This window comes from Mirounga angustirostris, unplaced genomic scaffold (genome assembly GCF_029215605.1).
Source record: "Mirounga angustirostris isolate CCGP_5_RB_7025 unplaced genomic scaffold, mMirAng1.0.hap1 SCAF_6, whole genome shotgun sequence".
Classification (NCBI taxonomy): domain Eukaryota; kingdom Metazoa; phylum Chordata; class Mammalia; order Carnivora; family Phocidae; genus Mirounga; species Mirounga angustirostris.
Genome location: NW_026991714.1, coordinates 135,243,266 through 135,387,444, shown reverse-complemented (window position 1 = coordinate 135,387,444; position 144,179 = coordinate 135,243,266). Strand labels below are relative to the sequence as shown.

Sequence of the window (144,179 nt, the reverse complement as noted above, 5' to 3'; positions counted from 1 at the left end):
TCTGTATTAGTTTCTTAGGGCTGATGCAACAAATTACCACAGGCTTGGTGGCTTAGAGCAACAGAAATTTATTTTCTCATAGTTCTGGAGGCCAGAAGTCTGAAATCAAGGTGTCAGCAGGGTTGTACCCCCTACAGAGGTCATAGGGAAGAATTTGTTTCTTCTTCTTTTTCATTGTTGCTAACATGCCTTGACTTGTAGACATATCACTCCAATCTTTGCTTCCATCTTTACATTGCCTTCTACATTTGTATCTTTTCTCTCTCCCATCTCTTATAAGGATGCTTGTTATTTGATTTAGAACCTGCCTGGGTAATCCAGGATGATCTTATCTCAAGATCCATAACTTAATTACATCCGCAAAGATCTTTTTTCTAAATAAGATCACACTCATAAGCTCCAAGGATTTAGATATGACATATCTTTTAGGGTCATCATTCAACCCACTGCAGAATCTTATTATTTTCACTTAACTTTATTTTTTAAGATTTTATTTATTTATTTGAGAGAGAGAGAAGGAGAGACAGTGAGAGAGTACAAGCAGAGAGGAGAGGGAGAGGTGGGCTCCCTGCAGAGCAAGGAGCCCGATGTGGGGCTCGATCCCAGGACCCTGGGATCATGACCTGAGCTGAAGCCAGATACTTAACCGACTGAGCCACCCAGGTGCCCCATTCACTTAACTTTTTATCTAAAGTATTTCCCACATCATTGAACGATCTTCCAAAAACATTATTTTTGATGGCTAATAATATCCCATATTGTGGATATACCCTAACTAATTCATTTCCTCTTGCTAGACATTTATATTGCTCATGATTTTCTACTGGTATAATAAGAATACAGTGCATGGGCTTGGGAGTCATACATTCCCAGGTCAGATTCTGACTCTTTCATTTACCAAGGATGTGATGATAGTCAAGTTCCATAAACTTCTCTGGCCTCAGTGTCTCATTTGTGAAATGAGGATCATACTACTTATCTCATGGGGTGATTCAGAGGATCATAGGAAAGAATGTATGTAAAGTGGCCAGTAGCTGAAGGTCTGGCACATATAAGTGCTTAGCAGTCTTGTAAATTGCAGCCACTCTTGTTTTATTAATATTGATGACATTAATTGATGAAATTAACATCAGTTAATTTACTTAGGATGGATTTATAGAAGAATTATTCCCAAGTCAAGGGATGTAGACAGTTTTAAGGCTCTTGGTTTGTACTGTCAAATTACATTCCAGAAAAAGCATTTGCAAAGACACTCAGCCTTGCCCAATCCTACGTAGTAAGTACTCTCTCTGGGCACTGATGGCCAGCTAAATCAAGAGACAAAAATTTTATAAGTATGGAACCAGGTTTAAGCTTTGAAGAGCTTGCAGTCTACTTGGACCAACCAAATTGCATACATGAAACAAGACAAATAATAAAAAATGGAATTGAATTAATTAAGTCAGCAAGTATCTATTGAGCATCTGTTATGTACCAGCTACTGCCCTAGATTATACAGTGGTGAACAACACAGGGCCAGTCCTCGCCCTCATACAGCTTCTAATCTAGAAAGTCAGAACTGGGTTGTGGCGCCTCATTCCTATAGTGGAGTTCAGAGAGAGAAGGGACCCCCAGGGACCACGTGGATAGGGGATGCTTCCAGAAGAAAGATGACCCAGGAATGGACCTTGGAAAAGGGGCAAGGACTAGAGGAGGAGGAGTGGGTGGGCATGGAGGCTTGTGCCTCATGCCCTCAGATGTTTTACGGAGGCAGAAGTGGCAAAGGGCTCAGGAGGCTCCATTGTGAAAGACCGTAATAGCCTTGAGCATTGGCCTGGCAAGGGAGGTCAATTTTTTTTTTTTTCCTTTAGAAAACTAGAGACTCATAGAATTTTCTGAGCAGGGAAAGGCTAGTGAAAGATCTAGGAAGAGTGAAAGGGTCTGGATGAGTCAAGCCTGCAGCCAGAAGGCCAGCCATACTTGGATCTATAAATCTTGTCCTGTTCCAGAAGCAAGATATGGTGGCATAACTTGGTGGCAGCACTCACACTACTTGGCACGTGAAATCCTGAGCCTTTACCCACCATCTCCTCCAAATGCCCAACACCAAACCCTCAGCAAGCTCTAAGCTTCCTTGAGTGATTGCCATTGTTTCCTGGGGCTCTGGGATGAACGGATCCTAGTTTCTCTGGTCCTGGGAGGTCCTGGTGTTTTAACTGCATAGGCCATAAGTGTCCTTGAGCCAGTGACCCTTCCAGGAATTTCTTCTGTTCCACTCTGATGTGTTCCCAGGGGAGGGGAAAATACCTGATGACTGACTAGCTCTATGTCCCCTTTGGGGATTACTATGCCTCCCTGGTCAGGTTTGGGGTGCAGAGGAGGAGACCTCCTCACATTTCCTGCCTGACCACACTGGCATATTCTAGTCAGTGGTGGCAAGGACTGGGGAAGGGAAAAGAACATGAGGGACTCTGGGGAGACCCCTGTGTGTGCAGAGAATACCTCTTCCAACCCAACTGTCTTAGTTTAGGCTGCTATAACAAATTACCATAGACTGGGTGGCCTAAACCATACACATTTATTTCTCACAGTTCTTGAGGCTAAAAACTCAGACGTAGATGCCAGCATGGTCAGGTTCTGGTGAAAACCCTCCTCCAGGCTGCAGACAACCAAATTCTCACTGTATCCTCACATGGTGGAGACAGTGAGCTAGCTCTCTGGGATCTCTTTTATAAGGTCACTAATCCTATTCATGAGGGCTCCATTCTCATGACCTAATTACTTCACAAAAGCCCCACCTCCTAAAACCATCCACATTGGGGGTTAGGATTTCAACGTATGAATTTGGGTGGTGGGGGGGGACACAAACATGTAATCTTTTAACACCAACCATGAGGCCCACTCCTGTGTCACAGGCCCAGTGGGTGCAAGTAAGAGGTTGGCTCATTTAGGGTCTTCACAGAACAAAGAAAGAGCCATTTCTCTAGTCTCCTTCTATTCCTGTAAATTGGACCTCACAATGCACCCCCTTCCCAGACAGGCACATAGGTTTTTCAAGGACACAGGCAAGCTCACTGGGCTGCCACCTGGTGATCTTTGCCCTGGGGCTTTCCTGGGCTTCAGTGCAGGGGGAAAGAGTGACATCCACTGAGACCCTGAACTCAGGGACCCAGGTGAGTCATCAGAGTTTGAGGGGCTTGAGATCCATCCCCGGAAAGACCCCCTCATAGTGCAGACAGGGCTGGTGCAGGGCCACCAACGAGGGGCTGGGGTCAGAGCAGGCTCAGCACCTAGCTCTCTGCACTCAGAATGGAGTTCCTCCCCTACTACGTCAGGCCTCCAAAAGGTGACCTGTCCATCCTGAAGGTGATTTGCACCAATGGAGATGGTTTCGATTTGCTATTACTTGGCACATCCCTCTTTAATTTAAAAATAGCAAAGTTCCTGAATGGGTCAGAAAATCAATAGATCCATTTAAACCTCAAACAAAAACTATTCAGGTAAAACCACAGACATGTAGAAAAACTTTTCCTGGGGCGCCTGGGTGGCTCAGTTGGTTAAGCGACTGCCTTCGGCTCAGGTCATGATCCTGGAGTCCCGGGATCGAGTCCCGCATCGGGCTCCCTGCTCTGCAGGGAGTCTGCTCCTCCCTCTGACCCTCCCCCCTCTCATGTGCTCTCTGTCTCTCTCATTCTCTCTGTCTCAAATAAATAAATAAAATCTTTAAAAAAAAAAAAAAAGAAAAGAAAAACTTTTCCTGGGAAAACTGCTCGCCCTATACCACTAAATATAAGTGCTGCTGAAGGCCAGAGTTGATATAGAAAAAAAGAGAGAAACCAAGGAAGATGTCACTAAATTGTTTTTATTTCAAGAGGGAATGGAGTGAGGAATCTAAACAGAGTGGGGAAGGTGAGGACAGCTTACCAGAGGGAGTGCAAGAGGGGACTTACTGGGCTCAAGTGAAAGGACCCACCAAAGCTGGGAAACCCTCCTGCACATGGTGGGCTGTTGGAACACAGTGGTGGGGAAAGAACCTGCTCTGAAGGAACTTGGGGAAGCCCAGCTCATTCACGGAGGCTGGAATTTATGAATGAACTAGACTCCGCATGGTAGCGTCATATGCCCCGTGCTATGTTCCCTTGGACCCTGTGTTCACGCAGTCTTTCCCCTGAAATTCTCCTCCCTGCTGTCTCAGTCTGTTGATGCCTTAACCATCTTTTCATTAATCCACTCACTCGCTGATCAACATGTAAGGAGCACTCAGATTGTGCTCCTTTGGAGCTGGAGATAAACTATGAGCAAGACAAACTGGGTAACCGCCCTCCCTGCGCTCGCGTTTGGGAGATGCTGGAGGTTGGAGGTGTTTGGGGGAGGGAGAAAAGTGGACAGGTAATTATTGCAAGACCGTCCAGGTAAATGCTGTGAAGCAGAAGTACAGGGTGTTCTGAGCACACGATGCGATCCGTCCTAATCTGGGGCAGTCAGGAAGGGCTTTCCTGAGGAAGTGACGTTTGGGTGGAGCTCTGGAGGCCACGTGTGAATTAATTAGGAAGAGGCTGGAGGGCATGGCAGGAAGAGGCGTCAAAATGTGTGCAGACTCAGAGCAGGGGTGGCTTCTTTGGGGACATGAAAGGCAGACTTGGAAAGTGAGACCCAGTGTGGCTCAGTGAAGCGTGGAGGCATGGGAGGGGGCATACACTCAAGACTCAGTCATTCCTCAATGACTGTTTACCTCAGAGAGAGAAAGGAGAGAGAGAATTAAGGTGATAAAAATGAAAGGGTTAATACGTTACCCACTAGCTGAAGGTCAGTCAGACAAGGGATAATGTAGCAGGCCTGTGAAAGGCAATAGGGAGTAGTAGGGACTGTGGAAAACAAAAGGATTTATATATATATATATATATATATATATATATATATATATATATATATCCATATATACACATATACTGTACCCAAAGGTATTTAAATTTAAAATACATTAAAACCTGTTACTGGCCAAACAAAGCAAAATCTGAAGGCTACCACACTTTTGGGTACTTGATTACAGGGGAACTTGGTGCCTGGAAATAAGGAATGTGGTGGAGGGAGGGGAACTGCTTGGCCAAGAGCCAGATAAAGAGCCCAGAAAGCCCCTCTGGTCCTGATTCCCCCCTGTGCCTGTCAGATGGTCTGCTCTGTACTCATGCTCCTGGTGGCCTCCTCCAGCTTGCCTCCTGGGGCTCGCCTATCCCAGGGTCACCCCAATCTCTCCAAAAGCAGAGCCGAGGGCAGGATAGTACCTGCTGACTCACACGGATGGTGAGCTGGGCAAAGGGCCCTGAGCAGCTATGCGTAGCTCAGGAGCACCTGCCCGTGGGCTTGCAAGCACGGCAGTGAGACTGGCAAGCTAAGAAGACATGAAGATTTGAGGGTGAGGGAGAGTAGGGAAAAGAAACAGATGATGCAGAAAGGAGCTGAAGCAGATACATAACCTGAGAAAATAAGATTAGAGAACTGACACACTTATTGGTTATTTCAGTGTTAATTTCCTAGCCCAATTTTGGGTCATTTGCATCTCATAATTGGCTCTTTCAAAACTTGAAGATAGGGGAGCTTATTTGGCAACCTCCTCCACTTTCCCTTTGTGATGGTAAAAGCATGGCTGAGCTTATCTTAAATGTAATCACGTTTGATCAAAAAACAATTATTGGGTTTTTCCCCCTCTCTTTGTTCTGATTTAAACGACCTTGCATGTATGGGGGGGTTTTCTGCACTTAATCGCTTCTCAGTTGTGCAGAGGAAGATGCTCAGCCTTGGTGTGTTTGCTTTCCCTGCAACTCTGATTAAGAACTCCATTCCTTTCGCTAGACCTCTGTGACGGAAACCTCTTTACATGACAGGAGGAAAAGCTATCTCACCAAAAGAGAAACACTTTTAAAGGCCATTTCAATATGCAAACATTTTTCTTGCCGCACACGTGCCTCTAATTGTTGGTTCTACCACCCCCTAAAACAAAATGTGGAGATATTCCCTGAAGGAAACTCAGCTGAGCCAGAATTTTGAAATGACAGGCTCATGAATGGCAAGTCTCTAAAGGCAGTAAAAATTTGTGGCTTCTTGATGGCCCGATGTCCATTTCACGTAATGCCAGAAGAGCACGGGGTTTGTGTTCAGATATCTACTCTTTTCCTCTCAGTCCACAGGATTCTAGTGGAGTTGACTTTGCCTTGAGTCCCAAAAAAGGTATTACATCGGGGCTGAGAGAGCCAGAGAATGATGTTCTCTGGCTGGTTCAGGGATGGCCTCCTGAGCAATGACTGGCCAATTAGGGTCAAGAAGACTCCATTTGGGACAGGTGTCAGCTACTAGAGAAGATTCTCTCCCTTTCCTGCTGTACCAAAGCCTGAGGGCACATGAGGCTTGAGCCGCTTTGGCCATCTTTTTTTTTTTTTTTTTAAGATTTTATTTATTTATTTATTTATTAGAGAGCGAGCGAGAGAGAAACAGCATGAGAGAGGAGAGGGTCAGAGGGAGAAGCAGGCTCCCCGCTGAGCCGGGAGCCCGATGTGGGATTCGATCCCAGGACCCTGGGATCATGACCTGAGCCGAAGGCAGTCGCTTAACCAACTGAGCCACCCAGGCGCCCCATCTGCTTTGGCCATCTTGTCCCCACAACAAGAAGACTTATGAGAGCCAACACGTCAGAAGACAGAGCCAAGAAAAGAAATCCAGTCCTTGTGACATCACTTGAGCATTTGAATCTCACAGTGTGTGAAGCCAGCCTACCCCGTGGACTTCTACACGAGACAATACATTTCTAGTTTTTTCTTGAGTCTGTCTGGATTAGGTGTTCTCAGTCTTCTGGGTATAATCTAGCCAAACATAAAGATATGTGGCTGGTTGCAGTATAGGATTCCAGTCAAATCTGCCCCATTACTTTAGTTACACCTTATCGTTGCTGTATAATGTTTTCAACTTCTTAAAGCATCTTGACAAATGTGCTATTGCATTTCATCCAGACCATTCTTATGGGAATTTTCCCACGTCACTTCCCTGTGATAAGCAGCTCTCCCAGGATGACCCTGCTACTACAGAGAAGAGCCCCGATTTCCCAGCAGGCCTGCAGAAAACTCCTCTCTGCCCACATCCTCTTTTCTTGAAAGAAAAAGTTAAACATTTTAATAACTACCCCAGGAAACTCAGTCTTGGGAAGGATGATTAAACAGGGAGGTTCTTTTCCACTGCAGCCTCTTAATAGACAAAAACCAGGAAAAAATCCCAAGTGTCCAGCCATGAGCACCTCTTTAGAGTGGAGTAGTGTGAACCCTTTAACGAGGCTGACCTAAATGTCCAACCGCCAAGCAATACAGGTGAAAAGGCAAACTGTGTGTGTAATACGCTATGTTTGAGGTTTTTTTAAAGAAGTGCTGATGCTGAGGTAGATTGAGTCAATTTTGGGGGTGCTGAAAGACGTAGTTAAGGAGTGGGGCTATAGGAACCTGAAGCTGGAAAGGAAAAGGGGTGGCTGGTGATTTTCTGGAGGAAAAGGCAGATTCCTGGTACTTAGCATTCATTCAATGTCTTAATATTTCTACTGTGTGTCTTCTTCCCAGTCATTGATCTGGGCTGTCTGCAGACACCAGGGCCAGGATGGCCTCATTCTCCCATGCTTCTGGGATTAACCTTATTTTGGACAACAGGTATATGGCTTGAAATCCTATATGAGAAAAAACATTTACAAATGTATTAAGCTCAAGGGGTGGGAACAGAGGAATGAAGGATGTAAGAACCTAAGAACTTCATGGGCCCTGCACCGTCCATCCCCAGGGCCCCGAGGGGGTGTCACCAGGAGCGTGGGGTCCACCGCAGGGCACAGCAGTGGGACCTGGGGACACACTTTGAGAAGGACAGGTATCTGGCCTCTGAGGAGCAGGAGGGACATACGACCCAACTGAAGAAGCTCCTGGGATTCAAGAACCAGCAGGCCAAATGTTCTCAACAGCAGGGACAGGACCAACCACAGCAGTGCCCAGGGGAGCCCAGGAGGACTTACCCAAGACCCTTTCAGGGACCCGCTCTCACCCCTAAGACGTCTGGGCACCAAGCAGGCACGAGCTCTGCAGACAGGACTAAGTCCAGCACTAGGAAGTTACTGAGTGTATAGGATCGTCTGACCCTGGAGTGCCTGGAGCCTGGGACGGATGGAGGGTACAGTCTGTGAGCTGCCCTGACGTCACTGTTTGAGGCCATGCCTTGATGGGCTTTGCCGCTGTTAACGATGCCATAGCGTGGACGGCACATCATCTATTTATCCAGTCGGCTACTGGTGGCCATTTGTCTTGTTTTCACTTTGCAACCATCACAAATCATGCTGCTTTCATCGCTGGGTTTGTGCGCATGCTGTCAGTTCCTAGGATGAGGACTTGAATTGCTGTTCACAGGTCCAGCTTTTTGTGTTCGGCTTCAGTGGATGCCGCCAGAGTGTTCCAAAGGCTTTGAAGTGTTTACCCCCCCAACAGAGAGCTCCTGCTGTTCAGCATGGACTTTTTTTTTTTTTTAAGATTTTATTTATTTATTTGAGAGAGAGAGAGAGCACATGAGAGGGGGGAGGGTCAGAGGGAGAAGCAGACTCCCCGCCGAGCAGGGAGCCCGATGCGGGACTCGATCCAGGGACTCCCGGATCATGACCTGAGCCGAAGGCAGTCGCTTAACCGACTGAGCCACCCAGGCGCCCTCAGCATGGACTTCTAAGTCTTTGTCGATCTAAAATTTTACCCCCTATTCATAATCCATGGCTTTTGTTGACAGTGAGGTGATAGTGAGGTTGGGCACGCCTCACATGTTCACCAGGCATTAGGATTTCTCGTGTAAAGTGATTTTTCACCCATTTTTACTTGAATTGATTCTTAAAGCTCCCTTAACCATTAATGTGCTGCGAACATTTCCCCCATTATGTGGCTTGTTTTTTCATCCTTTGTGTCATCTCATGAATAGAATTTCTTGGTTCAAATGTTGTGTATTTATTTCATTGTTTCTCAAACGATCTGTGGGTCATGGACCATTTTTTTTTTTTCCATTTCCATCAGGGAGTGATTGATAGGTTCTAAAATAAAATAAGATTATTAACATAGAGTAAAATTTTTAAAAAACAAGAAAAATACTAAGACAGGAAGGAAATCTTACTGAATCCTTCTGTGGCTTTGACTTTTCATACTTTATTAGGTTTTCTTCAAGTGGAGCACCTGTATTGAGCCAGACACATTCAGGCACTCGACAGATGCTTTCGAATCTAAAATGGAGAGGATAGAGACATCTCACTGGCCTGGAGTGCTGGAAATGGTGCATGACAGAAAAGAATATTGAGCTTCCAGACACGAAAAAGGAACACCAAAAAACCAGTATAATGACAAAAATGTCCTCAAGCACAAAAGTCTGAAAACAATCAGATTAAGAATGGAATACATTCTACCCTAGCATATTTCTTGCCATATGAATGGTCTACCAGAATAAAAAACAGGGAACACAGTGATCTTACTCATTTACATGCCATTACCCAGAATGCGCTATGGGCTTATCATTTTGAGGAAGAACTCTGTGAGCGTCAGAGTTTGGAAATGAAAGCAAATTAATTTTAGCTATGACAAAGATGTGTGTGTGTTGAGTGTTTGCATCAAGTATCTGGGGGTGCACTGAGTGTGTGCGTGTGTTTATATGTGGAATGTGTGGTGAGTGTGTGTGTGTTTGCCTGCAGGTGCCCACAGTAGGAATGTGTGTGGCAAGGACACCAGGAGGATAAAAACACACCTGCTTTCGGTCACACATGTTGTATCGGGAAACCAAAGGGCTGCTCCAGAGTCTGATTTCCTTTGTGCAGTTTGCAGCTTGGCACAAATGAAACAGCAGACCAGCTACTATTTATTTGGAGGTGATTGCTTTGAGCAGTCTGGAAAAGGAGAGAGGACACGGGGCCAGGGTCTGTCCTCAGCCCACATGGTAATCTCATGGCTGGTAGGTTCTTAGTCATCTCTTTCTTCACAGGGACTTACAGCCCACTTTTGCTCCTTTTCAAGTGAAAAACTAAACCTTAATTATCCAGAAAGAATCACAGGATGGGACACAATTCACCAAGAAAGTGTGGGTGGTAGGAGGAGGGGGGACGATGACAAATTGACCATTAAGAAATCGGCCTGTGAGCTCTCATTCAGTTACCTATGTATGATCTAGACCCTCAATAGGCTGAAAGCTCTTCAAGACTTGGGAATTTTAATTCGTTTCCCTACCCAGCTCCCTTCCCCTCTTTGTCACACTCGGCACTATTAAGATCTTAATAATAACGGGGGCGCCCGGGTGGCTCAGTCATTAGCATCTGCCTTCGGCTCGGGTCATGATCCCGGAGTCCTGGGATCGAGCCCCACATCGGGCTCCTGGCTCAGCGGGGAGCCTGCTTCTCCCTCTGCCTCTCTCCCTGCTCATGCTCTCTCTCTGTCTCTGTATCTCTGTGTCTCAAATGAATAAATAAAATCTTTAAAAAAAAATCTTAATAATAACAGTGATAATAGCTAACCCTGAGCACCTGCTCTATGCCAGGAGCCTCGCAGAAGCTTCACTCCAGTTGACAAGGTGCCACACGATTTGGCCCCTGCAGACCTTTACCTTCCCAGCTCATACTCCTCCCTCTTTGTGCTCCAGCCACATCAGCCTTTTTTTCTGCTTCTTGAACCCACTAAGCTTGTCCCCATCTTAGAGCCTTTGGGCTTTCAGTTCCCTCTGCTCAGAAGCTTCTCTCTCCAGCTGTCAGCATGGTCTACTCTGTCGAATGCTGCTGAAAGACCAACTAAGTTCAGAATAGAACAGTAATTGCTGGACTGGGGCAATGCAGACATTCTTGGTCATCTTGACAGGTGTGGTCTCTGTGGCTTTGGGACAACAGAAGCCCAACTGCAGAGCACAGAGGAGACCACATAGAGTGAATAAGCAGAGACGGTAATTACAAAAATGTTGCCAGGAATGGAGGCAGAAAAATAATAGTAGGAGAGAGATGTGGGGTCAAGGAGGGTTTTTTGTTTGTTTGTTTGTTTTTTTGCTTGTTTCCTTTTAAGACAAGAGATAAGAGAGCATGGCTCTATATAGATGGAAATTGCACACGCCTCTGGCACGGGGATAATTTCTGGGAAGAGACGTTTTGGAGAGGAGCAAAGTGAAAACAGGGTCTGATAGGAAAATTGTAGATCGCCAGGCAATATTGAGTTTGCTCAATAAATTTAATGCTCACAAAATCCTATGGGGTAGATACTGCTATTTTTCTTATTTCATAGATGAGAAATCTAAGGGCCAGAGATGTAAAAGAACCTGTCCAAGATCACAGGCAAGTAGAGGAACTAGCTGGGGTTTGAAATGAGTTTCTGATTCCTGGTTAATCACAGGATCCAAATGCAAGATTATGAAGGGTGAAAAGTCAGCTCCTGAGCCAGAGGAAAGCTCGAGAGTTATCAGAGATATACCTAAAACCCGAGGCTTGCAATTCGGGCGCTGGAGAAATGGCATAGCTCCAGTGGTTTATAAATATGGGAATTTTGAAGATTTGTATTTAGTTGCCAAAAAACGTATCTGTTGGCAATATTCTATTTGACACTTGGGTGTTTGCTTTCAGGCACATTTCTGTTTTGTGTTACATTTCATAACAAAAGGTTTAGAAATAAGCCTGAGCTGCCTTGTTGGTGGTAGATAATATGGACCATCTCCGCTCGAAATGTGGCACGACTTAGTAATTAAACAACCTGACTGGTCATCAGAACCACCTGGGAAAACTTCTAAAATGAAGATTCCCATCCAAGACCGGGGACTCAGAATTCCCCGGCACACAGCCCAGAACATGTATCACCGGAAGCTCCCCATGACTCCCATGCTCAGCTAACTTTGGGAACTGTTGGCCTCAAGCACACCAGTTCAGTTAAAATCAATGTTTTCTGCAATGTTGTTTCCTGTGGTCTTTGGAGATGCTCAAAACATGCCTCCTGCCAATTGGCTGGTCAACTCAACAATGTCCTATGTTCTCCTCTCCTGCCCTGTACCCTGAACTTGACCCTACCCTTTTACTTTCTTTCTGATTGTTCCACTGCTTCATACCATGGAAATAAGTGTATGCCAATGCACTGTGTTATAAGAAATATCCTTTAGCTTCAACACTAAGTGATCACAGGACTGATCACATCGCTTCTCTCTCATTAGCATTCCTCTCCCTTGACACCTCCTGGGGAAATACTCCATGCCACCCTGAGGAAAGAGCTTCATAGGGAGGTTGGAGCCACAGGTGGTGGGTGTACATCCATGTGGGAATCGACCGGCTTCTTGGCTGGACTAGACCCAGCAGTGGATAGATGACACACCTGCTAGGAAGACCACAGCAGTGGTCTTGGTCATGGAAGGAGACGTTCTCCACACTCATTTCTAATCCAGAGCCAGCTGACCGTGGCCACTCCTGGACGGGAAAGGCAGAAATGCTCAGATGGGGGTGGATGATTTAGGAGAAGGTAAGAGCTGAAGCAGCATGAACCAGCCTGGGTTCGTAATCAAGACTCACAGAGGCCCTAGAAGAGCCAGCTCTGGGATTATCACCTTCCCTCATTCTCTAACCTAGAAAGAACACAGTCAAAATACAGTTCCCAAAAAATACAGTTCCAGTTGCCACCCTTCTCCGAAAAGAAAGAAGTAAAAGAGCGTGAGTTCGAGGGGCGCCTGGGTGGCTCAGTCGTTAAGCGTCTGCCTTCGGCTCAGGTCATGATCCCAGGGTCCTGGGATCGAGCCCCGCATCGGGCTCCCTGCTCGGCGGGAAGCCTGCTTCTCCCTCTTCCATTCCCCCCTGCTTGTGTTCCTGCTCTCGCTGTCTCTCTGTCAAATAAATAAATAAAATCTTTAAAAAAAAAAAAAAGAGCGTGAGTTTGAGACTTGCTTTGCAATTTGAATCTCAGGAATGTGTAACAAGCAGCAGTCCCTGCCTTCAGAGCAAAGATGCTCTATTGAAACTTGACTCATCCTTGGCAGTTGATTGTGTTCCCCCCACCCCTCCTTCCCTGTGACACAGAGGAGTGAGGTGAGTAATCCTCTACGCAGTGAGAGAAAAATAGATCCCCAAATGCCTTCCATTATGCGAAAGGCCTGTGTCACCAGCTGAGGTGGCGGGGGTCGGCGGGGGGGGGGGGGCGGTGGGGGAGGTCATCATCCATTACAGGGGAACAGTCAGATCTTCCGACTCCCTCTCTCCAGGGCTATTTGTGGTTCCCAAAGTGCAACAAGCAGGGACTCAAAACTGATAAGCCCAGAGAAGTCTAAAAGCCCTGCTGGGGGTCTTATGAGAGCCACAGTGGTCAAGAGCCTTTGCATGCAGGAGTCCACAAGGCCACACAAAAGGTAAACAGTTGGATCCACTTTCTGCTGCCTGACACTGCCTGCCCCTTCCCCACAGGCCTAAGAACTCCCTCTTTTTCCCCCAGCGTAAAAATAGCTAATATTTACTGAGTGCCGGCTACATGGCAGGCATTGGGCAAAGCATTTTCCATGGGTTATGCACGCTCATTTTTGTGTGCATGTGTGTGCACACACGTGTGCATCCATAGACATACACACACACACCCTGAGGTGGGTACTAACAGAATCTCCTTTTGCAGATAAGGAAACTAAAGCACAGGAAATTTTCATAACTGGCCCCAGAGTTACGTGGTTAATGCAGGACACAGACCCAAGTAGTCTTCAGAAGAGTGCTCTAAACAAACACAACCGTATTATATGATCTGCTTGGCTAAATGCAGTTATTTGAACAATGAACAAGAGACAGATAGGAAAAAATTTCTGTTTCTTCATTTATTTGCTTCATAGACTCCCCAGGTCTTATCCCAGAGATTGGAATACCGATCAATAACCCCAGATGTCCTAAAAGCATTTTTTGTTACAAAACTCCTTCTAAAAGGAGGAAATGGGGATGTGGTCATTGCCAGAGCTGGAGGCTTCCCTAATAAAGCAGTAGCGGGTACAAATCACAGGTGATTATGTGAAACTTCTTTCTCCCTTACAAAAGCTTACAAAAATTGAAAAGCCTCTATCTTCCCCTATGCAATTTTAAAAAATATAAATTAATTTCCAATATGTCAGCACCGTATTTCCCACTTCTGGAATTGACCACATTATCCTCCCACCCAGCTGGAACTGTGCTAGGGAGAAAAATAAATGTTTGTCTCAATGGCATTTTCTTATTCAGCTAATTGATTTTTTAAAACAACAATAATGCTTGAACATCCAGCCGCCTAATTACTAGCAGCTTTTTATTTGCACTATCATTAACTTCACAGCTGCCTTGCCGCCGCTTCCCTTCACTACAGAGACATCAGCTGCAACTGCTAGTTTCTGAAAGGAAGAGCATGAGTAAGGCCTGACTCTCCCTCTGCCAGGGTCAGTGAGGGCTTCGGGCTGATCTCAGCAGCACAAATGCCCCACTTCAATCGGAGGGAACTGCTCGTGGGAACCATGTTGGGTGGAAGGAACCTTGAAGGGCATCTGGTTAATCCTCTCCACTTACAGATGAGGGAGTCTGAGGTCCAGAGAGGTTAAGAGGCTTGCTTCGGGTCACACAGCTCCTCACCTCTTGCGCTGGAACTGCCACCCAGGCCTCCTGATTCCTTAGCTATTTTTTTTTTTTTAATTTAAATTGAAGCATACGCACAGAGAAGCATATGTATCATGAGTGTACAACTTGAGTAATTATCTTTACGTGAACACATCCATGCAGCCACCACCCAGGTCAAGACACAGACCGCCTGAGAAGCCCCGCTGGTGTCCTGCTTCCCTTCACTACAAACTCTCTTCTCTGCAAAAGTATCGTGATCCTGACTTCTAACATCACGGGTTACTTTGGCTTGGCCCAGGTTCTTTCGATAAAGAGCTGTGTTACATGGAGTTTGGCTACTCAGACCTAAAAAATAAATGTGAATTGGAGTGAATTAAATGGTGAATTAAGACAGCATATCCCCAAAGGAAACCCCATACCATTAAGGAGTATGGGGTCTCCCTTGGGAGTGATGAAAATTGGGACTAGGTGAAGGTGGGGATTACACAACATCGTGATGTTCTAAATGCTGCTGAACTGTTCACTTTTAAACGGTTAATTTTGCTGTGTGAATTCTACCTCAATAATAAAAAAAAAAAAACCTCATCCCTTAAGATATGTACATTTCATTGTATGTAATTTTAAACTAAAAATACATTGTAAAAATATTCAACTCTTAAAGACAGCATATCCCTAACAAAGTCTTGTCAATCCCTTCCACACATCTAACCCTATAGTACCTGGCCAGCAAGCCTTACTGACCAGCTGACCTGGGTGTTTTCCTTTGGCTTTCTTCTCTTCATTGCACCGCCACGTGCCTCTTGTCCTTATCTCTCCACGAAACAGTCCCTTATCAGGGTCATCTTGCCAAAGCCACTGGCCCGTTCTCTGTCCTCATCTTTCTCAACCTCAGGGCAGCATTCAACCTAGATGACAACTCGCTTGTTCTTGAAACACTTGTCTCGGCTTCTGTGACATCATGTTTGTCTGGTTTTCTTCTTACCTCACCAGCCATTCCTCATTTCCCTTTGCTCCTTCTCCCCTTGGTGCAGGCCCAGGGCTCTGTGTTTTAGCACCTCTCTTCTTTAGCTGGGTGTCCTCATCCAGTCCATCCACGTCTATGATTTGCAAGTAACTATCTCCAGCCTAAACATCTCTGCTGAGTTCCAGGTGTGACTAACCAACTGCCCACTTGACATCTCTACTTGGAACGTCTCACACAGCTAAGACAGAAATATGGATTCTTTCCTACCCCAAGTCTGCTCCCCAACTTGGATTTCTCACTTTTGTAAGTGACACCATCATCCACCTAACCACTTGGACTAAAACTTGATCATTGTGTTTGAATCATCCCTTTTCCTCACACCTCACTTCTAACCCATCAGTGTATCCTATTGTCTCCACCTCCCAAATGTATCCCAAATCCACCACCTGTCCATTTCCATGTCTGCTGCTCTAACCCTGGTCCAGGGTCCCTCCATCATTTCTCACCTGGACTCCTGCATTATCTCCTAATAGATCTTACTTCCCTCTTGTCTTCCTTTAGTCCAACCTTTACCCGACAATGGGAATAATGTTTTTAAAAGGTAAGTCAGGTCCTCTTAGTGAGTGCCCACTGCATTCAGAATAAAACCCAAACTCTCAGAAGCTCAACGGCTGCCCCAGCTTACCTGTCCAGTCTCATCTCTCTCCACTTGTCCCTCACTCAGGACACTGCAGCCACACTCACTTTCTTTCTGTCTCCTGAATAGGCCAGTCTTGTTCCAGTCTGAGGGCCTTTATATCTGCTCTTCTTTTGGTGGGGGCATTCTTCTCGTCTTGAGCGGCACCTCTTATTATTATGACCTCATCTCGAGTGTCACTACCTCCTTCAAGAGACCTTCAAGAGACCTACACCCACTAAAAACAGCCTCTCCTGCTCAAGATTCAATGTATTCCTCTTGATTCTTTTTATATATGCCTAAACTTTTCTTATGTATATTTATTTTGACTTGTTTAATAGCTATCTCCTCCTGCTAGGAGTTAAGTTCCCTGAGGGCAAGGACTCCGTTGTATTCATGGTTTTATCTGTGCTTAGAACAGTATTTAGCAATAGAAAGCACTATGTAAGTTGATTGGCTGGATCTCATCAACTCACCTGAGATGGAAAAGCAAATTATCGTAATATGGTCTCCCATTATTTATCATTTCAGGACACCAAGTTGCAAGTAACAGAAACCCAGTTTAGACTGCCCTAAGCAATAGTAACAGAGAAGATCAAGAATAGATCTGTCTTTAGGCACAGCTGGTACCATAGACTCAAAATTGCCAGAATTATTGCCTTGCAATCTCTCCTTCTCTCTCTCTTAGCCCTGCCCTCCTCTGGATTGGTTCCATTTGCTGGCAAGCCCTCCCCATGCAGTGACTCCTGCCAGCTCTGTGTTTATGTTCTACATTGTACAGCTCCGCCACCCAGTAGAAAGAGAGCTGCCTCTTCCCAGCCTTTCCAGCAAAAATCTCAGAATTGACTTTCACTGGACCAACTTGGATCACATGCCCATCCCTGAACCAATCACTGTGTCTAGGGAGAAGGAACATGCTAATTAGTCAAGCCAAGTTGCTCACCCACTCCTAGATAGGATCATGTGATTGGGAATTGGCTTCACCTGGGCCACATGGTTTGTGGGCAGAGGAGAGTGGCCTCTCCCCCAAAACTTCAATGCTATCACGAGGGGCAGAGATGCAAGTTGTGGGAGAGAAAAAAATGTCCATCACAATTGTCTTTTTGTTTCAGGGAGCTGAAATTTGTGCCAGTTCCAGAATAACCTATGATTTTAATGTTTAAGGATCAAGAATGGCCTGGCTGCTGCCATCTTACAGGGCAGCCTGATGAGCTCAATTATCCACTGAATATTTACACAACACTGACCATCTCGTGTACCTTATCTCATAAGGCCTTTGTGACACCTCCTGCCCTGGAAGGGGTCATGCTTTGTTAGTCTCCTGTCTGTCCACTGGTACTGAGTTTATGATTAAGGCCTGACCTCAGGACAGGAGGGTCAATGTCCTAGACTCTCATTTCTCTGGTGTCAGGCCTCCAAGTTCCTGAGCCCTGGTCCATGAAGCCCTCATCTCTCTAGGTCTGGAATGTTTCCCTTTGCCTTGCATCATTGTTAGTCTTCTTGATTTTGCCCCTCAACTCATTGTGCTGGACTGCTCCTTCCTACCCTACCCCTCTGAATTTGCTTTCTGACCAGGCCTGCTGCTACCCAACATCTGCCTTCACATCAGGCATTTCCCTTACCAGGTCATTCCTTCCTTAATCTTCAGTGATGGGCATCATACAGAGGGAAGAGCTAGAGGTGAGTTGATCCCTACCTCGTCATTACCTTTCATATACTCACAGATTGACACTCAGTAGGTCATCCGTTTTCCCTTCTCCAAATTCCATTTATTTAGTAAAATCAAATTTTCTTAGCCCTTTCAAATTGTTACTCCCCATTTGGTCCTCTGCAATTACATGTCGTATGCTCTGTGGCTGAGATACAGTAATAAGAGCACCGTCGTTTTTCCTCTGAGTCATGAACTTGGGGACCAAGTATTCTTCATGATCCCACTTGTTATTTCCTTTTTCTTTAACTGCAGAAAGTCACTCTGGTGGTCAGGTGAATTCCTTAGCAGTGATCCTTTGGCACAAGTGTTCTCATTCTAACCACTTATGTTGGTTGAACCCATCTACTTGCACAAATAGAAACAAAAAGCTTATTTCTCTACAGAGGCTGCTAACCTGACCCACAAAGGCAGTTTTACTCCCACCAAAGTGTAAAATCCATGATGACAGGAACTTTGTTTAATTACTACTTTATCTCCAGTTCTCGGCATATATCAGTGCTCAATGACTGTGGATTCACTCATTCAACAAATGCTTATTAAGCATTTATTAAAGAGGGCATTGTGCCAGGTGATACTTGGGATTGAAGGAATAAAAACAAGTGTACCTAGGAGGTTATTTCAGGCATGAGTAAGAGAACTGTCTTAAACAACTAGGCATTTATTAATGGACATAAGTAGCAGTCTAAATTTAGATCAACTCAGGTTGGTTTGATCCACCCTCAAGGATCCAGGTTTTTTCACAGTTTCTCATCCTAAGACTTACTCCCTCTGGGGGAGAGGGGAGAGGAGAGAGAAAGATCATAGGGTGGCTGCCAGTGACCACTAGTTTAACAGCAGGAAAGAGTAAAGCTTCCTACAAGAGAAGGACCCTTCCCAGAAGTCTCCCCCACTCCTCTTCCTTCTCTCAAAGGCCAGAATTGGGTCACACACCTATTACTGAACCATGGTATTTAGCTTCAGACCATTTGGTCCTCACTTCATGTTGAAGGTGAGGCGATGCTTCCTCTGAAGCAAGGGGACTATGCTGAGGAGGGGTGGCTCTCTGAATACATGCAGGTTCTGTAAGAAAGGGAGGGAGTAGGAACTGGGGACCTAGAGGTGGGGGGAAGGGGGTTGCGAGAGCAATCACCACACACCATCACAAGATTTATGATGAAAGTCTAAGTTTTAAAAAGTGCCTGCCTATACACAGACAGTCCCCAACTTAACGATTGTTTGACTTACGATTTTTCAACTTTACAATGGTGTAAAATGATATGTATTCAGTAGAAACCATATTTCATATTTCGAATACCGATCTTTTCCTGGACTAGCAATATACCATAGGATACTCTCTTGTGATGCCAGTCAGCTACGTGATCATGAGAGTAAACAACTGCTACACTTTTTTAAAAAGATTTTATTTATTCGTTTGACACAGAGAGAGAGAGCACAAGCAGGGGGAGCGGCAGACAGAGGGAGAGGGAGAAGCAGGCTCCCCACTGAGCAGAGAGCCCCACGTAGGTCTCAATCCCAGGACCCTGGGATCATGACCAGAGCAGAAGGCAGACGCTTAACTGACTGAGCCACCCAGGCGCCCAATTGCTACACTTGTAACCAATCTGTACCCAGACAACCATTCTGTTTTTCACTTTCAGTATTCAATAAATGACATGCGATATTCAACACTTCATTATAAAATGCACTTGTGTTAGATGATTTTGCCCAACTATATGCTAATGTAGGTGTTCTGAACATGTTTAAGATAGGCTAGACGAAGCTGTGATATTTGGTAGGTAGATTAGGTGTATTACACGCATTTTCAACTTGTGGTATTTTCAATTTACGACAGGTTTATTAAGATGTAATACCACCGTAAGTTGAGGAAGATCTGTAAGACCACCTAAGTAGTGATTCTGATTCAGAAGGTCTGTTGTGGGGCCTGGACATTTGTACTGTCTTAAAAGCTGCATGGGTGAGTCTGATGCCCAGCTGGCATTGCATACCAGTGCTGTAAGCTGAGCACCATCATCCCATCAGTGTACAAATAAGAATTCAGCACAGTCCCTACCCTGGAAAACCTACACTAAGTGTCCTTTAAGAGATTTTGGCATATGTGCCAGAGAAGCTCCCTCTGAGCTAATAAGTTGGGAAAGGTTCTTGAGAGAGAGTGGGACCTCCAAAGATGAGTAAGACTTAAATAGAGAACCCAGGGAAGCAATGTAGCCAGAAGGGCACAGCATGAGCTGGGGTGGAAAAAAATGGAACACTTGTCAACTCATGTGTCATGTTTGTCACAGGACAGGCTGATCTCTGTTTTGTTACCTCACTGGTACTTGAGAGAGGGAAGTTTTCTCATCTTCAGTTTTCTCATCTTGAACCAATAATTGGAGAAACTGAGGTTTGTTTCCAGAACTTGGTGAATCAGTGCTATCTGATATTCCTGATACTTTGCTGGAACTATTTGCCAAGCTTCCTCTTTGAGCACAAAGGGGATTTTAAGAGGCAATGATTGGGGCTTTCACATAGCTGTTTTAAAAATCAAAATCACTAGGTGGAAAAACCCTATGAGATCACCTCTCTGCTCTACCTGACCTCTGTGGTGGAGACACAGTGATCTTCTTAGAGACAGAGGTATTTCAATTCCTCCTCAAAGCAAACTAAGATAAATCCAAACAAATCCAGCCAGGCTGCAAAAGTGATTGGAAGGAAACTTAGAAGTAAGCTAGAGAATATGGGGGAAATTTATAAATTGGCTGGCAACTGGATTACATTTAAAGATTCAATTAATGACAGATTGAGAATAGAGTTTCTTTAGTGAGTTTGTTAACTCCCAGGCAAGAGGCTTGGTGGTTTGCTGATAGCACAGAAGGTGAGTCATGCGGCACTGGCTGGCTCAGCCAGGCTGGGACAAATGTCACCCACTCACTTTGATGGATGCACCCCATGCACAGAAATATGTGAACAGATATTGATTTTTTTAAAACTCTACCATTACTCACTGTTCTTGACAACTTATTTTCCTTCTTTGGTATACCTTTGTTGTTGATACTTCTGCTGCATCTAAATTGCTTTTTAGTGAACTTTAAAGGGGTCTCTCTCATTCTAACAGAGTTTCTGAGAGGTAGAGAGTTGGCAACAGACTTGCTATATATGGCTTGGGCTGGACATTCTGGAGGAATATTGCCTCTCTCGGGTTTCAAGAGCCCTCCCTATGTTATCTATTAAGTGGGTTCAGGGCAAGAATACTGGGTAAGTCAAGAGGTATTTACAGAAAATACTAATGTGGTAATTAGTTTCAGAAACAAGAACAACAAAATATGTGCGTACTTTTCAAGGAGGGGTCATATTAGAAACTTTATAAGAGAATGATTTTGTCTGGAAGCTCCTAGAAGGAGAACACCAGGCCACAGAGAAGAGGACTGGTATAAACCAGTGAGAGCAGAGGTAAGTGCTGGCTCACCTGGTTTCTAGCCCTGTACCCAGCCAGCTTTGGCAGAAGGAAGATGGAACAGAAGCAAGAGCAGCTGATTATCAGAGTGATGCAGTACCAGAGGCCTCCCTACAAAGTTAAAGATGACTCACACCTGTTCAGCTGTGAGAGTCAAACCTTTCTGTGGGTTCCATCTTCCTGGTTGGAGCTGGTCTCTAAGTTCAGAGAGAATCATTTCCCATCATGGTGGATCTGAAATCAATAATGCTGATGAGCTGAAAATGATTGCAAATGAAAGATATTTTGGAGAAATTTAGGCCTTGTTTTGGCAAATGAGTTGCTTAAATCCATTTGTGAGTCTATGAAATAGGCTCATAAAAAAGCCTCCTAAATCTAGCTTAGAAGCAAAGTCCCCAAGAATATGAATGGTGAGCATGAGCACTATTGTACAATAAGTGGTATAAAAAGCAAATAAGGGTAGTCTACAGTTGAAAAGAGTACAAAAACAATTTCACTGAAAAAGACTGCTCTCCCAATTTAGGCCAGCTGGTCTACCCATGCGCTAATGATCATATAAAAAGGTGGTCACCTAAGGAGGTGAATCATTTAGCTCAAGTCATCGTTGAGCCCAGTATGCTTCAGCATCTTCAAGTCTTTTACCTAAGCATGTGTACAAAGTCCCTCTCCTTGGGCTTTTGCCTCAAGTTCTTTTCTGCTTTTTTTCACGTGGATATTTTTATCTTGGGAAAGTTTATCATGGCAAAGAAGACCTTAGTGGCTAAAAAATGGATAGGCTCCATTTAGATAATCAATTCAAACTCTGTTTTACTCAGGCATTCACTCATTCAACAAACATCAAGTATCTACTATATGCCATGTTCTGGAGATCTACAGATGAATAAGACCTGATCCTATAGGAAAATCAATGGTGAGAGTATAGTGGAACACTAGCTATAACAGAGGTAAATAAGCACAGGATGCCATGACATCAAAAAGGAAGAGCATGGATAGGGTGCCTGGGTGGCTCAGTCGGTTGGTTAAGCATCCAACTCTTGGTTTGGGCTTGGGTCATGATTTCAGGGTCATGAGATTGAGCCTGCATCATGATCTATGCTCAGCGTGGAGTCTGCTTAAGATTCTCTCCCTTTTCCTCTGCCCCTCCCCCACTTGCTCATGCTCTCTCTCTTTCTCTCTCTCAAATAAATAAATAAATAACATTTTTTAAAAATTGGAGGAGCATGGGAACATCCAATTCTGCTGGGAAAAGGAGTAAGGGAAGGTTTACAAGAGGAGGTGATTTTTGAGGTGGGGGTTGAAGGATGAGTACAGATTAGCCAGAGAAATGAGAGAAGAAAAACCTCCCCCACACCACACACAAAAGATCAACATTGGCAAAGCTACAGAGGTGTGATACCATGGCTCATTTAGAGAACTGCAAATGATTTGATATGACTAAGGCTGGAGATTTCAGCAGGACCCAGATCTTAAAGGACCTTGTAGGTCATGCTGAGGTGAAGAAAGTTTGTTTCCAAAGGGATGGAAAACCACTGGAAGATTTTATATTGGAAAGTGACATGATAAGAATTGGGACTTAAAATAACAATTCTGGCAGCTAAAAGAAGAAAGAACAGATGACACCTTAGGAGGCTTCCAGGCCATAAATGATAAAGGATTGAACTAAGACAGCAGCTGTGAAGGGGGAAAGAGGTTTGAGCTATGTAATGGTGTAATAGCCAGAATCTATGTCTCATTGAGGTAAAGAAAAGAAAGGATGAGTCTAGCAGGACTCCAGTCTTCTCTTTTATGGGAGAATGTGGCAGGTGGTATCACTTCTTGAAAAAGGAAATATAAGGAAAGGAGTAACTTTGGAGAAAAGATAAATTCCATTTTAGACATGTGTATGATCTATGGGTCACCCAGGTAATGATCAGTTGATATTTATTTATTTATTTATTTTTAAAGATTTATTAAAAAAAAAAAGATTTATTCATTTATCTTAGAGAAAGAGAGAGCGAGCACATGAGTGGGGGGAGGGGCAGAGGGAGAGACTCCCCAAGCAGACTCCCCACTGAGTGCACAGCCCAGCGCTGGGCTTGATTCCACAACCCATGAGATCATGACCTGAGCCAAAACCAAGAGCTGGACACTCAACCGACTGAGCAACCCAGGTGCCCCATGATCAGTTGATATTTAAAATCATGTTTTCTTGGGACGCCTGGGTGGCTCAGTTGGTTAAGCGTCTGCCTTTGGCTCAGGTCACGATCCCAAGGTCCTGGGGTCGAAGCCCTGCATCAGGCTTCCTGCTCAGCAGGGAGTCTGCTTCTCCCTCTCCTCCCCACTTGTGCTCTCTCTTGCCATCTCTGTCTCTCTTTCTCAAATAAATAAATAAAATCTTTAAAAAAAAAACCGTTTTCTCGGTAAAAAAGTGTATTTTAGAGAATGATGTTTGTATTGGCTGTGAGTAGAGGAACTACAACTGTCTTGTGTATTATTTATTCCACTGCTCAAAACTGCCTGGCACACAGTAGGTGCTCCATAAATATTTTTAAGGACCTTTCATTCTTAGTAGTTTGAGTATAATATGTCTTGGTTTGGTTTGGTTTATTTATTTTATTTTTATTTTAATTCAATTTTATTTTTAATTTACTTATTCTGCCTGGGGTTTACTAAGCATCTTGAATCTGTAATTTCAAGTCTTTTTGCCAAATTTAGAAAAATTTTAGCCACTATTTGCTAAGAAGAAAAATTCTGAACTAGTTTCTCTCTCATCTTCTTTGGGGCTTATAGTTACACCTATGTTAGAATTTTTGATGTTGACTCAAGTCATTGAGGTGCTCTTAATTTTTCTTCAACTGTTTTCTTGCCTTCAGTTTTGATCATTTCTATTGATCTACCTTCAGGCTCACTGACTCTTCCATGCAATATCTCCAATCATCTGGTAAGCTTATTAAGTGAATTTTTAATTCCAGATATTAAATTTTTCACTTCTAGAATTTCTGTTTATTTCCTTTTTTACAGTTTCTTTCCCTCTGCTGCAGTTTCTTGTTTATTCATTATAAGCATATTTTTGTTTGTGTCATTGAACAGGTACAATAGCTAGTTTAAAATAATTGTGTCCTAATTCTGATTTCTACATCATCTTAGGATCAATTTCCATCTATTGTCTTTTCTCTTGATTATGGGTCACATTTTTCTGCTTTTTTGATTGTGCTTGCACATTGTAAATGGTACATTGTAGAGACCATAGTTTTTGTTATGTTAAGCTTTGAATCTTTTTTTTACTGAAGAGTTAACTTGGTTACTAAATTGTTCTCCTTTGTAGTGGGCAAGGGTTGAAATTTCCATTCAGTTCTTTTATCATTAATTGGGCTGATTGAAGTCTGCCCTACATGTGTGTAGTTCAGAGATCAGCCAGAGATTGGGAAAACTTAATGCAGAGATTCTGGAAACTCTCCTCTGCAATTCTCTCCTTTCTGGGATACCCCACCAGCACTACCATTTTCCAATTGCGATAACCTCAAACTCTGTCTGCTAATTCCTCAAATAAATTCATCAAAACTGTGGGTTTCTTTTTTTAAGATCTTATTTATTTATTTAACAGAGAGAGACACAGTGAAAGAGGGAACATAAGCAGGGGCAGTGGGAGAGGGAGAAGCAGACTTCCTGCAGAACAGGGAGCCTGATGTGATGTGGGGCTCGATCCCAGGACCCTGGGATCATGACCTGAGCCAAGATGCTTAACAACCGAGCCACCCAGGCACCCCAAAACTGTGGGTTTCTATCCACATTCTAAATGCCCCAGCATGACACTGACTGGTGATTGCCCTTAGGCAGAAAGCCATTAAAAAAAACAAACAGGAAACTCATCTAGTGCCATTCTCTTCTTCTAAGTGTCAGCTCTTCTCTAGTTTCTAGTTTGGTTTCTCTTTAATACCTTTAGGTAATTTTTTTCCTCTAGAGTTTAAAATTATTATTTGCAAAAGGGTTAATCCAATATAAACTACTCTGCTATTAACAGACATGGAATTCCAAGTACACAATAAGTATTTCTTGAATAAATTCAAGTACCTATTGTATATCTCTATGTTGATCTCTAACAGACACTATCACTTGACCTTATCCAAATTAAACTACTCTTGATTCTCTCTTCACCTCTAGCAAACCTGTTCCTCCCCAAATCTACTTTACTGTATATATATAATACATATAAATATCATATGTATATATGAAAAGACTATCATCCAAAAAGTAACCAAGGCCCTCTAAGTCTTAAAGACAGAGAGCTACTCTGCAGTCCTCACCTCAATCTTTGCAATATTTGACACCTTCCTTATGGAAACTCCTCTTGTGGCTTCCATGACATTATTCTCTTCTGGATTTCTTCCCTTTGGCTTGTGGGACCTTGGTCTATTTTATAGGCTCTTGTTCTAATGGAGCTTATATTCTAGAGGAGATCTATCTATCTATATCTATCTATCTATCTATCTATCTATCTATCTATCTATCTATCTATCTACCTATCTATCTATCATCATCTCTCTATCTATCTTCTTGCTGGCATTTGCACCTAAATGTATAATAGGCCTTTCAAACTCAACATGTCCCAAACTGGAACACTCTCACTCCAGAGTCTTTGCATTTGCACTTCCACCAAATATCCACATGGTTCACAATTCTTACTCCCTTCAGGTCAACTGCAAAGTCAATTTTTAAATGAGGCTTTCCTGACCATTTGCTATACAATGAATACAACCTGCCCCTTCCTTTTGCACTATGTATCCCCTTCCTTTCCTTAATCTTTCTCCGTGGAACTTATTACATGTAAATATTATAGATCTATTTTTTAAACTGTTGTTAACAATCTCCCCTCACTGGAGTGTAAGCTCCACGAGGGTAGGGCCTTATCACTGCTAAATCCCTAGCACTGAGAAAAGAGCCTAGCATGGAGTGGGTGTTCAATAAATATTTGTTAAGTAAATGTTGAAGCTACTTAACGAGAAGAGAGTGAGAAGCATGGGTGAGGAAGGAACACTAGTATTCACAAGCTGGGTGATAGAACAAGGGCCTATAAAACAGACTAGCAGGCAAGGGAAGGAAACTCAAGAGAGAATAAGGTCCCAGAAGCCAAAAGAGGAATTTCTAAGTAAGGTGCCAAATATTGTGAAGATCAAATGAGGCAAGAACTACAGAGTGGCTCTCTGTCTTTGAGAGTTAGAGGGCGCTGATGACTTTATGGATGACAGCTACTTCAGTGATGTGGTGGAAGAGAAAACCAGACCACAGTGGGATGGAGTAGCAGCAAATAGAAACATAGGGTTAAAGGCTGGGAGAAAGGGCAAGTAGGCAAGCAAGGCTGAAGCTGCAGGAATGAGGGTTTAATGATAGAGGAAAGTCAGGAGGAATAAGCTCAGCTCAGCTGGAGGGGTTTGCCTTAGGCAGAAGGAAGACCTCACCCTTGGACTCTGAGATGCTAGGAAGGAGGATAAGATGGGTTTGTTTTTCTGATGTACATAGTCAGGCTGGTACATATGGTTATATAGGTTACATCTCCTCTGAGGACCACTGACTGAGGGGGCCATTCTGCTCTCCAAGTTATAAGCCCTGACACGGGGCTGTGTCAGCAGCTTTTATTAATGTAGTATCCAAGCCATGCCTCTGAGGTGTTGTGTACCTTTTTGTAAGGTTTACAAAGGAGGCTTTGTATGGAACTCATATATTTTTAAATAAATATACGTATTAAACTTTATATATTAAATATTACAGGTATAGTGGAAAGCCTCTTGCGTACTACTCTGTGGTCCCAATGCCCCTTCTTCTTCCCCAGATACAATCACCATCCTGAATTTGGTTGTTTTCATTCCCATGTATGGTCTTACACTTTTACTATACATGTGTTCCCATAAACAATGTATTTTTGCATGACTTTAAAATTTGTATTAGTGGTCTCCTACTATACATATTACTCTGTAATTTATTTTTGCTGAATATTTATCCACGTTGAGCGTTATCCCTGTTGATACATGTACCTCTAGTTTGCTTTCATTAATTTTGTGAATATTTATTCATCTACTGACTAAATGTCCCACATTTTTTTTCTCCATTGTTTTTAAGGTTTCTGTTTTAAAACCAAAGCTGTAATAAATTTTATGTGTCTCCTTATTACATATCGAGAGCTTCTCTCAAAGTGGAATTGCTGGTTTGTGAGGGGTGCCCACTTTCTTTTTACTAGATGGTGCCAACTTGCTCTCCCCATGGATATAGCAACATGTACTGCCTTCAGCCATGCATGAGGGTTACCATTTTCTGGGTTGGTTGTTTTTTTTCAGCATTTTAAGTTTTCTCCCATTTAATAGGTTATAGTTTTTATTGACATATTCCTGATTATGCATAAGTTTGAGTATATCTCCTATGTTTATTGGCCATTTGGGGTTCTTTCTTTTGTAAATTGTTTGTTCATATCCTTTCCTTTTCCTTCTCATTATTTTCACTTTCCTTAATGATATATAGGGTGTTTTTTGAATTCTGGTTACTGATTCTTTAATGCAAATATCTTCTTGTGCTTTGTGGCTTGTCTTTAATTTTTTAATGATGCTTTTGGTTGCATACATGATTTACATTTTAATATAGTCATATTTTTTCAATCTTTTCAAGGATGAATCAATACAAATAATTTTTAGGTGTGTGTGCTGGAGGGGGAAGTTACCAAAGGAAATTCTTGCCAAGTGATCTTTCTTTTTTCTGTAAAGTAAAAGGAGAAGTCAACTTTGAAGAGATAACTGTGGAGTCCCTGAGGTTCCTCCTGTAGCTGACATGTATTAATTGAGTCCACAACAAATGCCTAGATCTAGGAGTTGGCTGGGGTGGGGGGGTGGTGAAACAGGATTTCATACATAGAACCTTGCTTTACTAGAGCTTACCATCAGAGGACTAATACAGGTTAGACTGTGTAACCCTGATATACTTCCTTAGAAACTCAGAGGAAGGAGAGATGGAGGCAGGATCGAGTTAATTATCTATGGACTGGATTAATCAGGGAAGACCATATGTCGACTTCCTTGACCTGCTATAAATCTAAGAATCACAAATGAAACATAGATAAGGAAACGGAGGCCGACCCAAGTTAAGGTCTCCCAGCTAGTGAGAGGCAGAATGCATACTAGAACTATAGTTCCCAGATCCAATGTGCTCCACCTGCCACTCAAAGCATGTTGACATGTCTTCTTTTGATCATAAAATAGAGGTCTGAGAGTGAAGCAAAGGAAAAGTCAAGTAAGACAAAATACAAATTCAATTACAACCAAAAGAGGCCCAAGACCATTTAAACTGGGTTCACAAACTGTTAGATGCGGTTATTATATTCACATCTAGTTGTTTGTCTTATGAGGCTACAGGCAGATATGTTATCCTCATTTTTTTTTTTTTTCAGTTGGGACAGAAAAAGGTAAAGTGACTTGACCCAGGACACTTTACAAGTTATAGCAAGAGAGAGTCAATAAACAAGGGCTCCATGTTCAATACTTTTCTCTTCCTAAACCACAAGACAAATGGCCACATATGTCTACAAATTATAGTCACTTTCTTGTTTCAGCTACCTTAGTTTTGTTCTTCCATTAACTGTCAGGTTAACTAGTTCTAATTCCCCCTGCTTGTGGAGAAAGCATCAAATTAGGCAGCTAATAAGTAACACTGAAAAAAATAAACCAGAGGTACATTGATCAAATTTCTCATAATCAAGCTATTACAGTCCTGTTTTTCCTATCTATATCCTTATCAGCAAACACGGATGTAGAAATCACCTTCAAATGCCTGTAGAGACACATTGTTAATCAGGATCAATCAAAAGTTCTCTCCATCCGGAAAATGCTTCAAAACGTTAACTCCTTTTATCTCATTATAGTAATAGCCTTATGAAGAAACTAGTTATCTTGTGCCTGTGTCCGAGAAATATCATAACACTAATTACAAGAAATCCTTAGACTATTCTCCAAAATCAAAAACAATGTCCATTGCTGTCGAAAGTTTGCTTCCTCCACGTTCCCAAGGAGATAAAATTCCACCAGGGCCAGGCACACCTGGCCCATTGGATAGGATACCTACAGGAGCTCTGTTCTAAACCACTAGTCTAGGGTGCTCTTCCTAGATGTGAAAATACTAAGGGGGCAGAAGAGGGAGGCAAGAAGCTCTGCTAGTGAAAGCTGGTGAGCAGTCACCAACGCCCTTTCAGAACTGGGTCTTTAAAGGTACTCTTCCAGGCAGGAAAGTGAGGAAAAGCATGTGACGTGGAGCAGACCCTAGCATCAAAGCAGTAAGGCATGAAAGGGCGGCGCAGGTTTGTATATGGATACCACTGTGTGGTCGGTGTTCAGGATGAGAAACAGGCTGTGACCATATCACCAATGGCCTTGTAGGGTGGGCTAACAAGTTGGGATTTTACAGGTAGGTCTGGGCATGCTTGGACTGGTGTTTCCAGAAAACCAATCTGGCAGCCAAGTGTGGGAGATGAATCTTAGGGAAGAAGCCCCATTCTTATGCTACTGCATCAGGCTAGGAGAGACAATGATGGCAGCTTGGTCTGCAGCACTAGAGTGGAGATGAAGGGATACATCCAAAACACATCTGGGGGAAGAATTAGTCAAATGACTATAAGGGAGAGAAAGTAATTCTTTTAGCTGAAATTGGAAGAAAAAATTAGTAAGAGCATCAGTGTCATAGAATACAGAAGATGAAGTCAGGCAAAAAATTTAAAAATTTAAAAACTTCTTTATAATAGTCAATTATTTTCTATCTAGGAAGAGTCTATTTTCAGGGAAAAAATAATTTATTCCTTTTTTTAAAAATAAAATTTACCCTAATGGTTTTTCTGTTTATAAAATTCATGCTTGAATGGCTTTTGATGTGCTGGAGTAAATAATCACCAATTGTGCCAAAAAATTTCAGGAAATTCTTCAACAGAAGAAATGCCTAATCTGTGTATCTGAGATGCTTGTGCATAAGCAAGGTCTCCTACAGCATAATATATATAATAGCATCTATATATTAATCTCTCTCTCTCTACACAAACACACACACACACAATCAGAAATCGATTTAAAACAAACATGGTATCATCTGCAGGAAGTGCCAAGGCATTTTTTCCATTAGCTTTCAATGTGAGGAAAACAAAATGAGAAGGTGACATTGTTTCATGGTTTCTTTCTTTTTTTTTTTTGAGGAAAAACTAAGCCTTATTTTTTTTTTTAAAGATTTTATTTATTTATTTATTTATTTGAGAGAGCGAGAATTAGAGAGAGTACATGAGAGGGGGGAGGGTCAGAGGCAGAAGCAGGCTCCTCGCTGAGCAGGGAGCCCGATGCAGGACTCGATCCAGGGACTCCAGGATCATGACCTGAGCCGAAGGCAGTCGCTTAACCAACTGAGCCACCCAGGCGCCCTATCCTTAATTTATTTTTGAATAGGTAATATATTCATGTGGTAGGAAAACATTAAGAATATACAGAGTATATACAGAATATACAGAGGGATGTCCCTCTTTTGCTTTAAAGGAATCACAGCTTACCCGAGTTGCTTACTTTTTCTCCTTTGACCTTCCTTTTGCAAAGGGATTGTCTCAATAGGGCTCTGTTATTTCAGGAGGCTAAATAATACTGAGTTCAGGCTTTCATTCCATTCTATTCTATAAAAACCAGGTTTTTCTAAATCTAGTACTTAATAACTCTCTTAATTAAGAAGTTCCTCCTTCAATGTTCATTTCCTGGATACTGGTATACAGTGCAATCAAAACCCCCTTTCCCTTCAAGGGAGAGTGTTACTACTCCAAGATTTTTGTCCTGTGGTTCTGCTGCAGAGAGCCTCAGGGCCCACCACGGCAGCCAGTGAGAGGAAAGGGCTGCTTCCCATACCCAGTATAATAATATCGCCTCTCATGTTTTTGCAAGGTCTCTTAGCTGAAAGATGTAATGTGTATTTCAAGAAATATATATCCACATCTTGATGGCCCGAAATACATACCTACAAGGAACTGTTCAAAGTTCTTATCCAAACTACCTCGCCCAACTCCACACCTTATATCAACCTCATGCCCTTGTTTATAAAACAAAACCAATAAAAACAAAGAGCCAGAAACCCTTTTTTCCCTTCTAAATTAGTGACCTCATAGATTTTGTTTTACAGCTTATGGAAAATGATTTGGTGATCCTTCTGGAGCAGACCCTAGCAGGAGGTTGGCAACAGACAGAAACACCTCTGCTCACACTCCACCAGATCACAGGCAGGTTAGAGGAAGCTGCCAGCCTGTTCATACCTGTGTACTGAGAAGAATCTGGTACCTTGGAGGGCTCTGGCTTGGTACAAGGGAGATCTCTTGTGCCAGGACAAGGATGTGAAACTTAAGCTATCAAGAACTCTCCTGTGCTATCTCTGACCCAAATTTTAGCACCATTTTTTTTTTCCATTTCACTTTCTAAGGTTGAAACAAAGGAACCCATATCCAGAGGGGAGTGGCACATGCCTCAAACTTGATACCATCCTTAATTTCTTCAGGAACATCACTTAAAAGACCAACACTCCCAATTCTCTTTTTAAATAGATTCCTGCTGTCAACCCTGATGGCCAATTGCAAAGACTTCTATTTCCCAATGGGTAAGAGACTTCTTCATCTTCTTGGTCATGGTTGGGATGAGGTGCATGTGGTCATCCACACACAGGTCTCCAGCTGCCACTTCACCTGAAGCTCTTTACTTCCTGCATCTATTGAATGTTTGGCTTTGTCATCACAATGCATGGTGCACTGGGCCAGGTCGTCCTGGAACTTCTCCAACTGGGCTTGAGCCAGAGGTGCATGGCAGCGCCCAATGCGTTGGTGCACCTGCTGCATGGACTCTTGGCTGTCCTCCCGACAGCCGGCACTGCCGCAGAATGTGAGGCCCTGCATCTTCCGGATGTTCTCTCTCTCCAGACTCTTCACCATGGAGTCTACTGCCCCCTGCACTAGGAGCTGCTGCAGCTCTGTCAGGGCAATCCCGCACTATACCCTCCTCCGCACCAGTGCCCACATGGACTCCAGTGCTCGGGCCCCCATTTCACAGCTTCTAATACAGCTTCTGCAAGAGAGGCATCAGAGGTGCCTAAAGATAGGGGTGATACAGAGGAAGTATGCCTTCTTCCCTACTGTGGATGCTGTGGTGCACTGCCCAGATTCCCCTTTCAGGACTCAGGTGCTCATTCACCCAGAACTAGGGCGTGTTGGTGGCTGACAGTTTTCAGCTGAATTATTTTCAGCCCCCTTCACAGGGGCAGCCCACATCTATTGGCTGATCATTTGGGGTTGGGTGGGTAAAAAGTCCTGGCCCCCTTCACATAAGGGGTAGAGGATCTTTAAAAGGCCATTCAGCTCCAGAGCTCCTCTAGGAATAGCTAAAGACTTGGCTACAGCTGTGTGGCAGCTTCTTCCTCTGCCCAGCCCTGCTCCTGTCGTTCTCACAGGTGATATTCCCAGGGGCACTACCCGATAAACTTCTTCATGGAAATCGGAGTCCGTTTCCCAGGAATCCCAACCTATGGCACCTACCAGGACCATAAAAAACCTTCCATGAGCACTAATTACACAGAATGAAGAGTGTCACTATAAAAGTATGTATTAAACGTACCGGGGTCTTGAACAAAATGAGCCATACTCCCTACTTACATTCTAGCTTATGTTCTAAAACTGACAACACAGAGATGTTGTAAACAGCACACAAGTGACTTAAAGGACTTTCGATATAAAGTTATTTTACTGAAAGAATCATAGCAAGAATAATAGCCAAACTATGAAAGAACCATAGCAAGAACAAATATAAACATATATATTAAAACCAAGAACAGGAGTTGAGTCCAGGTGACTAGCAGTTCTTCGTCTGTTAGATACTATAAACCATGATTTTTTTCCCCTGGTTGTTCGTTTTGCCTATCTCCTCCCCTGAAAAGCTGCTTGACAAGGTTACTTCCCTAAGGTTCAATCATTGTTGGGGGGGGGGGGGGGGGGATGACGGACTCCTGCAGTAATCGGACTGATGCCTGTGTGTCCCCACTGCCACCTAATGGGTTCTTTGAGCATTGAAGCCTCCATTGAATGATTGAATAGTACTTTTTTTCCAACTGCTGACACTATGTCAATAAAATGGCTAAATGTGACCATATCAAACTATGGGCCACTAGTTTTCACAGGGCAAACACTGAGGCTTATTTTGACTTCTGGAAAGAAGCTGTGTTAACTGTCTCCTTTTTCCTATTTACATTTGGGTACAAATAACCAGCCATCCAGGTTGTTTGGTAAAGTATTCTTTAAAAAAAAGGGTGGGGGCTCCGGGTGGCTCAGTTGGTTAAGCGTCTGCCTTCAGGTAATGATCTCAGGGTCCTGGGATTGAAAACCATGTGGGGCTCCCTGCTCAGCAGGGAGTCTGCTTCTCCTTCTCCCTCAGCCCCCCTCTGCCCCTACCCCCTGCTCATGCATGCTCTGTCTCTCAAATTAAAAAAAAAAGAGAGCGCGATTCCAGGCTGTTTCTGCAATAACTAAGCTTTTTCTAAGATAAAGAGTCAATGAGAACATGGGGGTAGGAAACACTCAGATAAAGAGGGTATTTTCAGGGGCTAGGATGCAGATGAATCCAATTAACTCCGAGTTTAAGACCATCTTCAGACTACCACTGGAGACTGTTATATGAGAAAGCCAAATAGGGCCAAAAAAATGAAAAAAGCTCCTGTCACCACATCAGAGGGCAAGGCCCATTGGACCCTCTCCTGCCTGTGGGGAAGTCAAAATAATTCATTCTCATGCTTTTCTTCCTGGCCTTCAAAGAGCTCCTGTGACTGCTTCAGCCTCCACTGCCCACATCTTCCTGCTAGACCTTGACCCATCCAGCTTTCTACGGCCTTTTGTTTCTGACAATCACATATGCTTTTATAATCTCTCATATTACTTCTAAGCTTGTTAAAACTACTGCTAGCTCCTAGAGATCCTCTCAATTATCTATCTGCTGCTTTCCCCCACCATTTCCCAAACACACACACACACACACACACTACCACCTAAAACTATTCTAGCTAGTTTACGAATACTTTTCTCCATCTTTTTATTTTGAAAAATTTGAAACATACAGAAAAGCTGAAAGATTAGTACAATGAACATATATATCATCTGGGATGACCGCTAACATCTTGCCACATTTTAATTCTTTCTCTTCATATGTGTATATATATAAACACACACACACATTTATACACATATATATGTATATATATACATACATACATTTAAACACATATACATATACATATATATACACACACACAGTAGTTTCCCTTTATCTGCAGTTTCACTTTCCATGGTTTCAGTTACCTGTGGTCAACTGCAGTCAACAAGCACATGATCCTCTTCTGAGGTATAGTCAGAAGGTCAACAGAAGCCTAACACTATGTCACAATACCATGTCATTCACCTCACTTCATCTCATCACATAGGTATTTTATCATCTCACATCCTCACAAGAAGGGTGAGTGCAGTACAAGAAGATATTTTGAGAGAGACCACAGTCAGATAACTTTTATTATTGTATACTGTTTGTTTGTTTTTTAAAGACTTTATTTATTTATTTGGGGGAGAGAGAGGGTGTGCAAGTGGGAAGGGGTAGAGCAGAGGGGGAGGGGGAGGGGAGGGAGAGGGAAAGAATTTCAAGCAAACTCCATGCTGAGTTGAGCACGGAGCCTGACGTGGGCTCAATCTCATGACCTTGATATCATGACCTGAGCCGAAACCAAGAGTCAGATGCTTACCCAACTGAGCCACCCAAGTGCCCCTATTATGGTATATTGTTATAGTTGTTCTATTTTATTATTTATTATTGTTAATCTCTTACTGTGCCCAATTTATAAATTAAACTTTATTAAAGGTATTTTATGTATAGAAAAAAAATGTATATATAGGGTTTGGTACTACTATTTGCGGTTTCAGGAGTCTGCTTCTCCTTCTCCCTCAGTCCTCCCTCAGCATCCACTGGGGGTTTTGTAACATATGCTCCCCCCCCAATGTGGATGAGGGGAGACTACTGTGTGTGTATATACACACATGGACATATATATATACATATGTATACATATACATATACACACCCACATGAATTTCATGAAATTTCATACAATTTTTTTGGTTGAACCATTTAAAGATAAATTACAGATGTATGGCACTTCATCCCTAAATACCTGAGCAGGTCATTCTTCTAAGTAACCTAAGTAAATTTCACAACCTAAGTAAATTTCACACTCAATAAAGTTAACAATAATACAATACCATCTAATACCCAGTCCATATTCAAATTTTCCAAAGTATCCTCAAAATTTCTTTTATAGCTTTTTCAAACCAAGACCCAATCAAGATTTACCCATTGCACTTATTGTTATGTCTTTTGGTCTTTTGTCTTTTAATCTAGGAGTCCCCCACTTTTTTTTTTCTTTTTTGAGGTGGGGAGGGGCAGAGAGAGAGAGGAAAAGCGAGAATCTTAAGCAGGCTCCCAGCTCAGCGTGGAGCCTGACATGGGACTCAGTCTCACAACCCTCAGATCATGACCTGTGCCAAAATCAAGAGTCGAAAGCTTAACCAACTGAGCCACCCAAGCATCCCTCCCCAACTCTTTTTAACGACACTGACCTTTTGAAGAATTTAGGCATTTTCTTATAGAATGTCTCATATTTCGGATCAGATTCTTCCCTCAGGGTCATTTTATCTGTTCCTCCACCTCTATTTCCTATAGACAGAAATTTGGGTCAAAAGGCTTGATTATATTCAGGTTAAGCATTTTTGGCAGAGTTCTTTCATTGGTGATGCTGTTACTTCATGTTGCATCAAATCAAAAGGCCTATAAAGTCAGGTTGTTCACCATTAATGGTGTTAAGTGTGATCACTAGGTTAATTACTTTATAATTAATCTGCGGGGTGATACTGTGACACTGCACACACCCCCTTTTCCCTACTTCCTTTTACAAGATAGGTTCTAGCGTCCATTGATGATCTTTGCCTCAATTATTGGGGACTGCACAGATTTTTCCAATTGTATTATTCCATCTATAGGTACTAGCTGGCATTTTCCTACAAAGGAAAAAAAAAACCCTTCCCTCACCCTTGATTTTGAGTATCATTCTAGACTTAGGAACTTTAAAAATGCATTCAGTGCTTCGATCATCTATCACAGTCATTATTCTGTTTAGCCCAACTTGACTCACATTTGGCCAGAGGAGTTGAACTTGATTCTGTGAGCTTTTTGACTTGATCCTATTAGTTTTGGGGTACTTCCTGGCTTTCTGGCAAGGTGTTCTAGGCTCACCTTTGTACTTTTGTATTTTCTGGGCCCGAGACCTGAAAACAACCACTTCTCCAAGAAGTGCTGTTTCTTTTGTGGAGAAAGGGATCTAGATATCAAGATATGAGCACCCTCCATTGGGAGAAATTATAATATATACTTCTAAGAAATATATACAAAAACAGCTCTAATTCAAATTTAACATCAGAGGGCTTCCCCCGTAAACCTTCTTTTATTTTATATTTTTCATTTCTTTTCTCTTAGATTGCTAACATATATGATTCACTTTATAGTAGAATAGAAAGTTTCAAAATTGCAGTGCCAATAGTACAATTATAATAAATCTGTGACATCTGAGTTTTTGTTTTGGTTCTTTTTGCCCTCAGAGTATATCCCACTAAGAACATATGTAAGACTATTATTAAACACCATTTTCAAATATGTCTAAAGAATTTTGAATGACTGCCATTTCTGATCCTTGTAAAGCCTTAGGTTTAATCTTTTTCAAACTGAAGGAATCCTGTTTTCTCTTTTTGGTGGCATGTTTTCAGTTCTTTAGTGGTACCTGTAAAACACAGGAATAGCTGAAAATGCACATCCTAAGATAAGCAAGGCAGTGCAAATATAAGTGAACAAACCAGAATTGCTATGACTGATGAGCACCTGCACTGGTCAGCATCCATTTAAGGGTGTTTTTCTGTCACCTTTAAATGAATGATGGCACCTAAGAATCACCTCAGGGTATATTTTCAATGCACTGTGTGCAAAAACACTCAATAAGTACAAAAAGCCAGTAGCCTGCCCTGCAGCGACTCTCCATGCAAACATTCAAAACACCTATTATGACTAAAGAGGGCAAAGGCACAAGCAGTTATTATAACTAGGTACACATCTCTAATTCATCATCTTAGGCATTTGTCAAGATTGCAAAAAATGTGGGCAAATCTGGTGCTACTTTTAGTCAGGAAGGGAGGTAATAAAAGCTAAACTAAAGAATGAAATCTCATGGAGCACCTGGGTGGCTCAATCAGTTGAGTATCTGAGTCTTGATTTCGGCTCAGGTCAGGGTCTTGAGATCAAGTCCTGAGTCAGGCTCTACACTCAGTGGAGTCTGCTTGTCCCTCTCCCTCTGCTCTTCCCACCGCCTCCCCTCGCATTCTCGCTCTCTTAAATAAATAAAATCTTAAAAAAAAAAAAAGAATGCAATCTGTCATTTAACCAATAGTTTGTCACATACTCTTGTGCTCTGCAGTGGGCTGGCACATTCCAAAGGCAGCTGCTATATTTTAAATTTCTTCAATGAAAGGAAATGGCTGTATATTCTAATGACAGTTTGTGGAGTCTTCAAATGTCATTTTACCTACTAGGTTTCAATAAAATAAATACCAGGTTTAAAGAACTAGAGGTTTTAAGATACTGCTCTTTTTGAAGAATGAGCATGATCAAATTTGAATGAGAGAGTTTTATGAAAAATTAGACACTGAAAGTAGATTTTCACACTTCAATGGAGGTGGTAAGTCTGAACACTTATTTGAAGTATCACTGTTGGTCAAAGTTTATACTTGCTCCAATTTTGTCTCTAACAGCTATTGAACCACTGTGAAAATTAAATGAGTACATGTAAAGTGCTTAGAATGGCGCCTGGTATATACAACTGTTATTTTTTTTTATAGATTTTATTTATTTATTTGAGAGAGAGAATGAGACAGAGAGCATGAGAGAGGGGAGGGTCAGAGGGAGAAGCAGGCTCCCCGCCGAGCAGGGAGCCCGATGCGGGACTCAATCCCGGGACTCCAGGATCATGACCTGAGCCGAAGGCAGTAGCTTAACCAACTGAGCCACCCAGGCACCCTACAACTGTTATTTCTTTATGAGAATTAAAATTAAAACTATATTGCTTTTTTCCCCACCAAATACAAACTATGTTGTACAGAGGAGTGAGAGATTAAAAGCAATCCTGAAAACAAAAGCTATCAAGATGACATAGAAATCCATACATGAGGGCACCTGGATGGCTCAGATGGTTAAGCGTCTGCCTTCGGCTCAGGTCATGATCCCAGGGTCCTGGGATCGAGTCCCCTATCGGGCTCCCTGCTCCTTGGGAGCCTGCTTCTCCCTCTGCTTCTCTCTCTCTCTCTCGCTGATGAATAAATAAATAAAATCTTAAAAAAAAAAAAAAAAAGAAATCCATACATGAGCTTATAATAAATATTTTCCTATTTTCTGATCTGGAGGTGGTTCATTAAGAGTTCTCCTATTTGAGGGGTGCTCAGTCAGAAGAGCATGCAATTCTTGATCTCAGGGTTGTTCAGTTCAGCCCCACACTGGGTGTAGAGATTACTTAAATAAATAAAACAAAGAGTTCTCTTAACTGAAAGACTTTTACACAACCGTAAAGTTTACTTTATATTCAAGGAAGATCCTCCTGGCATTAGTTCTTCATACACAATTAGAGTAAGTGCAGTTTTTTAAAACTACACTGTATTTTAAACAAATTTCTATTATGTTAAGGAAATACATCCTTTCTGGTCTGTCTTTTCTCTTAATTCTAGCTACACACTGCTGCCCTCTGCATTTCAGTTCTTCCAAATTGCCACCCCAATTATCACAAACCTAGTTTCCATCTCTATAGGTTATCTGATTCAATGAGAGGGATATGTCCGTGTATGTAGAGAAGAGGGAAGGCCACTTCAAAAAAGCAAGAAGGCACTAGAGCAAGATGTTGTCACAGTCCAAAAGAGCCCATCTGAGAGGAGGGCCTTAAGGGTCCTGCAACAGACCCCAATCCCCCAGAGAAAGTTCTTTCCTGGCATTTATGTAGCCTCTTTGTATCACAGGATTTTATATATATATTTTAATATTTTATTTATTTGACAGAGAGATTTAGCGAGAGCAGGAACAGAAACAGGGGGAGTGGGACAGGGCGAAGCAGGCTTCCCGCGGAGCAGGGAACCCGATCCGGGGCTCGATTCCAGGACCCCGGGATCATGACCTGAGCCGAAGGCAGACGCTTAAGGACTGAGCCACCCAGGCACCCTGGATTTTATATTTTTAACTGGAAAAAATGATACACGTATGGAAAAAATTTAGAAAGGGTAAACAGCGAAAAATATAATCAGTGAAAACCTTTGGCTTCTATTCCAAATCTCTCGATAGGTTTATGTATATATACAGTATATATTATTAAAAACATACATTTCTTTCTAAACGTAAATGGAAGTATTCACATCACTCTGCTTATCATTCAAGACAATAACTTGGAGACTGTTCCCTTTCAGGCGAGATTAACCTATATAATTTACTTTATTAAAACCAAGCAGGTTCTAACAAAATGTTTTAAATAAATCAACCTTCTCTTCAACAGGTTCTGCCACAATTAGCTTTTTATTGCTACCAAGGCTTTTATTATATAAAGCGATGGCTCTAAAACTTGAACCGATATTGGTTATCACCTGGAGCGCTTTAAAACAGGTTGCTGAGCCACCTCGAGTTTCGGATTCAGAAGGTCTGGAGTGGGTGCTGAGAATTTGGCACTCGTAATAAATCACCAGGCGATGGTGACGCAGGGGTTGCGTGGACCACATTTTGCGAACGAACCACTATGATGCACGCCGCATTAAACTCCGTTCCTCCCACCTCCCAGCGCCGCTCGTCTAAGAAGGCACACGCGATTACTCCCTGGGGAACTTCAGGACAGGTCCAACACCACACAGTCCTAAAGAAGTCAAACACCCGGCACGCGCAGCAGAAACTGGGATAAGACAAACCTACATCCGGCGTCTGGCGCAACCTAGCTACGCCATTTCCTTTCCATGAAGCTCCGCCCACTCCGCGTCCCTAACGCAAGGCTGGGCGGCCCAGAGAAAGCTGGGAATCACGTGGGTAGGGCGGCGTCTCGCGAGGCTTTTAATCTCTCGCGAGACTTGAACGGCTTCTGTCTTTTCCTCCTTCCACTGCCCGGCTTTCTTCCCCTCCCCCACATTGCCGACTAAGTTCTCGCGTTTCGGACGGAGTCGCCTTGTTGTTGCCGCGGAGATTTCTGCTGCTGCTGCTGCCACTGTCGCCGCCGCCACCACTGGGCTCGTTTGCCCCGACCCCTTCCTGCCGCCCTGCCCCCAGCCCCACACAAGGTAACGAAGCCGGCGAGGGAGAGAGCAGGGCCTCGCCGGGCCTCGGCCTCTCCCTGGTGGAAGCGGAGGCCTGAGGCCGAGGAGCGGGCCGCGTTGGAGAGGCCTGGGCGCCGGCAAGAGTCTTAGGGGCCCGGCCTCCTCTGCCACCCAGAGCTGGGCCCTGAGCGGCCCCGGACGGGGCTGGGACCTCCGTGCGGTGGCGACGACCGGGGCTAACCCAGGAAACCGGTCGGGTGGGGTCGGGATGGCGAGGCCTCTTGAGGAGGCCCTCAGCGAGAGTCCCCTGCGGAGCGCGTTTGGGGGTGTGAGGCTCCGGCACTGCTGGGGTCCTCGCCGTTTGTGTTTTCCGTTTCCCTGGAGCTTGTGTTTGAATTTCGAGGTCTGAAATAATCGACCAGTTGTGGCGGGCTTTGAGGTGTTGGGTGCCTGGCTTGCTCTAGCTTTGGAGCCCTTTCCAGTTCCAGGCGGTGGTTGGACGGGAATTGTAAGACAGAGAAGGGTCCCCGGAAACCCCGCGTGTTTGCTTTATAAGTCGAGAAAGGATTCTTGTATCTTATTTTCCGGAGGAGAATGAGCCAGATCGGGAGAAAGGCACGCTCCTTACAATGCCTAAATGGGATAGGGTTTGTGCCGTTTTCTTTAATGAAGACGCTGCATCGGCGATATTTAAGCGGCCGGGTGAAACATTTTTGCTCTGGAGAAGAGGTTCTGAACACGCTTACTGATTAATAGCTCACGTAGAGAGTATTATTTATGTAGTTAATCCAAAAGCCATTTATATTTTGTTTTGGAAGTATTCTTTAGTGCTTAAAAGTAGTTTTTTCCTTAATTCTCGACTCTTCCAACAGATTAGTGCCCCCCCCACCCCCTGCTGGCGAAGATGTAACAACCCTGTTAATTGAGCCAAATACAGTCTCTTCCCTGTTACAGGAGTTTAAAGAAAATTAGAAATTATCCTTTTTCCTTTTGTCTTAGCTCTTGTCCGATAAATTCCACACAGAAACAAAACAAGTTTATAATCTGCGGAATCCATTCCCTTGAAGCTTGTATTTGACGCACAGCTTTTCTCAGAACTAAGAGTAAAGGTAATGGTATTAAATTAAGCTGCAGCAATGAATTATATTAAGGAGTTGGGAGCAAAACTGGTAAGGATTAAGTCAGGCAGACAGGGAAATTATTTTTTATGGTGTTTTTGGTTCAGTTTTCATGGTCTTACCTTTTTTATTTTCCCCAGATGTCAGAGGATCTAGCAAAGCAGCTGGCAAGCTACAAAGCTCAACTCCAGCAAGTTGAAGCTGCATTGTCTGGAAATGGAGAAAATGAAGATTTGCTAAAATTAAAGAAAGATTTACAAGTAAGTATAAGAGGACACTAATAGTTACATTGCTTAGAAAAAGTATTTCTTTGGTTTTCAAATGATTTATTGCTTAGGATCCAAAGCACCATTTGGAGGGGAGTGTTTCTTCCACTATCCTCCCTTGTGTGAACATGTGTATATGCACATGTACATGGCTCACAGAGGTAGGGTTGCTTCCTCAGTTGTATACATCAAAATGAGTAAAGCATTGTTCTTATGTAAATCTTGTCTCCATATAATTTTTAAAAATAAGAGTTGAATTTAGAAGTCTCTGTCAAACCTAGAGAATAGGTACATACAACTTTACAGTGCAAAATGCTTTTATTTTTAAAGATCTGGCAAAGGAAATTTAGTTTGAGAGGTAACCAAAAGGAGAAAAATACATGGAATTTAAAAAGTTAACTATGCTGGTATTTAAAAAAAAAAAACAAATGTGGAAGCATTTTATAAGTGATGAAAACAATGAGAAAAATACAACCTGATAAGATTCTTTTTAATGTCACAAGATTCTTTGAAAATGAGTGTGTGTGTGTTTCAAAGCTAGCAGGTAAACACCTGGTATTGAAAAACACATTATAAAGATATGTAAAGGGATACTTGTTCTCTGCATAAGTGTTACATAATGTTTGAATTTAAGGCTAGATTTTACATTGTAGTTCTTGACACTTGTTGAAGTTAAATTGAGTGGATGTGGAAAGGAGATCTTAATTTGTTTTGTCATGGGAAAGTTCAGTAGGTATGAAACTTGCCTTTTTAAAACCTGCACTGGGGTTTCAAGACAAGCATAAAACCATTATAGTAAATATCTGTTGTTTCTCAGAACATGAGGTTGATTAATAAAAATACTGTATATATATATACACATATATATCACTTCATTTTAGTAAATTTTGAGCCTGGTTTTTTTGAAAGTTTTAAAAGGTGTTTTGATTTGATGGTCTTTCTTTACCGATTTAGTATAAAACTAGAATCATCTTTATCCTGTCTAAATCCTTTTCCTCCCTTTATCATCCTCTTGCCCATTAAAATTAATATTTTAGGGATATTAGAACTGTAAATAAATGAAACTTATTTGAAATGGGGTCCAGATACAAGGACTTTGAAAGAGTTTATCTGGGCATAATTAAAATTAGTTGAATATTTTCAGGTTCAAATTGTGGAATTAGGATAAACTTGCCTGAAGTTGCAATAGTATGTAATTTTTAAAAACACAGAATATGGGACCCCTCTTCAGTATGTAAAAGTCAGGCCCGTGAATTTGAGAGTGCTAGTCAATACTAAAAATTTGTTTGGGGAGCAATTTCTCCCACCCCCAGGCCAACTTTCTGTTTACCTCAAAGAGAGATTCTGGCATGCATCTTCTTTTACCAGCTTAAAAGCGGTCCTTTTTTTTCTTTGAAGAAAATAAAACATTGTTGGTATTATGTATATTGCTTCCTGGGCAGTTGGAAGAAGCTTATGTGTGGAACTGGTAGAGGGGAAGTTGGGAGTGAAGGTTGAAACTCAACATTATTGTGAGGTGTTTTTTTTTTTTAATATTTCTAGAATAAACTGTCAAGGGTCTAGGCAGAATTGCCTTACTATGACATGATCTATAGTGGAAGTATTGTAGGGAGAGAGACTGTTGTGGTAGGTATTTTAATAAGCACATAAATGGCTTACTTAGTGTTCAGTTAATAATGACCTGGGGGTCATTTATCTGTAAGTATCCTCTTTTCTATAACCATTTAGAACAGCATTGTCCAGTAGAACTTTGTGTCATGATGAAAGTGTTTTATATTTCCTGTGTCGTACTGTAGCTACTAGGGACTACTGAATATTTGAAATATGGCTAGGGTAGCTAAGAACTGAATTTTTAATTTTTTTTAAGTAGCCACTTGTGACTACTATATTGGATAGCACAGATTTAGAAGCTTAAGTTCTAAAACTTCAGATAGTAGTAATGCAGAATGTCTTTCCTGACCAATCTTGATCACGGTTTCTTTTCCTCTTTGTCATGAAAACACATTTTTCATTTCGGTTTGCTAGATACAGGTCTATTTTGAACTGAAAATTACTCAAAGATAGAAGACATCATTGAAGATTAGATAAAGTTTTGAAAAGTGTTTGGGTGTCTGCTTCCACCTAGTAATTGTTGTCTCCATTGATTACAGTTATATCTTGTTTTATCATGGATTTTTAAAAAATATTTTTCCTTTTTATCTCTTCTCTGTTTCTGGGATATATACCTCATGCCTTTGATATTTAATTCTGCCTTTTATATTTGCTGAAAATTTGTTCAGACTAATGACTGAGTTTGTGGCCTCCTTTGTTTTGTGTTCCTTTAGTGGAATGTATTTACCCTGGTTATGAATTTGTTTGCCCTTTCATTTATGACAAAATGCTTTTCTGCATTTTTTTTCAGTGACTTCATTTTGCCAGTAAGGCTTCCATGTTTATCTTTTTTATGTACTGTCTTTCACATAAAGTTACTCAGCAGGCAGCATATTAATCTACTGAAGTCCTAATTGCCTCTTTTCACTTAAAAAAGTGGGTATAGTAAGATCTAGGCTAGCTACCCAACTAGCTCCCCAGGCAGTCTGTGATAATCACAAAAATAGTCAATTTATTAGGCTGTTTTGCTGAATAAACTGGTTCTAAAGGAGGCAGGGGTCAAGTCACTTGTCTCATATATTACAGTGGCTCTCTGCATCCCCGAAACGCCTTCCTTCAGTAAGCAGAGTGCTTGAGTGCACCCTTTGACCTGCTGATATGTAGATCACAACATCTGATGCTTCCTGGAATTGCCGATTACTGTAACTGCTGCCCATCTGTCGATGAAGGAGCAGTTTCAGAACTCAGACTTGGGGGAGGAAAAGTAATTAATGGTATGTACCTTTAAGAACCCCCTCATACATAAAATAGTTTCTCTAATACTTTGGTCCGTATGCACATGTAAAGAAAACATTGAGAAGGGTCTTCATAGTTTGTTGGGAGGGGTATGTGAAACATGGCAAAATGAACGGACAACTAGGGATAAATGCTTATGATTTTTTTTAAAGTGTCACTTCAGTGCTGGGCTCTGAAAATTGTAACATGCACAGCTTTTCAGGACCCTTTGTTAAAAATGTATTTCTTTATGAAAATAAAATGGTAAGATGCTCTATGCTAAGAGAGGTAGAGTTCTAAATCTGAGACCTACAAATAGAGAAATCATGTTTGTGCTTTAGTTAAATGAAATTATTTAATGATAGGGATTATATTGGCTCTTGAGTCAGGCTTACTGGATTATATTCTTGGCCCTAATAGTGGTTGATTAAAAACAAGACTGGATAATTCTCTCCTTCTTTGTAATAGTACATGATCTATTTATGTGGAAGTTCTTTGCTTTATTTGCAAAGGATTGTCTAATTAAAAGGTATTTAAATGGCTCTTTGGCACCTAATAAAATCTCATTAAAGATACTACTCTACTGAATTTTTAACTCAAGTCTGAGTTAGTCTAGTTTTTTAATTCACAAAACTGGCCTTTCTCCCAATGGCTTAATATTTCTTTTTTTTTTTTTGAAGGCTCAAATATTAGTTTTTCAGAAATAGCCGTGAAGATCTAGAATCTTTAGGGGAAAGGTAATATATAATTTCTTGGCTACTGAACCAAAACTATTTTAAAACTTCAACAGGAGCCATAAGAAACTCAGTATAAAGTTTAACTTTGCTAAGTTTTCTCCCAAAACACAGTGTGATGTTTTAAGGTATTTTATATGCAACAGTGGGGGCAGGTATGCAAGTTTTTAAAATAAATCAGATAAGGTGTGCATTACATAGGTCTTCATCAGAGTAAAAATATAGCAGATCGGTAGCACAATCTATCAGTTCGTTCGTACTATTAAGTTTTTTAACCATCCCTACCAAATACCCTTGAATGAAGCCAGTAAGTATCAACATGATAGAGAAAAAATACTTGCCACACAGGAAGATAATTGCCTGCCTGTGTGTTATATTTATTTTATTTTTTCCTTTTAAATGAAGCTGTGCTACTGTGCTTTTTAGAATATTTTATTTATTATTATTATTTTTTAAGATTTTATTTATTTATTTGTCACACAAAGAGATAGAGAACACAAGCAGTGGGGAGCGGCAGGCAGAGGGAGAGGGAGAAGCAGGCTCCCCGCGGAGCAGGGAGCCCGATGTGGGACTCGATCCCAGGACCCTGGAATCCTGACCCGAGCCGAAGGCAGATGTTTAACCTACTGAGCCACCCAGGCGTCCCTGCTTTTTAGAATATTTTAAATCTAACTTGGTAATTTGCTTACCTGGATGGGGTAAGTTTTATAATAAATGAATAGGAAGACTACTGGCTTTTTATATGGGCCTATAGTATTTTAGTAGAAGTATGTATGAACAGGAACATTTTTATTACTAATAAGGCTGCTTCTCAAGAGGTTTGGGTTTTGTTTTGGTTTGTTTTTTTTGACAGGGGTGGAGAAGAACATGTTGGCTAGAGAGTTCATACTTCTGCCAAGTAATGCCCTGTAAAACAGTCCAGGTGCATGAAATATATGTGACAAGATGTGAGATAAAAGTGATCTTGAACCTAGTTTAGTCCTTCATAATTGACTATTTCTCATATTAGATCTTTGTAGCTAAAATAGGCACTTAGAAATAATGCATGGTAAGGGCACCTTGCTGGCTCAGTCAGTAGAGCAGGTGACTCCTGATTTCAGAGCCGGGAGTTCAGGCCCCACATTGGGTGTAGAGCTTAGTTGAAAAAAGAAATCATGCATGGTATAAGCTCAAGTCTACCCTTTTTTGTTAGTATTTGAGGTTAATAAATTGAAAGGCAACTGTCCGGGTTTAAATCCCAGTTCCACCACTGTATAAAATACTGTATCTTAGTTTCTTTGTGAGGATAATCACAGTACCTACATCATAGTATTGTTATGAACTACAAATAAGTATGTGTAGTGTACTTATTAATAAATGGTATATGGTGTGAGAGCTATCATCATCAAAACCTGAAAACCTGTTGAAAGTAGGTGATAAACGAATTACAAAAGTAATGTTATGGTTTTTGTTTTTTCTTTTTAGGAAGTTATAGAACTAACCAAAGACCTTCTGTCAACTCAGCCTTCAGAAACTCTTGCAAGTTCAGACAGTTTTGCTTCTACTCAGCCCACTCATTCATGGAAAGTAGGAGACAAGTGTATGGCAATCTGGAGTGAAGATGGACAGTAAGTGTAGAAAAAACTCTAACTATAACATGAAATAATAAAATACAATGGTAAGAAGTTTTTATTCAGTTTGAACTACCCTATTTTAATCTTTCTATGTAGCCAATATGATTTGTAGAGCCAATTTAATTATTGGGAGGTTACCACTAATGCAGTTCGGTTTTTAGCTTTTTTTTTTTTAAGATTTTATTTATTTATTTGACAGAGAGAGACACAGTGAGAGAGGGAACACAAGCAGGGGGAGTGGGAGAGGGAGAAGCAGGCTTCCTGCCGAGCAGGGAGCCCGATGTGGGGCTCGATCCCAGGACCCTGGGATCATGACCTGAGCCGAAGGCAGACACTTAACCGACTGAGCCACCCAGATGCCCCAGTTTTTAGCTTTAGATTACATTTTGGGGCAGTTGAAGGGCTTGGATCCTAGAAGAGAGAAAAATCAAAGCTGAGGAAAATGAATGGATAGCTTAAATAATCTTAAATTTTTTCCTCAAATTGAAAATTGAGTGAATTGGTTGGCTATTTTAGACTAGGGTAAAACACATACACTGAAATTATTCCTATAAAAAATACCTTTTTGGGGCACCTGGGTGGCTCAGTCGTTAAGCGTCTGCCTTCGCCTCAGGTCATGATCCCAGGATCCTGGGATCGAGCCCTGCATCGGGCTCCCCGCTCGGCAGGAAGCCTGCTTCTCCCTCTCTCATTCCCCCTGCTTGTGTTCCCTCTCTCACTGTGTGTGTCTCTGTCAAATAAATAAAATATTTTAAGAAACCCAAAAAAACCTTTTCTCAGATACTGACTAAAGCACATGTAATAGACATATAAGAGACTTTCCTGACAATATTTTGATTAGGACCCCTTTTTTGATAGTAGATGGCTAACTCCAACCGCTCTTTTGTATTACCTTTACTAAAGAGCCAACTGATGACAGAAGTTCCATTTGAGACCCATGTAATAGTTGAAGCACTGCAGTGTAAGTCTTATAGGCGGAGTACTAAACCTTTACTCACCTGCTTACAGTCATGATATCTTTACAGGTGTTACGAAGCGGAGATCGAGGAGATAGATGAAGAAAATGGCACTGCTGCAATCACCTTTGCTGGCTACGGCAATGCTGAAGTGACCCCACTGTTGAACCTCAAGCCTGTAGAAGAAGGAAGGAAGGCAAAGGAGGACAGTGGCAACAAACCCATGTCAAAGTAAGTGATTTTGACTTTAGTAGTTTAAGTGTAATCTTCCCCATTTCGGTAGTTGAGGTAGTCCACAGCATCCATGCAGGCTAGATTAAGGTAAAAAGGTTATAATACTCTCTACCATTATTTTGAAGATTAGCAATATAGGGTCAACCTTGTCTGTATGTGTATGCCTAGGCCCACTTAGGTATTGAGTATATTTATTAGGATACTATGTACCTCTCACTAAGCCAGGTGTTGGGTTTCCACCACAGTGAAGACAACCAGCTTGGGCCTTGTCCTGATTGAGTTTATAGTCTAGAGAACAAAACACAAAATTAAAGGAGAACTTTAATAGTTAAGTATAGAAATTTTGAAGGGAACATAATGGCTACTTTAAGGAACAAAGAAAAGATACCTAAACTTCGCTTTAGTCATCAGGGCAAATGTCTTTGAGAAAATGACATCTGAACTGAGATGTGGGGGCGCCTGGGTGGCTCAGTCAGTTAAGCGACTGCCTTCCGCTCAGGTCATGATCCTCAGGGTCCTGGGATCGAGCCCCGAATCGGGCTCCCTGCTCAGTGGGAAGCCTGCTTCTCCTTCTCCCTCTGCTGTTTCCCCTGTTTGTGTGTGCGTGCACTCTCCCTCTCTCTCTCTCAAATAAATCTTTAAAAAAAATTTTTTTTAACTGAGATTTGAAAAGGAATTAGCCAGATAACGAGTGAACTTCAAGGTATGACCTTGGGCAAACTGCTTAACTTCTTTCCTTATTTGTAAAACACGGTTGATCGTATCTACATTGTAGGGTTGTAAGGATTAAATGTTAGCATTTATAAGCGTGTAGCACAGTTCTTGACATGTAGTAAGAGTTCAGTAAATGTTTTTAAAAACTTCTAAAAAAGAAAACAAGGTTGGAACATAGAGGTAACAGAAACAAATTCCTGTGGTAAAAATTTGGGACTTTTAAAGGTGGGTGGTTTGATAAGAGAGGAGGTTAGAGAGGTCAAGGCCAGATCACAGAGCTTGACCACCACTGGTGGATTTCACATAGAGGAGATATGTGATCACAGTTGAACTTCCAAATAATCACTAACAGCAGAGGGAAGGCAGCTACTGATGTGATCCAGGTGTGAGATAATGTGGCCTGAACCCAGGGAGCAGCGGTAGGAGAAGTGTATGGTTTGAATGGTATTTAAGAGGTAGAATTAACAATATTTTGGTTTAACTTACACATATTTGCCACAATTTTCTCTTTTTCGGATTTGTCACGAGTTTTTAAAACTTAAGTTGCTACATAAATATATTTGAATTTGGAAAAATTACATCACGTGAGTATCCCAATGAGAAAATCAGATTGTAGAACAATGTAACATCTCTCTTTTTTTTTTTTTTAGTCTTTGACATCAGTGTAAAAAAGCTACACTTAACTTCATAGTGGTGATTATGTGATACAGAGGCATCTAGATTGTATTGCCTCTTTTTTAAAGACCTCTTTCTTCATCCTTTTGGTGAGAAAGTCAGTATGTTAACTGAGCAGAAATTATTGAGAAAGCTTTAGGCTCTGATCCTATATAGTGGAGTGTTTTTTGAAAGACTCCAACTTTTGTTTTTAAGAATTTTAAGCTGTGATCTCCTTGTATGCTGCTGTGCTCTTCCTGTCTAGGTGAAATAGTTTTGTCTGCATTGCATCTCTTTTCTAAATGCAGCACATTAACCTTGCTAACTGTCCGTTTAGAAATGGATAAAGGGGGGCGCCTGGGTGGCTCAGTTGGTTAAGCGACTGCCTTCGGCTCAGGTCATGATCCTGGAGTCCCGGGATCGAGTCCCGCATCGGGCTCCCTGCTCGACAGGGAGTCTGCTTCTCCCTCTGACCTTCCTCCCTCTCATGCTCTCTGTCTCTCATTCTGTCTCAAATAAATAAATAAAATCTTAAAAAAAAGAAAGAAATGGATAAAGGTTTAGATAGCTATTAATGTTAAAACTCATTTCTAAAATGCACCTGGCAAAAGCAATGTAAACATCAAAAAGTCATAGTTTAAATACTTGATTTGAGGAGTGCCTGGGTGGCTCAGTCAGTTGAGCAACTGAGTCTTGATTTCGGCTCAGGTCATGATCCTAGGGTCCTGGGATCAAGCCCCACATCAGACTCTGTGCACTTAGCACAGAGTTTGCTTCTCCCTGTGCTCCCCCCTTCCACTTGCACACACTCGCTTGCTCTCTGTAAAATAAAATCTTAAAAAAAATGTATTTGATTTGAATAGGTAACAGATTACAGATACGGTTTGAAAGCTTCCAGGGATGCTGTGTATTTCAAATAACATTTCTTAGTACTGGGTGATTGGCATTGTTGGTGTTAGTGCTTCTATTCATGTAATGTGTAAGTTTATTACAGATATTTTTGTGTTTTTTTGTTTTTTTTGTACTGCTAAATATCTCTAAGGAAATCATCTATTAAATCTTAAGAGTTGACATTTAGCTGTTATATCCACACAGAAAAGAAATGATTGCCCAACAGCGTGAATATAAAAAGAAGAAAGCTTTGAAAAAAGCCCAGAGAATAAAAGAACTTGAGCAGGAAAGAGAGGACCAGAAGGTTAAATGGCAACAGTTCAACAACAGAGCCTATTCTAAAAACAAAAAAGGCCAGGTTAGTAAATCCTTTCAGTGTACTTCGTAAATTTGAAAAGTGTAATTGTCATTAAAATAACCTTAAAATGCAAAAGGGAGGTACATAGGTACATAGGTTTAAAAAAATACATAACTGGATCTTGAATTCAGAATCCTCTTTAATCTTCCGTTTGGCTTATTGTAAAATATCTCCATTAGCCACTGTCTCTCTGCAATAGAAACACTATGAATGAGAGAGTTTATATCATAAATTACAAAAGATCTAGATTGTTTACCCTTCTGTAAACTAAAATTTGAAAAACCATTTGGTACCTTACATACCACTTAGAGGGAGTGTGATGAACCCTACCTGCTTTGTTAACATGTTTTATATGCTGGGCATCCACTGGTAGATTTTATTTAAAAGAGAGCTCCAGTTCCCTTGATGTATACTGCACTTATGTGTATTTTGGAAATGTTTTCCCCATAAAACTAATCAGAATGGTTTCTCTTTCATTTCCACTAGGTAAAAAGGAGTATTTTTGCTTCACCTGAGAGTGTAACCGGAAAAGTTGGAGTAGGAACTTGTGGAATTGCTGATAAACCTATGACACAGTATCAAGATACCTCTAAATACAATGTCAGGCATTTGATGCCTCAATAATCAGAAAAACTGTTGTATTTCATCTCTGCAGGGCTTTACATTTACCTTTTTATCCTTATATTTTTCTAAAGGTAAATTATTTGTTAGATGAGTAAGGAAGATACCATTGTCGTCCTTGTTTGACTTCAATAGAATGAAACTTGAAGAAATTGCATTTGATAACTGCTATTCATTTAACTTTTTGTTACTACTACCACAGATTTCCTCAGTTTGTTGAATAAAGCAACTTTTCTAGATAGATGCTGCATAAATACAGCACTAGATGAATTGTTGATCTTCCTAATATCAGGCCCTTACTTAATGGATGGTGTGTACTTTTTGTAAAGTCCTAACTTGGAATTTTCAGATGCTTTGAACTTGCCACATATTGTAGCAATTCACTGGAACATCAAGGCAAAATACCAACCTGCTAAAGAGATCTTTTTTTTTTTCTTCAACTTAAACCCATAGCTGTTGCTAATTAAGCCTAAAAATAGGTTAATTTGATTAATGTAAAATGACAAACTTTGTTTTGAGGGTTTTCCTTCAATAATTTGTTCTTAAGCCTTTTAGGCTATCTCTAAAATTGATCCAGCTCTTAAAATTTTTTCATTGAGTTTTAATTGTGTATAAGAACCATGTTTAGGACCAGCTTCTTTTTCTAAGGGTTTTTTTCTGTTGTTGTGTTGTTCTTTTTTTTTTTTTTTTTTTTTAACATTTGCTCTTTTCCTGTGTTGATTTTTCCCTTATGGTAGTGGTACCATTTTTGGATGTGTAATGTTTATATAAGAAAACAAAAAGCTGATGTATAGCCCTGTATACAGTGTAGATACTATTTTTGTAAAAAAACAAAAAAAATCCCCAAGGCTAAATTAATGAACAAGAGTACTGAATGTTTCATCATTAAAAATTTATTGTATTTCTTGTGCATTAATCTGACCATAATTTCCCTGTATATTATGTTCATGTAGCTGAGTTTGTAATTTTTGTTAACTAGATCAAGTTGTCAGCATTTGTTGGTATAAGTGAACATCACAGTTATCCTGAGTTGAGTTTAAGCCAAATATATGCATAGTAAAGTGTCTTCCTATTAATGGAAGATGGTGATTTTTAGGGTATGTGTTAATTTCAGTTTTTGTATGTTTAACTTTTATTAAATAAAGTGTTTTTAAAATCTCCAGGGTGTGTTACCAGAAGGGTGGTGAAGTCCTAGCTGGCAGCACTGATAGTGATTAAGCTTCAGTCTTCTTGCTTGCATTCATCATTTCCACAGAAGAGAATATTGAGTATGTGATAAAGGTTTCAATAAATTCTTACGTACTTCTTCCATTAGACATAAGAAATTGGATCCTAAAGGACAAACTATTTTTATCTTAAGGGCTTGTGCTGTGTATAGACGTGTTTGTACATTTTTGGTAAAAGGAGACAATAAAAATTTTAATGACTTAAATATTTTGGCAAATTGAAACTTAGGACAGTGACGAGAACTAGAATTCTTTATCTTGCCCCTTCACCTCTCCCAACCCAGGAGGATCAGTTTTCCTTCCTATAATTTATGGCCACAGGGTAGAACATGTAGGACAGAATGAAAGGTGAAGTCTTTTTTAAATACAAGGCACAAATTACAGCAGAATAAGACTACTTAGCCTGAAGAACTCCTAAAAAATATACTGTTCTTGTTACCAGTGTAATAAATCTCTTAAGAATTAATAATGGTATCTTTGAAGGGTTGCAAGGGAACCCTTTAAATTCAAAAGCACTTGGAAAGAAATTTGGTACAATGGTGTGACCACACAGAATGGGTTTTGGTGAGATTACCTTGGTATGTTTGTTGGAGTAGTAATTTAGCTGTTACTTGTATAGGCAAGACTCTTAATGTTGAAACTTGTATCTCCTTTGACCCAAGGGCTTCCTTTCTGCACATTAATTTTACTGGAGGGGCTTTGCAGGAGAGAGAAAAGGAATAAAGGTGACCATACTATATAAAACATTAAAAAATATGAGATCAGGAGTCCCTGTGTCAAAAGACCTAGATGTGGCACTTTGAAAAGTCCTAGTGTCAAGATAATGATCATGTGTCTGGACTAAACTAAAAGGATCCCCCGGGGGGATGGAGCACCTATCTCCTAGTGTGATGCTTTCATGAGAAGCATGATAACCAGTGATATTTTACAAGTGAAGGTGGCTAAGTTCAATACTCTAAAACCAAATATGACTTTGTTATATATATAACACTCTGTTATAAAATTTAATGTAGTTTCCCCGCCAAGAAGGGAGTCTTGAAGCTCTGAAACTCAGAATGAGTTCATGATGTGAGTCATGTACAGCCCCCAAGTAGCTGTGGTTGCATGGATCTTCTCAAAATTTGACATTTTGTTACTGATCATTTCAAGGGAAGAACAGTCGTGATACCCCCCAAATAATTACATTTTAGTATCACAGACAATAAATGCTTTTTTAATTAACATGCAGAAAGGCCATCCTGGAAGAGCTGAGGACTCAGGAGCCAGACTGCTTTAGAATCCTGGCCCCTCATTTTTACCTTGTGTGTAACTTGTCTTAGCTTTCTCAGCTGTAGAATGAAGATTCCAGTTTCGTTAGGTTGTAAGGATGAGTGGTGAGTTAATATGTGTAAATTGCTTACAATACCTGACATGGTAAACACTGTAGAAGTGTTTGCTATTTACTGTGCCAAGTGGTAATGGTGACTTTTTTCCCTAACCTTAACAATGACAATTCACATTAACAATGCCCATTGCTTATAATCTGAAGCCTCTAATTATAAATGTATTACTGAACTGCTGTCGAATTACCAAAGTTATATATTAAGTACATGCCAGTAGAAGTTAAAATTTTTATATTAGAATATTTTAGGGCATGCCTCTGATGGGAAGGGAGTACAAGTTATAATAAAGTTACCCTAATGCTTGCTTAAAATTAAAAGCGGGATTTCTGGATCTGGGTCCTATTCCAGACCTATTTAGGCCAAAGTATGTCTGTTTCTGACAAACACCACAGGTGATTCTGATGTGCATCCCTGGCCTAGAACCATGTTTTACATTAAATGTAAAAACACTTTGGGGCGTCTGGGTGGCTCAGTTGGTTAAGCGACTGCCTTCGGCTCAGGTCATGATCCTGGAGTCCCGGGATCGAGTCCCACATCGGGCTCCCTGCTCAGCAGGGGGTCTGCTTCTCCCTCTGACCCTCTTCCCTCTCGTGCTGTCTCTCATTCTCTCAAATAAATAAATAAAAATCTTTAAAAAAAAAAACACTTTGATTTTTGAAATGAAGGAAAAATTACTAATGGGCAATTTCCTTAGCCCAATTATTAAGATTAGGCATCAGGGGCGCCTGGGTGGCTCAGTTGGTTAAGCGACTGCCTTCAGCTCAGGTCATGATCCCAGGGTCCTGGGATCGAGTCCCGCATCGGGCTCCCAGCTCAGCGGGGAGACTGCCTCTCCCTCTGACCCTCTCCTCTCTCATGCTGTTTCTCTCTCGCTCGCTCTCCAATAAATAAATAAATAAAATCTTTAAAAAAAAAAATATCTGCTGAATTGTATTATTTGTATTATACTATGAAGCAACCGGTTAGTATAAATGGTAATTTACCTGTTCAACAGTAAATGTAAACATTCTTTATATCTAGGGTTTTAGAGCTGCAAGTTAAACTGAATTTTTACTACAGTGGAGAGGAAGAACATAGCAGGCAATAGAACAGGTAATACCACAGTTTAAACAAACAACACAAGTAATTGAATCCCCTTATACTATGATTTTTTATGTATAGATATGTTTTTAAATACCTTAAAATGTGCAGAGACTAATATTGGCATTCTGAGAATTTGTCTTGGCCCAGCCAACAGAAAGTAAAATTTAAGATGAAGGTGTTAAGAGTTCTGTGAGGTTCTTTGATTGCCTTTTTTGCCTTTCAGCTTAAGTATATATAAAGGTGGTTCTTCTGTGGCCTTGAGTGGGGTAAAGCAGATCTGAGAATACTATTGGGTTTGTGGTAGTTGACAGCTGGACTAGCTAAAAATACCAAATTTTGGATAGAGTCATCTTTCAGTTCCCAGGAAATAAAAACGGACATTTTACTTACTACACCAGGCACTTCACCAATTCACTTTTATGAAACCAGTACAGATTTAAGTTACTGAAATTATTAAAATTGTAATTTGTTTTCCCGGTTACTTTAAGATCACAGCTAAAGGAGCCACAGTTACATGCATTAAGAGAAAAGGTTTTTTGTTTGAAGAGCTACTTTCTCAACTAGAGGCCCAAAGTCATGTTTATTATTTTGCTGGCTCATGATTTTGCCTTTCTTGGTGAAAACGGATGTGTTTTTGTGTTTTCCCCTTTCAAGCCCTGTACTCACTTGAGCAAGATGCAGTGCATTTCTGCCCAGAGAAGGTCAGAAATGCACTTCAGCCTTGGAAGACACTTGACTCTATATCCTGGGAAAACTAGAGTTGAAGCCTGAGACCTGCAGCTAGGGTAGTTTTTAATAGATGGTAATTGTCCAATTGTTCATTGCTCAGAAGTATGCAGGAAGGAGTAAGTATCCCCTTTTACCAGGTTTGTCCCTCCAAAAGCACGGTCAGGTTTAGTTGACATAGCTTCCAGAGTGTGATAAAGCTGCTAGTTTAGGAGCAACTAGCTTCTTAAATTTGTATTTTTAATACGCATTTTAGAGCTATCTTATGGCTTTTATGTCTCTACAGTGCTGTTTTTTTGCCCTGATGTGAAAATCTGAGATAAATAGCCCAGTTACTGCCCTACCAATAAAGACTTCAAGCATTCCTCCATAACAAAGAACTAAGAGCTTGAGGAAATGGAAAAAAATTTCGAAATTATAAGTAGTTGGCAGTACTTTAAAAGAGCTTCATCTAAGCCATTTCCCCTAATAATTTATGACAGTATAGAAAGGTAAAACAGAACCAAGAAGTGAGGTTGTCAGCCAGTACATGTATTTTGAGCCACACTTAATATTTGGAAGAATCAGATGTATTCCACAAGAAAACCAGTTTCCTATTAGATCTAGTACACGGGCCAAGATTTTTTTTCTTGGCAAGGCCAGCACTAAATATTAACTAGGGCATTATGCAGTGGTTACTACTAGTGTTTAACAGATTCAAGCTCAGGTTAGTCTTTTTTTTAGAAAGACCAGGTAATCACTAAAACCGCTGATACATCAATCTTATAAAGTCTTTATTTAAAAAAATCTATAGGACATCAAAATTGACTTCTTACAAAGTATAACCTGTCATGGAATTCTGTGAAAATGAACCATTTTATTTATTAGAAATAGTCTTTTTCTGCAAGACCCAGAGTCAGAATAACTAAAATTCAAGATTAAGGATGAAGAAATTAGAAGGTGGCATTCATCAGAGAAAGGAGAAGTACAAACTTCTTACTTTGGTGCTACAAACTCCTAGACTGAGTATGTGTGGGGATTTACATATATCAGTTTTAATCCTTAAAACCTTTCAAGATAGAGGTAGTATTTGTAACAACTTTTCAGGAGGAAACAGGCTCCATGAAGAAATTAACTTGCCCAGAGTCCTTAGCAAATACTAGAACTAGGATTTAAATGCGACCCAAAAAACCCTGTTCTTCCCACATTATGCTATTGTTGGTAGGGAGTATAGAATTTTTGAGGTGGGAGGATAATAAAGGGAAAAAAGGCAGCTACTGCTTCTTCACGTGGAAGAAAACGAAGAACCTTCCCCAAGAGGTTAAACAATTTTCTTGTGAGAAATGACCCAGGAGGCAATGTGTCCTTACGTTAGGAAATTTTGCCTAACACTGCCTTTTAAAATCCCTTCATAAGGCTAAAAGCTGTCATTGCCACGGGGATTAGAAAAAGCATTTCTACCAGAGTTCTCATACCTATTCTAATCAGGAACTACAGTCTGACTCCATCAGAATCTTCTTTGGTAATAAATATGCACTGAAGATTTACCTCCATCTATTAATACATTACTCAGGCATCTTACATAAAGGGTACCTTAACTCAGGTTAGTGGGTGGGGACTAAACAGGAACTTCCAGACTTATTTTAAATTTAAATGGATCGTTATGTAGCCAAACGGATACGCTAAAAAGTTATTAACAGATAATAAATGGCTTTGTGTCCTACCTGAAGCAGTTAAGATCATCGGGTATGTTAAACCATCTGCAGTTAGGTTACGTGGAGTTATCGGTCAAGAAGGCACCTGTTTATAGAACAGGAAATGGCAATGACTCAAATTGCCATTAATTCTAGACTACTGAAGTCGTGTATCAACTCAAACATTTAGGACATAGTTGCTTCTCAAGGTGTGGATGCTCATTCTTATTTTTTCCTTCATAGAGAAGGGTGGTACAAAAAGCACTCGGGTATTCTTCATTCACAATTTTTATTTCTTGCAATTAACTTTTATATCTTCAAAGTCAATTTGTCTTTTAAAAAATTAATACTTCTTACTCGTCATACAATCCACTCCCCTCCCACAAGGAAAACAAACCCAGGGAAGGAGTAATTTAGAGGGCAGGTGAAATAGTACTATAGATTTGTGACAAAGGCTTCCCAGCCCACCAGCCTGTACCTAAACAACAAAATGGCAGCACCTCAAGTTCTCCTGAATGAAGTCCGAAATTTCAGCCCTAGGCAAGTGATGCAGGTGAATGCCGTGGGAATAACAAAATGGAAGCTTAATCCTTGCTTCCACTTACTTTCCATGGTAGTTAGCAGAGTCTTTAAACTGTCTCCCTTGGGAAAGTCAAAAGTAAGCAAATACATAGAGCAACATTTTGACCCAGCCAGGAGTAAGTATAAGTGAAACCAGAAATAATTTACCTGGGCCAGAGAAATGAATTTATCATGTTTTTCATTAAGTCCCCAGCACCTGGAGTAGCAAGTTCTAATAATGGGCTTCTAAAGGCATGCAGTTTTCCACACATCTACTTCAAAGAATTTCTTCCACTCAAACATAGCACAATCAAGGATAAAATATTTTTGGAGGCACAGGAAGAGCACAAAAACAAGTAAGTATATGCTGAGGCCTTGTGTATGACCAAGATGGTACACTTCATACATAGAAGCAGGGAAAGCTGTTAAAGTGCTACTTACAAAGGATAGTCTAACATTACACACACAACTCAACTGCACTGCTAAATATGGTTGTCTTTATTTTCTTTTTCCTTGGCCAGCCCTATCTAAACAAAATAAAACTACAGGACTGAAATTAACAACCCATTAAAATCAGCAATAAGTTATGAAAATCATAAAGCTTTTTTTTTTTAAGTAATTAAGGGTAGTTAAATTATTCAAAGTATACAAAGTCCAAAGAGCCAGGGGTAAGGGGTCCAAGAAGGCTTCCTGGGGTAAAGGGGGGTGGGGGTGGGGAGTGGAGAACACCTTGGATTTTGAAAGACAAAGGGAACACATGACGTCAAAGTGCAGGCTAGAAAAGAAATTTCACTTAAAACATTTCTGGAAATATTGGTATAAGAGCAACAATAGCACCTGCACAGTGGGACTGTGAGGAAGGAGAGAGATTGCTTGTAGGAGAATGGACGCAGATCTTCACAATAAAACGAGACAAGTGCCGAACTTAACTACGTGAAGTATTATAGTGTGTCTACTACAGATAGCAGATGGTTAAAAGCTGGTAAAAGGTAATGATTCTAAAAGAAAATAAAAACAGCACTGACCTTTTTTCTACCTAGCCCAGACCTCATTCATTTTGTGCACTATAAAGAGTGAGGTGTGAGGTGTTTCATCATTATCAAATGCTCCATCAAAATAGATGATTTTTTTCCCATGTGTTTTTCCACTATAAAAGACATCGATGTTTTTTTATGGACAAGCTTTAAAAAGATGTCATTTTGGTTTTCAACACATACAAACAGTTATCAAAATCTGAAATAAAAATGCTGCCATGGCTCAGACCTTGGCCTGCTACTCTGCGTGCACAACTCTTCTGGCCCACGCAGACACAGAGGCATGGAGAGCTTTTTCCTTCTGGCCCCTCAGTCCGAACTCCTAGGCCCTGTGTGGTAGAGGCTATTAGACACACACTGCCCCATGCTGCCCAAGGGCCTAAGGGCAGCTGACTGTCGAGCTGGCGGTTGGGTGCCCTACTGCTAACAATGCAGGATAAGGTTAGCTTGCTTAGCATGGAATCCAACAGAAAGCTGAGCTGCATGATGATCCCTTTCAAAAGGCTTCATGGGAGTCTCTCCTTTTGCAGAGCATGAAATGAGCTTGCTTTTTTTTTTTTTTCTTTCAAGAATTGATCATCCACAGGCTTCATGATAAGCTGTCCCAGGCTGAGTTTTAATAGCTGTTCAGCTATCCAAGTTAATGCCTGATTATCTTGTCTTCTCATTACTATAGGTTTGATTTTGTTTTTAGGACCATAAAACTCAGGAAGGGTTCATAACCCCATCCTTAAATGTGTCTACTCATTGTATTGTGAGCAAACTACAGAAGAAAAAGAGGACAGAATCTCCAATGTCCTCTTTCAAATCAACTAAATCAAGAAAATTTCTCCAAGTTTTCTGCTGCCATTAGAAACTGTGATTTTCAAATACGAATATTGTGAGTATTTGTTCTGCTGGGGAGGCTCTGCCCCACTTTTTGCTAAGTAATTGCTTACATAGAGGTCTTTTGACCCTTTTGTTCAAGTATAGTTTTGTTTCGTTTTAAAGAGGAGACTGCATCATGAACCCAATTTAAGAGACTGTTTGGACTGAACTGGCCCAGTGAGTATTCTGCCCTGCACTGTTATGTCGTGCTGGGTTCTAGGAAGTGAACGGAAGTTTGACAGTGGCACTGGAGTAACCCTCGTCACTCCCAATACTCTGCAGGCTGCTGTGGTCATCAATGTCACTGATGCTGGTGGTACTGATATTGTCCACTTCTCCATGGGAGAACTCTGTGCTTTCAACATCCACTTCAATCTCCTCTGCCAAAGAGAAAAAAGGAAGAACATTAGTAATCTGCACTTTCAAAAACTAATGAGGAAAGGGCATAAGAAAAAGTGGTCATTTTTTGTAGTGTCAAATAATTATCACACAAGCTTATTATCCGTGATCTCTGGATAACAGGAGTAACTGAAGGTGAAGAGACACACGGATATATTTTGCAAAGGGGAATGTCTGCTATCCAGTGGTGGTCTCAGTCAGCAAGTTTACTAAAGCCTTTGACGCCAGTGCGTCTGGACCTCCCACCAAAAGCACTCAGCCTATTTGGGAATTAGTGCTTAATATTAAAAGATCCCAACCCCAAGTGGTTTCACAACATCTGTTTTGCATTAAACTAGACACTAATTCTCAGTGTTGTTTATTAATCAGACTTGCCTTAAAGAGGAGAAAAAGCATCAACAGTATAGATGAACTAGAAAATTTATCCGTTTATTCTTGCCTTTGGCAGTCTCATCCTACAGACAGTTCTACAGACTTCGAGGATTCATCATAAAGACCTCTGACTATTCAGTAACGGAACTAAGCCAGTCATTAGAGAGTGAACTCTGAGGGATTTGTCTTCAGTTTGATTTGATTTTCTTGCATCAAATATAGCTTGAAAGGAGGGTGTGAGCCTTAAAAACTTCTGAGTTATAGTGAGATCAATAGCAAAGATTACAGTAAAGGCATTTCAGTAATGGTATTTAACTTTACTTCAAAATCAAACATGATTTTTTTTAAAAATCCCTAAACACATATGACCAGCTATCAACAGTTTGTTAAATACTACATATACAATCACCAATACTACATAAAATACACATTTTAAAAACCAAGAGGCAGTTGAAAAACTGTTCTCTCCCATAACAGTTAGAACGAACTCAAGATCCTTCAATTCTTTTAAGCTCAAAGTCTGATGTTTCATATCTGGCACTGGCTCTAAGAGTTCATACTGATCACAACTGCTTTTAGGAAAAGTGAATTCTTGCTGAGCCCAAGAAGACAGAGTAAGTTATTTCAAAGAGTATAATTTTCAAAAGGGCTTGTTGCTTCAAAAAGGTTTAGAAATCTGTTTCTAAAATGCAGGCATCTGTCCAAACAAGCTGTACAAACAATCCTATGAATTCATAACTATTTGTTTTACATCCATAATGCTTCACAGGCTACGTGGTGTTTCCCGGTATCACAGAATACTCATCCAACCTACAATTGGAAAATAGAATCAAAACACCCTATCCAACAGAGCTTGCTGTACTCAATCATAACAAAGTAAAATGAAAGACTGCACTAGCCAAATGAACTAGAGATATTACTAAAAGTCCCTTGTAACACTGGGAAAGAGGACTTCAAGATAAGAACAGGGGAAGAGGTAGTAGTAACACATGAGGACTACTAAAAAAATGAGAACTATAATGATGAAGACACACTCTTTCTCAAATTTGGAGGTGGGGTGGGTACGAGGAGGAGTTAACAGCAGGAAGGGCAGCTAAAGCCTGCAGACCTGACAGAGTCACACAGCTAGTAACCAGCAGAAGAAAGACTAGGATCAAGGTCTGCCTCTTAATTTGGGTTCATTCCTTCTACACCTCACTGTCATTCATAAATGTAGCACGTCCCTGAGGTTCCTGCTGCTGCCTCTGGTTAAACTTTTGTTCTCTAAAACTGAGTGCCACATAAAAACAAACTTAAACAGCAAAACAACAACAACAAACCCAAGGACTCCTAGGGTTGTGTTAAAAGGGCTGAAAAATCAATTTGAAATGTTTCTATGGAATATGGGAAATTTGAGTATTAAAGAGAATAAAAAGAAGACTACCATGGATTGGAACACATTCAAAACATGAAAACCTAGGAGTTCATAAGATAATCAAAACCAAATAGCAAAACAAAAAAACCCTGTTACCTCTGGAGGTTGCTAAGACACCGATTCATTAATTGAGAAAATTGACAAAAAAAAAACCACAAAAATTTTTAAAAAGCATTTATCCCATCTTCCCTATATGGACTTGATTTCAGGGTAACCAAAAAAGTTGATGAGGAAATCTTATTTTAAAAAGTTAATAAATGCAGAAAGAATGACAGGATTAGAAAATACTATTTGTAATACCTAATAAAATAATAATGGGGACCATCATTAATGATTACTATCAAGTGAAAGGTTGAGATTTGCATAAATGTGTCAGCACCACCTATGAAGTATTCTTGCCTCAAAAAAAGAACCTGAATTTAATCAAGCCACTAGATCCACCAACCAGTTTACAGGAAATAGGAGGGACAGAAGAATATGTTAAATGATGCCATGCGGATTCAATCAGCCAAATCTAGAACATGGGAAGTTCGATAAGAAAAATGACTCTGTTCCTTTTTATTTCTTTAAGATTTATTTATTTATATAAGAGAGAGAGAGCGGACAGTGGGGAGAGGGATAGAGGGAGAGAGAATCCCAAGCAGACTCCGCACAGAGCCTGACATGGGGGACTGATCTCACTACCCCGAGATCACTATCTGAGCTGAAACCAAGAGTCAGATGCTCAACCGATTGTGCCACCCAAGTGCCCCAAAATGATTGTTTCTACAACAAATAAATGGCACTGGGGAGAAAAAAATGTGGAAGTGAGAACTATTACAGATGAAAAGTATCCTAAAAGGCACAAACAAATGCAATATGGACTGTTTGGATTCTAATTCAAACACACCAATGGTAAAATGCCATCTTTGAGAAAATCTATCAGAAATTGATGGTATTAGACATTAAATAAGATTATCTGATTTTATTAATTTTGTGGGATATAATAGCCTTATGGTTATTTTTTAAGTCCCATTTATTAAAGATACATACTGAAGTATTTAGGGACAAAATGATAATGTTATCTGGGATTTGACTTAAAACATTCCAGAAAAACGGTGAGGATGAGGGGATGGTGAATCAATGAAACAAGAATGGCAGAATGTTGTCAGCTGTTCAAACTGGATGATGGGTACGTGAGAATTCAATATTCTATTCTACTTTTGTGTATGTTTGAAAATTTCCATGATAAAAAGTCAAAACAAATTTTACAAACAATTCCTTTTTTGTTTTAGAAACCTCAAGATCTTGTGAGCTCTATTTTCCCTAATTATAAAGCTTAAAATCCTGAGAGTTCACCTCTGGGATCTTCTACTGTGTTGTGAGGCCTGATGTGGTGGGAGCTTTAGATGAACAGATCAGTAAAATTCAAACAAAATTTTTGGTTGATTCTTGGTCTTTCATTCTGCCAAAGACAAATGTTCTGGGACAGATGAAAAGAGAAATGAAGGGTGTGGTACTTTAAAATATAGACATCGGGGCGCCTGGGTGGCTCAGTCATTAAGCGTCTGCTTTCGGCTCGGGTCATGATCCCCAGGTCCTGGGATCGAGCCCCACATCAGGCTCCCTGCTCTGCGGGAAGCCTGCTTCTCCCTCTCCCACTCCCCCTGCTTAGTGTTCCCTCTCTCGCTGTCTCGCTGTCAAATAAATAAAATCTTTAAAAAAAAATAAAATATAGACATAAAAATTAACATCACCAATTATAAAACATATCAACATCATGTATCTTCCTAATATAATGAATTGAGAAGGGCACAAATCACTCTGTGGTATTTCTTCCTCCTAAATGTATAACCTCAACTTAATGAGAAAACATCAGACACTTGAGAGACACTGTATAAAATAACTGGCCAAAAAAAATAAAATAACTGGCCAATACTCTTCAAAAGTGTCACGGTCATAGATTCAGAGGAACTATCTAATGCAATATTGGATCCTGCATTGGATCCTAGATCAGACAAAGGCCATTAGTGGGAAAACTGGTGAAATTTGAGTAAGGTCTATAGATTAATAAAATTACATGAATGTTAATTTTCTGGTTGCAGTGATTGTATTATGTCTACAAAAGATGTCAACAGTAGGGAAACCTGGGTGAAGAGTATATGAGAACTCTACAATTTTCTACAGAAGACACAACTTCTCTGTAAGTTTAAAATTGTTTCAAAGTAGAGGGTCGCCTGGGTGGCTCAGTCGGTTATGCGTCTGTCTTCGGCTCAGGTCATGATCCCTGGGTCCTGGGATTGAGCCTTGCGTCGGGCTCCCTGCTCAGCGGGGAGTCTGCTTCTCTTTCTCCTCACAGCTCACGTTCTCTGTCACTATCTTTGTCTCTCTCTCAAATAAAATCTTTAAAAAAATTGTTTCAAAGTAGAAAGTTAAAAATATATACCTACATAATAAGGAAAAAAAGTTTTATAGTTCATTCAGGCATTGCTAGACAATGTTGTGATTGCACAAAAGCCAGAATGGTGCAGTACTGGCTAAAGAGAAGAAAGCAAATACAGTGTTTTCCAACTTACCCTGCCTAAATTTAGATACAGGGATGCTTAGTATTTCATTAGGGAAGAAGCAAACTGCCTACCTCGCTCTGAATCAGAACGATCTGAAGAAATAGTTGATCCAATGCTGTCCATTCGTATTCGTTCCATCTCCTGAGGACCCTGCAGCTGTTCCAGTCGCCGCTTTAAAAATCTCTGTTCTCGTTCCAAGTTCTCTAGCTGGTGCTGGCTCTTCCTTTCAGCTTCTTCAAGTTTCTAAAATGATAAAATGATACTTGTGTACAGTCCAGTACAAACAATAAAATTCATTTTTACCTAACAACTTAAAAGATTTCTTCTTTGGTAGAGAAAATATGAATGAATATACAAGTACATATGTGTGTGTGTATATAAAAACATACATAAATACATATTTTTAAACACCAAAATAGTTCTTTCTTCACTTTTTTTTTCTGTGTGCGTAATGAATGCTACGCTACTAGAACGGTATGAAATTCTCAAAGTCTGTAAAGTTATCTCCATGAAAGAAAACCTTGCTCTGCACTCGGTAGTTTGATGGAAAAATACTGAGGGACACAGCCAAATAAAGTCATCTCCACCAGAGGGCACAACTGCCTTCCTTCTGCCGGTCAGCAGAGTATTGTTAGTTTCCTAGTATTCCCAGCTCCTCAGATGACCATGCTGTCAAAACAATTTAATCAGGTTACGTTGCTCCCATCAGGTTAGCTGATAAGTTTTCAGGAAGATTCCTCTTGAGGTCAGTTATTAAGGAGGGCACAGTGAGCTAGCTGATGTTTATGAATAGGAATCATTGCTTATAATGAAACAAGGGCTGAGACAATCATGTACAAATATGAAAGAAATTCTCACCTTGATGTGTGCTTTGGCTTTGTTAAGCAAACCAAGTGTTGTGTGCCTGGTACAGTCTGGTCCTAGTGGAATCAGAACTTTTAAGCGTTCTAAACACAGGCGCAGATGAGCTCGTCTACAAAAGACAACAAAAACCAAATCAGCACAGCCTGAATATTCCACTAGAAACATCCTAAAACCCATTTTAAGATAAATAATAATTCACAGATTATTTAGTCTCAATCCATGTTACGCCCCTAATTCTTCAATTTCAAAGTACGTGCAAGTACGGGCATGCCTACTGGTTTTCAGTCGCTGCCATTTCTGTTGTACTCTGCAGACACGGTCACTTCAGATCATCATCCCCAGTGGTAATCTCTGTCAGAGTTGATTTACTTTTTAAGCCACCCCATAAACTGTCTCCAACTGTATTAATGTGGAAGTAGGAAAGCATACTAGGGCAATTAACTGTATTTGATTTTGAATGCCTAGAACCACAGGCTAGAGTAGCAGTTTTCAGCTGGAGTACTCCCACGGGGTATAAATTGCTCCCGAATTTCCATTTCTCCCCTCCCATCTTTTACACACACCTCTCTCTACAACTGTAGCCATCCTACAGTGTTACACGTTACATATTAGGATGAACCACAGAAAATTTCTGATATACAATTCTCACTTATAAAAATGGCAACTTCATATGATTCAACACATTAGAAACAGCAAAATTGTGTCATCAGCTAGGACAGGGTTAGGCAAAATATATGGCTCTGTGGTCAATTTCAGCCACTGAAACAAAAACCCATAAACACCTGTTTCCTAATATCTCAGTGTACCAGCTCATTAGTTTTAAATTTTTATTTCTCTCTCTCCTCCCTCTCTCATTATCCCACCTCCAATTTTCTACACATGGGAGAAAGCTAGGTAACAAAAACTTTTAAAGATTTTTTTTTTTTAAGATTTTATTTATTTATTTGAGAGAGAGAGAGAATGAGAGAGCACATGAGAGGGGGGAGGGTCAGAGGGAAAAGCAGACTCCCTGCTGAGCAGGGAGCCCGATGCGGGACTCGATCCAGGGACTCCAGATCATGACCTGAGCCGAAGGCAGTCGCTTAACCAACTGAGACACCCAGGCACCCTTAAAGATTTTTGTTTATTTATTTGAGAGAGAGAATGAGAGAGCACAAGCAGGGGAGGGCAGAGGGAGAGAGAAGCAGGCTCCCCGCTGAGCAGGGAGTCCAACATGGGGCTTGATCCCAGGACCTTGGGATCATGACCTGAGCCGAAGGCAGATGCTTAACAACTGAGCCACCCAGGCACCCTGACAAAATTCTTTACTAAAATTATTGCATTCTTTAATCCACCCATCCTATGGGCAACTTCAGCACACAGTCTCATGGATTTACCTTCCCTATATCCTAAAGGTACTATGATCACCATGATGAGAGTTCTGGGTACATAATTGTACACTAAAACAATGCTAGTCCACATCTTTGGATCTGTGCTTCATAGGCATAACATAATTCAGCAATTAATAAATAGTATATCTGAAAAGAAAATCCACAAACGTGTTCACAGGTTATCCTTATTCCTTAAAGACTTATAACTGACAATTTAGCAACTGTCTCAATTGCACCAGGAACAAAACACATCATCCTCTCAAAGAGGGCCAAAATGGTTTTACTAGTTCACCCACCAAACTATGCTTTCTTGGTCTTAATACACAAGAAATAATAAGTGAAATTCTCAAATGCTAGCAATTTGAAAGCGGGGCAGGAGAAGACAAAAAGCAACCAATTATGTCACTGACAAGCAAGGATGATTAAGGGTAGTGAGGTCAGAGGTTTGGTAATGAACTGTCAAGATTCTTCCAATACCCACTACCCCAGCTATAGTTAGGGGTCCATTAGTATTTCCATTCCAAATCTCTTTACTGAGTTCAGTAACTCAAATCTAATAGTTGGCTCCAGGCTGAAATCTGACATATCTGATGTAGATAACGGAATTTTAAATTTTCCCCTAAATTAAAGGTATATCAATGGATTCCCCTTAATGAGATTTAACAATTTAAAAGTCATCTGCTCTCCTGCTGTGCTACCCCAAATCATAGAACCTTTAGTAAAATTCTCATTTTTAACTGGAAAACCACTTAAGTGAGGACTCACATGATCACTGAGTGCTTTGGTTGAGCAGACTAAAACAAGAAACAAAACAAAAAAATCCATAGTAGAAAGTGCCTTTAAACTCTTCATTAGAATTATTATAGGATATGCCCCACAACTGCACTCGTATGATGTGACTGGAGGATGGAGAGAAAGACTGGTGGTTGTTTTGCTAATAACTAGAGGCTCCCAAGGGGGCTCTGAATTCAGTCACCTAAAAAAGTTAATAGAGCAACTAACAAGTAAAGTTAACATGTTGCCACAAGAATAACTTGTCAATTTTATTTACTTAACCCCAGAAATTCAGTGCATATACAGGAAATATCTTTTACATTGAGTTTAAGGAACTTCAGAATGACTCCTTACGAGAGTTTTACATCAAGGAAAAAAATGGGTGGGTCACTTTTTGCTTTGTGAGATCTAAGTCATATTAAAATCTAGGTAGAAATCAACTAACATAATATTAAAATGTCTATTTTTTTTCTCTCTCTTCTTCTTCTTCTTTTTTTTTTTTTTTTAAAGATTTTATTTATTTATTTGAGAGAGAGCATGAGAGGGAAGAGGGTCAGAGGGAGAAGCAGACTCCCTGCCGAGCAGGGAGCCCGATGCGGGACTTGATCCCAGGACTCCAGGATCATGACCTGAGCCGAAGGCAGTCGCCCAACCGAGCCACCCAGGCGCCCTCTCTTTCTTCTTCTTATTGAGATATATATTTACTACATGACTTTGTGTATTCAGCAATATTCCACACACTTGCTTGAGTGGTAGAAGTCAAAAAAGAAACGTGAACTTTTAAGAGTTTGTAATCTAGACTACAGAATGAAACATATTGTTTGGTTTCATTTCGTTCATAATGAAATGAGTCATACAGAAATCCAGGGCAACAGAATCTGAATAAAATGGGAGATTGTAACTGGAGAAAGCAGACTTATAAGAGAAGCTGAAACTTGACTTTGGACTTGAGGGATACTGAATTTGTCTACGAAAAAGCAAGGCTTTTCAAGGTAATTAAAAGAGTATAGGACTCAAGTTCATATATTGAAATCAAGTTACTTTTTTCTTTCAGGGGAAAACAACGAAGTTGGAATTCTGCATGGAAATATCAGCCAAGTTCAGCCGTCTGGTGGTCTGCAAGAGCACTGACAAATCAGAATCTGCCCAGGCCAGGGGAGTCAACGTGTAAGATGGCTAGATGAACAGCAAAGGCAGACTGCCCTCTAAAATATTTTTTATTAGCCACTACTGAACATTTCTTCAGTCAAGTAATTACAAATGTGCTCCAGGTTACAGCTTAAGAAAACATACCCTGAGTTATCATGTCTCACAAAGACCAGTGATGCCATTTTCCATGTTTTATACATACAATCCTCTAAAATAGGTAAGAGTGTGAAGAATGAATGGTAAACGATGTCCTTTGCTCTCCTGTGGGGAAAGGTCTCTCTGTGAGAGCCAAATGTCATTTCCTCCAGTTTTTATACTTGTAAGACAATCAGACATTTGGAGAACAGAGTAACAAAAGGTTAATTGCCGTTGAAGGACAGAAACTGACCAAGCAGGAGCCACACTCTTCAAAGCTGCCGTCCAAATACTGCACACAGTTTTCCATACGTGCTTATTATGCCAGCTTTAGGTGAATTCACCCTTCCAAGAGCAATGTGATACCCTGTGACTGTAAACTGGGAAGTCTAATCAGAAAACTCATTCACCTTGATGTGTAACTCTTTTCTCCCCAGCAGATTACTGAAGCAAACTATATGGCAGAAGTCTTCTTCCCTTACAATGGTGCTGTGCTGCCCTCCACCCTTTCCCTCAGAGTCTCCCTGCTCGTAAACCAGACTGCAAGCTTAACCACCAACGACCTAGAAAGGCGTATCTTTTGATGCCATCTGGTCCTTTCTTTTCTTGCCTTCATTCTCATGTGACTGGTGGCTCAGGAGCCTCCTGTATGGGGTTGCCAAATCATGGGCCGTAAGACACTGGAGGAAGAAAAGAGGACAAGAGAGAAAACAACAACAACAAAAAACCAACAACCTTGGTTTGATTTGAAAATCCTCACGCACTGAGAAAAAATCTGCAAGTAGCATGAGGTGATATTTTTCAAATCTCCAAGGAGTAGAAGAGCTGATATAGAGAACAAGGATTCATGAATGGCATAGTTCTGCACCTTTAGTCAAAGCAGGTTAAGAAGGTTGGGGGTGAGGGGGGTGCCTGGGGGCTCAGTTGAGCATCCAACTCTTGGTTTCGCTCAGGTCATAATCTCAGGGTTGTGAGATCGAGCCCCGTGTCAGGCTCTGCATTCAGTGAGGAGTCTGCTGGAGATTCTCTCTCCCTCTCCCTCTGCCCCTCCCCCTGCTCGTGCCCACCAGTGCTCTCTAAAATAAATAAGTAAATCTTTAAAATTTAAAAAAAAAAAAAAGGTTGGGGAAAGTTAAGGCTGATGTTCTGAATGTTTCGATGAACACCAGACTAACAACCAATAGAAAAACCTGACATTATGAAATTTATGGAACTAGCCTTGATGGAAAACGAGAAAAATAATTTAGCCCCCTGGTTGGCATTTATTTAACTTTTCACAACACATGGAGAGCTCAGTAAAAACTATAAAATGTAAATCTTTCCTAATTTAGCATGAGGATTAGACACTGCAGTAGGGGCCCCCTGTGAGAAAACTGGAATCTCCTTGCGAAGAGGGAGGGGGCAAGGGAATGGAGAGATGCCAAAGCGCTTTTATTTTCAAAGACACTTTGAGGTCTGTTTTAAAATAGATTTAAAAGTGGGTTTTACCCAGGGGAAGAGGCGATTTCCAGTGACTAACCTTGTTGGAGAGAAGGTCCTATCAAACTAACCCACACCTTCAAAAAGGGCAAGCCCCTGTGGAAAAAGGAACAATTAAGAGTCTGTTTGGCTTTTATTTTGGTAGACTGGGATCATTTTTCCCTGAAGGAACCAACGCTGCTTTTGATTTCAAACCCTGTAAACTCTACTGCCAAACTGAAATATCACAGAACATGAGGGGAAATGATTTTGCTATAATGGCCCCTCCTAGTAGCTGTGATATTTTAAAGCATAGGTGTATCAACCACAAAGGCACACAGCGTTGAGGGAAGAGAGAGGAAAGAATTCCCTTTCAGAAAAAACACTGCAAGTACCATAGGATGATGTTTTTCAAGTCGTCTCCTGAAACTCGAATCCCTCTGCCCAACAACAATATGAAATTTAACACCTGCCTGGCCTCACAAACCATCCATTGGCTGATGCCCTTGGAGGTACGGTCCTTCACTGGAACTTGCTTGTCTTTCATTCCTCCACTACAGGATACCAAGACTTTGCCAAGTAAATCAAAATGGAAAACAAGTCAAGTGATAGGGACCCTACTTGTACTTTCCTCTCCGCTGAATGTTACGCAATGGGCTGAGAGTCCTCCCTTGAGCCACATTCTTCAAAGCTGCAGTGGCTTGTGGCCAGGTTTCCCAACTCCCTACACAACACTTCTGCACATGACAGCAATCAGCAATTAGCTGCTTATCCTACGCATTCTTTTTTTTTTTTTTTTTTAAGATTTTGTTTATTTGACAGAGAGAGAGAGCGAGAGCAGGAACACAAGCAGGGGGACTGGGAGAGGGAGAAGCAGGCTTCCCGCGGAGCACGGAGCCTGATGTGGGGCTCGATCCCAGGACCCGGGGATCATGACCCGAGCCGAAGGCAGGCGCTTAATGACTGAGCCACCCAGGCACCCTATCCTACGCATTCTTATTTCAATGTTTCTCTAATATATAATGTGTTGAGAATCTTCTGAAAATCTCTAAAGATACACAAAAAAATATATGCCTATCTCTTTTTTTATGAAAAAGGACATTCAAAATGAATCCAGATATCAAGTACATCATGCTATTCATGGATCTGTCTTATTTATGAAAACAAATATGATCATATTCTGCTGTTCAGCTTATTCTGTTTGTGAAATAACAAAACTGAGACAAGCTATTCCTGTAAAATAGCATGTGCTAAATACATGTTTCACTTACAACTTACATATTATCTGCTTCACAAAAAATAAATAAGCTATTAACTGTCAGGTAGTAACTAGGTAAATGGTGGTAAATGGCATTTCCCTAGCATGAGAGCTGACTGTGGTGTCATGGGGCTTGAGGACAACAAAACAAAAATTCAGGAGAATAGCTAGGACTCCCTTCTCATTTAAAAAAAAAAAAAAGTTGCTTTCATTACATTCCTTTTAATTCAATTGGTATCTTGTAAAATAACCAGAGAGAAATATCAGCAAGTGTTATAATGAAACGGTAAATTATATAAATTATATACACCATGTAATATTATAATAATATGAATTATTCTATAGTCACATTGTCCACTTTAGCACTGAAGGGCTTATCGATATACAATTAAACAAAATCAGTTAAAGTTGAGATAAACATTGCTCACTCTTGGAAGACTTTTTAAAATCACTGTCTCTCAATAAAATCTAAGTAGTTCTTAGGGTGGAAAGCCAAAGTGTATTTACAGCCAGAAGGTTAAATATACAGTAGTATGCCTTCCAGAAGTCATACTTTTCCTCAAAGATTTGAAGAAAACACTATTTTATATGAAAATAAGCACAAATAATACAAAGTATACTTTTTTTTTTTTTAAGATTTTATTTATTTGACAGAGGGAGACACAACGAGAGAGGGAACACAAGCAGGGGGAGTGGGAGAGGGAGAAGCAGGCTTCCCGCGGAGCAGGGAGCCCGATGCGGGGCTCGATCCCAGGACCCCGGGATCCTGACCTGAGCTGAAGGCAGACGCTTAATGACTGAGCCACCCAGGTGCCCCGCAAAGTGTACTTTTAAGGCCAAAAAAAAAGACTTCAAATAAATCTTGCACTATTTTACACCACATCCCAAGACCTCTAGCAATCTATGTTCAAACTACTAGAGCAAATTACTAGAGATCACTACAGAGCTTTAGAATTCAGAACATCATTTCTGAATCATAACTGGGATTATGATTTTCAAAGGTTTAGAGAGGGATGGAAAGTGGAGTTGGGGAGAAGAGATGGTGAGAGAAGTGTGTAGTCAATAAATTAATGATGACAAAAAATGATAATATTCTTTCTCAAACTCCACAGATTCCATGTAGGCTGAAATTTTATTTAGTCTTTACATCTCAGAGATACAAAGAGGATGAAGTGCTATTCAGTCAACAGCAATGATCACCAGTAAACAATGAGCTGCTCCTTATTATGTCACTGAACTAGATGCGGTAAAAATTTTAAAAGATGCCAGTAGTGATTTTTATGTTTGAAGATGCTATAATTTGGCCTTCTGCCTACCACCTTTCTTGCCTCACTTCCCATTACCCATACCCTTGCAAACCTCTTCCACAAACCAAATATGCTTTTATATTTACCCATTTCTCTAGCTGGAACGTCCTCCTTTCCCACTGTCTACTGAGTGAGCATCTAACTCATTTATCAGCCCACAGCCAAACTACTGTTTCTTCTATGATGCCTTCATTGCTATATCCCTTCCTCAGAAAATTAAAACTTGATTTTCACACTAATCACTCTGTATTTTAGTTACTTTCTAGACAAGACTGAATCCATACTTTTAGTCATCTCAGTTTTTCCAATAACAAACAGAGTAACTGACACACAGTGGGGAGGAGGGATGTAACATAATTTCTAGTGGATATTTCTGGGACTCTCTAACTCACCAATGTGGAGGTAACAATACTGGGGCCTCCAAACAGTATATTCAGATGCCAGGCTGACATTCATGAAAGAACTGCTTATGGATGCCAGAACCGTACACTGGGAATTTGTGTGTGCAGCTGAGGTTACCACCAAAGATGACTGGCACCATGTAGAGTAACTGACAATCTCCAACCTCACTCTTGATTAGGATCTACATCTCTTTTAACAGTGAAGCAGAGGACTGAGAATTGCAGCCATTAGACTGATTTATCAAAGTACTTACGGTGATGGAGAACTAAGACAACAATGTCAAATGAAATTCACAGATAATTTTTTTAAATCCAATTTTTTGGTCACCAATTTCAACTTTCTAACCTTATGAATAAGCATCCTAGCAAGTAGAAAATTTCACTGAATTAACTTTGGCCTCTGTTCCAGCTGTTGTTCAAGAAATAATAATAATAACAAGTATAAATGGCAGGAAGACAATTACTAAGAAAAAAATAGAAAAGACAGACATCTAAGAAAACCCAGGTATGAGAGAGGAAAGTCTAAAAAGAAATACTCTACAATGCAAGAGAGAGAGAAAAAATTAAATCAACAGTTTTCAACCCATCGGATAGCATAAACTAGTATCTGCCCAGTTTTAAAGATCACACGACGGCTGATCAGTTGAAGCCTATAGCACAGAACACATAATTCTTTGAATTGTCCTGCATTCATCTCTAAGGAAAGCTTGACATTTGAAAAAAAATATTAAAATATGGTTCCAGAGGCATATGTTCTTCACTGAAAACCCCCACAAGGAACCCAACTTCCAAAGTGATTTAAGAGAAATTGTTCACTTGATGTCCATTCTATGCTAAATTTAGCTTCCCTGCATATATCTCATCCCCTCTCTTATCTGTTTATGAGTACTTGGTTAAAAAAAAAAAAAAAAACTTGATCATTCATTCACCATATTTCTTCTTTGGTCACACAAGAACTTTCTGTACTCCAAGTTTCAAAGTCTGGGAAATAGGGCTACATCACTGGAGAAAACAGTGGCAATTTGTTCTAAATACAAAATAGCTTATTTTCCTTTGGCAACTCTCCAGGGGTCTGGGTGGAGGGAAAGGATACTCCTCTCTGGAGAGATCAGGCTCTGAACCTGGCCTACTGTCAAAACTTAGCTGTGGGTGGGAGAGGAATTTTTAACATTTATCTTTCACATCAATTTGGAAACTGATTAAAGATTTTTGCATTATTAAGAGTTTTCCTATTCTTCATCTTTTTTTGGTGTTCATCCCTATTCTGGCAGCCCCCATGGGCTGATTTCATGGTACCAAGGGGCTGAGAAGTGTTGCTGTCCAAAGAAAAAGCATTCTCCCACAGGGACTGGGAAGGCAATCCGCAATCGCAACAGTAGCTACTTGTTAATTTTCTATTTGAAACCCAGTGATGTCAATAGTATTGTACCCTGCCAGCCACCATGGGGTAAAGTACATTCTGAAACCAAAACAAACTTCCTACGTGCTGGCAAGTCTGATCTGAGACACAGTGATAACGTTCTGTAAGACACTGCCCTAGTTTTATACACAAAATGCACAAAAGCATTAATCTATTCTTCTATAAAAGTGTGTGTCTAATACTCACAGCCCCCCTCTTACCCACAGCCCAGTGCAACTCTTTTATTACATCAATTTACAGTCCAGGATCGTAGAGGGAAATGAAGAAATATTGTTCCTCATCTTTAATAAAATGATGATCCTACAACAGCACAAACAACACACTTGAAGAACACTTTGGAACCTAAATGTACATTTAGAAGTATAAAATGAAAATAGCATAATGCTTTTAAACATGGCCCCACTAATAAGATGTGACTCGTATAATAGTTCATTTTAAGGGGGTGTACTCACTTAGGAGGAAAGACACATTTTATTAAATGGAAAAAGAACACTCTGGCCTAAGAATTAACACATCTCTGGAAGATGAATATCCACAGTTTGTACTGAATATGAGTGACCTGAAATAGGGAGCTAAATGATTAAAAGTAGGGACCATGCTTACTATTGGCAGAGGGCAAATGGTTTGGCATTGCTGGACAACTGCCAATTCAGTCAAGTTAGCCAGGGATTATTTTTAGAGTCCCATTTTAGAAAAATTTCCCTGAAACTGAAATGCAGGGTTGTTTGCTTTTTGTTTTGGGGGAGTAAAATTTGGGGCAGAAAAAGGGTAACAAAGAGCAATTATTGACCAATGTGTAATTTTAAAAAATAATAACCCTAAGGTATTCACTGGGAATTGAGAATCTCTAAAAAAAATAAGACTCATATAATTTTAAACATGCCACAGTCCTGACAACGACAGAGAATTACTGTTTTGGTTTATCTTTATTTCAAAGTTACCTAACCCTTCTGATCTTTCTCTTTCATTGTACTGTGTCACATTTTTTTCTGACCACAAAGAGTCCAAATGAAGTGCAGTTTTTGAAAGTTACTTCTGGAGGCAGCTTTGCATTAACACCTGGCTCCAATCCTGGGCATTTTCTCTTCTGATAAAAGAGAAATTTTTTCAGTGTTGTGTTAAGGCACTGAGCATTTTTAGGCAGGTAGAATATGAACTTTACTTTTTAAGACCCTTCTGAAAAGGAAAAGGTATTCAACAGAGTAAAAACAATTGCAACAGTCTTCTAAAAGATAAACTTTTATCAGTAAAAAAAACTGGGTTCAAATTTATGACTTGTTTCTATCTCTGTCTAAATCTTAGTTTGACTCTCCTCTGGATAAACCCAGGAAAAAATTAAATGAGAGAAGAATCAGAGATCTAATAGTTATTTTCTATGCTTCCAGCCTTCACCCAATACCAGTATAGCTTTCTGTCCAAGAAGGACTGCTGCACAAGGCCATTCCACCTTGATTCCAGAGCACATCTATACTGTTCTATGAGTCTGAGAAGGAGAAGAAGCCAGGCGGAGGCTCCAGTTTCTTACCACTGCCAATCAAAATCTAGGCTTTTCTGCAGGGCAGACTGTATGGCTCACTTAAGTATATTCCAATGAGAACACAAAAACTGTTGGTCCAACTAAAGAAGGTGGTAGAATTTGGAGGATAAGTTTGCCCAACTTGGCTGTATTTCCTTTCAGACATTAGAGATGTAACAGGATGAAAGTCCTGAAGTATCTCTAGGATCACCAACATCTCTAATCTCAGGAAACAAAAGGCATATGAAAGATCCTTTGAAGTGATGAAAAATAACACCCAAAACATAGTCAGTATTTTCTTCTAAACACACCAATATTTCCTGAACATTGCAAGCCAGAAGATGCATGTTTCCTCCTCCATCTGACCCAATACATACGGCAGTAAATTCCAACTGCTTTCAAGGGAGTTCTAGGAGCCCAGTATCACCAAATTGCTCTTTAGGAAAAGCCTCCTGCATTACAAAAATAGCAGTCTTGCAAAGTCATTCAGCTCTGTCTAAATTGTGTTATGTTTACAAATGTTTTAACTACAAAGACAAAATTTCCAATTGAAAAAGAACCTTATTTAGAAAAGACTGGATTTTTTTTTTTTTTTTTTTTTTTTACAGCTATGCCAAATACAAGCTGTTCTGTAAAGGATAATTGTGAATCAGACTGGAATAAAGTGAAACAAGATAGAAAAACCATACAGACATTACAACCCTAGAGAAAAATGTCATAATTGGTCACACCAATGATCCAAATACCAAAGAGTACATTTTTGTCAGTAATACCAACAGATGGCTCAGGAAAACTATGATGGTTGTCCTCCATGACTACATATATATAGTCATATATACATATGACCAGAAAAATGCCCTCAAATAAAAATATATATATATATAATATATAACATAATACAAACATACCCCTAACACCTTCTTACTAAAGCCCAGTAGCAATGTTTTATTAAAGAACTGATCTAAAATGGTTTGATTTTATTTCCATTTTTTATTAGGGTAATAAATCCCTATAAGGATTTCCCTGTGTAAAGCAGGACTGTCCATTTTATTTTTTAAATCCAAAAATCCCTCTCTTAAACTTCAAGGGACTATACTTTCTAATTCTAGTCATCATGTTTTTGGTGAAACGAATCTTAGTGTATGCTTTCTTAATTTCTAGATTTCTTCCTTATTCTAATTTAGCTATTGCATTTCCAAATTAGAAAACCCAAATATTCTCATTTAATTTTATATTAAAGGGTTAACATTGCTCTAATTACTTTGGGATAAAAGTACAAGAAAATAAAGCATGCTATGAAAAACAGACTTTTTTTTTTTTTTAACAGACTTTTTGTAATGGCATTAAATCCCATGTCAACCTCCTATATCAGTTTTTAGGCAAACTTAAGAAATAGGCAGTTATGTTGAAAATTTTAAAACTCAGTAATCTAAGGTTGATGTACTAGAGAAAAGTTTACAAAAGCACAATTTTCCTACAGAAACATCCTATTTGGGGTTCTCTATTAAAGGATAAATTGAGAAGAACTCAGAAGAAATATAAGTTACAAGGGGAAAACATGATCACAAAAGTTACTAAGACTTTATACAGAGCTTACTATAATAAAATTACCATCTTCAACAGTATTCCAAAACAAAATGACATATAAAAGATTATGGAGAGCTAAGGAAATGGGCTTTTGTTTTCCTTATTTACCCAAAGCTATAGCAGATTGAACTGTCCCAGTTAAATTTCTTCACAAAGTCTTTTCACAAGACACTTGGGTATTCACCAACACTGCCACTACAGAAGAGAGAGAACCATAGCAGACACCCCTCCGTAAGAAAAACAGCCACTAAAAACAACACTGTATTTTAGCTGCCCTTAGAGACATACCAGGGAAGCAACTATAGATGAAGAAGGAGTGGAGGGCGGGTGGGAGGGATGGGGCGGCTGGATGATAGACACTGGGGAGGGTATGTGCTATGGTGAGCGCTGTGAATTGTGTAAGACTGTTGAATCACAGACCTGTACCTCTGAAACAAATAATACATTATATGTTTAAAAAAAAAAAAAAAAGAAGATAGTAGGAAGGGTAAAATGAAGGGGGGGAAAACGGAGGGGGAGACGAACCATGAGAGACTATGGACTCTGAGAAACAAACTGAGGGTGTTAGAGGGGAGAGGGTGGGGGGATGGGTTCGCCTGGTGATGGGTATTAAAGAGGGCACGTTCTGCATGGAGCACTGGGTGTTATACACAAACAATGAATCATGGAACACTACATCAAAAACTAATGATGTAATGTATGGTGATTAACATAATATAATAAAATTTAAAAAAAAAAAAGAAGGCTTTATCACAGTCTTTAAATGTAGTCCCAGGCCCATATCTATCTTATTCATGCTTAATAGCTTGAAGTTCAGTTTCACTTCAGAATAAGTGACAAACTATATTTTAATGATTAAAAGAGCAAAAAAGCCTCAGATGCAGCATTTCTCCTGAAAGCCCTTTCAAACATATTGAATATGTGATAAAACCAATTTTGGCAAACTCCTAGAGAGAAGCATGCAAGTCACAGGAATAATCACTCATAACTAAGCTGTTTATGCTAGCTTTGGCCTATGATACCCTGCCGCTAAGAGTTTAATTTAACTCCCATCTGGGACATACACAACTTAACACTTAATTATATACTGCCTTTAGGGGCTTTATAATCATATATTTTGTCTTCTACCTAGACTATAAAATCCTCAAAAGCAGAGTCTAGGACTTCTTTCATCCTATCCCTAGTACCCAGCACACTGTCAATACCTAATAAGTGCATGTCAGTTGTTTGTAATTATCTTTAGGAGTCCTTGGTCAGTGGCAGGACCAAGTAACTTCAAATGAACTCCCATTTCCACCAAAGAGTCTAAATTAGAAAACATGATGGGGTTAATCGTATATAAGACTGTTAGGAGAAATTAGCATGGACATCTGACTATTACTTATAAGTCATCTTAGACTGATACTCGTCATCTTAGATTGATGTTCAAAACAAATCCTACATTTTTCAAGATCAAGGAAGTTTGAAACAAATCCTAAACCAAACTTTAACTTTCAACATATTTCTTAGTTATCTCTAGTAAAAGTGCAAAGGGTGGAGGAGGTGGGAGAGAGAGGTCAAATTGTACTTTAGTGGAAACAGTAAAATTGCATCTAAAAGATGGATAATTCTTAACAATTATTTATTCCTGGGGCACCTGGGTGGCTCAGTCGTTAAGCATCTGCCTTCGGCTCAGGTCATGCTCTCGGTGTCCTGGGATCGAGCCCCGCATCGGGCTCCCTGCTCCACGGGGAGTCTGCTTCTCCCTCTCCCTCTGCCTGCTGCTCTGCATACTTGTGCTCTCTATCTCTTTGTCAAATAAATAAAATCTTAAAAAAAACCCAAAACAATTATTTATTCCTAACCTCTGCCTGTTGGACCTATATACTAGCATCCAACCCCTCTCTACTAAAGTACTCAAAGCTCTATCAAAAAGGTTGGGAAACCTCTAATTAACCTTCGTTTGCCAAGAAAGGTAGGGCCATTTTTCAAATTAAAGCTGCCAATTTCAAACATATGTTTGAGCTCTAGCTTTGCTACACCTAAAATAAGAAATCACAGATAGAAGTATATCATTTCCAAAAATGTTTCTCCATAAAGAACTACCACCTGAAAAAAATTAATTTTAAATTAAAGCACCAATCAGAAAATGCCCTCAAGCTAACATTTAAAAATCCATTTTTGGGGGGCGCCTGGGTGGCTCAGTTGTTAGGCGTCTGCCTTCAGCTCAGGTCATGATCCCAGGGTCCTGGGATCAAGCCCCGCATCAGGCTCCCTGCTCAGCGGGGAGCCTGCTTCTCCCTCTCCCACTCCCCCTGCTTGTGTTCCCTCTCTCGCTGTGTCTCTCTCTGTCAAATAAATAAATAAAATCTTTAAAAAAAATCCATTTTTTCAAAACAGATGTTTAAATATACAGAAGAAACTGGTGGTGAGGGGGGGAATGAGTGAAATAGGTGAAAGGTTAAGAGTACACTTGTCATGATGAGCACTGAGTAATGGATAGAATCGCTGAATCATTATATTGTACACCTGAAACTAATATAACACTGTTAATTATACTTGGAATTAAAAATAAAAATCCATTTTTTCTATTCCATTCAAATGTTACTAAGCTAAGCACTGCTGACTACAATTTTAAAATAAAAGGAATTTTCTTATAGCAAATTCTAAGGCCAATTAAAAATTTAGAAAATCACAGTCAAGGCCTATTAACTTTATCATGAGTAATGTACAAATCTTTATCTGTATGAAAGTTAAAAAAACTCTATGATCTCAAGAACAGTGAAAAACTAAGCACTAAAATCTTTCCTTCCAAGCATAGCAGATCAAACTGTGCTAAACATAATTATTTTTAAAATTTCTAATAAAATGCTCAACAAAGAACAAGTTTCAATACACCACATTTGAAATTTACTTGTTACACATCACTTCCTATTTAATAAATTCTTCTCTATTTTAATTACTTCATAGTTTTGAAGTGAGCCAAACTCATAATTGCTTTCACACACACACACAGATTTTTTTTTTTTTAAGATTTTATTTATTTATTTGACAGAGAGAGACACAGCAAGAGAGGGAATAGAAGCAGGGGGAGTGGGAGAGGGAGAAGCAGGCTTTCCGCTGAGCAGAGAGCCCGATGCGGGGCTCGATCCCAAAACCCTGGGATCATGACCTGAGCCAAAGGCAGACGCTTAATGACTGAGCCATCCAGGCGCCCCCACACACAGATTTTTAAATTCTGACACAGTAAGAATGACTCTAGATGAAAACCTATGAGCACCAATTGGCCACTTCAATAACAATCTCTTTGGCTAGAAGCATTTATGGAAATTGTCAGCATTCTATGAGATTTTCCTAAAGCTATTAATTCTAAACTAAGAGAGATATTAGCCTTCCAAAAAAGAGGAAGTCTTCCTAAGGCTCTGCCCAAGCACAATGTCCTAGCTGATAATGGGAACTTCCATGAAAGAACCTGCTTTAAAAATTCTGCAGGATTTTAATGATGTCAAATTAAATAGCTATCAGAATAACTAAGTTACCAAAAAACCGAAAGCAAAACAGAACTAACACAAATACATATAAAAATCATAGAGAAGACTCTATATCTCAAAAAACAAGCTGAAATTTAGTGAGATGCTAATATCAATTTGCCTATTTAGACAGAACAGGGTGACAATACATCAAGGGCAAGACACTTGTATCAACTCTAAACATTTTGAGGAAATATCTTCACAACAACAAAAAAAGATCTGTCATAGCTTATATGCTATTTATAGTCAAACTTTAAGTCACAATTGAGTTTCTTGGTCTTCTGTACCAATTCAAATACAGAGAAAAATGTACTTTCATCTGTAAAACCATCACACTCAAGAGGCATTCCTCCCATGGTACAACTTTAGCAGAGGTCCCATTATGAAGCACAATCACCACATATTTCCTAAGTGGGTCATATTACCTAGAATATCCTATGGGGACAAACTGTTCTCTCTGAAGCACTACTGGAGAACAAACTATTTTCCTTGGAAAGGGAAGATATTTGCAGGGTAGCAAATATCTCACTATGTGCCTTCCTAAAATACTTTCTATCTTGAAGTGGCAGGCTTCACAAAACGAAACAGCAAAAACAAAAACAACCCCCCCCCCAACTGTTTATTTGGTTTGGCATTTAACTTTTTTCTCTTAATCTAACGCAAGGTGCATAGTCTGCCATGAAAATCAAACAAAAATATTAATTATTAATTCACTGAGCACCTGTCAGACACAAGAGGCTGTGTCAAATACAAAAATGAACAAGTTAAAGTTCCTCCCCTCACGGGAGGGATATAAATGATCTAGAAAGGGAGGACATTATAGTATAAGGTCGTGTGGGTTAAAATTCATATAAGTGATACAAATAGTGAACAGATAGGAATTTAGAGAAGATATCACTTTGGATCACCAGGAAAGATTTCATGAAAAATATTTATTTTAGCTGTACTTAGAAGGCATTGTGAAAAAGTTCCAGTTTGGGAATCAGAAAATCCAGGCTCTCATATTGACTTTGTCATTAATCAACTTGGCAGAGATGGACTCAGGTTTCCTTATCCATAAAATATGGATATCAGACTAAATGATTTTCTAAGGCCCCTTCCAGCTTTGTTATCTATGGAAATATATTAGTACAATTATATGTATTGCCTTTTTAATAATCTTTAAGTTCACAATACACATTTTTACTACAAAAACTCTAACAATAAAATCAACACAATAGTTTCTCCTTGACTCCCACTCCCTTCCCCAGAGGTAACAAGTATATCAAGTTCACATATATCTATCCAGAAATTTTCCAATGTATTTACATATAGGACTGTGTTACTTTTTTAACATAATGAGATCATACTGGAAATACTATTTTTCAATTTGCTTTTTTAGCTTAATATGCCTGGAAATCTCTCCATATACACAGAGGTCTATATCATTCTTTTTACCTGCTGCAAGTTATGAATATATTATCATTATTTAGCCACTCCCCCTATTGCTAGAAACTCAGGTTACTTATTTTTGGTTATTGTAAAAACTTTGTTACTCTTGTTCATGCATCTTGTTCATGTGTGCATTAGGTGTTCAAAAGGGAAGTGGGGGTGGGGAGAGTCAAGGAATTTGAGCCAAAAGTAATAATGGTAGAAAACAGAGATGAAGTTTGAACCAGGTGTCCACAGTTTCAGCAAAGGAGGAGTCACAATAATATACTGGAAATGTCTTTAGGAGTGAGGAGATATGGGTCCTAACTCCTGGTTCAAAAACTAGAACTGAGAGTAAAAAGTGGGACTGGGCACCTGAAATCTCAGAATTTTTTTGGACTAGAACAGATCTTAAGGATCATTTAATTCTACACCTAATTTTAGAGAAACCGAAGCCTTATCTGTAAACTAGAATGTGATTTTGATGACTCCTAGCTTGTGCTTTTGCCTCACATTCTGCTGGGGGCATTAAAAAAAAAAAAAAGGTTGAATAGTCGCTGTTGATAAATGCTGGAAGGAGACAGTAAGAAGTGAGATCGGCTGATCCATAAGGAGGTTACAGTTAAAGAAAGCATAAATTTCTAGTGGACTTAGCACAACTCTGATTTCCAGCAACCCTTAGCAACCCTAAACAGGGTGGGGAGAGGGAGACGGACAGTTAAGATGTCTCCAAATTAGGGTTTGGCAGACCACCAAAGCAGTGAGAACATTACTGAAAAGCTACTTTGATTCTTCAAATGGTAAGGAAAAAAGATACCAATGTATTGACCTACAGCTACTTTCTCTACAGATTGTTTATAGACAAAATGTTTTAAATAAGCTAAGCCATCCTTCCTTAAAGTTCTGTTTAACAGCTCTGTGCTTTTTCCTCCTGGTGTGGCAGACCTCATTTAGTGATCACAGGGGCCTGTTAAAATGACTGACCTGATACAGCAATACGATACAGTTATAAAACAGGATTTCTGGAGCCTGAGCAGATATAAACTACTTAGAGAATACGAATACAAAAACAAAAACGTGACCAAGATTTAGCACAATAATGTTTAAAGATTAACTTTTTACATTTCCTTAGAAGTCAATGGTAAGCAATTTTCCAAAAGGAAAAAGGTCCTAAATATTCAATAGTATTTAAATTTCAGAATTCACACCTTTCTGTGTGTGTATATGTATACAGCTTTGAGGAATGTATTTATATTATTTATATACACACAGACACATATGCTTCCCAGGGTAAATTCTACTAGTTTTATAGAGCTATTTACTATTTATCATTACAAAATAAGTACTTACAAAACAGGCTTTTATCACTGTAGCTATAGCACCATATGTTACAATAATCTTTAGATATTTTACAAAATCCCAAAGTTTGAATGAGGTGAGTTCTAAGCTCATTTTTCCAGCTGTTCTTTCGTTTTGTGTGTGTGCACGTGCACGTGTGTGTGTGGGGGGGTGGGGTTTGTTGCATGCATACATACAGACATTATATCAGGAAAATGCTTTGCAGACAACAGAATAATAATAAAGTTTCTAATATGCCTATGATCGCTGAACTTAAAATTTATAGAACTCTAAAACGTTTCATATAAGAAGGGAATTCAGAAATCTAGGTCTCTTTCTTTTTACTGTCAAGGAAAGCAAGACCCAAAGAAATCAAATAATTTATATAACATCCACAGCCTACCAGTAGTAGAGATGAAAGGAAAATCATTATTTTCTGACTTCTGGTACAACTCTCACATCAACAGATTACAAATCCACAAAGAAGTCATCTGTGTTGGATTCCAGGTATCCTTTTCAACAACTTAGCTCTTAAACCATGTTTGGTATTAAAATCTACCTTTCTCTATTAGCTTTCCCCAAGATAACAACAAAACAAGGAAGTCATATGAGTTCATTAAGTTTCAACTTTTCTTGAGCTAGAAGATATAAGAAACATGTCATGTGTTTATCCCAGGGCTGTTAATTATTTTCTAAGCAAATCTGTCCTTCAAGAACTGGTTAGCAAGTAACCATATTAGAAAATTTTATTCTCATTACTGAATTCTTTAGACTTGTGGCTTTTCCAGTAGTAACACTGGCATTATTCACTAGAATAAATAGAAAAATATAAGCAAATACAAAATATTCTCTTCTCTGCAACAGCTAAAATGTATCAAATGAATCTAAATTTTAAAAGATAAAGAAATGCAAGATAAGAAATCTCTCACATAATAAAAGGATTTCTTACTGATATACTTCTTGGGATGCTTTAATTGCCAAAATTTCTACCCAAACAGAAATTTCTTTTTCTTTTTTTTTTTTAAATTTTATTTATTTGACAGAGAGAGACACAGTGAGAGAGGGAACACAAGCAGGGGGAGTGGGAGAGGGAGAAGCAGGCTTCCTGCCAAGCAGGGAGCCCTATGCGGGGCTCGACCCCAGGACCCTGGGATCATGACCTGAGCTGAAGGCAGACGCTTAACGACTGAGCCACCCAGGCGCCCCTAGAAATTTCTTTAAATGAAGAAGATGCTGGCTTAAGAAAAAGTACTTGAATTGCAGTTATTATTATTAAACCAATATTTATCAGAGCATTTATATTGTACTAATTACTATATGTGGCAAAGGAATTTAGCAAAAGAGCATATGGCCTTAAAGTCTAGTAGAATTCTGCTGCTGTCTAATTATTATGAGCATCAGTATAAAAGGTACAGCCAGTTTTATGGAGATCAAACATATTCCTCAAAGATGCATATAAAATAAATTTTTGTATACTTTATCATCTAAAAGATATCAGGAAAGCCTATTAATCAAACTATTCCCTTTTTTAAAAATACAAATTCACAGTTTGAGAGGAAGTGTTTTCTTAAGTTATAGCGGCACAGAGATACACACTCTGCAATCACTTGGATAAAAAGGTACTACAACTTCACCATGGGGTAAATAATATTCACTATGTCAATTATTTAAAGTCTATTTCTAGACATAATTTTAGAGTTTCAAGTTATAACTTTTCTGGGTTATTTTTAAGACCTAATGATCTCATCTCTTCCCATGTTATCAGTTGTAGAAGTGATTTCAACGTTTAGGAACTGTACAGCTTACGTTCTGAGAACACTTGGTTTCTAGCATGTAATCCTTGTCTGAGTCCGCCTCTATCACCTTGCAGCCTGGGTCAGGGAGTAGAAAGCTCAACCTTAATGAGCTATTTCTGACAAAGGTCAATATAGGAACTATGACTTAATTGCATAGGCTGCATTTTAGATGTGTAATTTTATCTTGGCTATGCTTCCTTTATTAACCATATATCTTATCTCCAAAACCCACCAATTACTTCATCTCTATCTCATATAACATTTAATTCTAACAGGTGCCTATCTCTGCACTCTGACAGCTATTTTTAGTTTATCTGCAGTTTTCAGCATTCCTATCCCTATAAAAATATGGTTAAAATATTCATTTTCTTGCATACAAAAATAAATGCATCAATTATATGTCTCCATGGCAAATAATGATGGGTACTCTGCATACTGCTTGATAATGTTAACATCCACATCTATCTGGTTCTACAGCTTCAGAAATAGAAAAACTCTATTAAATAAGTATCCCTTACTTTCCAATGCATAACTACTTTTTTAGTATCCTACAGTTACTCTCAATAACTCAATACTGTAACTGGACGACTACTATCTAAAAAAGTACAAAGAATAAAATTATCTTCTTCAGAACTTTTACATAAATCAAAACTAAGGGTGTCAGTTTTCCATCTTTAGACTAAAAAGGAAAGTAGCCATTATTTTATTTGCCTCATCAGAAAACTAGATCAGGGGCGCCTGGGTGGCTCAGTTGGTTAAGCAACTGCCTTCGGCTCAGGTCATGATCCTGGAGTCCCTGGATCGAGTCCCGCATCGGGCTCCCTGCTCAGCGAGGAGCCTGCTTCTCCCTCTGACCCTCCCCCCTCTCATGTACTCTCTCTCATTCTCACTCTCTCAAATAAATAAATAAATCTTAAAAAAAAAAAAAAAAGAAAAGAAAAGAAAACTAGATCAGTAGCTATTTCCTGGTCTCTGGACAATGCTATTTCTCCTTCCCTCTACAACTATACTTTTAAAATTTGTTATTTAAGGCCCCCAAAACATAATTGAGTTGTATTTTATTACACCCCAAATGAAACTTACACAATTAGTACATCCTTTCAATATATGGTCTTAATTTTGTTGGATTTCATTGTTAGAGGTTCTTAAAGACCTTTAAATATACCCTTCTTATATGTGACAGAGCTCAAACTTGACTTATTATCAAGTACCCAAACCATATTAGGTAGTAGCACCATATAATGTATTGGAAACTTATCTGTGATTAATTACATGTCTTAAGTAATTACAAAGTGTTGAGTCATTTGTGTAGTGCCATCAGACGATAATGACATCACTACTTTTAAGTGCCAAACTATGATGTCAGTCAACTCTTTTGGACCTTTCTACCAATCAGCGGTGACTGATCTGATGAATGGATGACTACAAAGTTGGTGAGTTTTTTTAAGTTAGCCATTAGTGAATGTGAAGTGGTATTACATAGTTTTGATCTGCATTTCCCTAAAGACCACTATGTTGAACATCTTATCATGTGCTTATTGGCCTTTGTATATTTTCTTTGGAGAAACAGGTATTCAAATCCTTTGCCCATTTTTATATTGGGTTGTCTTTTTATTGCTTAGTTTTAAGAGTTTTTTCTATATTCTGGATACAGGTTTCTTACTGGATATATGCTTTACAAGTATTTTCTCCAATTCTGTGATTTGTCTTCACTTTCTTGATGGTAACCTTGGAAGCACAAATGTTTTTAATTTTGATAAAGTTCAATGTATCTGTTTTTTCTTTTGTTGCTTGTACTTTGTGTCATATGTAAGAAATCACTGCCTAGAGCACAGTCACAAAGATTTACTCTCATATTCTAGGAATTTTATAGTTTTAGCTCTTAAATTCAGGTTTATGATTCATTTAAGTTAATTTTTACATATGGTGTGAGGTAGGAATCCAACTTCATTATTTTGCATGTAGATATCCAGTGTATCAGCTACCATTTGCTGAAAAGACACTGAACTGTCTTGGCATCCTTGTCAAAAAACTGTCTTTGGCACACCACAAATGTGAGTTATTACCTCCGGACTTCATTCCATTGATCTGTAAGTCTATTCTTTGGCCAGTACCACACTGTCTTGATTATGAAGCTTGGTAGTAAGTTTTGAAATTAGGAAGTATGAGTCTTCCACTTTTGCTCTTTTCAAGATTGTTTTGATTATTCTGGGTACCTTGCATTTCCATATGAACTTTAAAGTCAGTTGTCAATTCCTGTTACAAAGGAAGCTGGGATTTGGGCAGGGTTTGTGCTGAATCTGTAGATCAGTATAGGGAGTACTGCCACTTTAACAACGTTAAGTAGTAGTTTTCAGTATACAAATCTTTTGCCTCCTTGGTTAAATTTATTCCTAGGTATTTTATTCTTTTGGATGTCACTGTAAATGGAACTGTTTTCATAAATTCATTTTCAGACAGGTATATAGAGACACAATTGTTTTTTGTGTGTCAATCCTGAACCCTGCAACTCTGTTAAATTTGGTTATGAGTTCTAATAGGTTTTTTTTTGTATATGTGGATTCATAAGAATTTTCTATACATAAAACTATGATATCCACAAATAAAAATGGTTTTATTACTTGCTTTCCAATCTTGATGCTTTTTATTTCTTTCTCTTGCCTAACTGCCCTGGCTAGAACCTCCAGAAAAATGTTGAGTAAAAGCCAAAAGAGCAGACATCCTTGTCTTATTCCTGATCTTAGGGGAGAGAACATAACAACTATGATGTTAGTTGTGGGTTTTCATAAATGCCCTTTATGAGGCTAAGGAAGTTACTATAAGGTATTTTCATATTGAGATTTACTATAAGGTATTTTCATAAGGAGATTTATATCTTAGTAATAAACCAAGGCTAAGAAGAGTTTTTGACTAAACTTCCCAAAATTACTGCACCCAATCCCAACTGTGGACTTCTGATCCAGCTATAGTCATATATTTCAACCTACAATAAAAGTTTAGTTTCCCTAACCCCATAACTTGTCTTTAATCAAATATCCTTAGGTACTATTAGTTGATGTAAAAGTTTCAGTGAAAGTTCTGCCAAACCAATCTTGTAATTTCTTTTCCTCCTAACAAATGTAAATTTTTTCTAAAATGTACACACTATATATAAAAGTGCATGTTCTTTTTAAACAAATGTCATACAAGTACCCCAAACCAGTTATTATATGCTCCTCCTTCCAAGGAATCCTAAATAATCAGGTAATATACTAAGAAACCACTCCCTAACGCATGGTCACAAAGATTTTAGTATTCTGTTTTGTTCTAGGATAAGATAGAACAAAACAATCACTCTGTCAAACTAGCCATGTCAAATGGGGATTGGATACATAGATAGTCTAGGAAGAATTTTGTATTCTTTATCATGTCCAAACCACTGGGATAAATGTAACTAATAAATCAAAAATTCTAACACAAAAAAGTTGAAATTATTTATGATATTTTAGTCTCCAAGCATATATAAATCTTTACCTTGTAAAAATGCTTGCCATTTTCAACACATAGAATGAGAAAGAAATAAAGACATCATAAGTGGAGCATGAACTCCATCAGATAAACTATTCCTCTTTACAAAACTACCTGTCTTTGTCTTAGTGCACTATATAATATCCTAATGAACTGAAAGAATAATTAGTTATTGATTCTCTTCTTATAAGCAAGATAAAGTCCCTCATGGTAAAAACCTCATAAGATGTTCCCAATTATCAAATTTTTTCATATAATTTATGTTTTAAGAATTCATTAAGTTTTCCATATACATCCCATGAAATTATTTTACTATAATAATATATCTGTTGAACTCTATTTTATATAGTTGTCATTTTTCACTTAAGCCATTAAAATTCAAGTACATATACTGTTGATTATGGATATACTCAATAGCACATATAATCATTTTTTCATTCAGTAAATATTTACTGAATGACTGCTATTGTGACGGGTAAATAAAACAAAGTCCCTGCCTTCCTGAAACTTACATTCTATGAAAGTAGTCCAGTAACTCAAACATAAATAATTCACACACAGATAAATGTTAAGGTGACAGAAAAAGCAATGGGATAGAGACTGACTGGGGAATGATTACTGTTCTCTAAAGAGATGACTTGACAACTAAATAATAATGAAGAGCTAGTAGAGCAAGGGTTTTCCAAGCAGAAGGAAGAAGTGCAAAAGCCTTAGGATGAAAATTAACATGGTGTGTTTGAGGAAAAGAAAGCAAGCAGTGTCAGCTGGATCATAAGAGACAAGGGATAGAGTGGTAGAACTTTGTAGGTCATAGATTTTACCTAATTGCAACGGGAAGCTGTGGAGGACTGTAGGTAGAAATGCCATGATCTGGTATGTCCTTTAAGAGGATCACTCTTGCTGCTATGTGAAGAATGAAACTGAAGGAAAACTGAATGGTAGCAGTTAACTAAAAATAATGTTCTTTCTTTCTGGTGTTTCTTAGACCTCTCTCTCCTCCTTTCTGTTTCCAAGTCCATCACCTGAGTGCTGGTTCCTACAGCCTACTACTACATGAGCTACTTCAAAAGGATCCACACTAGTCTCCCTGCTTCTGTACCTAGACTGTATTTTTTTTCTTTATAAATGCTTTGATCATACCTATCTCTTTGCTTCAAAAGCCTCAAAAACTTACTACTACCAACAAAAGAAAATCCAAATTCCTTAACATTCAATAACATTGCACAATCTAATCCCAAAACACTTTTCTGGCCTCATTTCCCATTGTTAATTTGATAGACTCTACTCTTCCACTCAATATGGTCTACTCACTCTTTCCTGAACACAGCTTATGATATCACTTCCATGGCTTCCATGGCTCTAATCACACTGACCTCTTCCCTTATTTTTTCCATAGATTCAAATTCTATCTCTTCTTCATGTCTCAGCATACATTCATTCTCCTTCACTATTCAGAGCAGTGGCTTTTTGACTATGACCATAGTATTTTATATCATAATCCAGTATGTACAAGTTTCATAATTCTACATTTAACTTTACTTCAAGCAATACACTTTGGTATTTTCTAGTCTTTTCAATTTCTTCTTCAAAATGACTCACTAAAATGATTGCATAGACTACTAGTGGGTTTCAATCTTCAACCTGAAAAACACTTTTAGTACACCTTTCTAGACATTCACTGGTAACTAAACTAGATCCTGGTACTAAAAGATGAAACCCATAATTACCAAACTATAATGACCTTAACCTCAAGGATTGGATAAAGTCAGTATCTCATACATCATTTTATCTACCACAATGCCAAACAAAATATTTATTAATCATTACTGGAGAGAAAGACTGATATTACATACAGCTATCATATTTATGATTAGACAACCATCGTTAGGACTGTTTTTGTGTTCCCATTACCTTGTTTCAAATTGTAGTTAATGATGGTCAAAATGGCTAGTTTTCAATAACACTTTGGCCTACATTTTCGCCTTCCTACCTTATAGGATTACATAATAGTCTTGCATAGTGGGGGAATACAGTAAGTACTGTAAAAATGTCATTTTCATCTTTCCCTCAGAAATATGAGAAAGTCTCTATATGGAGGACACCTATTACCATTCATTGGAACTGCTTCTCTTTTATCCCAAATACTCAGGCACTTCTGCTCTGCCAGTATCCTCATTTGGCCCGGCTAGCTTTGCCAAAATTGCAATAAGGGTAAGCCTTTTGTTTCAAAGGAATGACAGCTATTAGGGTTGAATGGCCTCTCTTGCCGTCAGCACCAAGGTTCTTGACCATTAAAGTCCTGTTAAAGTTGTTGACTCTTTCAAAAACATCATCAGTAATTTCAATTAAGAAAATGAAAAAGCAATGAAGTGATCTAATATCTGTACTGAATGGTTTTTTCCTCTGGTAAGGACACAACGGATAAGATAAGCCAATGGATAATGTGAAATTCTTAAATCTTAAACCTCAAAGACTCATTAATTTCACCATGAAATGATACATACAGATTCCTGAGGAATGCAGAACATCTAAAGGTACTCTGCTTCTCTTTTACTTCCACCTCCAGAGCCAGTTATAAGCTATTAGGGGTCTAGGGGGACAAGGTGAATATACAAGTAACAAATAAATGCTCTGAACCATCTAGAGTAAACTCAGTGTAACCATCAAGGTTTTAGGCAGAAATAAGCCCCTAGGACTTATCCAAGAAAACCTGAATCCCATTATCAGTCCTGAAACTACCCTAAGCTCCCTACTAGCCTATCTGCATATTGGGGTAATTGTAAGCCAAACTACAATTGGCCTGCCAGACTCCAAATCTCCACCATTAGGCTTTCCTTTGAGATCTGGGAGCATGAACCTTAACATTTGCTGGCTACTATCTCCTCAAGGCCAGACCCAGAGCTTCAACAATCACAGGGCTTTGGGATAGCCTTAATTTGGAATTCCTCTGTTATTCACTAACAATTTAAAATCATCTACATTAATTCTCACTGCTTTGCCCCATAAAAAAAAACACTAACTCAGAGCTGCTTTATATGCAAAATATTAAACCAAGTTAAAAAAAAGTAACTCCTGACATAAATATGTCATATGTAAAGTGCAAAATCTCAAAAATATGAATTACTTCAGGAATATCTTCTCAGAATGAAGACAAAATCAAATTACCCTTTTGATAGTGAATTGCTTTCCTCATGTAAATTCACACTCAAAAGCAAATGAAAGGCAAACATAGGTTATCTTTTTTCTTTAATGCATCAAATAAAAATGTTGCCTTTGGGGGGGAAGAACCATTAAATAGAACAGGTAGGGGGCTTAAAAATGTAACAACAATACAGACTTAAATTTAAAAAATATTCCTGTGTTGCCTTCTTGCTATTTGGCTAAAACACCTCCCTCCCTTTAAATCATCCTGTGTTGGGGTGCCTGGGAGGCTCAGTCATTAAGCATCTATCTTCAGCTCGGGTCATGATCCCAGGGTCCTGGGATGGAGCCCCACGTTGGGCTCCCTGCTCAGCGGGAGTCTGCTTCTCCCTCTCCCACTCCCCCTGCTTGTGTTCCCTCTCGCGCTGTCTCTCTCTCTGTGTCTGAATAAATAAATAAAATCTTTAATAAAATCAATCAATCAATCAATCATCCTGTGTTTACCAGTATTTTTGTTTTTTGCTAGATCACAGCCTCTCACCTTCCAGAAGTGGAATGCAGGTTATTAAGCTGGATTCTTCCTTTGGCACTCACCCTTTGACACATTCCACTAAATTTGAGATTTATTTATATTGATAACTACCCCTTTTAAAAACAAATGCATCCTGGAAAGGTTAATTCTATATTATCTTTCTTTCTTTTTTTTTTTTTTTTAAAGATTTTATTTATTTATTTGAGACAGAGAGAATGAGAGAGAGAGCACATGAGAGGGGGCAGGATCAGAGGGAGAAGCAGGCTCCCTGCCGAGCAGGGAGCCCGATGCGGGACTCGATCCAGGGACTCCAGGATCATGACCTGAGCCGAAGGCAGTCGCTTAACCAACTGAGCCACCCAGGCGCCCCTCTATATTATCTTTCAATTAAGACTCAAGGAAGAGAGGAAGGGAGAGAGAAAAGGAGGGAGGAAGAAGAAGACAGAAGAGGATGAGGGAATCATGTCTTAAGTGAGGTAGGGTATGAAATCAGCCATAGAGTCTTAGACCTGGGGCACCTGCGTGGCTTAATCGGTTAAGCGTTTGCCTTTGGCTCAGGTACTGATCTCAGGGTCCTGATCCCAGGGTCCTGAGATCGAGCCCCACATGGAGCCCCACATGGGGGGTGGGGGGGGTCCCTGCTCAGCAGGGAGTCTGCTTCTCCCTCTCTCTCTGCTCACTCTTTTTGTGTCTGTCTCTCTCTAAAATAAATAAGTAAAATCTTTAAAAAAAAAAAAAAGAGAGAGAGAGTCTTAGACCTAAGTAAATAAAATGGGAACAAAAAGCCTTCACTGGAGACACTGGAGTTCATATAACGTCCAGGCAATCAAAAGCTACACGTTACACCTGTGCCACAGACAGATACTAAATTAGACAACTTTAGGACAAAGCAAAGTAATAATACAGGTGGTAAAGTTATCAGAATTGGCATACAGAATGCATACAAACAAAATTTACTCAAAGATTTAAAAAGCTCCATTCCAAATAGTTGACTAAAGAGTCTCTAGAGTGTTAAAGGTTTTTGCCAGGTTTCCAATGAGGGTCTCCCAAGGACTACATTTAGCTGGGTGAAATAATTACGAAAGCCACATGTTTATCAGTATTTAAAACATGTGGCCCAAAATATACTCTATGCTCTAATTTAAAATACAATATAAGGTTTTAATTTTAGAATCCTCAGAGCTGTGATTTCTTGGTGTTTTTGCCATGTTTAAACTAGCCAGATACTTCCTTTAATACACCAGAAATACAAGGCAGAGAAGAGATTCTTTAAAATGAAAGGTTTGCCAAACTGCTTTGCCACAAAGCAGTTTACTAGACCACTGAACTTTGCTCCAGTTTTAATATTGGCTTCACTCAATATTAAAGCCACTATCAACTATAAATGCATCAAATGCTAGATACTGAGGTTACAAAACTGAACAGAATCTCTGCCTTTGAGGCAGTCACAGTCATTCAGCAGAAAGAGACATATGAACAGATAATTATAATACTACCTGATTAAGTTTTACAATAAGAAATATGAAGAGAACCTTGTACAAACAAAGTAGTAAAAGCCACTAAGTCAGCCTGGAGGACTATGCTAAGCCTATTGAAGAGGATTTGACATTTAAATTCATCTGCAATGAGGTAGTTAGGTTAGTCAATCTGTAATGTCCCTTCTGTTAAAAAAAGGACAAAAAATTGAAGGTCATGGAAATCTTATTTGTTAAAAATGGCTGATGCAGATTATTCCAGTTTGTTTATTAATCTAATTTCTGTATCAAAAAGAGAATATTTTACTCATACAATCCTCATCTTCTCTCCCAAACTTGTCCTCTTCCTGCATTCCTTTTCTTGGTAAATGGTTAATACCATCTAAAACTTAACCTTCCACAGTCAACTAACCACCAATTTCTACTGATTCTATTCCCTAGAGTCTCTTTATTCTGTCTACTTCTATCTCCAACAGCTACCATCATCCCTTATGTTGGAAGCTTCCAATAGCTTCCAAAAGAGTGTTCTTGTCCCTTCTCCCAATCAACCAATTCTCTACATTATGGCCAAAACGATTTTCCAAAGCACAAATCTGATCACATGACAAACCATCTTAAAAATCATTCAACTGCTTCCTATTGTTCTCAGAAGAAGCCCAAACTCTTCAGCATAGTTGTCAATATCTGGCCTGGCTTGCATCTTGCTACAATCTTTTATAGTACTCATATTGAACCTCTTGCAGTTTCCTCAATACACAGTACTCACTCACCATCCTCTGTAGAGCCTTCCAAGACTCCCTCAAAAGAAAATCAGATGACTTTCCAAAGTGATCTTTCAGCACCTTCTGCTTCTCCATTACCATACTTCCACACTATTACCTGTCTCTCTCCCCCAGGAAGCTGTAAGCTCCTTAAGGACAAAAACTATCTCACACATTCTTGTATTTCTTATCTAAAGCAGTATGCTTGCCTGGCACTGACCTATACTTCATGCTTGATAAAGATTTGTTGAATGCATGAATAAATGAACAAATGAATGAATAAACTGCAAAGAAAGAGAAATTCAATGACCTACAATTTGTCATAATACTTATTAGTTACACTACATAGAAACCTTTATTCTGCCTACCTATAGCATGACCATATTTAAGTCATGAGCCTATCACAATTAACCTGTTTTCAGAAACATAAAGGCAGCTATACCATAAACTCAAAATTCAAATGAGCTTAAAAATTTATTGATGTCCTCCAGTTTAGACAGTATAAACCTACTACTTAAGTCATTTTTTGGAATACATATGTATCAGAATCATGATATCCTATACATTTAAAATACAATTATAACTACACATGATTATATTATTTTCACAGGTAAAACACTGAGTTTGCTTTTTAACATAAATGAAAGCTGCACTCATCACTGACTCACCGATTCTTTTCCAGCTCATTGTGTGTAGACCTAAAAGGAAAACAAAAAAGACCATTTAGCCACTTGTTGCTAAGGCTATGGAAAGGGGGATTAGTTACCGCTATACCACACCTAGTGAATTTCTTTAACAATGCAATATATAGTCAGACTTCTATAACCTCACTCATCAAGAAGAAATAGTCTACATTCATTAGAACTATTCATTCGGATATGGTGTCTTCAGTTAACTAACTCTTCTGACACTGGTGTTCACTGTTATTTTAATAAAATTAATACCAGCACATGTTCTCTTGCCTACTTCTAGTTTCCTACATTTTGTTTATTTGTAGATTTTTAATTTTTTTTTTTAAGATTTTTTTATTTATATGAGAGAGAGAGAATGAGAGTGAGAGAGCACGAGAGGGGGGAGGGTCAGAGGGAGAAGCAGACTCCCTGCCGAGCACGGAGCCCGATGCGGGACTCGATCCCCGGACTCCAGGACCATGACCTGAGCCGAAGGCAGTCGCTTAACCAACTGAGCCACCCAGGTGCCCTATTTGTAGATTTTTAATTCAAACACTATCCCATTTTTGTTTAAAAAGAAAAATGTACTTCTATGTCCTCTTCTACCTCCACTTAGTAACTCCTAAACATAGGGAGAAAAAAGTTTTGGCTAGCACAGAAGCTGACAGGCTTGCCTTACTGTTAAGTGATACAAATTCAAGCTTTCCTAACCTTTGTGTAAAATATAACAAAGTTATACAAAGAAGAAAATAATATAAATAAAAGAAGATACATTAATAAAATCAAGAAACACACCTTTAAAAGACTGGGGGGATATATCTCAAAATGCTAACAATGGTTATTTTCTTTTTGTGACTTTTTTTCATTTTGCTTATCAGTATTTGTTATAATACTTATCAACTACTGAACAAATATAGTGTCTGTTAAACAGTGTGCTACACAGTTAACATATTATTTCATTTTATCCCCCAAACGACCCTTGTTTTTATAAGTAAGAATACTGAACCTCAGAGAGGTGGAGATAGGCTCTTGTCCCCAGAGTAGAAGTAGCAACCATGATTTAAGCCCAGGTCTTTCTTACTCCAAAACCCAAATTCTTTTTTTTTTGTTTTTTTTAAGTTTTTATTTATCTATTTGAGAGACAGAGAAAGCACAAGCAGGGAAAGGGGCAGAGGAAGAAAGAGAGTAGTAAGCAGATTCACCACAGAGCAGGGAGCCTGATGTGGGGCTTAATCCCAGGGCCCTGGGATCATGACCTAAGCCAAAGTCAGACACTTAACAACTGAGCCACCCAAGCACCCCCAAAACCCAAATTCTTAACTACCTGGTAGTTAAGGGCACAGACGATAAGGCCAGAGTGCTGGGTTCAAATAGTGTGTGGCCTAGTTAAAAGTGCCTTCATTTCTCTGTGCTCAGTTTCCTCAACTATAAAATAGGAAAAGTAACAGTACGTGCCTCATGTGATTGTTATGAGGAATAAATAAATTTATACTGAACAGCAAAATATAACAAACTCTAAAGTTAGCTATTATTAGAATTATGTTATATGAGTTCTCTTAAATGAACATGTATTACTTTTATAAAAATTTAGCATTAATAACATGAATTTTATAAAAGAGAATTTAAGTTCCTGTCACCAGATCTAAAACTTTAATCATTTGATATATCCTGGTTAATATCAAATGTCTTCAGAATATCACATTACTGATTACTTTAATCTGATTTATTATTCCAGTGGATATTTAACAATCACTTTTCTAAACTTTAACAATAGGAGTGTTTTTGTCAGTCTCATAATTTGTAGAAATTTTACCCAATTTTTTTTTAAAGATTTTATTTATTTATTTGACAGAGAGAGTGAGAAAGCACAAGCAGGGGGAGAAGGAGAGGGAGAGGCAGACTCCCCACCGAGCAGGGAGCCCGATGTGGGACTTGATCCTAGGACCCTGGGATCATGACCCAAGCCGAAGGCAGACGCCCAACCATCTGAGCCACCCAGGTGCCCCTACCCACTGTTTTTTAGTTCAAAAGCCAAAAGTCTTCTTTGAGTTACTATATCTTGTCCACTTTTTGCTTTCTTAACAGTTTTATAAGGTCCAAGTGACACAGGATGAAAAAGTCTAATGTTCATTTTCAAGAGATTATCTTTTTTTTTTTTAAAGATTTTATTTATTTATTCATGAGAGACAGAGAGAGCGCGAGAGAGAGAGGCAGAGGGAGAAGCAGGCTCCCAAGGAGCAGAGAGCCTGATGCGGGACTCGATCCCAGGACCCTGGGATCATGACCTGAGCCGAAGGCAGACGCTTAACCATCTGAGCCACCCAGGCGCCCAAGAGATTATCTTAATAAAAGCATTTCTCCCTTAAGAGGTAGAAAAAAAAAAATCTTAAGATGCTTCAAGAGTTCAGCCAAATTAACAGCAAGGATATGTATAATTCAGGTGAAAGAAATCATAAAAACATAGAACTTTTAGTTTAACAGAGACTCAAGAGCTCAAAACCCAATAAATAAATTACAACCAAATAAATTAAAACCAAAGTTTTAAGTTCTTTTTTGTTTGTCAAAGTAAATCAGCAAATCAGAAGAGGAAAAGGACATATCTTAAAGAGATTTAAAACAAAAAATACTGTTCAAAATTTGAATGGGCATTCAATAATGAAATTCCCTACCACCTTGTAGTAAGTTTTGGTTTAACTGTCTTTATCTTAAGAAAACTTAGAACAAGTAAAACAAAAACAATGGAATATAAAGTAAGTAATAAATGGAAACAATCTATTTAGAGAGAGGTAGACTATTTACCATAAACTTATCCTAAACAGTTTGGAAATCCCACATATGGCCATAACTGCAAAATATATATACCCAAAGATAACCAACTGTTGAATTCCAATATTGTATTAAGCCTATTGTCACCCACTGCTGTGAACAAAATTAAAACGGCAGTTCTTCCCACCTCTCTCAGACTTTTATCTTCTTTATAAAAAAATATAAAATGATAGCCAAGATTATGAACTTTTCTCCACCAAACCAAGAAATGCATGTCATATCTAGTTATACCACTAGTAACATTTAACAACATTTCCAAATACCACAAAACAAAAATGATCATGTATGTACTAATCTTTACCACATTGCCATGATCTTCCAATTTTTTTTTTAAGATTTTATTTATTTATTTGACAGAGACATAGCGAGAGAGGGAACACAAGCAGGGCAAGTGGGAGAGGGAGAAGCAGGCTTCCCGCTAAGCAGCAAGCCCAACGTGGGGCTCCATCCCAGGACCCTGGGATCATGACCTGAGCCAAAGGCAGACGCTTAACGACTGAGCCACCCAGGCGCCCTGATCTTCCAATTTTAAAAAAATTCATCAGTAGTACTTCTATTTTGATAGCTTTTTTGCCTGTAATCTTAAGTTAACATATACTTTGTTTCTTTAAGACTGTCTTAGGCTACAAGGAATCAAAGACAGTCTCCAGTTGGTAAATTTAAGACATGTATAGAAATAATTATACTTCAAGGCAAAATAAATATATGAAGAAAGGTACAAAGCATTGTGGGAGTTTAAAGTAGGCAGAATTTACTTCCAAATGTGGTTTTCAGGGTAAATTTTAGAAAAAGGTATCATCTGGTATGGATCTTAAATGATGACTATTTGCTACTAGTAGAGGCTGGACATGGGGGAGGACATACCAAGTGGAAGGGAGCATAAGTAAAAAAGCATAGCTGGCCCAGAACTATATGGTCAACTAATTTTCCAACAAAGCAGGAAAGAATATCCAATGGAAAAAAGACAGACCTTAGCACAAATGGTGTTGGGAAAACTGGACAGCAACATGCGAAAGAATGAAACTGGATCATTTTCTTACCCCATGCACAAAAATAAATTCAAAATGGATGAAAGACCTAAATATGAGACAAGAAAACATCAAAATCCTACAAGAGAACACAGGCAGTAACCTCTTTGACATCAGCCGTAACAACTTATGTCTCCCAAAGCAAGGGAAACAAAAGCAAAAATAAACTACTGGGACTTCATCAGGATAAAAGCTTCTGCACAGCAAAGGAAACAATCAACAAAACTAAAAGTTAACCTTTGGAATGAGAAAAGATACTTGCAAATGACATATCTGATAAAGGGTTAGTATCCAAAATATATAAAGAACTTCTAAAACTCAATACCCAAAAAACAATCTAGTTAAAAAAATGGGCAGAAGACATGAACATTTTTCCAAAGAAGACATACTGATGGCCAGCAGACACATGAAAAGATGCTCAACATCACTCATCATCAAGGAAATACAAATCAAAACTACAATGAGATATCACCTCACACCAGTCAGAATGGCTAAAATTAACAAGTCAGGAAATGACAGATGTTGGCGGGGATGCGGAGAAAGGGGAACCCTCCTACACTGTTGGTGGGAATGCAAGCTGGTGTAGCCACTCTGGAAAACTGTATGGAGGTTCCTCAAAAAGTTGAAAATAGAGCTACCCTATGATCCAGCAATTGCACTACTGGGTATTTACCCCAAAGATACAAAAGTAGGGATCTGAAGGGGTACGTGCACCCCAATGTTTATAGCAGCAATGTCCACAATAGCCAAACTGTGGAAAGAGCCAAGATGTCCATCGACAGATGAATGGATAAAGAAGATGTGGTATATATATACAATGGAATATTATGCAGCCATCAAAAGGAATGAGATCTTGCCATTTGCAACGACGTGGATGGAACTGGAGGGTATTATGTTGAGTGAAATTAGTCAAAAAGAGAAAGACATGTATCATATGACCTCACTGATATGAGGAATTCTTAATCTCAGGAAACAAACTGAGGGTTGCTGGAGTGGGGGGTGGGGTGGGAGGGATGGGGTGACTGGGTGATAGACATTGGGGAGGATATGTGCTCTGGTAAGCGCTGTGAATTGTGCAAGACTGTTGAATCTCAGATCTGTACCTCTGAAACACATAATGCAATATATGTTAAGAAAAAAAAAAAGAAGAAGAAGGTAGCGGGAGGGGAAGAATGAAGCGGGGGAAATCGGAGGGGTAGACGAACCATGAGAGACGATGGACTCTGAAAAACAAACAGGGTTCTAGAGGGGAGGGGGGTGGGAGGATGGGTTAGCCTGGTGGTGGGTATTGAGGAGGGCACATTCTGCATGGAGCACTGGGTGTTATGCACAAACAATGAATCATGGAACACTTCATCTAAAATTAATGATGTAATGTATGGGGATTAACATAAGAATAAAAAAAATTAAAAAAAAAATGGGCAGAAGACAAACATTTTTCCAAAGAAGACATATTGATGGCCAGCAGACACATGAAAAGATGCTCAACATCACTCATCATCAAGGAAATACAAATCAAAACTACAATGAGATATCACCTCACACCAGTCAGAATGGCTAAAATTAACAGCACATGAAACAAAAGATCTTGGCAAGAGAAAGGGGAACCCTCTTACATTGTTGGTGGGAATGCAAGCTGGTGCAGCCACTCTGGGAAACAGTATGGAGGTTCCTCAAAAAGTTAAAAACAGAACTATCCTATGATCCAGCAACTGCACTACTGGGTATTTACCGAAAGGATACAAAAATACTGATTCCAAGGGGCACATGCACCCCGATGTTTACAGCAGCATTATCAACAATAGCTAAATTATAGAAAGAGCCCAAATGTCCATCGACTGATGAATGGATAAAGAAGTTGTGGTATATGTATACAATGGAATGTTACTCAGCAATAAAAAAAAGATTGAAATCTTTCCATTTGCAATGATGTGAATGGACCTAGAGAGTATTATGCTAAAAGAAATAAGTCCGTCAAAGAAAAGCAGATACCACATAATTTCACTCTTAGATGTGGAATTTAAGAAACAAAACAGATGAACATGGGGGAGGGAAGAGAGAGAGGCAAACCATAAAACAGACTCTTAACTATACAGAACAAACTGAGGGTTGCTGGAGGGTAGGTGGGCAGGGTGACGAGTTAAATGGGTGATGGGTATTAAGGAGGGTACTTGTGATGAGCACTTGGGGTGTTAGATGTAAGTAATGAATCATTAAATCCTACACCTGAAACTTACACTGTATGTTAACTAACTGAAATTTAGATAAAAACTTGGAAGAAAAAGAAATAAAATAAAATGAGCAGAGGTGTGAAGTCCAAAGCAAAACCAGAGAACAACAATATATAGGTCATAAAGATCTGTGGTGTTAGAGGGAAAAAGTCCTGAGTCTATTAACTCTATCACTCACATTAGCTGTGTAACTTTATTATTATTATTTTTTAAGATTTTTTTACTTATTGACAGAGAGAGACACAGCGAGAGAGGGGAAACTAGCAGGGGGAGTGGGAGAGGGAGAAGCAAGCTTCCAAGGAGCAGGGAGCCCGATTAGGGCTCGATCCCAGGACCCTGGGATCATGACCTGCGCTGAAGGCAGATGCCTAACGACTGAGCCACCCAGGCGCCCCTAGCTGTGTAACTTTAAACAAATTATTTAACTTCTCTGATTAACAGTGTCCTTATTTGTAAAACTGGAATAATAACGTGGCTTGGCTGGATTACTGTAAGAATTAGAGAAAAATATGTAAAAGCATCTAACACATAAAACATTCAGTAAATGTTAGCCATTCCAACTACTCTTTTTATTTTTTTTATTCTTTTTTTAAAGATATTTCTTTATTTATTTGACAGAGAGAGATAGCAAGAGAGGGAACACAAGCAGGGCAAGTGGGAGAGGGAGAAGCAGACTCCCGGCTGAGCAGGGAGCCCAACGTGGGGCTCGATCCCAGGACCCTGGGATCATGACCTGAGCCGAAGGCAGACGCTTAACGACTGAGCCACCCAGGTGCCCCTACTTGTATTATTTTTAACAAAACTAAAAATATACTATCTAAAACAATCAAGTATACTACATGGATCAATAAATTGATAAATTCTCAATAACACTTGAAATTAGCCTGGAAATAAACCACCATAATGATGAAAAAAGAAACTGAAAGAAAAGATAAGTGTTTTGGTCATTTAGTCAGCTGTGAAAACAGTACAAGGTTTAGGGTATGACAGAGAGAAAGATGACTGATGATATAGACACAAAGAAAAAAATGATCCAAATAGTGCGGGCAATAAATGAGTATCACATACTAGCACACTCGGAAACAAGCTCTTTGCTTCTCTGAGCCTGTGTGTCCAGCCAAACCCTTCCAGTAATGTACCATTGCTACATTCAATTATGGGAAGTTGGTTCTCTGTAAAGTTGAGAAGTTCTAATAATCCACTGGGTTAGCCCACTTTTCTTCTCCAAATAAAATGCCCCTCTGAAAGCAAACACTAATGAATTGTACGCCTTTCAGACACCCTTACTCTGAATGCTTAACAACTTCCAAGGACAGAGAAAAGACATTTCTATCATTTTATCATTGAATCACAGGTAATCTTTCTCCCCAAATAATATCCCTTTAAGAGAGACACACTGAGGGCGCCTGGGTGGCTCAGTTGGTTGAGCGGCTGCCTTCAGCTCAGGTCATGATCCTGGAGTCCCGGGATCGAGTCCCGCATCGGGCTCCCTGCTCGGCAGGGAGTCTGCTTCTCCCTCTGGCCCTCCCCCCTCTCATGTGCTCTCTCTCATTCTCTCTCTCAAATAAATAAATAAAATCTTTAAAAAAAAAAGAGAGAGACACGCTGATGAATTCACTATTTGAATGGGAATCATCATCTCAACCAGATCTGTGACTTTTCGCGGACTACAACACAGCTCTAATACATAAACTTTTAATTCTTTAGGGTGTAGTTTGGTGGCAGTCAATGAAATGAAGCCTAGAATTGAAACTGAACAAAATAGTACAGTTTAGTTCAAGAGTAGTACCACCATGGAAGAAAAATAAAAGCCCCCTTCCCAGAATTAATATTCTCTTCCAGCAAAAGAAAAGACCTCTCTCTCTTTGTTGAATTAATGAGCAAAACCCAAATCTGTTAACATTTTTGTTTCACTTGCTTTGTAAAATAAATGCTGCCCTCCACACAATGAAAATAACATTCTCTGAAGCTAAATAAGTATCTTCCAATTGTATCCTAAAGTTTATATTTCCTCTACATATACTCAAAGGGCAAGAAAAACAGAAAATTTCAGCTACATTAGAGCAGGGATCTCTGAAGTATATTCCTGAAGGGGGCTGACAAGAATATAGACTTTTTTGCTGCTAGTGGTATAATACATTGTTCAATAAAGTTTGAAAAACACTGTAATAGAAGATCATGCTGACAATAAAGTAATTCTTTTTTAAATTAATTTTTATTGAAGTATAATTAACATACAGTGTTATATTAGTTTCAGATATACAACATAATGATTCAACAATTCTATACATTACTCAGTGCTTACCCAATAAGTGTAGTCACCAAACAATATTTTTTTTTAAAGATTTTATTTATTTATTTGAGAGAGAGAGAATGAGAGACAGAGAGCATGAGAGGGAGGAGGGTCAGAGGGAGAAGCAGACTCCCTGCCGAGCAGGGAGCCCAATGCGGGACTCGATCCTGGGACTCCAGGATCATGACCTGAGCCGAAGGCAGTCGCCCAACCAACTGAGCCACCCAGGTGCCCGTCACCAAACAATATTATTACAATTTTACTGACTATATTCCCTATGTCATACTTTTCATCTTCATGGCTTATTTTTTTCTAAAGATTTTATTTGAGAGAGAGAAAGAGAGCGCATATGCACATGTGGGGGGTGGGGGCAGAGGGAGAGAGAGAAGCAGACTCCCTGCTGAGCAGGGAGCCCAATAGGAGGCTTGATCCCAGGACCCCGAGATCATAACCTGAGCTGAAGACAGGCACTTAACCAACTGAGCCACCCAGGCTCAGCTTCATACCTTATTGAAGTAATTACTTCAAAACAGTAATTTTGTGTATTTGCTTCTATCAAAAGTACACATTTTTATAAAAACCATTAAAAATAGTAAACCTTGAATATTACAGGCTTTTAGGAAAACTGCCTTATAAGAAACATATTGCTTCTTCCTTAACAATGACAAAAACATAACCACCACAATAACTAAAGCCACAGAAAAAGCAAGTGTCTAAAAAGGATGCATAACAATAACTACAATCAATAAAATTTCCCTTAAAACTTATATATCGAAGCTGAATATATACAATCCTTAGGACTCCATCTCCACTCATAGGCATATATCAAACTAATGTATGTTATCAAAGGACATACAAAACAATGCTATTTCTTTTCATACTAGCCAAAAACTGGAAACAAATGTCCATCGATAATGGAATGAATGAATAAACTGTGAAATACTCATACAATGTAATACTACAGAGCACTGAAAATAAACTATTATTCAATAACATGGATGAATCTTCATAATTTTAACATAATGCTGAATGAAAAAAGGCAGATACACAAAAATACACACAGCATAACTCCATTCATATAAAGTTCAAAACTGGCAAAATTAATTTACAGTATCAAAAGTTGGAATAGTGGTTACCTCAGGGAGGGGGTGACAGTGACTGGAAAGAGTCAAAGGGAAGGGTTTCTAAGAGTCTGTAATATTTTATTTCTTCACCTTTGTGAAAATTCATCCAGCTGTACACTTAGAATCTGTATTTTTCTGTATGTACATTTTCTTTTTAAAAGATTTTATTTTTTTGACAGAGACACAGCAAGAGAGGGAACACAAGCATAGGGAGTGGGAGAGGGAGAAGCAGGCTTCCCGTGGAGCAGCGAGCCCGATGTGGGGCTCCATCCCAGGACCCTGGGGATCATGACCTGAGCCAGGCCGAAGGCAGACGCTTAACAACTGAGCCACCCAGGTGCCCCTGTATGTACATTTTCAATAAACAGGGGAAAAAATTTTAATTACATATGAACTGAATTCAGTAAAAAAACAATTCTTATTTCAAATATACCAAACAACCTAATTTAAGCCTCTGATAAATCTTTTGGCTCACTACATAAACATGCAAGTTATACACTTTGTAAAGCATAATTTTCAATAAGTTTATAACTACTAAAATTACACAAAGTTCTCTAAGCACAATGGAATTAAATTAGAAATCAAAAATAATTAAGATATCTAGAAAAACAGCAATATTTGGAAAGTAAGCCACAAATCAAAAAACAAAATGCAGAGAAATTAGAAAATATTCTGAATAATAAAAACACAACATATCAAAATTTGTTGGATGTAGCTAAAGCAATGCTCATAACAGTAATGTTTAGCTTTAAATTCTATTAGAAAAAAAAGAAAGGTTCAAAATCAATGGTCTTTCACCTTAAGAAGCTACGAAAAGAAGAGCAAGTTAGACCCAAAGAAATAGAGGAAGGAAGTAAGAAGTCACAGGTTAAAGAACGAATCACAAAGAAATCAGAAAATATCTTCAGAAGGATGATAAAGAAAATGCAACATATCAAAATGTGTTCAATGCAGCTAAAGCAGTGCTTCAAGAGAAATGTTTAGCTTTAAATCCTTATGATGGGGCGCCTGGGTGGCTCAGTCGGTTAAGCGGCTGCCTTCGGCTCAGGTCGTGATCCTGGAGTCCCGGGATCGAGTCCCGCATCGGGCTCCCTGCTCAGCGGGGAGTCTGCTTCTCCATCTCCCGCTCCCCCCTCTTGTGCTCTTTCTCTCTCTCACTATCTCTCTCAAATGAATAAAATCTTTAAAAAAAAAAAAAGACTTATTTATTGGGTGCCTGGGTGGCTCAGTCATTAAGCGTCTGCCTTCAGCTCAGGTCATGATCCTGGAGTCCCGGGATCGAGTCCCGCATCAGGCTCCCTGCTCGGCAGGGAGTCTGCTTCTCCCTCTGACCCTCCTCCCTCTCATGCTCTCTCTATCTCATTCTCTCTCTCTCAAATAAAAAAAAAAAAATCTTTAAAAAAAACCCATTAAATCCTTATGTTGGGGGTGGAGTCTAAAATCAATGCTCTGAGATTTCACTTTTAGAAGGTAGAAAAAGAATCAAACTAAACTGAAAGAAGATAAGCAATGGTTCTCAACTGTGGGCTATTTTGCTCATCAGCAGATATTTGGCAATGTCTGGAGACATTTTCTGCTATTACAACTAGGAAATCTACTGGCATTTTGTGAGGAGAGGTAAAGGATGCTGCTGAACATCCTGTGATGCTCAAAACAGAATTATGGTCAAGATTGTCAATAGTGCCGAGGCTGAGAAACTCTGAAGTAGAGGAAAGAAATAATAAAGCCAAGAACAGGAATGAACAAAATAAGAAATAGGAAACAATAGAGACTATCAATAAAACCAAAAGTTAACTTTAAAAAAGTCAGTAAAATTGATAAATTTCTAAGAGTGATGAAGAAAAAAAAGACAGAAATTACTAATACAAAAAAATCGTATCAGGATGAAAGAGTGCACATCCCTATAGATCCTACAAATATTACAAGGATGATAAGAGAATATTATGAACAACTTTATGTCAAATTCAAACAACTTAGATGAAATGGACAAATTTCTTGAAAGAATACAAATTATTAAAACTGACTCAAGAAGAATTAGAAACCCTGAATACTCTTGCAACTATTAAAGATATTGAATTCATAATCAGAAACCTTCCCACAAGAAAACTCCAGGCCCAGAAGTTTTCATTGGCAAGTGTTATTAAGCATTTAAGGAATAAATAATACCAATCCTACATAAAATCTTTCAAAAAATAAAGAAAGAGGGAACATTTCCCAACTCATTTTGAGGCCAGTATTATCTTGGTAGTGAAACCAAAGAAATTACATTGGGAAAAAACAAAACAAAATAAAAGAACAGATCACTATCCTTCATGACACAAGAATCCTTAACGAACTACTAGCAAATTGAAGCCAACAGCAAATACAAAGAATCAGTCTTATAATTAAAAATTTGGTCTTTGTCCCAACTTCGTGGAACCTTGGAATTTCCAAAGATATAGGAGTGTCTACATTATTCACGGTGGGCCCTGGACCACCACCTGAGTTTATGCTAAAGAGATGACTTGAACTGAGGGCTGGTCACGACAGAAAGACAAACTGTGTGGTTAGAGGGTTGGGGCTTTGGGCCACTGGTATCACCTGACTTCCTAACCTCCAGGGAGAGAACGGTCACTAGAGACTGAGTTCAATCATGTGGCCAGTGATTCACTGGCCACTCAATTATGACTACAATGATTTTGAAATAAAAACTCTGGAATCTGAGGCTCAGGTGAGCTTCCTAGTTGGTCAACACATCAATGTGTCAGGAAGGTAAAGCATCTTGATTCCACAGGGAAAGGACACAGAAGGTCCATGTTCCCAACTCTCCCAGACCTTGCCCTATATTTCTCTTCATTTGGCTGGTCCCGATTTATATTATTTACAATAAAATTTGTAGTCATAAGTATAGTGCTTTCCTGAGTTCTGTGCGTAGTTCTAGTGAATTACCAAACCTGAGGGGATTAAGGACCCCCAGATTTGTAGCCAGTTAGTACAGCTCGCATCTGTAGTGAGGGCAGTCACGCTGAGAACTGCACCCTTAAACCTGTGGACACTGCACTAACGATGGGTGGTTGGTGTATTACAAAATACACATGACCAAACCGAGTTCATTCCAGGAATGCAAGATTGACTTAAGATTAAACAAAAATACCAATCAATGTAGCGGACCACATTAACAGAATAATTTGAAAAATAAAATATAATCTCCATAAATGCAGAAAAATCATTTAACAAAATTCAACATCTATTCATGATAAAAAAAAAAAAAACAGGGGCGCCTGGGTGGCTCAGTCGTTGAGCGTGTCTGCCTTCGGCTCAGGTCATGATCCCGGGGTCCTGGGATCGAGCCCCACATCAGGCTCCCTGCTCGGCGGGAAGCCCGCTTCTCCGTCTCCCACTCCCCCTGCTTGTGTTCCCTCTCTCGCTGCGTCTCTCTCTGTCAAATAAATAAATAAAATCTTAAAAAAAAAAAAAAAAAAAAAACCTCAGTAAATTAGGAAAGAATTTCCCGAACCTGTGAAAAGGCATCTACAAAAAGTACAGTTATCATACTCAATGGTGAAAGAATGCAAGTTTTCTCAAGATTAGGAACAAAAAAGAATGTTCACTCTCACCACTTCTATTCAGCATCGTATTAGGGGTCCTCACCAATAAAATAAAGCAGAAAAAAGAAACATCATACAGAATGGAAAGGAAGAAGTAAAAATATCTGTACTGCAGACAATATCATTTATTATCTATTTAGAAAATACTAAGGAATATACAAATTATTAGAACTAATATACCAAATTCAATTGCCATTCACAATAGCATCAAAGAATAATAAATACCTAAGGATAAATTTAACAAAATATGTACATTACTCACATTCTGAAAAACTACAAAATATTGCTGAAGTATGAAAACATCTAAATAATTGAGTAAATGGAGAGACATACCATGTTCATAAATCAGAAAATTCAGTATTGTTCTGATGTGTGAGGCCTCTCTAAATTAATCTAGAGATTCAATGCAATCCCCATCAAAAGTCTAATAGGTTTTTTTTATTCTTATGTTAATCCCCATACATTACATCATTAGTTTTAGATGAAGTGTTCCATGATTCATTGTTTGTGCACAACACCCAGTGCTCCATGCAGAATGTGCCCTCCTCAATACCCACCACCAGACTAACCCATCCTCCCACCCCCTCCCCTCTAGAACCCTGTTTGTTTTTCAGAGTCCATCATCTCTCATGGTTCGTCTACCCCTCCGATTTCCCCCGCTTCATTCTTCCCCTCCCGCTACCTTCTTCTTTTTTTTTTTCTTAACATATATTGCATTATTTGTTTCAGAGGTACAGATCTGAGATTCAACAGTCTTGCACAATTCACAGCGCTTACCAGAGCACATACCCTCCCCAGTGTCTATCACCCAGTCACCCCATCCCTCCCACCCCACCCCCCACTCCAGCAACCCTCAGTTTGTTTCCTGCGATTAAGAATTCCTCATATCAGTGAGATCATATGATACATGTCTTTCTCTTTTTGACTAATTTCACTCAACATAATACCCTCCAGTTCCATCCACGTCGTTGCAAATGGCAAGATCTCATTCCTTTTGATGGCTGCATAATATTCCATTGTGTGTGTGTGTGTGTGTGTATATATATATATATATATATATATATATATATATATATACCACATCTTCTTTATCCATTCATCTGTCGATGGACATCTTGGCTCTTTCCACAGTTTGGCTATTGTGGACATTGCTGCTATAAACATCGGGGTGCATGTACCCCTTCGGATCCCTACTTTTGTATCTTTGGGGTAAATACCCAGTAGTGCAATTGCTGGATCATAGGGTAGCTCTATTTTCAACTTTTTGAGGAACCTCCATACTGTTTTCCAGAGTGGCTGCACCAGCTTGCATTCCCACCAACAGTGTAGGAGGGTTCCCCTTTCTCCGCATCCCCGCCAACATCTGTCGTTTCCTGACTTGTTAATTTTAGCCATTCTGACTGGTGCGAGGTGGTATCTCATTGAGGTTTTGATTTGGATTTCCCTGATGCTGAGCGATATTGAGCACAAAAGTCTAATAGGTTTTATTGTAGGAATTGACAGGCAGATTCTATAATGTATATTAAATTGCAAAAGACCTAGAATAGTCAAAGGAACTTCCGAAAAAGAAGAACGACCCTGGAAGACTTACACACCTGATTTCATGACTTATTAAAACAAAACAAAAAAAACAACTACAGTAGGGTGCCCGGGTGGCTCAGTCAGTTAGGTGTCTACCTTTGGCTCTGGTCATGGTCTCCGGGTCCTGGGACTGAGCTGGCATCTGGCTTCCTACTCAGCAGGGAGTCTGCTTCTTCCTCTCCCTCTGCCCCTCCCCCCAACTCGTATGCTCTCTCTCTCGTTCTTTCTCAAATAAATAAAATCTTAAAAACCTACAGTAATGGGGGCGCCTGGGTGGCTCAGTCGTTGAGCGTCTGCCTTCGGCTCAGGTCATGATCACAGGGTCCTGGGATCGAGCCCCACATCAAGCTCCCTGCTTGGCGGGAAGCCTGCTTCTCCCTCTCCCACTCCCCCTGCTTGTGTTCCCTCTCTCGCTGTGTCTCTCTCTGTCAAATAAATAAAATCTTTTAAAAAAAACAAAAACAAAACCTATAGTAATGAAGACATTGTGGTTTTGGAATAAAAATAAATATTCTGATCAATGGACCAATCATAGATTCACACATATGTGGTCAACTGATTTTTTACAAAGATCCTAAGGTAGTTCAATGGAGAAAGTAGAATCTTTCAAAAAAAAAAAAAAGTATATTTGCCAAAAAATGAACTTTAGTCTTTGCCTCACACCTTCTACAAAAATTAACTCTATATGAAACTTAGATCTAAATATGAAACCTAAAACTATAAGACTACTAGGAGAAAAGAGAAAATTTTTCATGATTTTGGATTATGCAAAGATTTTTTTAGGACATTAGAAGCATGAATAATAAAACACAAACAAACTGAACTTCATCAAAATATGTAACTTTGATTCTTCAAAAGACACTGTTAGGAAAATAAGGGCAAACCACTAAGTAGAAGAAAACATCTGCAAAACAAATATGTAATAAAGAATTTGTATCCAGAATTTACAAAGAACTCTTTTTTAAAGTCTTTGTATATTTTGGATAACAGTCTCTTTTTTTAGATTTTATTATTTATTTGGGGGAGGGAAGAGCAGAGGGAGAGGGAATCTCAAGCAGACTCCCAGCATACTCTCTGCTGATTGAGCCCCTTGAGATGACCTGAGCTGAAACCAAGACCTTGGCATGACCTGAACTGAAACCAAGAATCCGATGCTTAGCCGACTAAGCCATCCAGATGCTCCTAGACTTTACAAAGAACTCTTTACAGCTCAACAAGAAAACAAACAACTCAAAAGAAAAAAGTCAAAAAATGTAATTAGATACTCCACCCAAGAAGATACATCAATAGCAAACAAGTCCATAAAAAGATGCTCAAGATCATTAGTTATAAGGAAAATGCAATCTAAACCACAAGTTATCATGCCATACTCACTAGAATGGCTAAAATTTAAAAGACTGACAATACCAAGTGCTATCCAGGTTGTGGAGCTATGGAAGTCTCTTACACTGCTAGTCAGAATGTAAAATGGTACAGACACTTTGGGAAATGGTTTGACAATTTCTTTATAAAGTTAAATATATATTTGTTATATTGCTTAGCAATTCCACTCCTAGGTATTTATCTAAAAATATGAAAACACAAAAGACCTGTCCATGAAAGTAAAGGCATCTTTACTTGTAATAGCTAAAAACTATATGCAACCTAATGTCTAACAACTGGTGAATGGATAAACAAATTGTGATAGATCCATACAATGGATTATTACTCAGTAATATAAAAAACTGAACTACTGAAACATAGAAAAACATGAATCTCAAAAAACACTATGCTAAGTGAAAGGAGTTTGATGCAAAAAGAGTATATACATGATTCCATTTATATGAAACTCTAGAAATGGCAAAACTGCAGTGACAGAAAACAGATGAGAAGCTGCGAGGGCCAAGAGGCAGAGATAGGAAACTGACTGTAAAGAGGCATGAAGCAATGTTTTGAGGTGATAAACATGTTCTATATCATAATTTTGCTGGAGGTTGCGTGACTGTATACATATGTCAAGTCATTGACTCATACGCTAAAAATTGGGGAATTTTATTGTATGGAAATTATATCCAGGGGAGCCTGGGTGGCTCAGGTGGTTAAGCATCTGCCTTTGGCTCAGGTCATGATCCCAGGGTCCTGGGATCGAGCCCCACATCGGGCTCCCTGCTCAGCGGCAAGCCTGCTTCTCCCTCTCCCTCTCCCCCTGCTTGTGTTCCCTCTCTCACCGTGTCTCTCTCTGTCAAATAAATAAAATCTTTAAAAAAAAAAATTATATCCAAATAAAGCTTATTTTTTTAAAAAGTAATAAGCCTCATCCAGAAATCGAGGCAATAATCTAATGTACCACAAAATACTCAAAAATGAGAATAAAATATTAGTTCCTTATTGTGGGAGACTAATAATACAAAGTACTAGAAAATACATTATTTAAAAGCCTCATTCCTTTGGGAAATATCTATATTTATGTGTATTTTTAAAAATTTTTCATTTCCGGCATATGATTAATCTGCTGTTAGTCAAGCATATACACAGTCAAGTCTTCATCTTCCATAACAGGAAATCAACAGATAATAAATAGCATAAGCTTCTTATTTTTAAAAAATTTTTTAAAGATTTTATTTATTTGGATAAAGAGAGAGAACAGAGGGAAGTGCAGAAGGAGAATCTCAAGCAGACTCCATGCTGAGCATAGAGCCTGACACAGGGCTTGATCTCATGACCCTGAGATCATGACCCGAGTGGAAATTAAGAGTCAGATGCTTAACCAACTGAGCCACCCAGTGCTCCCCAGAATAAGCTTCTTATTTAGAAATATGAAAGCACAGGTGCCTGGCTGGCTCAGTCGTTAAAGCATGCAACTCTTGATCTCAGGGTCGTGAGGTCAAGCCCCATGTTGGGTGTAGAGATTACTTAAATAAGTAAAAACTAAAAAAAAAAAGGAAATAAAGCGAACAGCCGACGAACTGTTAAATTACTGGAAGTGGTAGCCACTAGGAAGTAGAAACTGGAAGGGGAGAGATGAGGCAGAGGAATGTTATTCTTTATAAGCCATTTAGTACTAGCAGACTCTTACAACTATATACATCTGTTACTTCTTTTTTAAGTGTTATGAATTTAAAATAAAAGATAATTACTTCACTTTCTATCCTTAGTAGTGCCAGAAATTAAGAAGCATCTAATACATACTAAAGTTACACCTTATTCATGAAATCATCACTTTTTAGGTGAGAGAGCAATATTAAAAACTACAGAGAATTTTGAAAATTAAAATTATTGCTCTTAAGCATACTTCTAAAAGTTAAAACAGGACATTTACTGTGTGATAACACATAATATATGATAACAGAGCAATATTCTAAAAACCTTTAAAAATGCAGAAAATATCGGTGATTTCCTAAATCTTTTGACTTCCAAATTGTAATCTGGTATTTTAGGATAGAGTCAGGCATGAAATAAACATTCAATAGATACTTTGGAGGGAAAAGAAATGAACAGTACCATAATTAACAGCATTAATTATAATAAATATAAAGCCCATTTTTTTGAAGTTGATCCCAAGTTTTATTGTTAATATATTCCATTCTTCCCTATAGTACTAGAAGCAGAAGATATTGTACATCTATTTCAAAGAATCTTACTGTGTAAGGCAAGTACATCATACAGAAAAGTGATTCTCAAAGGAAGTAAGGGATGAGAGGCTGGGAGGATAGCTGAATCTCGTTTTGGCAGCTCCAGGAGAAAGGAGGAGGTAATTTTTCCAACCGGCTACACTCCCCATTCCTAACCCCTTACTGGTTTATTTCAAGTTTTGAAGGCCTAATTGTTTAATATTCATTCATTCCACCTTTAGCTCTTTTTAGCACCTGTCACATGTTCAGACTCTTCTTATCTTACTGCAGTAAACAGCAACAGACAATTTTTTTTAACAGTTTTACTGGGGTATAATTTACATACTAAAGGGGCGCCTGGGTGGCTCAGTCGTTAAGCGTCTGCCTTCAGCTCAGGTCATGATCCCAGGGTCCTGGGATCCGAGCCCCGCATCGAGCTCCCTGCTCAACGGGAAGCCTGCTTCTCCCTCTCCCACTCCCCCTGCTTGTGTTCCTGCTCTCATTGTATGTCTCTGTCAAATAAATAAATAAAATGTTTAAAAAAAAAAACTAAAAAATTCACCCATTTTAAGGGTACGGTTCAATGAGCTTCAGTAAATTTACACAGTTGCATAACCTTTACCACAATCCAATTCTGGGACACTTCTATCACCCCAAAAATTCCTTCATGCCCATTTGTAGTTAATCTCCATTCCCATCCCTCGCCTACCATTGACCTGCTTTCTAATTTCTATAGTTCTGCCTTTTTTAAAATAAATTTCACATAATGGAATTATACAATATGTACTGTTATGTATCTGACCCTATTTAATGTGTTTGTTGTTCATCCACTTTGTTATATGTATGAGTGGTTTGTTTATTTTTATTGCTGGAGAGCATTCCACTACATGAACATACTACATTTTGCTTGTCCATTCATTCAGCAGCTTACAGATATTTTGTTTCCAGCTTTTGGCAGTCATGAATAATGCTATGATCATCCACATTCAAGTGTTCCTGTGAACATGTGGAGTAGGGGGCCTTCATCCCACAGGACAGGATCTCACGCTTGCTACACTCTACCATTAACACCCAAGCTATTTACCAAAATGAAACACATACTGGTACTTAATAAGTGAATATTAAATTCCTACTGATACTTAAATGTTTGTTTAAAGAATAAAAGAAACACGTTACTTGGCTATTCTAATAATAGGGGCTTCAACTTCAATTTTAAAAACACAAACATAACTTTGTGTCCAGTAAGTATACCTGCCACAAATAAACTGACAATGAGATTAATGATATTAAACACCCCTAGATCAACTTCATACAAAGCAATCAATTGTGCCTAAGTCTCTCTAAAAGTCTTCTCAAGGGGCGCCTGGGTGGCTCAGTCATTAAGCGTCTGCCTTTGGTTCAGGTCATGATCCCAGAGTCCTGGGATCTGGCAGCATCAGGCTCCCTGCTCTGTGGGAAGCCTGCTTCTCCCTCTCCCACTCCCCCTGCTTGTGTTCCCTCTCTCGCTGTGTCTCTCTCTGTCAAATAAATAAAATCTTAAATAAATAAATAAAAGTCTTCTAAAAAATGTCAATTTCATTAAAAAATACCTTCAGATGTATATGATCGTGCTCAAAGTATTCAGCCATTCATTCAGTATTTAATGAGTACCTACACTAGGAATATAAATACTCTAAAATTACAAAGTCCCTGTCCTCTTATAGTTCACATCCCACCATCCACTTTTTGCCAATGAATGAATAAAGAAATAAAGAAATAAGGCATGACTTACTAAGAAAATTACAACTATATAACATACACTATGGCATTTTAACCTTACATTGTTAGATTACCACCATGTAATTCTATTTAATTATTTATACATAAATTTTATACATTGTATATATACAATAATAAATTTTAATAATATATAATATGTAATATTTATATTTACATACTTATGTATATTTTATAAGTATATATTATATATTTATATGTTATACATTATATGTATATAATACATATATAATATATAAGTTTTATACATTATATATATACAATATACATTTTATATATTTTTTTCTTTAAATGGATTAAATATATTTGTGATAAATTCCATAAAAATATTAAAATTTGAGCTTTTAGGAACCTCCCTAATAAGCAATGGTTCTATAGAAAAATGAGATTCAAATATTTCTTTTTGGCTTATAGTACTATTTCCAGGAAAGTAACAAGCCTTCCAGAGGATAACTGACTGAATAACATGTTAAAATGATAATATTAAGAACACCAAATGGTTTTAGAGCCAGGCTAGAAGTCTAAATTTTAAATTGTAACTTCTGTGCATTGACTGTTACCAACAAAGACTATAGAAACCAATCCTAGCAGATTCACTATTAACAACAATATGTCATCCAGAGTTTTTATGAAATCTGAAGATCACTTTTTTTCCTTTTATTCATATTGAAGATATATATACTCCCACACAAAATTATGGTAATCGAAATTAAAAACCTCAAAATTTACATTTCCTCTAATACCAAGACAAACTTACATTTTACCCTCTAGTCTCTTATTACATAAAAAGAAAGGTTCTTTACAGGTCCTAAAAGAGAATCCTAATTGTCCTTGTCTAATTAATCAAAATAAGAATAAAGGAAAATCAGTTGCTTTATCAAAATACATTGAGACTAAAATTACATTCTTTGGGCGTCTGGGTGGCTCAGTCATTAAGCGTCTGCCTTCCACTCAGGTCATGATCCCAGGGTCCTAGGATCGAGTCCTGCATCAGGCTCCCTGCTCCGTGGGGAGCTTGCTTCTGCCTCTGTCTCTCATGGATAAATAAATAAATAAATAAATACAATCTTTAAAAATAAATAAATAATTATTTTTTTATTTATAATTTTATTTATAATTTAAAAATGCCCATTTCAAATGGCTCCGAAGCTCTCATCACGTGGCCTCCACAAATGGTGTTTATATAGTGTTTTCAAAAGACTATCAAAAATACTTCCCATAATAAAGAAACATAATGAAATAAATACCACACAGAAACGTTTTTATCCAATGTCATAAAACTAAATAGAAAGAAAACCCACAACACTTTTCCCCTGAAATGTATGTAGTAACACTAATAACAAAATTATCTACCAAACCAAATATATTCTCTTATAAGAAATTACTTAGATAAAACATAAGGAATTTCACTTATACTAAGTTATGGAATCCCTGTATCTCCTTGAATGTATGTCAAAGTTAATGAATAAGTATATACTGTGAATCTATAACATTTCTACAATAACCTATTGTAATCTCTTCTGTGAATTTAAATAATTTAATCTGTATACTGTCATCTGACAAATACAGCCATGTTTATAACATCTTACTGACTTGTTTAATTTACCATTTCATTACACACATATTTTTCCAAATACACCATAAGCTCCTCTATGGTAGAGAAGCATGTTCTACGTACATAGTATAAGTTCAGAAAATTTGGTTACTAATTACCTTTAAGAAAGCAGTATCAATAACTAGTGAAAAAGGAAGCAAATTGAGGAAGCAAATTGCAAAAGTTGAAAAAGCACTGGTGGGAAAGCATTAAAGCAGCAGATGCAGACCACACGTTTCAGACATTTGGCAGAGCAGAAAAGGAGAGTACTAACACATAAATTTCAGGTTACAGTCACTAAGTCTTACTTTTTAAGTAAATTATTACTAAGGGCAGGGGCGCCTGAGTGGCTCAGTCGTTAAGCATCTGCCTTCAGCTCAGGTCATGGTCCCAGGGCCCTGGGATCCAGCACAGCATCGGGCTCCATGCTCAGCGGGAAGCCTGCTTCTCCCTCTCCCACTCCCCCTGCTTGTGTTCCCTCTTTCGCTGTGTCTCTCTCTGTCAAATAAATAAATAAAATCTTCAAAAAAGAAAAAAATTTTATTACTAAGGGCTGTTTGCTGATCCCAGAGAAACAAATCCCAGGGACTTGTCTTATCTCCTAGTTCTACCTGTGCAAGTTACCTTGCATGCCAGTCCAGTTTCCTCATCAAAAAAAATAAGGAAAATATCTTCATTTTACCCCACAGAACTGTTCTGAAATTCAAATGAGGTAATAATATACATTAAAGGGCTTTATAGACAAGTAGTATGTTAAACGCAAGGGGTTACTATTATTATTGAAGATGGATCCTACCCTTTGACCCAACAATTCTAATTCTTCATGTTTTCCTAAGAATCTAGGTGGACAAATGTACAAAGGTATCTGCAAAAAGATGTTCAGAGTAGCCCTGTTTTGAATGAAAAAAATCTAAAAATAACTTAAATGTCATCAATGGGTGACTGGCTTAACAAATTATGGTATACACATGAAACAGAATATCATGCTATAATTTAACATGATTTAACAAATGTGTATGAACATGAAAAAAATGTTCAAGATAAGATAAAGCAAGAGGTTCAACTTTTGAGATGCCTTCCTTCATCTATCAAAATTAATCAGGTCCTCCCCATTATACTCCTCATAGGATCATCCATTTTTCCTATATTAAACTCTTCTTAGTTTGAAATAATATGCTTATATGTTTACTTGACAACATGTGTTTCCTTCATCAAATGGTAATGAAGATGGTGTACACACATACACTCTCTCTCACACATACACACACACTCCTACATACATGCGCAGAGGGGGGAGAAAGCTGCCAGTATTTTAAAATGTAGGAAGCCAAAATGAAAAATAAAAACAATCTAACAAAAAAATACGCATGCTTATATTACATCAGCACTATTGACCAAAAATGGGATCTAGAAATACATTTTATCAAACAATACCATCAAAGCTCTTTGATTACATTAGTATCTTCAAAACTGTCTTCACTTAAGAAGTGACAAAGAATCATACTATGTCCAAAAGAACGCAATGCTGTTTCCTTTGCAAGGAGAAATCTAGAAGAAAAAGCTTTCTTCAGGTCAACAGTCTCATCTGGTTAGAATGATGCACATTCTGCTGAAAATCCAGCTTGATATTAAATCAACCACCACCTATACTTAGGTATCTCTTACCATCTCCAGGCCACATGAGTTTTAATCATAAAATGAGTGATAATATCTTACCTTCATAAAGCAGAGAACTATACCGAATGAAATCTTGAATTCCCTTTTTATAATTTGTGATCTTCCACACCATGTATTCAATATTCTGGAAAAAGGCCGCTAATCAAATAGGAACAGAAGCAGCTATCCTCCTGACTTACAAGGCATGATCATCAAGGTTCCTTGAAACAACACCTCCATAAGGGAATATGTCCTTGAGAAACTCCAACAGCAAACTTATGCTTCAATGAAGCATTTAATGGAAAGTCTGAGTTTGTTTAGAGTGAGGTACATAAATAATTCTTTTTTTTTTTAAGATTTTATTTATTTATTTGACGGAGAAAGACACAGTGAGAGAAGGAACACAAGTAAGGGGAGTGAGAGACGGAGAAGCAGGCTTCCTGCTGAGCAGGGAGCCCGATGCAGGACTCGATCCCAGGACCCGGGGATCATGACCTGAGCTGAAGGCAGACGCTTAAGGACTGAGCCACCCAGGTGCCCCATAATTCTTGATAATTTTTCATTTAAACTCAGTTTTAGGGGAAGACAGAATATCACAGAAAATATCACAAAGGAGGTGTTAATCACTCAACATTTGGAAAATACTGAAGAACAATACTAACATCACAAAGAGTTTAACTGCTACTAATCTCTACTTTTGTCCTGGTACTCTAGGAGTTACCTATTCGATAGAGACTCAGGAACAATTTCTTGATATAGAAAATCTGAAAAGTATAGAATAGTAAAAAGAAATTTCACAATAAAAATAAGGTTTCATTCAACTATTCAGTGAACAAAGAGGTACATATTTAAGAATAAAAATAGAAGATATAACAAATTTCAAATTACTTCTACTGGTAAAAGGATAGTTTCTTAAAAAAAGAATTCACCACTACTTCCCCCAAAAAACTAATAATCCATGAAGAAGACAACCAAAAAGTCTTTAAAGCTAAAAATGTAACAATACAATCATTCCCTTCAAGACTAAAACATTTCATAATTCTGTAGTTTAAGAAAAGTTAAAATAAAGCCTTATAAGCAAAAGGAAAGCTGTTCTGTTTTTTAATGTCCTCAATCCTAGCAAGTGGAATTGAAATGTGGCTGGTATTGTGAGATTCTTTACTATCCAAAGGATATCAAATAGAATAAATTTTTCATCAACTTAAAATTCAAACATAAATTGGTACTTACTATTACTTTCTACATCACCTTAAAAAGGCAATTACTATGTGTCAGACTCATACCAACATTTATTGCCAATATTTGACACACATATGGTTCTTGCGGATATGTTTTAATATTTTATTTTCACGACAGGATGGCAATGGTACTTACTATTACTTTCTACATCACCTTAAAAAGGCAATTACTATGTGTCAGACTCATACCAACATTTATTGCCAATATTTGACACACATATGGTTCTTGCGGATATGTTTTAATATTTTATTTTCACGACAGGATGGCAATGAGTGTTCTTTAAAATTAATTGCGACATTCTATAGTCTACTCTAATATACCTATATATTATACTATAGTATACTATAATATACATTTAAAAGAAGTTGGAGATTTTTAGTCTTCAACTACTACATATTATCTTCCTTTCCAAGTATATTATCGCTAACATCCTTTAGAATACAATGTAATCAGAGTTTGCCAAAGTAGGAGTTGCATCATTTCTTCTTCCAGACTTTAATATGGTACTCAGCACAAAAGAGAAATTCAGTTCCACAGAGGGTAGTCTACCTGGAGTTTGAAAACCTTCCATTTTTAAGAAACACCTACTATGTACAAGGCATTGTGATAGATACTGGGGATAAATCCTTAAGCAGAAGAGATTCAATTTCTGCCTTCATGGAGTTTTTAGTCCAATGAATGAGACATGAATTTATCAATCAGAGAACTGTATTTCTACAAACTATGATAAACACCATGAAGGAAAAGTAGGAGTGTCATCATGTGAACACCTGATCTACTTTGGCTCATGAGAAAAGGCTACCCTGAAGAAGTTATGATTGAGTTGAAATAAGAGTGTTATTAGATAGAGACAACTCGGCAAAAGGGTAAAGAACAGAATATGTGCAAAGACCTTGAAGTAGGAGGAAACATGGTGTATTGAAGAAATTGAAAGAAAGCTAGCCAATATAATTCATCAGAATTGTATATGGGGCACGAGTAGTTACATGGATACCAGTTAGGAGGTTACAATAGTTCTCCAGGTGAAAGATAGATGGTATCTCATTAGGAGGGAAGTAAAGAAGATAAGGGAAAAGAAGGCAGATTCAAGAGATACTTAGGAGAAAATCAGTGTTATAATGAAGCCAGGTAGAGTAGCATTAGTAGAGTTTTAAAGATGATAGATCTTTAAATTTTTCAGTTGTGAGACCAAACAGTAAAAAGCTGGGAATTTGAGCTTATGTGACGTTCCTCAATAAGCCAGATAGCAATTGCAGCCAGGTTTTCTAATAGCAGTAACATCTTAGGAAGGGTGATTTTAGGAAATGTGCCAGAAGGTCATGACCAAGACTACAGTAAAGTCAACCACGTATTTAAAAAATAATTACATATTATAGGTCCCACTTCTGAATTGTCAGTTAGAAGGATATCAAATGATAAAATTACTGGGATTTTCAAGGTACATGTTTGTAATATCACATTATATCACTTATTTCTTTCTCTCCTTTGTACTTATGTGAAAATAAGATTTCAAGACTTAAAATATTAGGAGTTATATCAGGGAGATCATATTACACCTGAGAATATTAGGGGGGAAAAGCCAACCAAAATTATATCTGAAAGATGCTAAAATGTCAGGGAAACAAATATCATCTTATGACAAACAAGATATCAACGTCCAAGATGCATAATAGTAACAGCAACTTCCACACAAGTAGCTTTTTGATCAGGAAAATAAGACAGATATGCTCATAACTCTATTCCTTTCCTTGTTTCAGATGACTAATAAATGGAGAATTTTTACAAGTCTTATTTCTTTCTGCTTTATGTAACCAATATAATAAAATTTCTACTAATCCAGTAATAGGCCTAAAGTTAACAGACCTTATGGACATAAGGTCTCCTTCAAATGGACTAACAACCCCATTTCCCATATACCCCAGCACTGGAAATTGATCCTCAGCTCCTCTATTCCTTGAAGCAGAAGTTTTAAACAAATGGTAAGGAATAATAATTTCTAGTGTTTGACTTTAACATACTAGTTCTCATCTATAGGTCCCAGTCAAACCCCACACATGGGTGGACCTTAATATATTCTAAAATCTATTTCTTGCTCTCTCTTTTTCTTTTCTTCTTACTACTTATATTCCTATGAAAAATTATCTTCCTTAGTCTTGGGTGGTCCAATGTATACATAATTATTTTCCCATGGGTACTATAAGAACATGGCATGCCTGTAGTTTTCCAGATTTTCTGATATGCTGTGTTAAAACATACAGTAATTAGCACTGTGGTCCCACACACAATAGTAGAATCCTAACAGGAACACTACCATGAAACAGAAACACCACTTAGTCAAAACCCCAAGCTGAGCAAGGTATAAATCAATAGATGACAAAGATTTACTAATGACCTGTAACATAACTGGTAAAATCTAGAAACGTGTATCTTATTTATGCATCTATAATCCTTGAATTGTTAGTAACAATGCCACATCTGCAATGATGGAGTGGTATACTGAATAACTAATATTGTAATTGATCTCTAGAACTGTCAATAAATCAGTGCCATAGAACTTCAGAGGAAAAACGGACCTTGGTAAATATGTAGTCGTTCCCTTCATTTTACAGATGAGAAGAGGGACGAAGAAAAAATGTAGTAAGATCATTTACCTGATTTCTACAAAATAGGAAAGACTCAGTAAATACTTGTAGCATGACAAAACCCAGGTCTGGTTTCCTATGTGATACTCTTTGCATGTCTCTAAATTAAAAAACAAAAACAAAAAAAACCTTTTTTAATCTACATCTGGACTGAAAAACCCATGAATTTGAATTCTTGAAATATAGATCCTAGTTGCTGACACTGAACCAGAGAAACTGTGAAGAACAAAAAAATTCATACTTATTTGTTCAAATGCTGCATATCATATTACATATTTTCATTCCAAAACTATCATACCATAAAAAACCCTCTAGACCGACCAACACATAAACATAAATACAGCATATTAAGCTTATAGCTAACTATTTTTATAATTTTAAAAATTAAGTTTGAGGGCGCCTGGGTGGCTCAGTCGTTAAGCGTCTGCCTTCGGCTCAGGTCATGATCCCGGGGTCCTGGTATCGAGCCCCGCATGGGGCTCGCTGCTCGGCTGGAAGCCTGCTTCTCCCTCCTCTACTCCCCCTGCTTGTGTTCCCTCTCTCGCTCTGTCAAATAAATAAATAAAATCTTAAAAAGAAAAAAATTTAAGTTTAAAGAACACAGAATAGGGGCGCCTGGGTGGCTCAGTCGTTAAGTGTCTGCCTTTGGCTCAGGTCATGATCCCAGGGTCCTGGGATGGAGCCCTGAATTGGGCTCCATGCTCAGCAGGGAGAGTGCTTCTCCCACTCCCTCTGCCTGCCTGTCTGCCTACTTGTGATCTCTCTGTCAAATAAATAAATAAAATCTTTAAAAAAAAAAACAAAAAAACACAGAATAGTCCTAATGAAGAAGCCAAAAAAGGAAACACACAGCTTTAAAGATTAGTCAAAGGGGGAAGGGTGAATCCTAGTTTTGCCTCAGCAATGTCAAAAATGCAGAGTGGGAAGATCCAAACTTTTGAGCTCTAATTACTATCTGTAGGAGCCTCAAGTTTCCTGCATCTATTAGTAAGAGCCCCTATTCCTGCTCTCTCCCCAATCTACTTCCCCAAGTGACTACCCAACTACCTGTCTGGAGTTCCCCAAACTCTTCAGGCAACCTTAGTTACCCAGAGATTGCTCTGTGCCTCTCCAAAATAAATGCTTACATTCTCTAGACAAAGCTTTGGGGATCAGAAAAAAAGGTCTCATTTAATTCCTCTTGTCAATGGAAAAAACAGCATCTGTTGATTTAAAGATGACCTTTTCAAAAGTTCCTATGAGCTGAATCCTTAGAATTCACTGACCCTCTGGGACAAAACACTGAAAAGACAGCCAGGCACTACCAAAAGTTTTCAAAAAAATGGAAGTCAACTATGTCTGAGTACATACAGACAAGCATTTTCTAGAGATCTCTTTGGACTGAAAAATAAGCATCTTCTTTCTCTGTGTTTTTTTTTTTTTTTCTTCTTCTTCTTTAAAAGCTCCCTTACCAACTCAATCTTATCAAGTTAAGAGATACAACTTTCATAGCATGGTCTTCCCTTTCACCCTTAAATAACAAATAGACCTTGCCCACTAACTTCCTACTCTAACCAAATATTTTTATTCCTTTAACAGAACCCTTGATTCTGCTTTATATCCTGCCTGAGCTATTTCTGGTTTTTAAAAATTCTTCTTGGATCGTCCAAGTTTAAAGTTGGCCCAAGACTACTTTTAGCATGTGGTTGCATGCATGGACACATGCTGTCAAGTCTCTTAATTTATTGTCCCTCTCAGACACAGATCTCCCCACTTAATAAACCCAGCAAGAACTCTTTGGTTTTCTTTTGGATTCTACTCCTTCCCTTCCACACAAAGTCAGGTTATGATATCCAGACTTTATTAGTTTAAAAGGGCCAAATCTCCAGGGATGGTGGTAAAGGAACTCATTTGGCTATTCAGTGTTGCTCCAGACTTGGTATTAGAGAACTGAGGCGAGAGGGCCTGCACTTTTGCCTGAGTGTGTGCTCCCTCCCTCCAGCTGCCCTTTCTAAACCTCCCAGCTTGCTACCTGTTGGCAGTGCTGGTGTTGCTGCTCCCGTTGCTGTGTTTCTGTGCTCGGCTCAATCTCCTTGGGGGCTTTGAATGCTGCAGCCGGGGGCTCGGCATGGAGGGGAACGTGGAGGCATAGCCATGTTCACACTCTAAAGAGACAGCAAAAAAAAAAAGAGAGAGAGATGATAACAGGAATGTACCCAAATCCATGGATCCACAGATCTAAAGTCCCTGCAGTAAAATGCTGCTGAAAACAGCAGAAGAAAAGGAGGTTAACATTTTTCCCCTTTTTGGTTGGAAGATAAAATTCTCAGTCAGTCCTTCCCAGGACATCGATCCTGTAACATTATATACAGACCCAACCCATCACCTGAAAGGGGTACAAATACTTCTTCTAAACCAAGTAATTTCTCCATCCTCTCCAAAATCCTTTTCTCCAAAACTCTTGACTGAAACACACTGATTTCTGAGACTAGTAGCCACCCACCTCAATTATTTCACCCGCCTCGAAACCCCCCTTTAACTCTCTCCATTCTAGGTGTCTCACTTAGCGCTCCATTTTCACGTATTTCAAACCATTCAATTGCCTCATCTCGGAGGACATTTTCTCCCCCGACACTTTAATTTCCAGAGTTCCTACTCTTCACTCCCCAGTCTCTTTACAACTCTTCGAGTCTCGGTCCCTAAATGGGGTCCCGTCTCCTCCCACCTCAGTTTCTCAGAGGTCCCTTCCCCACAGGTGTGCATCCTCCTCCCCACGGGCTCCTCGGCAGGCATTCTCTTCCTCGGCCGCCAGCCTCGCCGCCTCCACCCCTACCTGCGCCGCCCCCTTCCCCCTTGCTTCAGTTCTTTCTTCCCTCTTGCCTCCCAAGTCCTCGGGCTGGCGCCCACTCTCAACACACTCCCTCCCTCTGCTCTGGCCCACCTCCCCTCTGCCCCCAGATCCTCGTCCTCCCGGCACACACAGGCCCGCGCGGCCCCTCCCGCACCCCTCCCCTCGCCGGCTCCGAGCGCCCACCATCACCCGCACCCCTCCCCACCCGCTCTCCCCTCAGGCGCGCACCCCTCCTCACACCCCCCTTACCACGCACCTCCCCTCACACGCGCTCCTCTCCTCACACGCACCCCTGCCTCCCCGCACACGCGCACCCCTCCTCACGCACGCACCTGTCGCCCGCGCACCGCTCCCCACACACGCACCCTCCCTCCCCTCACACACGCGCTCCTCACTCACACTCCTCCTGCACGCACCTCTTTACACACGCACCCCTCACGCACGCAGCCCTGCCTCCCCTGCTCACGCACGTACCCCGCTCCTCCCACCCGCGCCCTCCCTCCCCTCACACATCGCACCGCATTCCCCGCGCGGAGGAGTGCGCGGGCTCGGGTGGTGGCGGAGGCGGGGGCGCCCAGCCGTTACCTCGGTCTCGGCGCTCCAAAAACTCGGCCGCCTCAAGCAGGCGCTGCACGTTGATCATCCGCACCCTCTCCATGGGCACCGCTGCTGGCGACCGGGGCCTCTCCGTGCTCCCTTCCCCGGCCGACAGGAGGCGCCGCAGGCGGCTACAGGCCGGCGCCGCCCCGGCACATGTGCGGCGGGCGGGCGGGCCAGCCCGGCCGCGGCTCGGCGCGCTCTCCGCCGCCCCCGCCGCCCCCGCCGCCCCCGCCGCCCCCGCCGCGCCCGCCGCAGCCGGCAGCCCGCGCGCGGTTTGTTTACCTCTCCGCGCGAGCACGGGGGAGGGGCGGGCGCAGCACCGAGGCCCGCCCCATCCCGCCCCTTCCTCTGCCTCCTGGGAAATGTAGTCCCGCCCCCTCCCACTGCACACCGGGATTGGTAGTGTACACACACACACACACACACACACACACACACACACACACACAGTGCGCCGGCGCTTTGCCAAATTCCGCAATGGCTGCTGGGAAATGTAGTCCAGTGCGACTTCTGTCTCCAGGGTGTAAAGACTAAGAAGTTATCTGGGCTTTACTTCTGGGAAGGAAGAATTTGAGCCAGTTACCGGGAAGCTCTTTTCTCAGCGACTTCCGGCGGGTGCCCAGGACCTGGAGCATTCATTACCTGAAGTGCCATGTTCTAGTCCTCTATCTACTACCACTTTTTCATGTAACTTCCATGCCTCAGTTCCCCCATCGCAAAATGTGCTGTTCGGCTGGCGCACACACAAGCATTTGAAAAGCCAAGATCACGGTTCAGAAACCGGGGATGATCCCATCCGTACCACAGAAAGTTTCCATGAGGCCCTTCTTCCACCTTGGTTTCCACGTAGAGGTAGTTCTGTATTTCGTGCGTTCTTAAAAAAAAATTATTTTGCTCTGGACCCTCGCTAGTGTCTTTAGAGGCTAGAAATCCTCTCTGGTGTTGCCAGTGAAAGACATAATTCAGTGGGTAAGTGATTTGGGGCTGAAGTCACAAAGGGTTCAGTTTAAATCCTGACTCGGCTAGTTACACTACCTGTCTAGACTCTTCAGGCCTCATTTTCCTCATGTATAAAATAGATACAGTTACTCCATTTATCCAAACATTGAGGGCCTGCCATGTGCCAGGCACTGTACTAGACATAATGTGTACAGTAATGAGAGAAACAGATATGGACTCTACTCTCAAGGAGTCTATAGTCAGTAGGGCTTATTGTGAAGATCAAACGAAAAATTCCAGCACTTAGTACATGCCACTCAGTTAATGGAAGCTATGATGATTGTTTCCTCTCTTGTTCTCCTCCATAGAGAGGGAACTGAAAGCAGGGGCTAAAGAGAGCAGGGACCACATTAAAGGATTGCCAATGGCTGCCCTCTCTTCCATTCTCATTCCAAGTCCTCAATCTAACAAGCCCTCAAAGTCTAGACCAGAGTTTCTCAACCTCTGCATTTCAGGCAAATAATTGGGGGGGGGGGGGCGCAGCCTTGTGCTTTGGGGGGGCAGACTTGTGCTTTGGGGGATGTTCAGCAGCATTCCTGGCCTCTACCCACTAGATGCCAGTAGCACTCTACCAACCAAAAAGGTCTCCAAACATTGCCAAATGTCTGCTGGGGCACAAAAATCACTCCCAGTTGAGAACCATTGGTCTACGGAGAGGAAGGGCAAGAGGGTCATAACTGTTGAATGCTCTAGGAGCAAGCTGGGAATTGTATAAACATCCATAACTTTTTCCCACCCTGATTATTTTAACCTGCTGGTGGACATCCAAAATAACAGGAAGCTCTTGGTGAGGGGAGAATTTCCCCTTCCCTGTGGTCATTCCAGTGGCTACTGCAGAAAATATCATCTCAGAATGAAAATCTTACTCTCAAAAATGTCATGAGATTCATGCTGCATTTTAATGCTCTCTCTCTCTTCTTCTTCTTCTTCTTTTTTTTTTTTTTTCAAAGTGAATAAGATTTCCAATGAGGTCAAAAGCTGCAAAATTATGCCAGCCCTTTTAAATATTACGCTTGGCACCACATTTAAGAACCAAATAGATATTCTATCAAATGCAGGGAGACCCAAAATGAGAGGTGTTCCCACGCTGTTCACAGGAGAGTTTATTTATTTTGTAAAGACTTTGAAATAGGGACTTTACTTTTTCTGTTGTTGGCTAGGTCACTTCAGATCTGGGCTTTCCCATTAGGTATTGGTAACAACCACTCTTGACAAGGGACATGTTGGGTAAAGGGAAGAATGGAATTATTTAAAAGAAAATAGCTATTCACTAAGATCTGTTAGTTAATGGCAGAAATTATTAGGTTGAAAGTTAGTTTCTACCACTTGTAGACGCCTTAAGCTTTAGATCCCAAATTGCTAAGGGCTACTGCAGGAATTTAAAAGAGGTAGATTAATGACAAATAAAAGTCTCCCCAATGGGAGATAAACCATGTGACATGCAATAAAAAAAATGTACCAACTGAAAATACACAGGGGTTTAAATCCATAGATCATAAGTCCTAGCAGTTATTAAGAGAAAGCAGGATGCTCAGTGCATGTGCCTGACCTTTCATAGTTGACCTCCAGATGAATTAACCAGCCCTTCTTTTAGAGTCATGGCCAAGAGGGAGAGGAGGAAATGGAAAGTAGGGCGAGAGTCACCAAAAAGGCCACCTGCATATGTTGAAGAATAGCAGAGTTGATGGTGATGGAGGGCAGTGGGCAGTGTTAAGGGCAGATTTATGTACAGGAATAGTCAGTCTTTTCTAATAGCAAATGAAGGTGCCATTTCCTTTTCCCTGCTCTGGCTGACTCCCAGAGTTCTTGCTTTGACATTGGTCACAAAGGTCTCCCGCAGCACAAAGCTTGGGGCTCTAGCCTCAGGAAAGGAATGCTCTTCTCAAACCATCCCTCAGCACCAGTCCCAGCCTGGAAGAACCTAGAAGCAGCTGTGGCCTTTCTTTTGCTCAAATGAATCCAGTTTGCCCTACAAATGCAGATGGGGAAACTGAGGAAAAGCAAGGCTTCCAAAGTCTTCCGACCAAAGAACCTGGAATCTTACCCGCAGTCTCCGGTTCTGTCCTCTCCCTAAAGATCTCTCTCAGGGGAGCATCATTTGAAGTTGGAAAAAGTCCTCCTGAATCCCCCAGGCCTCTAACAAACACAACCCAGATGGGGACGAGCTGCCCTCTGGAGCAAGAAGGCAAAGCTCTCCGTTCTTAGGGGTTTACTCGATGCAAATTTCCAAACGACTTATTGCAGATTCATGAACTATGGAGGAGACTGGTCTGTATTACATCTTTTCTGCAGACAGGAGAGATGGAAAGAGGGGAAGGGACCATGAGGTTAAGTTACAAGGCCAAAGTCACTGTATTGGTAATAGCTGGTGCTTAAGAGAACTTCCCTGAAAGTGCAAAATGCTTGCTGTACAGGGCACCGTTTTCTGCCATTATCTTTAAGGATGGGGGTTTTCAAGTAATGAAGGCTGGAGATGGAGGAAGGGTGAGTCCTGAGCTCCTAAATGAGAACCTTCACAGTTATACGTCTTTCCATCCTCCACCCCAAAATGACAACGGCAGCCTCCTTCCCACCTCTGCCCTCAGGGCCCCCAAAACGTGAAGAGCAGCAGAAAACCTTTCCTTCTGCCCAGTGAGTCAGCCTTGCCTAACTTCATGCGTTAGCTCTCCTCAAGTCAGCGGCAGCTCAGAGCTGCGGGTCTGCGTGCAGCCGAGATAAATTTGGGTCTAGAAAGGATGACGTAATGCTAAACCCGAGAGGTGGCTGCCGCCTCCCAAGGCTCCAGTCGCCAGGGCTGCGGGCTGACATCCCCAACACACGGAAAAGCACCGAGCACCCAGGTGCCTGAGCTGGGGAGACAGGGAGAAAAAGGACGTGGGGGCGTGGGGGCGGGAGGAAACGGCAGGGGGAGGCAGTGTTCATCTGAGATCGCTGAATCTGAAGTTTGTTGTTTTTTAACTTCAGTTTTCTGGTGAGATCAGGCCACTGGCAGAGGCTCAAACAGCTGCACTTGACTTCCATCCTGGCCTATCTCTTCCCCCTTAGAAAAGGGCTTCTTACAATTTTATTAAATGGCTCTTATTACAGCAGCCTATTCCGGTGATTATAATGGATGTGTTAATTTCTCGAATGTCCTATCGCTTCTTTTTTGCATTAACTTGGATCCAAGAAGAAATCTGCATTGCAGGACTCAGTTAATATGCACATCTAAGACATTTGCTGCCCCTGGAGCATCCATCCCACTTGGGGGTACAAATGATAAGGTATTCTGGATTTTGGAAAAGGACTTTGCTAGGGACATGCCAAGTTAATGCCTCCCCTGTCCCCCACCAAATAACATTTCATGGTTAATTTCATAGAAGCTTATATCATTAAGCTTATTCCTCAATCTAGTCTCCCATTTTCCATTTTTCAGATGAGAAAACTGAGGGCCAGAGAGGTATGGTAACTGACCAAAAGGCCACACAGCAGCTATCTATCAAACCCCCCAAGCAAGGATTAGGATTCAGGCCCACAGACTCTCATCCTGTGCTCTCTACCCATCTCCATAATTCTTCTTCTGGTTGATCAGTGTTCTTATAAATAAACAAACAAACAAATAAATAAATTAGAAAAAGTTTTCTGATTTTTTAAATTTGTGGAGTCCCAAACCTTTAAATATCAGGTTACATTCCAAAGGGATCCAAAGCCTGCTTTTGTTTTCTGTTTAAGGTTCATTCTTCTCTAAGGAAAGGGTGGCCAAGCAACTCCCTTGCTGGTGATGACAAGCCATGGGCCTAACCTCATTACAGCAGTTTAATTAAAAGACTACCACAGGTAAATAATCTTTATTGTATGGAAATGGTTTCCTTCATCAGGAATGCCTCCTGAATACTTTTTTCAAATGACATTTCATCATTTGTTGCTCTAGTCCCTTATTATTCTCCTTTAATTTGTGGTTATAATCATTTATACTGGTAGATTTCTTGACTTTCAGCCATCCCTGGCATATAGCCCACTCAGCCATGGTATGTTAATTCTTTTGAAACATCGCTCATTTCATGAATTAATATTTTCCTCAGAATGTTTGCATCTATATTTAAAAGCAAGAATATACTATATATATCTTTTGTTGCATGTATCAGGTTTTGGATGCAATGATCTGTTCTTTCAAAGGTAGATGCAACTTGATTTTAAAACCTTAAAAAAAAAGAAAAAATTGCCAGAGGCCTTCCCTGCTGCTAAGAGGATGCCCCACATTCTTGCCACAGCCCTGGGTAACCCTCCCTCCCCTGCCAGGAGCCTGGCTAGAGCTGCCCTGCCCCCACCCACTGGCATCAACACTCCCTTCCAGACAGCAGAAACTTGTGGAGGTCACTCTGAGGCTCAGCCAGGCCCTGGAGACTATTAAGCCACACACCCAGCCTGCTGCCTTGGGGCTGAGTTCTCCGCCTCAGGTGCGCCATCTAGAATGAAGACACCAGGCCCTTCCTTGGCTCCTCAAGGACAAGACTGATCTCTCCATCTCTTCCAGCCCCAGCATTCTGATTCTAGGATTCTGGGATTCCCCAGAGAGCTTAGAACAATATGCCTCCATTTGTATACTAGGTTCCACATAATGAGAGCCAACTGTACATGGTGCTCATCATACAGTCAATTCATGGACTCCTCAGCACACCTCTGAGATTCCCTGGTTCACAGATGAGGCCTAGAAAGGTTAAGAGATTTGCCCAATGTCACATAGGTCATGACCAGATTCAAACTTAGATTTTCTAATTCTGGGACCCCACAGCATATCAAAGTATGTTTAATCAGATCAGCCAAACAAAACTGGTTAGGGCATTGGTCTCAACCAGGGGTAAGGCGATCCCCTGAGAGGCTTTGGAAATAAATAGGAGTGTCTTTCTTGAGTGTCACAATGACTGGGGGGTTCTGCTGTCATTTAGTGAGTAGGAACCAAGGATGTTACATCCTGCAGTATTCTGGACTAATCTGCACAAGAAGAACTGTCTCACCAGTAGCTCCCTTGTTGAGAAACACTAGGTCAGAAGGTTAAAGAGAGAGAACTCATCATTCATTCAACAGATATTCCTTAAGCATCTTGAGCACTAAGCTAGATGCTGAAGATAGAAAAGTGAATGAAACTACTTAATGAACCCGGGGCTCAAGGTGCTTGTATCCTAGCCTGACACACTGAGGACAAGCCAGCAAAATCAGAGTAAATTGTGATAGGTAGGATAAAGGATAAATAATAAATGCAGGGTGGCTTCGGGTGGATAGGAGGACCAGGGCAATCACAACGGCTGCCTAGGCTGGCCTCTCAAACTTTAATGAGCACACAAATCCACCTGGAAATTGTGATACAATACAGATTCAGATTGAACAGGTCTGGGGCGGGGCCTGAGAGTCCCCTTTCTGACAAGCTCCCAGCAGATGCCAAGGCTGCCCATCTTAGGACCACACTCACTCTCAACAGTAAGGGTGAGATAGGAAAGAAACTATCGAAAGGTTTGAAACAAGTACGTGACATGAACCCAGTTATATTTAAGATCACTCTCGTTTCCTCGATCTCCACTGAGGAGAGGAAGAGGTTGGACCTGCGCCGCTTGACCGGAACCAGCTGGCCCACACCGTCACGGTGGCAGCCAGGGTCTATAGCTCATCTCTGCAGCTCACACATGCTTCTCCCCTCCGGCTTCTCTGGCAGAAGCCCTTGGCTCAAAGCAGGGCCAGACCAGCTGCCCTACAATCTAGAACGCCTTCAGGAAACCCAGCACAACCTGGTAGGGTGTGGATTCACACCCCTGACATCCTAGTGTGCAGAGCCACAGGGGCTCTACTGGTTGGGTGAGTTCCCCAGGGGCTGCTGGCCAAGGTGGGACTGCACATGCAAGGAGCGACACCCTAGACCAGTGTCCTTCAGAAAAAGGGCCCTCATCTGACTTTAGTGTCAATACCCAAAGAGCCCTGGAAGCTTTGGGCTGCCTTCTCTCCGCCCTAGGATGAGTGGGAAGTAAAGGAAGTCACTCCAGGGAGGCATCCCCCAGGGGACCCTCAGCTTGGACTTCAAACATTCCAGATTCCATCCCTTTCCTCTTGCCCCTTGAGGCCTAACTTCTCATAAGAAGAAAGAAAAACCTAGGTTTGAGTTTCAGCTCCACTCTATGTTAGCATGTGGCTTTGGGGAACTTAGCCTTGCTAAGGCCAAGGCTTTCCTCATTTACAAATGAGGATAATTCTAGCACCCTCCTATTGTATGGTTGTGAGGATTTAATACAGAACACTTAGCATTGTGCTAGTACATAGTAACTGCTCAGTAAAGGGGGCCATTATCGCTATGCCTTTGGAAAACAGAGACAACATTGCACTTGTCAGCAGTCCCCTTGGGGACAGCTTATCAGACTCCTAGGAGACAGGCAAGAATTATTTATTGGTCTCTATTTGTCTATCATTTGTACTGGAATATGAGCTGGAACTGGAGACCATACCGCCTGCACTTTGAAAGCACCAAGCACAGGGCTTGGCTCCTGGCAGGTTTTAGACATTATCTGTTGAATTGAGCTAAATTTTACAGCTGGTGAAAAGAATTAAAGAAAGTTGTATGCAAGGCACTCAGAGTCTTAGGAGTCAAGAAATATGGTATGGGAGGTCAGGTGTGGTAGAGGAAGACGGAGATTAACACAGGGATGCCATAAGGCAGTTCTGGGCCCCTGCAGAAAGAAAAACAGAGGCCGCCCCAGCTCCCACCAGCCACCTATGGCCACAAACACAGCAGCCCTGGGCATGCCCTCCATTTTAATACAACAGTATTAAAATTGTCCCAAATCATCTTTATTCAAGTATTCTTGCTAATGGCCATAAAGACACAAGAGTAAAATATCTCAAATAGTAGGTAATCCAAATCCCTTTTTATTGGCTTTAGTTTGAATGTCCCAATCTCCCCCAGGACACTATGTTTATCTTTCTAATTTTGCTGTGTTTAAATTTCCTTAGCAGATGCTGGAGTTGGATATAAGAGGTATGTAGCCAAGGGCATGTTATATGGGAGAGTGGGCTTGGTAGGAACACTGGTATGGACAATCCTCCAAGTACAGAATGCCCCAATCTATAAAGAGCTGAGAGTGGAATGTGCTTATTTACAAGGCTGCTTATAGGATACTTAGTTTCCTAAGCTCAGGCAGAAAAAAAAAAAAAAATTCAGATCTGTAAAAATTCCAAACACAAAACACAAAAGATTTTAAACACAGGGGTGGGGTAGGGGGTGCAGGGAGGGGAGGGACTATTCCTTTTAGGAAGCTTAAGATAAATTTTTGTCCCATCTGTAATGATGGCTAGAACCAAAGACACCAAGTCCAAGTCAGATGCAATTCTACATTGTTGGGGTTCACTTTAAGACAAGTGAATTTCTAAAACCTGGCACTAGAATAAACACTCCATGCGTGAGGGCAGGGACTGTAGCTCCAGGACTAGCAAAGTGCCTGACATAAAGCAGCAGTATGTGCTCCTTATATATCGGTTGAATGAATGAATGAATGAATGAAGACATTCACAGAACAAATTTAGGGAGAATTCCTGACAAGCAACATAGTTCCACAGATTATAAAAGGATATGCCATGAGGGCCTTTTAAAGAGAGAGTCTCCAATCTAAATTTTTTAAAAAAGGGATCCTATTTACATATATTTCCTGGAGATTTATTGCTCAAAGCAAGGGTCACCTGAACTTTCAAAATGTTTCACAAGCAAGGGGCCTAACACAACTCAGCCAAGATGAGGAAGTAAAGAAGTCTCAAGCTCTGGAGGATGGCGGCAAATTCCCATTATTTTTGGCCGGGGAGATCAAGTCAGCTGTTGACAGCTTTAACACCTCCAGTCAGGCCACTCAGGGACTATGATATCAGAGACAATTACTTCCCCTTAGTAGCAGAAGAACCAGAGAGCAGGTGTCTGTCCCTGTGGAATAGAAGCCTCTCTCCAGTGCGAGCCCAGAGCTCCCCCCACCACTCCCGGAGGAGGCCCCTCTGGGAAGACTTGTATTTCTCCTCCTCAGATAAGGCTTGGGTAGCCATCCTGTCACTGTCACTGCCTTTGGGCTGCTTCTACTTCCCCCAGCCCCATTGTAAAAGAAAATATTTTTTTTCTAAATGGCAAATTCAAATTAGCTTCATTTTGAAAGACCATTGAGAATGTTGCAATGACCTTTGCAATAACTGGACACACCCTAGGATCAGTAAACTAGGTTTGAAAATTGCTGACTTTATAAGCACCTGACCTGTAAAACAAAAGCCCAATTTGGGGCTCTGCTTGTAATCCAGTCTCACACCGGGCGAGAGGCCCAGAAGAGTCTGGTTCTGCCCCTGCTGCATCATCTTGGGCAAGCCACTGTCCCTCTCTGGGCCTCAGCCTCCCCATCTATACAGTGAGGGTGATGGATACTCTGTGACCCTCTGGGGCTCCTTCTAGCCCTGACACTCTGTCTTGCCACCAGCCTCCTTTAAAAACAAAACCTAAAATGGAGTGGAAGGAAGAATGGAAAAGTCAAGAGAATGGTTCAGAAGGTGAGACAGCAATACGTGCCCCCCGCCGCCGGTCGCTGATTTCTGCCTGCTGAAAATTGCTTTCTTCATTCTGCAAGAAGATTCCCATTTCTTGCTGGGTTGTTGCTTTTTTGCTCCTTTTTCTCCTCCCTCTTTCTCTCTCTTTCTCTTTTAACTCAAAAGCCACAAAACCACAACTCACCTTCCCCAAACGGGTCATTTGGAAGCCAGAGCTGTCGGGGGTTAGGTGTGTCAGGCCTGGCATCCTGGTGGTATCTAAGTGAAGAGCAGGCCAGGGCAGCCATGAGCTTCTCCTCCAGAAACCCAGTTTAAATCAATATTTATCCAACTGTATTTATAGAAAGTGGTGGTGGTAGGGAGGAGGGGATGGGGTAAGGAGGCAGGGGGGATCTAAAACAGAACAAGCCACAATGACTGATGCAAATCTTTGTGGCCAATTCGTTTCTGCAGGGCTGGGCATTTTTTTTAAGGCAAAAGACCCGGCTTTTGATGAACCTGCTGTTGGCCCCAGTACCATAGCAACAGCCCAAGCCCTCTGATATGCCCAGAGGACAGACTTGGGAAAGGCAGCAGGAGGGGGTGGTGTTTCCTAGGAGCCTAAACTTGAGTTAGGGCCAGGAGAGTTGAACAAGTCTGAAAAAAAACCTCTCTGGTCGGCTTTTCTGTCCTCGGCCTCACTTCTCAGCCTTTTCTAAGCAGGGTGTGTACAGGAAGACCTTGAACAATCAACAGAGTGTTTCAAATACCAGCTCTGCTATGGGTTGCTGGGTGACCTTGAGCAAGTCATTTTACCTCTCTGGACTTCATTCCTTGGCTGGAAAATGTGTACATGCATATATGGTTAAGACTGCAGGCTCATTCTGGAATCAGAGGCCTAGGTTCGAAACTCAGCTCACTAAACCATATGACCTTTGGGCAAGTTACTCAACATCCCTGCACCTTGGTTACCCCCTCCATAAAATGGGGTAATAAAATTGCACACATCATGGGGTTGTTGTGAAGACTGGAGGAGATAATGCACATTTAGCTCCATACTTGGTATATAGTCTGTGCTCAAAAATGGTAGCCAGTACTGATTACATAATGCAGTTAGTTGCTGATGCAACATGCAACCCTCTTCATTTCCCTCAGTTTTCCCTCCAAACTCTTGACCAGCCATCCTCAGATAAAAATCCCCATTTCGGGGTATGTCAATGGGAGAGTGTTTCCATCAGCGAGGGAGGGTCAATGAGCAGCTATTGTTTTCCCTTGGAACTGATGGGACCTCCTTTTTCCCCCCAAACCAGGAATGGCTCAATTCAACTTCTCCAATATTCTAAGGGTCCCTTGGGTCGCCTCTGCAGGGTGCCCGGTCCCTGGGAGCTCTGGGGTTCTGAAAGCCACAACAATATTCTCAAAGTCTACTTCTGGCATTTACCAGTGGGCAGAAATCATATTTAAAACTGGAAAAAAAACTGAATCTGAGAAACATAATTTAGGATGCAGCGAAAATAAAGACCTGATTTAAGAATGTTCTTTACACACAGCCCCCAAAACCAAATATCCCACTCCACCCCCACCGTCAATCAGCCCACAGAGTTTTCCGGGAAAAGCAAGTACACATAGTAGATGCTCAATACATATTTGCAGAATGAATGAATGAATCGTAAGATGCCTGCTATGTAGAAATGTGACCTGCTTGAACGTTAGTTGCCATCAAAGCCCTCAATTTTAGCAAGGCTGCCCTAGTCCCCTGCTCTAGTCCTCTAGTCCCCTGCTAGTAACTGATTCATTTTCCGGGTCACAGCAGATGACAGTGGGCACTTTCAACTCTCCAGGCCTAACCTACCATCTCTGTGCTGCCCCTGGTCTTTACAGGCCAAGGGCAGTCTGTGTTGATTATGGGAGACCCTCTTTCCTTGGAAGAGATCAGTATTTCCAACTCTTCTCCAAGTCCCTAGAAAGTCTTTACTGTGTCTCCTGGCCTTCAAACCTGATCACTGTGCCATAGCCAGTAAATGATAAATCCAACCAATCAAAGAATGTATATTAAGTGTCTCTGTATGCCCAGTGGTGGGCTCTATGCAATGGTGGCCTATACTGAAATGCTATAGGTGATCTTTTCCCTTAGGATGCTAATCACCTCCCCAGGAGGATAAAGCTAATACACAGGAAGCAAGTAGAAGATTGCATGGTTACTGATTATCAAAGCTCAGAGAAGAGGCTATTTATTGAGCACCTACTATATTCCAGGGACTTTAAATGTTTAAATGGAGTTGTTCAGCAATGATGTGAGACTGGTTCTACTGTCATCCTCAATTTACAAAAAAGAAATGGAACCTCAGAGAGGTTAGGTAACTTGTACCCAAAGTCACAAAGCCAGTAAGCGGCAAAGGAGGAATCTGGGCCCTGCTTTGGGTAACCGTAAAGCTTTCAGTCTCTCAACTACCGTGAATTAAGAAATAGCCAGATGAGGCTTCCTAGAGGAGGTGGGAGCTGACCTAGGTCTTGAAGGGTGAGTAAGATACAGATAACCTCAGAGGAATAAGAGAATGAAGCCATTCTAGACAGAGGGAAGAGTCTGAGTCAAGCACGGAGTCATGACTGCGAAGCGTGCTTGCTGGTGGACCTGCTGGACAGGAGCAGAGAAGATTAAGAGAGGAAGGCGGGGCGGGGCCAAATGACACCACAAAGCAGCAGCTTCCTCCATCAGGAGGAAGAGGCTGCTCCTTGGCCTGTCCATGCCCCTAAGAAAGCACCTCACCCTCAACCCCACATAATCCACTCCAGAGAGCAATCCATGCCGTCTCCTCCCATGTAATCATTCTTCTCTTCTTAAAAGCATTGCCCCCAAACCGACCTTCTGCAGACACTGAGAAACCCATTTCTATACTCTGGACGTTACCTGTTAGAGTAGCTTCTACTTGCCCCACTGAGCAGCTTTTCTGTGAGTCTGGTTCTTTTTCCCTTTCAGTTTTAACCTTTTCCAAAACAGGAAGTAAATATTTGTCTATCAGTCGGTCCTAAGTTGCCACCCCTTCACTGGACCCCAAATGGATATAGAGGATGCCAGAGGTGATTTACATATAACTTCTGATTTTGTGATAACCAATCCTAGTCTCCATGATTAATATTTCTGGAGACCTTTAATTTGAGATCCTTAAGGATTCACATCAGTTAGAACGTCAGGAAAATGTACCCACATATCCTTGGGAATCCTTGTCTTGCAAAACTGGGTGACTTAATTTGAACACCCTCTCCCTGAGGAGACTCACCATATCTACTGGGAATAATTCAACACTGGGGCCACAGCTTGGTGAGCACTCCTACTACGGAAACCTCAAAGAGGCAACGAAAAGCAGTTCTGGCAACAATGGAAAATAAGGCGAGCTCCTGCCAAGTAAGTACTTTGCAAACAACAGTAAAAACGAAACGTGTGAACTCGTGACCACGGTCTACTGGTGCATTTCGGGAAGGTCTCACAGAACCCGAAATGGAGAATCAAGGCTGACACCCATCTCAGGGGAGAAGAGCGTCCCTTTAAGAAGGAATTGTACCAGCTGGCCACACTACAGCTCCCAGAGATTTCCTGGCTTGCCTCCTGGCCCCACCCACCAGTCTCTGGCCTCAGCAACGCGTGACGTCAGAGAAAGCTGAAGCTGGCGATAGGCTGAACAACGCAGCTAGGTCAAGTCCAGTCAGAGGAAAGAAGTTTGTCTCCATGTGGAAACCATGTGTCTCTAGCTGGGAGGGGGAGGAGGAGGAGGCGGAGAAACTGAGATCAAGTGATTACAGGGGAACTGGCTGAAATGAACGCGGAGAGGTTGTGCACCTGAGCCGGCCAGCAATGCCCTTTGCAGTAGTGACCTAAAAAGAAAAAAAAAAAACCCAACTTGCCCAACAAACAAAGCTTGAGCCCCCTCCCATCATAATAATAATTAAACAACTAGGATCCCTGCTTCCTTCCAAAAACCAGGGACCTGAGAAATGCTGGAGTCCTATCGGAACGCCCAGATCCCCCTCCCTCCCCCAACAACTGAATGATGTAAGCCTTTCGGAAAGCGGGGCTCTGAAGCAAAACAAGCCCCGCGCGCGCGGAGCGACCCGCAGTGCCCGAGCCCGGCGCACGCACGACCCGCCCCCCAACTCGCGTTATTGCTGTGCACACGCGGACCGCCGTGACGCGCGGGCATTGTGTGCAGCGAGCAGAAAACAACGGCGAGCGCCGCCAGCGCGAAGAAGCGCCCCCAGTAAAATGAGGCAGATGTAGGGCCCGCCGTTTTCCGTACCAGGAAACCCAGACCTGGCGGGAGGTCGGGGGGGGACCGAAAGTGGGGAGGATAAAGCAGCCCCTGTGGGCCGCTTCTGTTTGCAAGGGGCATAATAGAGGGCCCGGCGATGGTCGCCCGTAGTTTGCTGGAGGTCACCCTCGCCAGCAAGAGCTACTGGGGAGGGGGCGAGGGCCTGGAGCTGGGTCCCTGCAGCCAAGCCGGGCAAGGCGCAGCGGCCCACGCTCTCGGGGAAATCTGGGGGCCGTTGGCATCACGTCATGCAGAGCCAAACAGCGGCGGCAAATAGAGGCAGGAGAGCTAAAAATACTCCCGCGGGGAGCCGGCCGGAGCGGGGGGGCAGTAGGGCCGAGGGGCTGATTACGCACACGAAGTTGACTTTGACTGGGGCGCTGAGGTTCCCGAACCCCTCTCGGGGGCTGCGGGGCTTGCAGTGCGGTCACTCGGGAGAGGGACCGGGAGGAAGCCCCCTGGCTTCCTCCGCCACAGGAGCCCCGCTCCGCTGCCGTTGGCCCGCCCCGTGCGGGGTAGCCCGGCCCGGCGCGCCCGGCCCTCTGCTTACGTGACTGGTGGCCACGCCGGAGCCCCGGCACGGGGTAAACTAGGAGGTGGCGGCGGCCAGGGCGGCCGGGGACGCCGCGGGGGAGGCGGCGGGGGCGGGGGCGGAGGTCTCTGATTGTCTGCGGGTGCGAAGCGGGGGGCGGGACGCGGTGGAAGCTCTCCAGCCACCTCCTTAGTACACCATGCTTGGGGGGTGGGGGACCAGGTTTGCCACACACTGCCAAGGTGCCCTCTTTGGGTGCACCCCCCGCCAGAGTCGTCACCACGGGACAGACTCCGGAGAACCCCGGACAGGGGTGAGGGGTAGCTAAAGAAATCGCGCCCCTCCCCCCTCCAACAAAAGCAAACACACCAAACAAAACCACATCTTCACCCAGCTCCCCACCAGCTCTGGCTTTTCAGAAACTACCCTCCTGACGAATGCACTCCCCCCCCCCCCTTGAATAATCGCAAACTGAGCCGGCTACACAGCCAGCGATGCGCCTTTCTCGCAATCCTGGCACTCCGAGAAAACAGGAGAGAAGAGAAAGAAAAGAACATACACAACCGTCCTCCCCACACAAATCCTTGTTTTTGCCTTCAGCCACTACACAACTGGCGCTGGCAACACACGGTTACTTTCACCCTGGAGGCCTGGGGTGTTGGTCAGCTAAGGTGTTTTTGCGTTTGAGGACTGTTGTTGTTGTGTTTTAGGGGGAGGAGGTTGCAAGATCTGACACGTTGCAATCGGACCATTTCCCCCACCCCCCCTCGTCTCATGGATCTTCCTACTTGTTCGGACCGATTAAACAGTCTGGTTTTCTCCAGTCCATCGGTTTATCTGCCTCGACCCCTTCCCCCTTCTCGCAGCTCTTATTTGTGAGGACCGTGCTGGAGACGCCGCACACGCGTGCCCCCGTTAGGACGCTGAGTCGACTGCCTGGGAGGACTGGGGGACCCAGCAGGCAGGGGCAAAAATGAAACAAACAAATACAAAAAGGAGGCCAGGCCGGGGTGGGGCTCCCAACACCCCCCCCCCAACATTGCTCTCCACCTGAATCCGCGAGGGGGGGGGGCAGGAGGACGGCAGAAATCGACAAGCAGGCGTTCGCCAGGCGCGCTCGCTCGTAAGTCGTCTCCCGGAAAATAAAGAAACCGCACACAACAGCCCACACCTTCTTCCCCAACTATTGTTTCCTGCGAGATCCCAAAGTTTCCTTTTAGCTGTGTCCCCCTCGCCAAGTTTCCCGGGCGCAGGACGGCGGGTCCGGGGCGAGCTGCTGGCGCTGCCTGGCCCAGCCGGCCTGTTTGGGGGAGGGGGGGTGGCGGCACCCCAGGGCAACAGAGGTGCTGGGGGACTGTGTCCGTGGACGCGATGGCCTGAGCCCCGCTGCGAGAGGGGAGGAAAAAGCACAGTAGACAGGAGGGAGAAGCCGAGCCGAGCCAGCCAGACCAAGCCCATGCCGCGGAGGGCTGTTTGGTGGTTGTTGTTGTTATTGTTGTCGTGTGTGTCTCTTGTGTGTTTTTTTTCTCGAACCGCTGAGCTCTGCCTAGGATTTCCAACTTTGGGCTTCTAATCCTCACCCCACCCAGGAACGAGCGACAGAAAAACAACACTTGTCTGCCCGAGAAGGCTGGGGGGGGGGGGGGGGGAGAAGGAAGAAAGGCGACCTCGAAGAGATGAGCTCTGGGCTCAGTTGTCAGCCAACAACACTCCCCCGCTTGTCCACCCGGCGGTCCTCCCAGCCTCCGGGAGACCGACGGACGGACGTACCGACAGCCCCCCCTCGCCCCCCCCCCCCGCTCGTCTTTGTTACATCTTTAGCAGCTTTGTGCGTGCGTGTCCTTTCTCCGGTGTCATCGGCTTTACTGCCGAGGGCTGGATGTGTGTGTTGGGGGGAGGGGGGCGCGGGCCGAGCTGGCGACAGGGGTCGCCCAAGTGGTTGAGGAAGAAAGAGCCGGGCGCCGAGGAGCAGCCGGGGCCCCTAAACTTACTTTTGTTTTCTTTCTCGATCTGCTCCAGGTAGCTGGCGGCCTCGAGCAGAATCTGCACGTTCTGCAGAAAAGTGTTGATGTGCTTCTCCATCGAGTTCTCGCTGGTGTTGAAAATGTCCGAGAAGGGGCACCTGAGCTTGGCCCCCGCGGGCTCCTCGGGCTGGGCCGGGGGCTGGGGCGCGGCCACCGCCGGGGGCGCGGCGGGGGCCAGCCCCGCGCCCTCACAGCGCGCCTCCTTGCGCGGCCGCCCGCGTTTGCCCATGGAGGAACCGGGGTCCGCTGAGCTCGTCCTCTTTTGGGGCTGCGCTGCCCGGCCGAGCTCCGGTCCCCAGAGGAGACCCGGCTGGCTGGAGCGGAGGAGGCGCCGAGGCGAGGAGGCGACCTGACTTCCCGAGCCTCGCTGCGTGCAGTTGTGTGAGTGTGTGAGTGTGTGTCGGTCTCGCAGTGGGTCTGTGTGTATGGGAGATTGAATGAACCTACAGGACAGACGGAGGCGCTCTGGCGCCTGGGTCCTAGTGCGAGCCTGTCGCCATCGGACCGGTCAAAATAAAAGGTGGAGACAAGCGAGGCAGGGACCGCCCTCAGCCCGTCCCCGCACCCTTCCCCGCCTCTCCCCAAATCTTACCTCAGAGTAGAGCACTGTATTTCAACACTAAGGGAAAAAATACTCGATGCCTCTAAGTGGACCTGCATAAAAACAAACTAGTAAGCTATTTTTTTCTTCACATAAAAGTAAGACCTCGTGAACGGTCCAGCACAATGCCTCGCACATAGTGAGTGGGT

At 40.5% G+C, this 144,179-nt stretch overlaps 2 protein-coding genes, 1 long non-coding RNA gene and 1 pseudogene across 14 annotated transcripts in view; 1 reads left to right on the top strand and 3 right to left on the bottom strand.

The window, feature by feature from the left end:
• The window catches only part of LOC135364799 (uncharacterized), a 49,157-nt gene extending 8,691 nt beyond the window's left edge, over positions 1 to 40,466 (bottom strand). For 6 of the 9 annotated variants that reach the window (XR_010412573.1, XR_010412575.1, XR_010412571.1 and 3 more), the window contains exons 1-3: positions 40,123 to 40,466; positions 36,022 to 36,118; positions 1 to 21,593 (exon numbers count right to left, since the gene is read on the bottom strand). The exon at positions 1 to 21,593 is cut by the window's left edge. This is a non-coding gene — a long non-coding RNA (uncharacterized LOC135364799). The remainder of the gene's footprint in view (positions 21,594 to 36,021; positions 36,119 to 40,122) is intronic. The other 3 variants (XR_010412572.1, XR_010412576.1, XR_010412579.1) reach the window with 3 other exon arrangements.
• Positions 23,730 to 33,011, bottom strand: LOC123847112 (protein FAM136A-like; annotated as a pseudogene).
• Positions 40,467 to 40,599: 133 nt separating the features above from the next.
• SMNDC1 (survival motor neuron domain containing 1) lies at positions 40,600 to 52,958 on the top strand. 2 transcript variants are annotated; one of them, XM_064595264.1, is made up of 7 exons: positions 40,600 to 40,800; positions 42,035 to 42,154; positions 44,837 to 45,024; positions 47,224 to 47,366; positions 48,398 to 48,559; positions 51,026 to 51,179; positions 51,666 to 52,958. In XM_064595264.1, exons 3-7 carry the CDS (start codon positions 45,022 to 45,024, stop codon positions 51,801 to 51,803), a joined length of 600 nt encoding a protein of 199 aa, XP_064451334.1. In that variant the 5' UTR covers positions 40,600 to 40,800; positions 42,035 to 42,154; positions 44,837 to 45,021; the 3' UTR covers positions 51,804 to 52,958. The 2 variants fall into 2 exon arrangements, with proteins under 2 accessions (XP_064451334.1, XP_045734747.1); XM_045878791.2 differs by lacking the exon at positions 44,837 to 45,024.
• A 6,053-nt stretch (positions 52,959 to 59,011) lies between these two features.
• MXI1 (MAX interactor 1, dimerization protein) lies at positions 59,012 to 143,854 on the bottom strand. 3 transcript variants are annotated; one of them, XM_064595261.1, is made up of 6 exons: positions 143,397 to 143,852; positions 125,641 to 125,773; positions 96,460 to 96,489; positions 65,942 to 66,056; positions 65,155 to 65,326; positions 59,012 to 60,732 (listed from the first exon to the last, which is right to left on the bottom strand). In XM_064595261.1, the coding sequence occupies exons 1-6, from the start codon at positions 143,656 to 143,658 to the stop codon at positions 60,569 to 60,571; spliced, it is 876 nt and encodes a 291-aa protein (XP_064451331.1). In that variant the 5' UTR covers positions 143,659 to 143,852; the 3' UTR covers positions 59,012 to 60,568. The 3 variants fall into 3 exon arrangements, with proteins under 3 accessions (XP_064451331.1, XP_064451333.1, XP_064451332.1); XM_064595263.1 differs by lacking the exon at positions 143,397 to 143,852 and adding an exon at positions 127,045 to 127,279; XM_064595262.1 differs by lacking the exon at positions 96,460 to 96,489 and having other exon boundaries at positions 143,397 to 143,854.
• Positions 143,855 to 144,179: the final 325 nt, after the last annotated feature.

Bases quoted from the DNA above. Each gene is read 5' to 3' on its own strand.
- SMNDC1 (XM_045878791.2), top strand. From the start codon at position 42,035: ATGTCAGAGGATCTAGCAAAGCAGCTGGCAAGCTACAAAGCTCAACTC. The intron at 47,367-48,397 runs GTAAGTGTAGAA...ATATCTTTACAG, and splicing joins ATCTGGAGTGAAGATGGACA to GTGTTACGAAGCGGAGATCG. The intron at 48,560-51,025 runs GTAAGTGATTTT...ATATCCACACAG, and splicing joins GGCAACAAACCCATGTCAAA to AAAAGAAATGATTGCCCAAC.
- MXI1 (XM_064595261.1), bottom strand. From the start codon at position 143,658: ATGGGCAAACGCGGGCGGCCGCGCAAGGAGGCGCGCTGTGAGGGCGCG. The intron at 96,490-125,640 runs GTAGCAAGCTGG...TTTTCCTTTTAG, and splicing joins AACACCAGCACTGCCAACAG to GTCTACACACAATGAGCTGG. The intron at 65,327-65,941 runs GTGAGAATTTCT...TTATCATTTTAG, and splicing joins AAGCCAAAGCACACATCAAG to AAACTTGAAGAAGCTGAAAG.